The sequence below is a fragment of the Gambusia affinis genome, linkage group LG24 (genome assembly GCF_019740435.1).
Source record: "Gambusia affinis linkage group LG24, SWU_Gaff_1.0, whole genome shotgun sequence".
NCBI classification, from domain to species: Eukaryota; Metazoa; Chordata; class Actinopteri; order Cyprinodontiformes; family Poeciliidae; genus Gambusia; species Gambusia affinis.
Window position 1 is genome coordinate 2475572 of NC_057891.1, and position 142861 is coordinate 2618432.

Sequence of the window (142861 nt, forward strand, 5' to 3'; positions counted from 1 at the left end):
TACGTCTTCACTGCGACGGTTTTATAGCGATCTAACGGGTCAGGAAGGCCAAAGTTTCTGCTGACCGATAAACCCTGTTGGACCTGGTCGTCGCTGCTTTTCTTCAGAGAGGCCTTCTGGAGGAAAGAAACAACACAACAACATTCTTTAGGCTACAATAAAACAATAAAGGTATATAACTCAAGAACATTATATAGGTAAAACTAAAAAGCCACATGAAACAACAAATATTTGATAATTATATATATAATTTACCCAACATTTCTACACCTGAAGCTTTTTTAAATAGAGATAAAACAATGTGAACAATGAGGTTCAGATCAGGAAACATTAATAGTTTGATTTCTAAACGTCTACAGAGAAAACCTTCAACGATTCATGATGTGGATTTTCTGTTTGGCTTCGTTAATATTGACTAAACTAAATCAAATACCATTAAATGTCATTTAAAAACCCGTGGATACAAATAGATGAGGGTCAAAACACGCTCCGGTTTTTATTGTTTACCATCACAAACAATTTAAACTCTGTCTCACGTTTCAAACCTCCAACAGGCTGAGAGGGAAAACTTTCAGAGTCTGGCGGCGTGAGGACAGAAGCTGCTCGCTCCGCGGTTAGCCTCTGTTTTCACGCTTCACAAACGGAAGAGAACGACGTTGATGGGACCGGTTCGGATCCTCGCTGGGCAGACTGGAGGAGCTTCGACCTCCTGGACCCTCCTCTTCCTCGCCCGGTAAAGCGGAGCTGCAAACGGAGCAGAGGTCAGTGAGTCCGGTCTTCACCACGGAACCGTTCTCTGTGGAGTTTTAATGCGTCACGTTAGAAAAGGCTGATGGAAACAAAACAATAACAAAACGTGACAGACTTTGTCACAACGTGTCGCTTCTGTAAAAACACGAGGAAATAAGTTTGTGTGGTTTCCAGCAGTAGCAACAGCTGGTTAATGATCAGTGATACAAAGAAATGTTTCCATAAAATCAATATTCAAGCAGCAAAACTTTTGAGCAAAAAAAACAAAACTGTTTTTAACTTTCTGAATTTCCATTATTTTTGAAATGTCACATTTAACTATTATAGAGTTTATAGAAACGCAGCAACTTTTTCTGAATAAGATTTTCTCATCTACTGGTGTGAAAATCCAAACCAGTAGAAGTACTTTCACTTTTTCCTTTCTGTGACTTTTGACCAGTTTTCTCAGCGTTGGATGGAAACGACCTCTGACCTGTCAGACAGAGCAAAAATGTCTGCTCTGGGGGAAAGAAAGAGAGGAAAATCTGAAGTTTCTACTTAAGTACATGTTTCAGCATCATTCATGTCCATTGTTGTAATAATACCTGTTTTATGCTCCACAAAGCATTTTTTACAATAATTTAAAGTTCAATATAGCATAACATCCAAATTATTGTTAATTCTGAACTAGTGAATTACTATACTATTGATATTATCAGTTTTGAGAGGACCAACAAAATTATATAACACACAAATTAATGATCAGTGACATTTATTCACTCTTACACTACAATCACAGAGAACTAACAATGTATGTCGACATGTATAAAGCAGCGCCTAGAAGCTCACTAAAAACATACAAATAGTAACAGAGAGAACAATAGAGAACAAAAGATATTTTAAATATAGAATATAAAACTATCAGTGAGCCAAGCCAGTCAGTATTCTTGCATTGCATGCAACCTCACATGCACTGATAAAAATAGCTCCACATTTAGCACAAATAAAACCAAATGCTTAAATTTCAATCCCCTGAAAACTGGAAACTCACAAAAAAACACAATTTTTTACAGAAAAAAATATTATAAAAATAGGTAGAAAGACCAAATGTATTTTAGTGTATATATCAACAAAGCTTGATGTCATTTTTCTGTAACTAAACACAGAATAACACAGATTTAGTTTGACAACAAATTTCAGCAACTTAATTAGTTATTTCACTGAAAGTGGACAAAGAGGAATAAAGACCAATCCACTTATTGATAAGCCCTCATAACATGGCAGTCGTCCTTTTGGACTTTATAAACAATTCTGGGCTTTAAAACACAAATGGCGAGATTATATTTAAAGATGAAAACTAAAAAGAAAATCTTTCAATCGCAGCTTCCCAAGAGACTCTTTCCATTCCAAAACAGTCTGTCCAGAGGCTGGACATTACCGTTTTCCCTTAATCTGTGTGTGGCCAGTGCTTTTGTTTTTCGCCTGACCACAAACTGAACACTGATAGTGGTAGTCCTGCTTCCATTGGCGCTTTTTGGGAGGCTCCCCTCTTGCCAGGCGTTCCTGGTCTTCTAATTCTGCCCTATTCTGTCTCCACTTCCTGTAGCGATTCATGTTGGCTGGAGTCTGATCTGATGGTGATGATGATGCTGAATCAGCAGCAGCTGCTGGGATGGATGAGTGAAGTGGTGGTGTATAGTACCGATACATTGGAGCCAGAGAAGATGGAAGGGGTGGGAACTGTCCTTGTCCAAATGAGGTCAAAACTGAAGCTGGTGGACCGAAGCCGAAACCCAAAGAAGCGGATGGGGCTTGTGGCATCTGGTTCTGCTCACAGTAGGACCAAGCAGATGATGGTGGCTGGTCAGTCTGTGGATACAGGAAGCTGGGAGGAACTGCGGCCTGTGAAAAGAGACCTGGCTGGTATGAGGGAGGACATTGCTGTGCGGAGCCAGCTTTACCGCCAACCCGTTGACGGATCAGGGCCTCGCCTTCTCTGTTTTCAGGTTCTTTAAACTCCATGCTTGTATGTCCATGTTCCACAGGAAGGGAGGGGAACTGTCTCGCTTCTGGGAAGGAGGCGTCAGCCACGGACACCTTCGGAGGAAGATTCACACCTTGGAGAAGAGCGTCCCTGTCGGTTCTCTTCTGCCGCTCGTGTAGCCTGAAAGATAATAGAACATAAATTGTTTCCTTTCAAAGTCAAGCCATCTTTGAAGTTGAATATCTATTGAAAATAAAGGACATCTTACCAAGCACACACAGTGGTATTGTTGATGGTGACCAACAACAAGTTGGTCTGGTCCTGTATGGGCCTGGAGTCCTCAAGTAATTGTTTAATGTGACAGTACGTTTGAATAATAGACTGCGGGACGGGTAAAACCTTCCCCTTGCTGTCTTTTGGCCGGTTTCTTGCTTGCTGATATTCTTTGAACTGCTTGAAGCAAATGCACTCAGAGGCTCTGGGTCTCTGGGCAGCCTGGCCATGGGTCATGAAGAGTCTGTGTGACAAACAGGTCAGTCAATTAGCAGAAAACACTGATTTGATTGGAGCAGTAATGAAATGCAGTAGAAAAGTTATTCTCGTTTTGATGAGCTCAGCAAACCCGTATTGATCTCCTAAATTTAATGCTAAGAGAAAAAAATATTCTATTTGCATCAGTGAATATGCAATCAAGTTATCCATTGTGTCAAATATTAGACAGGTTACCTTTCAGCTGCTTGCTGACCAGGTGCAGAGCCACTTCGTTTCCGGGAAGCCCTCCAAGGTCCTGGTAATGTGCTCTTCTTGTTTTTTAAGGTGTATTTAACAGGCTGCTTGTCCATAGCATGCAGGTTAGAATACAGCTGCAACACATTTTCCACCTCTGTTGTTGACAACGCAGTTATTGTTCTGTTGAGGCTCAAAAGGTTCTCTGCCAAGCTGTCAACTGCCTCCCACCCAGGAAAACCTCTGTAGTCACACCGGGTCTCCTTAAAAGAAAAAATAATTGCTACATAGATACAAATATACACACAGTCATTTCTTTATGTTATGTGAAACAATTTCCTGGAACTGATGGTTGATCGGACTGGATAATCCGTATTTCTACCAAAGAAAAAGGCCAACATGCATGAAGAAAAAGAGAGAAATAACTCAGTCTAAACCAGTGGTTCCAAACAAGTGCTGCAGAAGCCTTTTAATCATTTAAGTAAGCTGTTTACAAGCAAGACACCAAAAACATGCAAGGGAGGGGTGCATGAGGACCAGGTAAGGGAACCACTGGTTTAAATAAAGTAGATTAAAGCATAAAATCAAGTACTGTTTCAGATTTATTAAGAAAAAATGTTTAGATGCTGAGAAAGATGGAAAAGGGCCAGTAAATCAAGCCAAAGCCTAATCTGGAAATATGATTTTATAACAACAATTACATCCCAAAATTGCCTATTGAACATAATCCAGCAACCAAACAAAGTGTTGCATGCTGTAATGAAACAAAATGAACCCACATAGGTCTCACTCTACCTGGGATACTTGGTCCACCTGGGAAGAGCTGCTTGGTCCACTAAAGGAGAGGTCACCAGTAAGCTGACCTCTGGGTGAAGCAGCAGCATGAGTGGGAGAGGCAGGACTTGAGTCGATACTGGTTTCCTGTAAACACACAGAAGCAACAGTAAATGTTCCTTATATCCTTGGATTGCCAAAAAAAACAACAACCTTTTTCTCTGCATTCATGATGGCAAGATATTTATAGTGGCTGCTTATTTGTTTCAGTGTAAAGCCATTATATATTAACGTGACACAGCACTTTTCACATATATTTTCCATTATGTCCATTACATTGCGCTTTTCTACAAAAAACATACTAAAATGGAATGTTATTGTTAAGAAAATGTCTAAATACACAAATGACATACACATTAATAAACAATGTTACAAACTGACATTTTTGGCTCTTACAGTATTTATAACATAAAAGTTTGAAATGTTTTTTTTTTTTTGTTCTTGTTCATCTCATTTACATGATCATCATCCAACTAATCAATAACAATCATCTTCAGTGACTGATGATAATCTAATAAATTATAACAATAGATTGGAAATGCCAATGTAGAAGCATGGAACACATGAAGGTAATTTACTCTGTTAATAAGACAAATTACTCACTAAGTAAAAGTGTAATGTAATTAAAGCATGACCTCAGATGACATGGGAGAAGACTCTACCTGGAGAAAATCAATGTTAGAGGATGGCATTTCCAACTGGCTTTCACACTGTAGCATGTCGTGGGGGCTCTCTGAGAGCATGTCAGTGACATCACTGATGGTGACATCAGGACTGTCCTCCTCCTGAACGTTAGCTGGCACCTCTGGCAAAATAACTTCCAGTTTGTTGTCCTGCTGTGGACCTAAGAGGTCTCCGCTGTCTGACTGAGCGAGAAGATACTCCACAGCAATCCGCTCACCTTCAATGATCATAAAGGACATTTGACAATTGTATTTGAAAGTGACAAATTTGCTGCACAAAAATGAGCATTTTTGTGGAATTTGTTAGGTAAATGTCTAATACCTGTGGGACAGCCTGGGGGAACAAACTCTGGCAGGAGGGCATGACCCAGCACTTTGTTGCTCAGAGTGTTGAGGTTGGACATCAGACGAACATCACAGAGTTTACTGTGGGATCTGTGACTCGTATCTAAAGCTTCTTGGGCTCTTTTCATGTTCCATATACATTTGAGTGTGCGTGGCATTGCTTCTCCATCCTTAAAAAACAGAGTTGCAAAAATTGGCAGCATTTATGAAATTTAAACTTCTTTTCATATTTTTCAGAAATTATGCTGATTAACATATTTAGATGTACGGTTAAAATTCTGGGAGGTGTTACAAAAATGAATGACATCAAATATACCAATTCACAGTTTACCTGGTATGAAGGAACACTGGTGTCGATGAAAGCTTTCAACTGAAGACGAGCCCCTGCCACATCTGAAGGTTTGAACTTCTTTGTCTCCCTTTTGTGCTGAGTGAAGCTTGGTGTACAGTTCAACACCAGGTGGATCTTGGATGCATGGCAGGTGCTTCTGCTGCATTTGCCACACGAGTCATGCTCTCAGGGTTGATCAGGCGGAGACCTGAGGTGTCAGTCAGTTCCCACATGGAGTTTAATAATTCCTGAATGAGGTTCCGGGTTTCTTCTACCCCTCTTGTCCTTCCTCTGCAATGTTTAGCAAGCTCACTAGAATTAATGTGGGAGGATGACCAGCATATTTTTTCTTCAGCTCTGACCTCTTTGCTTCTTTAAGGCAGCTGACATCATCTCGATCCCATTCAAAAACGCAGCAGGACAACTTGGAGCAGAAAGTTCCATAAAGAGGATGAAGTTCTGTGGTGAGACCGGTTGTGAATCGCCTCATGTAATGAAAGATGTCAAGCCTCACTTTAGTTTTCCAAAGTCGAAACCACTCAAGCACCGGAGGCACACCTGTTTATGTAAAAAAAATAATAAAAAATAAAAATACATATATATAAATATATAAATAAAACACATTAATAATTTCTACAGCATTTAGTTTACCTTATGATTCACAGCTGATTGTATTAATGTTGCTACTTAAAACATAACTGCTACATAGATCACAATACCTTGTTCAAAATACATTTCTTTTACATTGAACCTAAAAATATTTTAAACTTTGAACTGTAAACAAACGTTACAGCAATAAGGTCTAAAAATCACAAACCTGATTCACTACATCAGTCTCTATCAACATAAAGGACTTGTGGCTCTGGTTCCCCAGCATTCTGGAAGCGCATAACAATTCCTTGGCACAGTTCCTCCAACCTGCTCCTTCCCCTGTGGTCAGCACACAGTTCGGAACCTGGCCATATTCATTGGTGATGTTTGTCATCCAGGTTGCAGTCTCAGAAATTCCACCAGCAAGTTTCTTGGTGATCTGATTGTTAAAAAATAAAAAGGCAATTATAATCTGATTAGAATTTGGAATGCAAATTATAATCAGAATAGCGAAATATTTTAGAGATGTTTTACTATACCTTTTTGGTTGAATCAAGCTTTAAAATCCTTCCATATGTTGAGGTGATGACACCCTTCATCTCAGAAAAGTGAGACAGTATTTCATTGGCATGCACCGTCTCAATCCACTGTGAAGTGGAAGGGGGCTAAACTCTGGTGGATTCTGGTAGATCACTTCATGGATACTTGTTAGGGCGCTCTTCTTCTTGTGAAGCTCACAGTCAGTCAGATAATCGATAGTGCGCTTTGCCCACTCCTCACTATGCAGTTCTTCTAATGCTTGTTGTACATAACTGGAGCTATTTCCAAAAGTGCGTGATTTGAGCAAAGTCACACGTCTTTTGTCCAGAGCCAGTTGTGTGGTGAGAATGGCTGGAAACTTGTTTCTATGGGCAGGATCTAACTGATTTAGCACCTCTGTGCTCCATGGACAAACAGGTATCATGCATTTACTGCACCGTGGATAAATAACCAATCACATAATATCTTGAATCGAGATCTATAACTTCTCTGACCTTTGTGTAGATCCCAGAGTGATGCATCTTGGTGTTGCATTGATGACACTTCAGAGGAATACCCCACATCCGCATTGGTGCCCATAAAAACATCCTCTGCCTAAAGTAGACCAGGGGATCTGGAGGTTCATTCATCATCTTTGGTAGACGGGGTGGATGGAACCAGTTTTGTGAGAATTGTTGTTTAAACTGTCCAGTAGGGTTGTAGAGGCACTGGGCAATCCATTCCTGGTCTGCTGGCTTGATGACCTGCAAAAACTGCTTGGGAAGAAAGCTGACCCAATTCACCTCCGGAGGCCTAAGGTGGGGAATAGATGAAGAAGCAACTGAAGGAGCAACTGAAGGAGTTGCTTGGGGGTGTTGCACTGGTGCAAGGCGCTGTTGTGGCTGAAGTGCTGGTTTCCCGGGAAGTATTACTGGTTTCTGGGAAGAGGCTGCTGGTTTCTGGGGTGAAGTTGCTGTTATCCCATGTTGTAATTTAAATGCTGGATGTTGGTCTGGAATAGATGGTGATGTTTGGCCTGTTTGTCCTGGTCGATCATGACCTTCTTCAATATGATGAAGCAAACCAACAGCACCCGTGACCTTTTTCCCACAATGTTCACAACATTGCTCTGCATGAAAGTCAGATAAATGTTCAGAAAATAGTTCCACGTTTATGCCTTCATTACATAATGCACACTTTATCTGAATTGGAGTTTCACTGACTGACATAGTGGGAAGTTGGCAGCTCCCTGAACTTGAGCTCCTCTCCGCTCTCTGGTCAGCTGGAACTGTGCCGACACTTGAAATGTTTTGTGTGGCTGGATCTCCTGCAGCTTCGACTATGCTTGAGCTCCTGTGCATTTCAGGATTAACTGTTTTTAAAGCTGAACTGCTTTGTGGGGTTGGATCTTCTGTAGCCCTAGGTACACCTGTGCTGCTCCCTGCACCTGGCGTGCTTTCTGCTTCAATCCCTGTTGTATTTGCCTGATCAGCTGACTGTGGAAAAACAACATTGAATAAACTTGTGTGACAAATCATTAAATTGTTTCCAGTGTTCTATATCCATTTGGAATTATTGTCTGTTTTTGTCTTACATATTAAGATAGGTAACAAAATAATAACAAAAACGTAGGTGAAACACTTAAAAATTTCAACAGTCACTGGTTTGAAACATAGCCCTTTTTTACCTATTGTATATAATAAAAGAAATTAACTTACCGTATGATAACCACATTTGCAGGGGATTTTTTTTCCCAAATATGTCGATTGTCCTGACTTTTTGGTTGAAGGCAGGAGTAAAATGTTTCTAGATTGTAAAGGTTGCAGACGACTGGACTAAACAAAACCACCATGATGAGGACAAACGGACCGAACAGAACCGCCAGGAGAGACGAACGATCAGAACCAGAACCAGAACCAGGAGGGACGGAGAAATGGCGGCAGATTATCTTCAGTTCATCCCAAAACTCTGAACTGTGGAGAAAAAAATAACTAATTAATTCATCTAAAACAGAACCAGTTCAATTCAGAACCGTTCATGTTCAAAGTTCTTTTTTTTTACTATCAAGTTCTCTTAAACTGAGCAGAAAAAAGAAGAAATAAAGAATCGTCACAAACTAACGGTGAGAAAAGAAAATGTTACAAATGAGATGAATTTCAAATCTTAAATTAAGTTATTAATTATTGGTATAAAAATTGGGATTTTGTGATGTTGCAACGTTTAAACGTTAAAATAATTTCACTTTAAAAACTGAGGTGATTTTTAGGAAGCAGCATATGTGAATGAAAATGTAGCCAGTGGATTAAATTGTTAATATCATAATTTAACTCTTCATTCCAGTGAGACCAAATTTTATCAACTTAAAAGGGGAATAGATTTCTTGAACAAGATCCAGTTTTGAAAATATTTCTAAAAACATTAATGAAGTTGCAACTGAAAAAATGTTTGTCTCAAAAATTCAGACACACAAAAAAAGGAATTGATCTTTATTTTTGAGTTTCATTTACAGAAACTCATTACAGGGAAAACTTAAAACATAATTATGAAATTAATGTCAAATCTTTTGTGGGAGTGGAATAGAAAGTTATTTGGTTCTGTTATTTATTTGTAATTTACTTTTATTGGATGTAGAAGTTACGTCACAAGGCGTACTATCACATTTTTACACACTCCAATAAAACACTTTGACTTTGACTGAGTACACCAGGGGTGGGCGGTCCTGGTCCTGGAGGGCCGCTGTTCTGCAACTCTTAGAGTCTCCCTGATCCAACACACCTGAATCCAATAACTGAATCACCTCCCAAGTGCAGCCAGGTTCTCCAGAGTCCTGCTAATGACCTCATTATTGGACTCAGGTGTGTTGAAGTAGAGATACATCTAAAAGTTGCAGGAGACCGGCGTAGGGTGCAGAGTGAGTATTAGGATCCGGCCTACTATGGTGCGCTCTTCACTGACGTCATCATTGTGCAACTATATGAGACATGCGCAGTTCTGTGATTGACAGGAATGAAGTAAGTGGTGTCTTTCCACTTGGTTCAACTGAATAATGAATAAAGTGACTTTCTCCGACTTTTCCTGCCCTTAAGACGTTAAAGCGAACAAGAGGAAACTGCGACATTAATAATAAAAGTGCACGACATTTCACAACTCATAACCAGAACTTATAATCAAAGCTGAGAAGTCCGAGTGGTAGCATGTTGTCTTTACGAAGCAAGACAAAGCACAAAATTACACTTTTTTTAAAGCGCAACTAACAACCTATATGGGTCCAAGATGTTTGTTCAGAATATGATACAAATAAATATGAAAGCCAATAACTTACCGAGCAAAGCAGATCAGTTTCAAATGAAATACAGAACCGGTGTTGATCTTCTTCTGGGTGTTACTGGCGGCTGGCAAAACAACTTCAAGTGTATTTACCGCCACCTACAGGACAATCATAGAAGCTCTCACCTGTACGGTCAGAAGAGAAGCTGGAAACGGAAGGTGAGGATTAACATTAAAGTTTTTATTACTTCTTGTACTATTCTTTAATATTCTCGTTCAAGATACGTTTGCCCAACGTTAGAATACATGCAATGCACATAATGCAGGAAAAATAAAAAAATCTGACATTATTTGAATGCAAACTTTACATTTGCGTTTGAGTTGCAAGTTGGTGACGACGAGGAAAATCACACAGTAAACTAGAGACGCAGAAAACACACACTGTTATATTGCAGATGTAATAGTTTAGTGTGTATTAATATGAACACAACTTCTGCTAGCAGGATAAACATTTTACTCTCTTAAACAGAACAGTGCAACGACAGAAACTTGAAAAATTTTTCATACACTTGTACTTTTAGTAATTATCAAGAATTATTAGTTCTGAGTAATTATTGGAGTCTTGGACAGTAAAATGTTTCTTGTTTTACTGAGATTTTATCTCAAGAAACAAAAAGAAAAATATTGACGTTAAAACTCCATTTCCAATGATGCATCTGACAATAGAGGGAAAAGTATTCAAGCTGCCGGTCCTGCAACATGGAGCCGGCCCTTGTAATCAGCAACTGTGACTGCTTAGAGTCCATCTGCTGTTAGTATTGATGTTATCATGTCTGTCTGAAATGAGATCTAAGCTCAGACATTTATTATTTATAAACATATTAATAAATTTATTGTCTCAAGCTGCTTCTTGCTGCTGTAAAGTATTTCAGTAGCAGCTTTCCTTCAGTCACTATCTGATGACCTCATGTTATTCATCAACTGTTTCTAGTTTAACTACATCTGTTAGTGATTTTATTTCTCTGTTTTTGTTTAAATAAAAATCTCATTAATTCATGACAATCATCTAAAAGCTCCACTAACCAGAAGCTGATTGTTTCATTTCTGTTTGATGTAAACAGAGTTTGAGGCCTGGAGCTGAAGGTCCGACTGCAGACAGCCGACACACTTCATGTTGTTTCTGTAAAACCACCTGGTCCCTGTAAAGGTGATCACAGTCAAAAGACATTTTTACACCGAGATCCAATCTTTGGAGGGAAAGAAAACTAAACAAAATGGCCCCTGTTAAAGTGTTACACATTGGTGAGGTTAAAAAGACCTGATCATGTTCAGAAAGGAGAACCATCCACCTGAGATTTAAAGCCAAGAGACGTAGCTTGACCGAGCTTGACCGAACGCCGCCGATGCTGATTGGACTAAGCTAGCGACGCCAAGGTAACTAGATGCTATTTGTTTAGAGAGGCGGACCAAAGGAGGGTAGAGGAGGACTATAGGATGAACATTGTATGTATTTTGTGTATTTTTAAGGTGTTTGGAACTTCATCCTAACGCAGCAGGTCGCACATGCCACAGCCAATCGAGCCACGGAGTTCGGAGTGTTTAAACTTTCTAATAGTCAAATTATTTCCTGTTATATATAAATTTTACTTTGATAGCTAGAGCACAACTTGCTTAGTTTGCTTAACAGGAGGAGAGGAAACTGATGGAGAGACTGGAGGAGATGCTGATGGAGAGACTGGAGAAGAGGCTGATGGAGAGACAGGAGGAGATGCTGATGGAGAGACAGGAGGAGAGGCTGATGGAGCCAAACTCTGATGCTGGACAGCAACGTCTGTCTTTAAGTCCACTAATAATCGTTCAAAGTTTTATCATTATTTAATTTTATCATTTAGCTCGTCTGAATGACTTTAGTGTGTAGTTACAGTGAGTCACCACAAAATTGCAGTATAGAGTGAGTAACTTGTTAAAAAGAAACCCAAAAATGTAAATAATCTTCTGTTTACTACAATGCTAAAATATTTTTAAAACCTTCCTTGAGTTTTCAGTTCTAATATTATTTATTTATTTTTTCCCTCTAGCTTGTTTTATCTCAGCTGGTTGACTTTTACCACTAATTAATGTTTTTTGTAATGTTTGTAGTTTTTCCAGGCTGTGATTCTCAAAATTACCCACAGTTAATATTTTTGTAAGGATTTTAACTGAATAAAATGTAACTTCTGTTTTTTTAAGGTAACTACAATTCCATCTGCCGTTACTGTTTCTAAATAGCTGTTATTTACTTTGCGTTTTGAGTTATTTTAATAACTCAAAACGCAAAGCTAGAGAATTTACATACCATATTCACTTCCGTTAGGTACTTTCACATTAAGAGTTACAGAAATTAATGAATATTTTCGGTTAGCTTTCATATTAAATAATACGTTTTAGTTTTCCTTTTTCCTCCCTGAAATGCTCATTCAAAAGCACCAAATTAAATTCTTTTGAGGTTTTCAACCAACACTATATAATTTTCTTTTTTTAGATAGTCATTACAAACAGATAAAAGTATTTAAATGAAATTAACAGCAGCAACATAATATTATTTTAAGTGTAATAAGTTTATTCACATATTAATTCAGTCATACAATTAACTAATACACTAAGTAATATTAACTAGTAATATTTTAACTTTTTATATTTAATTTTTCTCCATTAGATATGTTCATCCCGCTCTGATCTCAGCACATTTTCATTTTTTATATTTTTTCAGGCCTTGATTCTCAAAATTATCGAAAGTTAATCATTTTGAGAAGATTTTTCTGAAGTAAATTCAATTTTCTTTTCCATTTATGAACCCTGCAGTGGCTCTTTAACAACATTCATTGAAATTGATTTTACTTGAACCGATAAAATTGAAAATGAGAATAAATTAAGTTAAACAAATGATCTGGTTGAGACAACATGAATATGTGTAGTTACGATAGCTCACCACCAGAGGGCAGTGAGCGCTCATAATCCACCATCAAAAATAAAAATAGTTTGTTCTGCTGGTTTTCTGCTGAATCCATGAAAAAATCAGAAAAAGTTCAAGATTTCTTTCTTTATTCTAGTTTAGTTTCACTCTGTAAACTCAAATTGAACTGTTAATATTTATTCAGATGAATTAAACTTTGATTCTAGACGCTGAAGAAAACAGAAGTCACTTGACTGTCAAAAAAGAAAGTGAAACCAACATTGGTCTCCTTCAGAAGAGCGTCCATTTTGAGCCGCAGGATGGAAATAACTCGTTGACTCGTTAACAGAGGTAAATGTTGCTTCTCCGGGTCCCTCCGTGTCTCTCTCGGCTCTCTGGAGCTGTACTGACAGATGAGAGGCTTTCAAGACACAAAGCGTCTTCTGTTTCTGGAAAGACGGACGTTTTTCATGATCCAACACCAGATACTTCACACACGGTGATTAATGTAGGAAGAAATATTCCAAATTATGCAACAAATTTATTTGTAAAGTTGAAACAAACCCGCTCCGCGTTTTTCTAAGAATATTTTGCTGTTTAAACCAGAATGCGGGTTCATTTTTCACAAGTAGCAGGAAGAGAAGAGAAGCTCTGAAGATCGAGTGAATTAAATCAAGCCTCCCTCAGAGTTGAAGGTAAAATCACTTTTTAGTGAAACTTCTCAGCAGCTCAGTGAGTTTTTTTCTCTTTCTCTTGAGAAAAGAGTCAGAACTGTTTGATTCTCTGTCAGATTTTTGTTCCAGAGTAACTTCCTGTTCCTGCCGCTCGGTTTACATCGTTTGGTGTCAGCAGCAATAAATGTGCAGAGCAGAGAAACATTGTAAACTAGTTTCTCTGCTTGTTGAAATCAGCAGGAAGTGAAACGCATCACTCCGTCCCTCATCAGTCTGGGGTTCATCAGAAACTGATGTTTTCTTGTCTGCGGATCAGAACCAGCTTTAAGCAGTCCACAGATTTCTTCTCTTCCTCCTCACTGAGTTTGGTCTTTTTCCAGGTTTTCCTCTTGTTGCTCCTTACAGCAGGAAGAAACTCTTTGTCTCTCAAAGCTCAACTGGAAAAATGCATCCAGATCCAGACTGACTGATCCAGAACCAGTTGCCAACTCAACAAAAGAATTTGCTTCTGGCTAAAATCTGAATCGGGAGGTTACGCTTTTTAAAGATTGGCGATCGGCCAGAAAACTGCAATGGTGCACCCCTAAAAGAACTTTATAATATCTTTAAATGTAGCAACAATAATAATTTAAACACATTTTATATCAGTGGTAAGAAACTATTTACACTTCAGTTTCTAGCTAAAAATGTTTCATTAATGTCCCTCTTTTTATTGAATTTCTATTCTGAGACAGATCAATAGACTAAATATTTTTCAGGCCTCGCTGAGTCTTTGGGGGCTTCATCCCCCTATTGAAGCAGCTCTTTACCCAGGATTCCTTGCAGTTGGTCCAACTGGTACCTCAGCTGGATGCTGTGGTCCCTGAAAGCTGCTTTGTGACTCTTTAGCTGAGAGGAAATCCCGCAGAGCTGCACACAGAGGCTGACATGTTGCTGAGACCCCAGCTGGTCCTGGTTCTGTCTGGAGGAGAGCTGTGGACCCGACCTGAGCTGCTGCTCCCTCAGAACCTTCTGCACACCAACTCCCTCCATAGAGAGCTGCAATAGAGTCATGATGCGTTCAAGTCCACTGTGGGAGCTAAATAGGTTCACTAGTTCATAGGAAATGTTCACTCATTCATTCACCTGATTCACTCTGATCCTCTGAACACATGATGGGAACCAGCTTTCTGCTTCACAGGACAGTTACTGGAACTGGATCACTGGACTGACTGGTTCTGGTTTCTCTCTCCAAAAGGCCAGAAGATGGAAGATCAGGAAGATCAGCATCAGGACAGAGCAGAACCTCCAGAGTTCAGTACTGAACCTGGACCCTCAGACAGAAAGTAAGAAACTGATTCTAACTGATTCATGTGAATCTATAGAGATATAAAATAAATAATATTAACTGGTTGATCTTCAGTGTTTCAATAAACAGTAACTTAATTTACTGAGATGTTAATTTAAAGTTAGTCATGAAGGATGTTGGTCAGTAAATCAGAGTTTGAATGAACGTCTGAATGAATCAGTGATGAAAATGTTGAATGAAAACAAAAACAACCAACAATGTGAGGAGCAACGACTCAGATTATCTGTAAACCCAGTGAAGCACTGGAGCTTCCAGACTGGGAACACTGGTATCAGTCATGATACAATGAAGAACTTCAAACCAGAGATCATTAGTGCTCTGAGGTTCTGTTCTGACCCAGTTTCTGGTCTCCAGTTTGTGGTGGACCTTCATGAACATCTTCAGTTTCAGTAGAACAGCTCCAGGCTGTTGAGAGTGAAATATTTCACTGATGAAGAAATGTCTTTACAGGAGGAGGGAGAAGAACAGCGTTGGTGAGAAGGAGCAGCCGTCCTGCTGTGCTTTGTGTCAGGAGGTTCTGATGGATCCGGTCTCTATCAGCTGTGGACACTGGTTCTGCAGACAGTGTATCAGGTCCTACTGGGACCAGTCTGCTCCATCTGGACCCTCCTCCTGCCCCCAGTGTGAAGAACGACCCAGAACAGGATCTGAACGGCTGACAGCCAATCAGAGCAGCTGTTCTCCAGGTGAGACTGAACTCCTCCAATCAGAGCCTCTTGTAATCTCTGTTGGACCAGATTCACGTCTTTAGTTGAGATTTGGAAATTTAAGGTTTAAAAGTGTTTTTGTGATGAATTCTTTCAGCTGGTGTAACTGGAACTTATGTGTTGGTAACTCTGGTTTAATTGGAGCCAGTTCAGAAAAATAAACAATTTATCACTTATTCTGAAGGGTCACTTTGCACATTAACCAAGGATCAATATGATGAGACTTACAGTTAATTTTATTTGGGTTCCAGCACATCACAGGGTTAAGAGGAATGAAATGCAGACAGGATGGATAAAGAGATCAATCAGATAATGATTGTGTAATAATTGATTATTTGTGGGCAGCTCCAGATTTTAATTTTGATATTCAAGTGTTTTATGTGTTTTCAGAAAATGACTAAAGGACAATTCCACATAATTTCTCACTGATCTACTTCAAAAACTAAAATACTTGAAGACTTCAAACCTGCTGTTGGTTTTTAGTTTCGTCTTAATTGCAGAATATTTATAACCAGCTGTGAGGTTTTTAGAAACATGTTTGATTTGTGAACTTCAATACAGGAATTTAATTTATCATCTCAGATTCAAAGACTTGCTGTGTCTTTTATTCCAACATTTGGTGACAGAGATCCTAAAGCTCTGAGACTGAGATGAAGACTTGATGATGATGGTAAAGAAAAGAAAACAGTGATGAAAATGTTTGTCAATCAGTCAATGTTTTCATCACAATATTTAGCAATAATATCAGAATTTTCTCATTTTTCTAAAATAGTTCAGCTTTATATTTAGAATGTGTTTCTTTCATTGTTCTTCCTGCAGTGTGGAAATAAAGTGATGAACCAGAAGCTTCATTTGTTCTCATGTAGACAGAATCAGTGTCATCACTCAGATATGAGGCAGAAACACAACAACAGGTTTAGACCTGAGGATCTGATCAACAGACTCTGAGGGGAATCTGGATGGAGCAACATGAAGAGTTGATCTTCATCATGTTTTTCTCTCGGACGTCAGTTTGAATGAATCCTGTTTCTGTTTCTGCCTGCAGAAGAAAAACTTTTCAAGGTTCGCAGTGAGTTTGTGAAGAGAGTTTCTGATGACGTCCTGAAACGTCTCCTTGATGGCCTTCTGTCAGATCACATCTTGGGTGATTTGGAGGATGAGGGTATACTGCAGAAGAACCAAACCAGAGCAGACAAAGCCCGTCAGACCATCGATACTGTGAGAAAGAAGGGAAATGAAGCCTGTAGATTGATGATCAAACGTCTTCATCACATAGATCCGACTCTGTCCAACAAGCTGGGTTTGTCCTCTGACTCCTCTGGTCCAGGTGAGACACAGTCTGTCAAGACAAATTTAACTCTATTTAACAGAAAAAGAGTTAAATATATTAATCTGCTTGATGTTTGATGAGACAATGGATTCTGGGTTCAGCTTTTTTTTCCTTTTATCTTTATTGATTCTCAAGAAAGTATCATTTACATAAACATAGGCCTCTACATCACACGATTAACTTCAACATTTGAAATAAGGTAGGCCATCATATAATAACAGACAAAACAAAAGTGCTACTTCACTTTCCTGAGAAAGATTATAAAGCAAGGAGTAAAGAGAGTGAAAGAAGAAACCAAAAAAAAGGGAGAAAAGAATCAAGTTAGAAATGCAAAGAACAAACCGTAACAAAGATAAAAAAATAAAATAAATAAATACATAAACAAAAAAAACATATAAAGTAATTATGAAGTATAGCTATCATAGGAGAGTGGATTGCCAAGGAGAATTAATGGAGTTTAGTCTGAAAAAATTAAGTCAGATCTTTTACGTTTTACATATTCTACCCAAATCTGCCACCACTGACAGGATTGTTCAGTCCTATGATTGAGAGAAGCTGTTATTTTTTCCATTTTGTACATGTTAAATGTTATGTCGATCCAGTCGTCTAAAGTCGGTTTGTCTTGTGATAGCCATTTTCTTGTAATGTTTTTTTTACTTGCTACTAATAAAATAATCAGTAAATATTTATTTCTTTTTGAAGCCTCTTGAGGAATTAGGCCAAAATACATAAGCTTGACCTCAAAAGGAATGTTCTGCTTAAAAATATCTTGTAAGGGACTATTTATCTCTTTCCAGTAATCTTTTATGATTGGACAGTCCCAGAAGACATGATAATGCTTTGCGTTTTGATTTCTACATTTTCTCCAACATGCAGGAGGATTTTCATCATACTGGTGTTTCTGAGCAGGTGTAATAAAGAATCTTACCAGATTTTTCCATCCAAATTATTTCCATTGTAGAGATTTATTATATGTCCATCGGTATCTCCACATTATCATCCATTCCTCCTCTGTTATTGTTAAATTTCCCTCTTTCTCCCATCTTGTTTTGATATGTAGGGTTGAATTGTTTTTGAGATCTATTAGGTTTTTATAGATAAGTGAAATAATTTTCCCTTTAATTTTTGATTTATAGGCATTAATAAAAATTTCCATTAGGTTTATATTCTTGTCAGTAATTGGCCTAATTTTTAAGTTAACAAAATTTCTTATTTGTAAATATCGATAAAAGTCCTGTTTGTCCAAAGAATATTTTCTCTTGAGTGTTTCAAAATCACTTAAGATTTCGTTGTTCATTATTGTGCACAGAGCAGTGATTCCCTTGGATGTCCAGTCCTTAAACCTGGTGTCCAGTTTGTTTGGTGGGAAGTCTGAATCATATGCGATCCATTTAATGATTGCCAGGTTGTTCTCTAGTGCATTTTTTTAAACTATAGTTTATAGTTGTTTTCATCCACCGGTTATTTATTTTATTTATAAAACTTTGTAGATTTGCGTCAGCAATAATTGCCTGTCCAGGAGTGGGTGTTGCCTTTATGTCAATAGTCTTCCATTGAGCGTTATATGTTGGGTCGCACCAGTATATCAGTGTTGTTGCTGGTGCTGCTAAATAATAATCTCTAAGGGAAGGTAACCCCCAACCTCCCATTTTCTTTTCCAGCTGTAAAACCTTATATCCAATTCTAGGTCTTTTACCTTGCCAAATGTATCTTGATATTAGTTTGTCCCATTCATTGAATTTTTATTTATTTATTTCAATTGGTAAAGTTTGGAATAAATATAACAGTCTGGGTAATATGTTCATCTTAACCGAGTCAATTCTTGAGCTAAAACTTAGAAAAGGGGTGAGATTCCATCTTGTAATATCCTCTTTAATTCTTTTTTGCATGGGAATATAATTATATTCAAATAGTTTTTCGAGGTCCTTTGGTATAATAATACCTAGATATTTAAAATGGTCAGTGTACCAGTGTTTCGGATTTCCTGTGGTGGAGTATAGTTATATGACAGCATTTGAGTTTTGTTAATATTAATTTTGTACCCTGATAATTGACCGAATTGTTTGAATACTTGCATCAAAACTGGGAGAGAGTGGGACGGTTGTTCTGCATAAATTAATATATCATCTGCATAACAGGCCAATTTATGTTCTATTCCTTCGATAATTATTCCTTTGATATCTTTATTTTGTCTTACCGATTGGGCTAAATATAATGCAAAAAGTAACGGTGACCACGCACACTCTTACTAAAGACCCTCTTTCTAAAGTAATTCTGTCTGATAAATGTCCATTAACTTTAATTCTTGCTGTGGGATTATTATATAACGACTGTATTGTTTTTATTATTGTATTATGTAGTCCAAATTTATGCAAGACCCTGAAGAGAAAATTCCAGTCAACTGAATCGAATGCTTTTTCCGCATCTATACTGATAACAATGGCTTTCAGTTTATTTTTTGTATGTGATCTATAACATGTAATGTCCTTCTTATATTGTCCTGTGTTTGACGTTGTCGTATAAAACCAGTCTGATCGTTATGTATTAAGGAAGGGAGAAATACTTTTAGATCTCAATGACAATGGAGATCTTTTACTTTTACTTGTATAATGGCCAGACAAGTGAAAGCCGATCATCAATATTTAAAACAGATATCGGTCGGTATGATCCGCAATCCAGTTTATCTTTACCTTCTTTATGTATTACTGAGATTATTGCCTCCTTCCAGCTCGGTGGTGTTTGAACTTTTTTCAGAATCCAATTTAATGAAGGGAGGAGGATTGGAATCAACTCTTCCTGAAATTCTTTATAAAATTCTGCTGTGTATCCATCTGATCCAGGCGATTTACATGGTTTTAATCTACTTATTGTGTTTCGTAATTCTTTTTCTGTAATGTCTGATGTCATTTTCTATTCTGTTCTTCGTTCATATAAGGTAGTTCTACTGAGTTCAAATATTCATCAATTTCTTCTATAGTTCCTCCAGGGATTTTTGAATATAAGGTTTTGTAAAATAATTCAAAAGCTTCCTGGATGTCATTCAATTTGTTCTTTAACAATTTTGATTTAGGGTTTCTCATTCTATGGATTGTATTTTCTGCTGTTTTCTTTTTTAGTTTCCATGCTAGGACCCTCATAGATTTTGATCCGCCTTCATAGTGTCTTTGTTTAAGAAACATGAGGTTTTTCATAGTTTCCTGTGTTTCCATATCATTAATTTCATTTCTAATTCTCTTTAAATCTTCCAGTATATCTGGTGTACATTTTTGTTTATGTTTTTGTTCCAGATCTTCTAATTTCTTACGCAATTCCTCTGATCTCTTATTTCTCAATCTTTTTAAGGGAGATGACATTGCTATAATTTTTCCCCTCAGAACCGCTTTAAGAGTCTCATAATATCGATGGAGATACTTCTCCATTGTCATTAAGATCTAAAAAAAAAAAACTAATTTCCTTCCGTATTTCCTGTTTGAACCACTGGTTATTAAGCAAACCTGAATTTAGTTTCCATATATTATTTCCTTTTTGTAAGCCAAGGTCTACTGTTAAATATACAGGTGAGTGGTCACTCACATCTATTGTTCCGATCTCACATCTGTCCATCTTTTGTAAATGTCAAAAAATAATCAGGGTTCAGCTTTTTGAAAATTAATTAAACCAAATGAAAACTAAATGCATTTTAACATGTCATTACTATAACATATTCAAGTTTATAAATTGACAGGTTAATATGGATTATGATGGGATTTTTTTTACCCTGAATGACTGTTAATGAAAAAGTTTTGTACAACTTGTACAGCCAACAGAGATAAAATAAATACTTCTGTAGATTTACTCTTAAATCTACAGAAACAGCTGTGGTCAACTTTCTGATGTTTGCATCGACACTAAGCAATGGAGAACCTCCAGGTTCTGGTTCTGATGGGCTCAAATGAAACCAGATTTTTCACTTTGTCTTATAGAAATTTATTGCTGTATGTAAGAGAGGAAATACTATTTATGGAGTTGTTTTTGCGAAAGGATTCTCTCTGGGTCAGACTGACCCTCCCTTCCTTTGCGTTTGGTCGAAACTTTCCAACTCACATCAGTAAAGAAGAGATTGTATAAAAAAGGTTGATGTTAGGATCCGTGTAACAGAGTAATAAATCTCCCAACTCGCCTAAAGCAGCAAAAGAACCTGAGTCTGGAGTGCATTATTTCCTTTACTTATATATATTTAGGAGTTTAGTCACCTTTCAATTCTCCAACAAAAACAGTTAATATTACGTAGTTTGGTCTTTCATGTTTGTGCAAACTGCAGCTCTGACAGAACTCTGAGCACAGCTGCATCATTTCTCTGTTTTTTATTGCATTTTGTTCCTCAGAGTAACAAACTCAAACCTGGAATATATTCAGATAACCATTGATGTAAATATTCATGAGCATATATACAATCACAGAAAGGTGGTTAGTGGTCGCAGCATGGTCAGTACAGGACAGACGATTAATGCAGTCAAAGCCAAAACTTTTACATAGAAAATCAGAGGAGGAGTTTGTGCTACTGAGAATCTCTTTAGCTTCAGGTGCAACAGAAAATGTGTAAAATTTTGATCTTAAGGCTTTTTTGACATCTGTTAGTCTGGTAGACTCAGTTTGATTGGGACCAAAATGTTGTAACATTTTGAGCTACTGAAGTTCTCGTTCACACTGCATTGAGTCTAATGATCCGAACTATTGAAAAACCTGTTCCCTTCCTTGCCTGTAGGGTGCGCTGCACCAAGAACCTCTAAAATAAATTATACAGAAGCATCAGACAAAAACATGAGCACAACTTTCTTTTCACAGAATGTAAACTTAACTACAGTAGTGTCAGATTTTACATCAGATTTTGATTTTACATCTGAAATAAATGTTTCTCCGATAAAGTCTATTATTGTAACTAATCTTGGATCCATTCGTGGTTCAATGTGTTGAAGATGGGCTGTAATGAGATTTCATCTCGGCTCCTGCTACCTTTCTATCACCTCCAACCATTAACAAGTAACTGGACAGGTGTACCTAATAAAGTGGCCAGTTTGGTTTTTTGTTTCCAGTTTTCAGAAAGTGTTCAAAAAGAATGGCATTTCAAATTAAACACTTTGATAAATCTCAAAGGTCAGAGGTCACTCTGTGGGAACTCTGATTAACTGAAACCTTCAACCAGAGAAAACCGTGAAAGAGTTTTAATGATCAAAACTAATTCTAATCAGCTCTGTGCAGTAAGAATCAGGTTTATAGTTTTTCTTACCATGCAGAGTTTTTATCAAATTTGAGCTTTTTATTTATTGATTTACTTTTTTCTCATTCATTGAAGCTGATGCACAAACTGTCTCTGAGAATATTAAAAAAATTATTGTTTTCCTTCTGTTCAGCTGAAGTGTCTCCTCTCCTGTCTTTGTCTCTTTCCTCAGATTTTGATATTCGGTGTCAACGTGACCTTAAAGAGTTTCTGAAGAAGAAGTTCAAGAGTCTCTACGAAGGCGTCGCTGAACATGGAAATAAAACCGTTCTGAACCAGATCTACACAGAGCTCTACATCACAGAGGGGTTAACTAGAGAGGTCAACCAGGAACATGAGGTCAGACAGATTGAAACAGCATCCAGGAAACAAGAAACAATCAGAAGAGAAGACATCTTTAAAACCCCACCTGGAAGTGATGAATCAATCAGAACAGTGATGACCATGGGAGTGGCTGGCATTGGGAAAACACTGTTAACACAGAAGTTCACTCTGGACTGGGCTGAAGACAAAACCAACCAGAACATTGATTTCATATTTCCATTCACTTTCAGAGAGCTGAATATGTTGAAAGATAAAAAGTTCAGTTTATTAGAACTAATTCATAAATTCTTCACTAAAACCAAAGAAATCAGCAACTTTGAAACGTTTCAGGTTCTGTTCATCTTTGATGGTCTGGATGAAAGTCGACTTGATCTGAATTTCAAGAACAACGAGATCCTGACTGATGTTACAGAGTCCAGCTCACTGGATGTTCTGCTGACAAACATCATCAGGGGGAAACTGTTTCCTTCTGCTCTCCTCTGGATAACCACACGACCTGCAGCAGCCAATCAGATCCCTGCTGACTGTGTTGACATGGTGACAGAGGTCAGAGGGTTCACTGACCCCCAGAAGGAGGAATACTTCAGGAAGAGATTCAGAGATGATGAAGAGAAGGCCAACAGGATCATCTCCCACATCCAGAAATCAAAAACTCTCCACATCATGTGTCACATCCCAGTTTTCTGCTGGATCACTGCTAAAGTTCTGGAGAATCTGATGGAGACCAGAGAGGGAGGAGATCTGCCCAAGACCCTGACTGAGATGTACATAGAGTTCCTGGAGGTTCAACTCAAAATCAAGGAGGAAAAGTATGATAGAGGAACTGAAGACAATATAAAACTGATTGAGTCTCTAGGAAGACTGGCTTTTGATCAGCTGCTGAAGGGAAACCTGATCTTCTATGACAAAGAGCTCAAACAGTGTGACATCAACATCAAAGATGCTGCGTTGTTCTCAGGAGTGTTCACTCAGATGTTTAAAAAGGAGAGAGGGACGCGCAACAAATCAGTTTACTCCTTTGTTCATCTGAGCATCCAGGAGTTTCTGGCTGCAGTCTACATGCTCCACTGTTTCACCAGCAGGAAGTCAGAGGTGATCCAGACGTTCCTGGGAGAAAAATACAGAGAAACATCTCTAGATGAGTTTATGAAGAAAGTCATGAAGAAATCCCTCAGAAGTATAAATGGCCACCTGGACCTGTTTGTCCGCTTCCTTCATGGTCTCACTGTGGAGTCCAGCCAGAGCTTCTTAGAAGATCTGCTGGGTCAGAGAGAGAACAGTCCAGAAACCATCCAGAGAATCATCACCAACCTGAAGGAGATGAACACTGATGATATCTCTCCTGACAGAAGAATCAACATCTTCTACTGTCTGGTGGAGATGAACGATCTCTCATTTTATCAGGAGATCCAACGGCTGCTGGATTCAGGGAAGAAGCTCTCAGAGTCTGACTGTTCAGCTCTGGCCTTCATGCTGCAGATGTCAGAGGTTCTGGATGAGTTGGACCTGGAGAAGTACAACACATCAGAATCAGGACGACGGAGACTGGTTCCAGCTGTGAGGAACTGCAGAAAGGCTCGGTGAGTCCAGATGTTTTCATTGTGTGAATGCTGATTCAGCAATATTGTCCTCCTGTTTCTTCTTCTTCTTCAAGTTGCTTCTGGATGTTTTTGGTCTTTAACTTCTTCCTTCATCCTCTGGATTATTTCATCCATTCAAACATCTAAACATTCAGATCATCCAGGACAGCTGCAGCTTCTGGTTTTTACACATTTTGATCATTTTAAAAATATTTAACTTTTTATCAGTTTTCATGTTTAAATGAATAAAAACCTTCAGAACTCTAGAAAATCTGTTTTCTCTTAAAGATCCAATCAACCAGAGACTTTTTAACTTTAAACTTCTCTTCACTCATTGAGCCGCTACTCCATAATTCACCTTTTAGGATCTTTGACTGTTTTTATAAGATAATTATTTAGGTTTAATGAAAAGTTGAATCATTAAAATAAACCGTTGCATTAATTAGAAACTTTGTGAACAGTGTTGATCTTCTTCATTCCATCATCATCCTCACCTCTTCCTCCTCCCACTAGTTTCCTCTGAGTTTGTAAATGAGACCAAAATGTGGTGATTGTTGTCTGGTCCAGAAAAAGTTCTGGTTTCTGTCAGATCCTCCCAAAGCTCTGAGAACTCTGAGCTTCCAGAGCTGGAACCATTTTCCTCATCAACTCTTCATCTGCAGCCTTTGTTGAAGCTGTTAGCTGTCCTCCATGAAGACCTGGAGAGACATGAGCTTCAACTCTTTAGACATCCCAGCCTCTTCTAGTTACTGGAGAACTTTCACTGCTTTACTATGAAAATGCTGCTGGACCCAAACGCTCCGTCTCCTCCAGGGGTTTTGGTCTTCAGCTCTTCAGGAGTTTAGCAACAATTTCTTCTGACATCCAAACCTTTGTTCCTCTGAGACGATGGACAGACCACTGCAGAGACAAGGTTCCCTCTTCCAACCAGTTTGTCCCAGTTCCTCTCAGATCAACAGTCTACAGAACGATTATTAGTGGACAGAGGTTCAGACCTGAAGCAGCAGCAGGACCGGTTCTGCTGCTGCTCTGCAGGACGACCAGAACAATCTGAAGCTTTTAGCTGCAGCAGGTTGACGACTGTCCACTTTCTACTTTGTTAAAGCATCAAATCCAGCAGATGAACGGAGACAGAACTGGGAGCATCATGTGTTTGGTTTCTGCTCCCAGTTTCCTCTGTGGCAGCATTTAATAACCTGCTGCTGGGAACTTTGTTTCTATAGAATATCCTACTATTATTAATGATGATGATGATTCTAGATGCTGCAGCAGATATTGGCTAAACAAACCCAGAGATGCCAGAGGTCCACAGCAGGCTGGACTTCCTGCTCTGCTCACTTCATTTCTAACTCACTTCCTGCCTGGTGGAAGATCTCATGGAGCCAAAGGGTCTAGTCCAAGTCCGAGCTGTGAGCAGTTCCTCCTCCTCTCCATCATCTCCAGTAGTTTCCTTCATTCAGCTCAGTCAGCCTCTTCATCAGCTGCTGCAGCTCCTTTGAGGCTCTGATGCTGCAGCTCCATCAGATGCTGCAGAGAAAACTGAACTTTCCTTCACAGATGATAGAAGATCTTCAACATCTGACTGCAGCTGAAGGTCTGAGGACATGAAGCCTGGACCAGAACCAGAACCAGAACCTGGACTTTAACCAGGAACTGAACTGATTCTCTGTGGGGTCAAACTCAGTAAATTGAAGATCAGATGTTGATCAGATGATGACATCACTGTTATCATATTTTATTCTGTTATTGATCCAGATTGATTTCATTAGAACTGATTTTATTTCTTCTCTAATCACAGACTTGGTGGCTGTTTGCTCCGAAAGGATGAATGTGAAGTTTTGGCCTCAGCGCTGAAGTCCAACCCAGATCTGACTGAACTGGAAATAAATCAGATCATACTGGGAGATCAATCCTTTGTAGAATCTGATCTGAATCCTCTGGTTGAGATCCTGGAGAGTTCAGTCAGTAAAGTGAAGAATCTGAGGTTTGTTTTCTCTATTTATCCAATAAAATTATTGATTATTGAACTTTGTTTTTCTGATTTTAAAATGTTTTTGATGAACAAAAATGAGTAAAATAATTCAAATGATGTAAATTAATGATTGAGATGTTTCAGTTTGGTAAAGATTCAGATTGTTTTATTTCTCATTTCTGATTCTCATCTTTACATCCAGAATGAAATGTTGTTCCTCCAGTCGAGCCACAAACTCTGACAAGTTTAAATCATCATTAATGATCACATCTAAGAAACGACTGATTGTAGAAAAACAAATCTAGATGAAATGAATGAAAGTGAGGTTTGCAGCAGCAGCAGGTTGTGGTTCTGTTGGGCCGGGTCAGAGAGGAACCGTCCTCTTCAGTCTGACAGCCGTCAGTCGGTTGGAGCCTCGTCTCCATGACGACGCTTCATCAGGTCACGTCTCCTTAGGAAATAATGGCCTCCATTGGCTTTCAGCAGCTTTAATAAGAACCCAAAGGCCATTAATGAATAAACTGACTGGTTCTGATCCAGTTACCAAGTCGGTTCTCCAGCTGATGATCAGGAACCAGCAGAAATAGTTCAACTCATCTTTTGATCAGATGTTCTGGTTCTGCTGGTTTGGACTCTTTAAACCAGTTTGACTGGATCAGATGTTGGAATCAGTTCATCAAGTTTATTTTACATTCAGGGAAATTAATTTTCTACATTTTTATTATTTATTTGTTCATATTTCAGTTTTAACCTGCATCCTGTTGGTTCAGCTCATCTTTTATTCTTTATTCAGATTGAATGAATGCAGTTTGTCAGAGACCAGCTGGACTTCTCTGTTCTCAGCTCTGAAGTCCAAACCGACCCATCTGACAGAACTGGACCTGATCAGAACCAACCTGGAAGATTCTGTAGTGAAGGAGTTCTGTGGTTTTCTACAGACTGAAGGCTGCAAACTGGAGACATTGAGGTATTTTAATTATCTAATTATTGATATTTCAGTGAATAATTATTTATAATTGATCATAAATCAAAGTTCATTTCTTCTGTTCTAATCAATATTTTCTGAGTTTGTTCCTGGACTTGGATCCAGAGTTTAATTTAGTCCCTCTGTGTAACTGAGTTGGACCTGCTGACCTGAGGTCAGAACAGGACAGCATTCGGACCCCCGGTGTGTAGAAATCCCCCTCATGTGAAGCAGGTCAAAGGTCAAGATGCAGAAAGAGAGAGAATGAAATCTCCTTTATTGAAGATTCACAAATGCCACACTTAGTTTTAAATCTTCTGCTATTAGTTGATAATAATCCAGTCCAGGTTTAAAGAGTCCAGGTCAGGTGTGCCCAAAGTTGGTCCTCGGGGGTCGGCATCCTGCACCTTTAAGTTCTCTCCTTGGTACCAACAACCTTTTCAGCATTCCAGTGTTTTTCTTAGGCCTTTTAATGAGCCATCATTTGATCCAGGTGCGTTAAACCAGGGAGAGAACTAAAATACGCAGGATGCCGGCCCTCGAGGACCAACTTTGGGCATCCCTGGTCTTGGTGTTGTATTGTTTTAACTCTAGTAGATTAAAGATGCTGATAGTAGAGTAAAATTAGGTGGAATTGAGAGCAGCTTCTAGAGGAAAACCTGAGTTTGTTGTGACAGTCAGACTCTATCAGGATGACCACAGTCTTCTGGCAGAGTTCCTGGACATTAAGGAGACATAAATAATAGAAAGATAATTCATTAACAGTCCTGCAGTAAATACTGACTTTGTGAAGGTTTTGGTGTTTAAGTCATTTTGTTCAAACATCTTGATTCAGCTCTTATTTTGTAGGACAGGAAATGAGATCTTACCTTTGTATGCAACAAGCTTCATCAGTTCACTGAAATCATTCTCATGTTTTACCTGGAAAATAGATTTAAAATGATTCATCTTCACAATCCTGTTGTTCCTTTATGATAATGTTCCCGTTTCTGCAGCATCTCTGATGAAGGATTCAGAACTTGAACTAAATGACCCTCATCAATCTGACAGAGAAAAGACTCAATATTTTCTAGTTGATATTTCAGTAACTGAATCAGCACAAAATGAGAAAATGATCAACTTTCAGAATGTGAGCTGTAATGGAAATTGTAAAACGCTGAATTAGACGGATTGAAATAAACCAGTTTACATCTGTCATAATTATCAATGAGCTGCAGTTAAAATACAACTAACAATAAAACATCATTAATAGATTAATGAACAAAAACTGGAGAGATAAAATATCTGTGTAGATAAATGATGGTACAGAGCAGTCAGATAATACAGAGTCTGGAAGGAAACATGGAGAGAGAAAAAAACATCCGACTGAATTTAAGATCCTGAGAAACTTTTAGAAAAACTTTGAGTTTCTGTTTTGATCAAATGTTCTGGTTCTGCTGGTTTGGACTCTTTAAACCAGTTTAACTGGATCAGATGTTGGAATCAGTTCATCAAGTTTCTTTTACATTCAGGGAAATTAATTTTCTACATTTTTATTATTTATTTGTTCATATTTCAGTTTTAACCTGCATCCTGTTGGTTCAGCTCACATCTTTTATTCTTTATTCAGATTGGACTGCAGTTTGTCAGAGACCAGCTGGACTTCTCTGTTCTCAGCTCTGAAGTCCAAACCGACCCATCTGACAGAACTGGGCCTGATCAGAACCAACCTGGAAGGTTCTGGACTGAAGGATCTCTGTGGTTTTCTACAGACTGAAGGCTGCAGACTGGAGACATTGGGGTATTTTAATTTTATAATTATTGATATTTCAGTGATTAATTATTTATAATTGATCATAAATCAAAGTTCATTTCTTCTGTTCTAATCAATATTTTCTGAGTTTGTTCCTGGACTTGGATCCAGAGTTTAATTTAGTCCCTCTGTGTAACTGAGTTGGACCCGCTGACCTGAGGTCAGAACAGGACAGCATTCGGACCCCCGGTGTGTAGAAATCCCCCTCATGTGAAGCAGGTCAAAGGTCAAGATGCAGAAAGAGAGAGAATGAAATCTCCCTTTATTGAAGATCCACACTTAGTTTTAAATCTTCTGCTATTAGTTGATAATAATCCAGTCCAGGTTTAAAGAGTCCAGGTGGTTCAGAGTTTTAACTCTAGTAGATTAAAGATGCTGATAGTTGATTAAAATTAGGTGGAATTGAGAGCAGCTTAGAGAAAAACCTGAGTTTGTTGTGACAGTCAGACTCTATCAGGATGACCACAGTCTTCTGGCAGAGTTCCTGGACATTAAGGAGACATAAATAATAGAAAGATAATTCATTAACAGTCCTGCAGTAAATACTGACTTTGTGAAGGTTTTGGTGTTTAAGTCATTTTGTTCAAACATCTTGATTCAGCTCTTATTTTGTAGGACAGGAAATGAGATCTTACCTTTATATGCAACAAGCTTCATCAGTTCACTGAAATCATTCTCATGTTTTACCTGGAAAATAGATTTAAAATGATTCATCTTCACAATCCTGTTGTTCCTTTATGATAAAGTTCCCGTTTCTGCAGCATCTCTGATGAAGGATTCAGAACTTGAACTAAATGACCCTCATCAATCTGACAGAGAAAAGACTCAATATTTTCTAGTTGATATTTCAGTAACTGAATCAGCACAAAATGAGAAAATGATCAACTTTCAGAATGTGAGCTGTAATGGAAATTGTAAAACGCTGAATTAGACGGATTGAAATAAACTTGTTTACATCTGTCATACTTATCAATGAGCTGCAGTTAAAATACAACTAACAATAAAACATTATTAATAGATTAATGAACAAAAACTGGAGACATAAAATATCTGTAGATAAATGATGGAACAGAGCAGTCAGATAATACAGAGTCTGGAAGGAAACATGGAGAGAGAAAAAAACATCCGACTGAATTTAAGATCCTGAGAAACTTTTAGAAAAACTTTGAGTTTCTGTTTTGATCAAATGTTCTGGTTCTGCTGGTTTGGACTCTTTAAACCAGTTTGACTGGATCAGATGTTGGAATCAGTTCATCAAGTTTCTTTTACATTCAAGGAAATTAATTTTCTACATTTTTATTATTTATTTGTTCATATTTCAGTTTTAACCTGCATCCTGTTGGTTCAGCTCACATCTTTTATTCTTTATTCAGATTGTATTACTGCAGGTTGTCAAAGACCAGCTGGACTTCTCTGTTCTCTGCTCTGAAGTCCAAACCGACCCATCTGACAGAACTGAACCTGAGCGGAACCAACCTGAAAGATTCTGGACTGAAGGATCTCTGTGGTTTTCTACAGACTGAAGGCTGCAGACTGGAGACATTGAGGTATTTTAATAATATAATTATTGATATTTCTGTGATTAATTAGGTATACCGTATTTTCAGCACTATAAGGCGCACCTATAAATCTTCAATTTCTCAAAAGCTGATTGTGTTCCTTATAATCCAGTGCGTCATTTTCATTTTCCCCCGTAGAAGAAGAAGCGATCAGTGCATGTTGCGATATATGACTGAGGGAAGCGTGCTGTATGGAAGTAAATATGTGCCATCAGAATTTGAATAAAAAATACCTCTGAAATTTGAATGTTGTATATTAGTGCTTACTTTTTCAGTATTAAAATAAATTCAGAATATATTTTTAACCTAAAAAAAAATTCAATGTCATTATTTTTGCAGTAAAAAAAAATTCGGTGTAATTTTTTTTACATGGTTGCAATTTTCAGTTATTAAAAAAATTCACATTCCTATTTCAAAGTGATCAAATTTTCAATATACATATTTTTCACAGTTTAAATTTTCAGTGTTAAAAAATTCAGCATATAAAAAATTCAACTTTTCAAAATTCAAATGCAATATTTTCGTTGTCCTCCAATTCAACTTGCTCAAATTCGCCGTCTCAAATTCAGCGTCTAAAAATTCGCTGTCTCAAATTCAGCGTCTAAAAATTCGATGTAAAAATGGCCAAGGTTACTTCAGGTCACAGACATTAGCAATGGATGTCCGATTCCAACATCCACCTAATCACGTGACACAACCGTCATATTGAAGAAATACCAGCATAACCCAGGCTGGCGACCATGACATAAACCCAACGGTGAGTTTATTGCTTTCATATTTCTATAGTATATTTTATTTTGTGCATGAAGTTTGATACATTATCTTAAAGCCTGATTTAAAACACGGGTTGGGCCGTTGTTAATCTTACAAATTGTAGATTTATTTGTGTTTTATATAGTTTCTATAATTTTAATGAGAGAAGAGCACAGTAGGATTGCCATCCCTTTCGTAAAATACGGAATCGCCCGTGAGGCAGCGATTTGTTCGTATTTCTGTATGTCCGACAGTAACGCCTATCACATGCATATAAACATTTAGTGTAACAATAATTACAAAAATAAAACACAAGACATGTTAAGCTCAGCTAATGTGGCGGGAGCTAGTAAGGACCCCAGAACGCTTTGGACCATTGATGATGTCACGGTTGCCTAGAAACACTAGGGTGCAAAAGAGGGTTAGCAGTCGTGGTGAGCCGCTCTCAACCTGCGTCTTTTTAAAACGTCCTCAACCGATACTCTACGATGTCCTAGCAAAGATACAGGAGAGGGAGGACACACATGCCAGGCTGAACAGTGTCAGTGAGGATGAATGCTAGCAATTGTAAAAAAAAAATTAAGAGGGAAACTGAAGAAATTATACTGTCTCTTTATTCTTTAAAACTTATGGTACTGCAGTTTTAGTTTCTCTGGTGAAATAGAATGACACTTTCCATCTGCTAGATCCTTATTTTAATTTCTGAAAGGTGGGAACCCTACAGCACAGAGCTTTCCTGAGTAAAAGTGATCATTCTCATGAAGTGTAAATTTCTTTTTAACTAATCCTTTTTCAACTGCTACTTTGTCTTTTATATATTTTGTGACTACAGGGTAGTCAGGATGCTCTTGTTGAATCTGCAAGCCACTTACTTAATTTACTAACTGAAAGACCACGGAGTGGAGGAAGAGGAGACATGATGAAATTCTGGACTGGATGGGAAAATCTGCCAGCAAGTCTGTCTGTGGAGATTGTTCGTGGAAACTACAAAACACTAAGAATTCCTTGTCACTACTGGAATTACAACTCTTTCAGTGAGGATTTTGTAGCATGCATTTCCTCTACGCAGTCTGGCTTTGAGTGATTGACCTGTTAAAAAAAAATAAATAAAAAAAAATCTACATTTAAGCTGTAGCAGTTCTTTGTTTGTGAATCAGTTTGTTAAAACAAAACAGTTTTGTTGAAATGTAGAATCAATTCAATTTTCTGATTTTGTCAGATCACAAGTTCGATACATATGTTTAAATATGATCATATGTATTACTCATTAGAGCGACAACATTGCTGTTACTCTAATTTCTCTAGTTTTGTCAAATTCAAAACTAGAGGAACTAGAATAACACAATGTTCAGAGTAGATATTTCATTTCTCTGAGTCAGTACTGTTTGTACAGGCAGTTTTAAATATGAAACTGAAATTGTTTTTTTATGCAAAATTTTATTGAATGTACTTAGATGAGTTCATATATGCTTTAGGTATTAGAAAATAAACAACATAAGACAAAACTTTTTCTGATTCTTATAATTCAAGTAATGTAAAGCAATACAACAATGTACAAATGTACCTAATGGGTTCCTTTTGAGTAAAGAAAAAAACCAAACAAATTACAAATTTAGAACATTTTTGTTCTCTGACATGTCTACCATAAAAGCACTAAAATTAACCTCTGTGGTAACATGATCAGCATTTTGCTTTACATTTTATAAATGGTGAATTTTTAAACTGGCACGGAAGCGTATTGCTGTCACAGGAAAAAAAATTGAGCGCTATCACGTTATAACGTCATATGTATCTTATTAAAATGTGATAGTTATCTTGTTAAAACATGATTGCCTTCTGGTGATTTTGGTTGCTTGGTTACAAACAGCCGTTTGCCGTTATTCAGCTATTGTTATTAAATAAAAATCTGAACATAAAATGTTCAGCAAATACATCTGAGCCTCCGTTATAATCTTTATAACCTCTGTCAAGGCACCGTGGGGTTCAGGAATTGGATGATGTACGACCAAGAACCCAGAGCAGGTTAGGAGTCATGTTGCTTCAGTTCGAAGTGGGTGATTGTCCCAGCCACTGCAGAAAGTATCCAGATCATCCTGCAGACATGGCAGGAAGACATAATGGCAACAGAAGAGGAGTGCTTCATTTGAAATGTCCAGGTATCCCTCTTCTTTAAGGTAGTGTAGCACGTCATAATAGATGCACGTTACAGCCGTCCACAGATCTCTCCACAGTCGCTCAGTCCTTCAATTATGGAGTAATAAACGATTAAAACTGCCCTTCAAATCTCATCATATTGAAGACCACACAAAGCTGATGTTACTATAGACATTCAAAAGCATCACATATTGAAACTTGTCATTTGTACAAACCTTTGATTGTGCACACTCTTCCCAGATATAAAACTGCTTCTTCCTGCTCCAAACGATCACGGAGTCTATCAAAAATATGATTCAGCAAAAGTTCCTTGAAAAGAGAAAAAATAAAAAAAAACATTTAAAAAATTGTCAGTAAAATAAAAAAGTATTTTGACATCAGTAGGTCAGCATTGAGAAGTCACAGTAATCTAAATTAAATTATGATATTTAATCTAAAATAAGTTAACAGATGTACTTACAAGCATATATTTTCTTGAAAATTAGTTAAAATCAACTGAAAAACAAAGGCGGTTGTTTATAGTGTTGCTAGGTAACAGAACGAGGTTTTAGGCAAAGTAAAAAGAATGTAAATTAATATTGTATATCAACAATTGTCAGATAAGAGAAGCAGTATTTTGGATGATGTTGTAATGAAGTCACCTGAACAATACGGTAGCTGATCAGAATGGGGTTGTGGTTATAATTAATGTCGGAAAGTGTTCACAGCCCCTCTTTGAAGCACACAAGGCAGCCATATTAGCGGTAGCATCTCCTGAAAAATTACGACTTTACTAAGACTGCCTGTCTCAGTCTCACCTAAGACAACATACAAACAACCCAGAATGTCGCCACCCATCAGTTCTCTTTAAAGATTCTAGACTTGACCCAAGTGGTATTTCTTTTTGAAATAAAACTGGGGAAATTGGACGTGGGACAGCGGGGAGGGGCTGGGGGTGCTAGGAGATAGCAAGATGTAATATGCCGGCACTACACGGTGTAAGATTAACAACGGCCCAACCCGTGTTTTAAATCAGGCTTTAAGATAATGTATCAAACTTCATGCACAAAATAAAATATACTACAGAAATATGAAAGCATTAAACTCACCGTTGGGTTTGCGTTCGCCTCCATGGTCGCCAGCCTGGGTGATGCTGGTATTTCTTCAATATGACGGTTGTGTCACGTGATTGGGTGGATGTTGGAATTGGACATCCATTGCTAATGTCTGTGACCTGAAGTAACCTTGGCCATTTTTACATCGAATTTTTAGACGCTGAATTTGAGACAGCGAATTTTTAGACGCTGAATTTGAGACGGCGAATTTGAGCAAGTTGAATTGGAGGACAACGAAAATATTGCATTTGAATTTTGAAAAGTTGAATTTTTTATATGCTGAATTTTTTAACACTGAAAATTTAAACTGTGAAAAATATGTATATTGAAAATTTGATCACTTTGAAATAGGAATGTGAATTTTTTTAATAACTGAAAATTGCAACCATGTAAAAAAATTACACGAATTTTTTTACTGCAAAAATAATGACATTGAATTTTTTTTTAGGTTAAAAATATATTCTGAATTTATTTTAATACTGAAAAAGTAAGCACTAATATACAACATTCAAATTTCAGAGGTATTTTTTATTCAAATTCTGATGGCACATATTTACTTCCATAGTGCTGTTTAATTTCCATTAGTGTTTGTGTAAAGACCCCAAAATGGTTCCTACTAAGAGACTGGCTTATGACGCAGTGTTTAAACTCAAGGCGATCAGTCACGCAGCAGAACACAGGAATAGGGCAGCAGCGACAGAATTTAACATTAATGAATCAAAGGTTCGGAAGTGGAGGTAGCAACAAGATGACCTGTGCCAAGTAAAGAAGACTAAAAAGAGTTTCCAAGGGAGCAAAGCAAGATGGCTACAGTTGGAGGACAAACTTGAGCGGTGGGTTGTTGAACAGAGAGCAGCAAGTAGAAGTGTGAGTACAATCACTATTCGAATGAAGGCAACAGCACTAGCATGCAAACTTAACATTAACAAATTTAGAGGCGGTCCTTCTTGGTGCTTTCGGTTTATGAAAAGACGTAATCTCTCCATCCGCACACTAACTATTGTTTCAAAGCTACTACCAGAAGACTACCAAGAAAAGTTGGCTCCTTTCCGCGCATATTCCAAAAACAAGATTACTAAAAAAAGATCCGGCCAGAGCACATCATCAACATGGACGAGGTTCCACTGACCTTTGATATTCCTGTGAACCGCACTGTGGATAAAACGGGAGCACGTACGGTAAATGTTCGCACCACAGGGAATGAGAAGTCATCCTTCACTGTAGTTCTCGCTTGCCAGGCTAATGGCCAGAAACTTCCACCGATGGTTATTTTCAAGAGGAAAACTTTGCCAAAAGAAAACATTCCAGCCGGCGTCGTCATCAAAGCTAACTTGAAGGGATGGATGGATGAAGAAAAGATGAGTGAATGGTTGAGAGAAATTTACGTGAAGAGACCTGGTGGCTTTTTTCACGCAGCTCCGTCTCTATTGATCTACGACTCCATGCGCTCCCATATCACCGATGGTGTCAAAAAGCAAGTGAAGCACACTAATTCAGTACTCGCCGTCATTCCGGGTGGATTGACAAAAGAACTCCAGCCGCTAGATATCGGTGTCAACAGGGCATTCAAAGCTCGACTGCGAACTGCGTGGGAACTGTGGATGTCGGAAGGCGAACACACGTTCACCAAGACGGGGAGACGGCGCCGGACGACATACGCCACTATCTGCCAGTGGATCGTAAATGCCTGGGCTGATATATCTTTCTCAACTGTGGTCCGAGCTTCCAGGAAGGCAGGAATTGTCACTGAACTGCTGGACAACAGCAGCAACACTGACTCCATTAATAAGATAAGAGATAAGATAAGATTTATTTGTCATTGTCATCAACAGATTACAACCAGATTGAGACCGTGCTTGACTCGAGTTAAAGTGCAGGTTATATACACATACACAACACATAATATAAATATACATACATAAAAAGATAAAGAAACAAACAGCACAAAACGAGAAATAAATAAACATCAGAAGATGGTTGCAGTGCCTGGAGATGCAACAGAGTGAACAGAGTTTACATTTTTAACAGAGTTTACATTTTTAACAGAGTTTACATTTTTAACAGAGTTTACATTTTTAACAGAGTTTACATTTTTAACAGAGTTTACATTTTTAACAGAGTTTACATTTTTAACAGAGTGATGTCAAGAGCAGAAGTTCTTATGCCTTTGAATTTAGTGCCATGATTGCCATCAGGTAGAAACTGTTTTTAGGCGATTTGTCCTGGTTTTTATTGCTCTGTATCTCTTGCCTGATGGCAGCAGCTGGAAGAGACCATGGCCAGGGTGTGAAGAGTCATTTAAAATGTCCAGAACTTTCTTGTGGAGCCTGGAAGTGTAAATCTGTTCCATGGTGGGGGGGGGGGCAGCCTATGGTTCTCTCTGCTGCCCTGACATCCCTCTGGAGCGCCTTCTCTGCCATACCAGACACACAGACTGTATGTGAGCACACTCTCTATGGATCAGTGATAGAAGACAGTTCTTCTGGAGGATTCTCAGAAAGTTCAGTCTCTGCTGTGCTTCTTCAGCAGCTCCTTGGTGTTGGTGCTCCAGGTTAGCTTGTCCTCCAACTCCATGCACAGAAACCTGAACACTGGGACCCTCTCCACACAGGCCCCACTGATGGTGAGAGGCTGGATGTCCGTTTTGTTCTTCCTGAAGTCGATCACCAGCTCCTATGTTTTGGAGATGTTTTGGAGCAGGTTATTGACTTTGCACCACTCTGACAGCCGCTTCACCTCATCCCTGTACTCCAGCTCCCCCTTCCGTCTGAGATGAGACCAACAACAGTCGTGTCATCTGCAAACTTTATGATCTTGTTGCTGAGGTGGTTGGAGACACAGTCATGAGTGTAGAGGGTGTAGAGAAGTGGGCTGAGCACGCAACCCTGTGGCGATCCGGTGTTCAGGCTCAGAGCAGTGGAGGTGTGTAAGTTCTCTCGACTTAGACGAGACGGAGCCGGGCATGTTGGATGCCGTATTCGCCCAATTGTTTATTTCGGTCACTGAAGAAGAAGAATTTGAGGGATTCGTGGATGAGGAATAAATTAATAAAGTGAGCTTTACGTGTTTATTTTGTGTTTACAGCTGAACAAGGTTGGTCATATTGTGAATATGGACCTTAGCGTTTGAACAACGTTGAGGTATTGATATATTGTTATTGCTTTGCACTATTTAGATGTTGCTATATTGTGATTGCACTAACGTTTGATTTACCGTAACAATATCAGAATGTTTTTACGTGTTTATTGAATGAGGAAAAGTTTCCCTCCATTATGTGATATAAATGTTGCACTACATGTTACCATGTCACTAACTTTACCTCGGAGAAAATAATAAAACAGCTCTTTATTCATTTTGGGAGTGAACGGATTTGTCTGAACGCTGGTTTGTAATCTATTAATAAAGTTTGACGAACCTATCTGACTGTTTTGTTGATATTCCCTTTAGCGCAGCTCCATTTAATGGATGCATAACTGTAGCATCTATTCGACGCACCTTATATTTGAAAAAAGTTTTAAAATAGGTAATTCATTGAAGGTGCGCCTTATAGTGCGGAAAATATGGTAATTGATCATAAATCAAAGTTCATTTCTTCTGTTCTAATCAATATTTTCTGAGTTTGTTCCTGGACTTGGATCCAGAGTTTAATTTAGTCCCTCTGTGTAACTGAGTTGGACCCGCTGACCTGAGGTCAGAACAGGACAGCATTCGGACCCCTGGTGTGTAGAAATCCCCCTCATGTGAAGCAGGTCAAAGGTCATTCAACCCAGTCTAGAAAAGTGAATCCTGGAATCTGACAGGAACAAATCAATAATCAATGATTGATGCTTCAACACTTTGATCAGAACCTGGAATGATTTTACTGACTAAAATCCTCCAACAGAACACGACCCAGTACCAGGTTCTGGTTCTGGTTCTGGTTCTGAAGTCAGCAGGTCTTTATTGAAGCAGCAGCTTGTTGGCATTAATATTCATGAGAATCTTTAACTGGTTCTGTTGGACTGGTTAACCTGCATCCTGTTGGTTCAGCTCATCTTTTATTTTTTATTCAGATTGATGGACTGCAGGTTGACAAAGATCAGCTGTGATTATTTGGCTTCAGCTCTGAAGTCCAACAGCCTCCATCTGAAAGAACTGGACCTGGAAGGAAACTACCTGGAGGATTCAGATGTTCAGCAGCTGAAGGATCTTGTAGATGATCTAAAGTAAGTAAATGTTTGTAGTGATTTCATCTCCTGTCAGCATATTGAACTAAACCCAGTTAGCATCAAAGCAAAGATCCAGTGTTCCCAGTAAAGCTGCAGCTTCTCAGTGGGAGGAGAATGGTTCAGGCTTCCTGATTGGACACAGAGACAGCAATCAGCCAATCAGAGGAGCAGCAGCTTGCTGTGTTCCTGTGTTTGTGTCGGTGTGAAGATGAGTGTTGTTGCTGTGTCCATGTCTCCAGGAAGTCCAGCTGGACTCCAGCGTCCAGCCGTCCAACATGTCTAGAGACAGTCAGTGGTCCTCATTCATCAAACTGTGGCAGCAGCAGATCTGATCTCAGATCTGATTGTTCTCTCAGTTCAACAGGAAACAACTGATCAGGTTCATCTTGGTCACAGTTCTGAGATCAGTCTGACTGCAGCCTGGAAACCATCTAGTGGATGTGCTGCGTCACTGACTGCTGCTGGAGAGAGTCTGGAAACACTCACTGATCTGATCTCTCCTTCCTTCTTCTCTCTGCAGGTGGAGGATGATGACAGTTTGTCTTGTTGATCCTGATGATTCTGACTTGTCCGACTGATGATCTCTGTAAAGTAGAGAATGATCTCTGTGTCCTGCTGATCCTCAGAGGTTGAAGCTGCAGCAGTTTGAGTCTAAAGAGACTCTGACTGGATCATGATGATGACCTCTGACCTCAAAGTTTTCCCTCCTGTTTGTTTTCTCATGTCTGTCATTTAGTGTCTGATATTGTTTGTCTCTTTGGATCAATAAAGATCCAATTCAAACTGGGCTCCATTTAGAGGCTTCATGGAGTTTTGATCTGAACTGGATTCAACTGGAAAGTTGATCTTTTTTCTCTCTGGTTCGTTTTCATCCTGGAACCAGAACTGGTCTGAGAATGGAAACATGGGAATCATTTCCAGTTCAGCTTTGAAGCCATGAAAGACACTTCAACCCTCTTTTCTCTGCTGCTTCTTCCTTCTGTTGACATGAAAATGTTCCTCAAAGCTCCTCAGAGAAAAAGATGCTTTACTGGAAACTGGAGAGAAACTTCAGCTTCCATCACAGAAACCAGTTGAACCAGTTTAGAACTGGATGTCCCACAGAAACTCTGATCTTAGAGCAGTTTTTAGGAACATCTGGAACCTGGAAAAAAGATTTTATATATTTTTATGTTCGTTCTAAAAAGTAAATCTTGAAGTTTTGCATCATCATTGATTCTCAGTTTGTTTTGATTTTTACTTTTTTAACTCCATATTTCATGTTTTGAGTTTTCTAGAGAACTTTAGGACTCGATGTGTCACATCAGGCTCTTTACTGTGATTTTACTGATTTATTCAAACCTCAGAATCACTGGAATAATGTGCTGATTGGTTCATGATTGATTTTCATAATTCTTCTAATGTAATGTGGGTTTCTGGATGTTTAATGACCAAATAAAGTTTTTTTAAAAAATCTTTGTGTTTTAAGCTGATTTTTTTTTACTTGATAAAAGTGAAAATTAGAACAAATTCAAATAAACAAATCAACTGATTGAACATTTAATATGAAGAATATCTGCAGTTACGATATTTTTCCACGAGAGGGCAGTAAGAACTAATGAAACATAAAATTGTTAAACTATATAGTTTTCTCGAAATAGTTTCTATATTTCTAAATAGATATTGAGAAATATAAACTGTGTGTGTGTGTCTAGTATAATGTCTGGAATTAGAATAATTACTTGTATTAAACTGTCATTTCTGTCTGGTTAATGGTGCAGCAGATCCTGCAGGGGGCGCTCTGGGGCCTCAGTGTTCAGGTCGGTTACAGTCTCAACTCCTGAATCTTCTGGTTCCTTCCTGTAATTATTTCCTGCAATAAACTGAAAAAGTTCAAATCTGAACTCAGAGTTTCACAGCTCAGATCACCATGGAAACAAAGAGAGAAAAACATGGAAGGAAAGGAGTTTAATGTCACCTGGAAGGGGGCGGAGCCTCAGGAGAATCAGGTGGCGGAGCCTCAGGTGAGTCAACTCTAGTCAAGTTTGGATCAGAACCGGTTCAGACTCCAGCAGCAGAACAGAGTCTGGATCAGGTGAGTTTTAACTTCTTCTTGTTTTCCTCTCTGGGTTTTCTCTCTGTGGAGGAACCAGAACCAGAACTCGGCCCAGTTCTCCTTCAGAACCAAGCTGCTGGCTTCATAGAGCTGTGGTTCTGGTCGGGTTCTGGTTTCCTGCTGATCGGAACCAAAAAACTCTGACAGCAGATTTCTACAAACTCTCTTAAAGCTGCAGTTTCCAGTTGCTGAGCTGAACTGGTTCCAGTATCTTTACTGGTTCTGCTGCTCTTCCTCCTGACCTCAGAGACTCACATCTGGTTTTAGAGGAAGAATTGAGCTGAATCAGGAAAAACTGGTTTCAGGATGAAAGTGCAGATTCTGGTTCATCTGGTGAATAAAAGCTGAAAACTGAAATTCCAACTTTATTCCAGTGGATCTGATTCTTTGCAGCAGCAGCCAGATCTTTCTGGAGAATTTCTTTAGACACTTTGTCTCCTGCAGAGCAACAATCTTCCTCTGATGACATCACTAGAGGCGACCAATCAGAGGCCTTCAGGTCACATGATGGAGGTTTTTGTGTCCACACAATGAAAGGTCAATAGTTCATCTTTGTAAATCATGTCCATGGTTTTATCGTGTCAGCGACACTTTAAATTTTTTTCCAACTTCCATAAAAATAGAAGAAGAAGAAGAAAGTGCAGATGAGCTTCGTCTGCAGAGGATTCTTCAGGTCAGAGGTCGCATCTAATTAGAAACTTGAAAACCTTGAGGAGAAACCTGAGCAGCGTTCTGACAGACCAAACACTGAGAGGAACCAGAGTTTGCATCGTCAAAGTGACGACTGTGAAATCATCTGAATCTTGTGACTCGTTTCCCATCAGATCCCAGACAGGAGAAGCAAAACCTCACGTCTCCAACATGGAGATGGAACAGGATGCAGAACTTCCACCGAGCGTCACGTCACTCACAGCAGATCAGGAGTCTGGCTCTTCACCTCAACACTACCTAAAACCTGGGACAGCAAGGGGTTAAAGGTCATCTCCAGCACCTATAATGTGCAACATTTCACTTCATATGAGAGCGTCTCAGTTTAGAGCCAAAACCAGCCAAGAAGCTTCAGAGTTTCCCTGAAACGTAACGCTGGTCTATTGAACTCAGAGAGGCTGGTTTTACTGAAGATGTGTTCAGGTCAGCAGGAAAATTCAGCACTAATACGGACGGGACGGGAAGAACGACTCCACCTATGATGATGCTTATAAGTTAAACATATAAGTTTATATGTTCAGATCTACATGAGATGAAACAGTGGATTTTCATCACATATCAGGACTTTCACCATCGGTCACCCTGCCGTCTTTCTGGATTTATTCTTTATTTACATCATTAATGGAAATTGTTCAACCGGATGTTTAGCCTTATTTTAATTTCACTTTTAGAGGTGATGGATCAGTTCAAGTCAGCTTACATTACTGTCATTAAATAAGAGTCACTGCAGGATTTTATTCAATCTGATCAGAAAAAATCATCCTGTAAGAGTTTAACACAGCAGCTACATTTTATCATTTAAAACAATTTTTATTGCATATTAAACTCCAAACAGTGAATTAAAAAATATCAGGATAATATATGAGTCAGTTAACTGTCAATATGACTCTGGAAGACTGTTAGTTTTTCTCTAAACTCCACATTAAGGGGATATTAAATGAAAGTAATACAGCATTATCATGGCTGTAGTTCCCACTATGGCCACAGGAGGGCGGAAATTCCCCGCTCTGAATATAGAGGTGAGTTTGTGGAGCTGCAGCTGGTTTCTGACTTCTGTTAAGTTGATCACGTTTATATCTTTCTCATTCTAAATATTTATATTATTATGGTCTTTCTAATGGACTGACATGTGATTTAATATATAGATGTGATATTTACATACAGATAACTCATCTATATATCCTAAATAAATTACATATTAATATTTCCTGATTAAATAAATAACTGGTTTGATCGCCAAGATGCTGAGTTTCCTGTTTAGTCAGGAGAATATTTATGATTTTTTGTTCCTGGAAAACAGAATAATTATGATAAATTGGCTTCGGGGCCCAATTACATCATTTATATCGTATAAAAGGCAAAGGAAATTAATAATCGCTCATAGTCTCTTCCAAATAATAAAAATAAAAGTTAAATAATCTGTTTACTACAGTGCTCAGATATATTTTGTAAAAACTTCATTGACTTTTTAATTTTATTAATTGTCTTTTAGGTGGTTTTATCCAGCTTGATGCTCTGATCTCAGCTGGTTGAAACTGATCACTAATAAATATGTTTTTCTTCATATTTGTAGCTTTTTGCGACTTTGATTCTCAAATTTACCCACAGTTAATATTTCTGGGAGTTTTACATAATAAAATGTAATGTTTTTTCAACTAAATTTCCATCTAGAGTAATAGAAAATATTACTTTCTAAGTAATTGTTGTTCACTTTGTGTCCAAATTATTTTAATAATTATTCTCCGTCTCTAATAACATATAAGTATGAACTATATAGATTATTATTGACATGGTTAAGTTAGAATGGATGTCGTCATTATAAACTATTTTGTGAAAAGTTTAAAGGTTATCAGTTTTATGATTGTTGATTGAGTTCTTACTGCCCTCTGGTGGTGAACTATCATAACTACAGACATTCTTCATGTAGATTGTTCGACCGGATGTTTATCTTTGTTTTAATTTTCACTGTTATAAAGTCAAATCAAGTCATCTTACATTACTGTCGTTAAATAAGAGTCACAGCAGGATTTTATTCAATCTGATCAGAAAAAACATCCCGTAAGAGTTTAACACAGCAGCTACATTTTATCATTTAAAACAATTTTTATTGCATATTTAACTCCAAACAGTGAATTAAAATATATCAGGATAATATATGAGTCATTAAACTCTCAATATGACTCTGGAAGACTGTTAGTTTTTCTCTAAACTCCACATTAAGTGGATATTAAATGAAAGTAATACAGCATTATCATGGTTGTAGTTCCCACTATGGCCACAGGAGGGCGGAAATTCCCCCATCTGAATATAGAGGTGAGTTTGTGGAGCTGCAGCTGGTTTCTGACTTCTGTTAAGTTGATCACGTTTATATCTTTCTCATTATAAATATTTATATTATTATGGTCTGTCTAATGGACTGACAGCTGATTTAATATATAGATGTGTTATTTATATACATTCCTTTTTAAATAAATAACTGGTTTGTTCGCAAAGATGCTGAATTTTTTCTTTAGTCAGGAGAATATTTATGAAATATTTATTTTTATTTTTAAAACAGAATAATTACGATAATTTGGCTTCAGAGCTCAATTATATAATTTATATCGCATGCTAAGAAAATGACACACTTATGCTTTCTGATAATATAATAAACTAACAAGCTAAAATGTACTTACGGGGGAATTTAGTTCATTGTGTTTTACTTTGAAAGAATCCAAAGGAAGTGCTTTTCACATATCAGTTCTCTAGCTTTACTCTGATTGTATTTACATACTGAGTCCACTAGGGGGCAGAAGGCTAAGTTATCAGTTAGCAAGTTTCCCGCTCCTGATCGGCTAATGAAGCCCTTGTTGCTCTCTTCGTGTTTCTGCTGTTTTATTTCTTAAATCTTGTTTCTACTTTAACATGCGATCAGTGTTTAATCTGTCAGTGTGAACTACAAGCAGCTCCACAGAGATGAAAACAGCTCGCAGAGGCTCTGAGCGGAGCTAGCGATGCTAGCGATGCTAACAGGCTCCAGCAGCAGCTTGTTTTACACACAAACTGATTATAAACAGCTGCAGATTTAAACTCTGATGCTGAACAGCAGCGACTGTCCTTCAGTTCACTGATAATCACTCGTTAATTTATTTTTAAACTAGTATAAAGGACAAAGAAAATAAAGCATTTTAGTGTGTAGTTACAGTGTGTGTGACCACGAGAGGGCGGTAGAGAGCGAGTCTCTTCCAAATAGTCAATATAAAAGTTAAATAATCTGTTTACTACAGTGCTCAGATATATTTTTTAAAAGCTTTATTGACTTAATTTTATTAATTGTCCTTTAGGTAGTTTTATCCAGCTTGATGCTCTGATCTCAGCTGGTTGAAGTTTATCACTAATAAATATGTTTTTCTTAATATTTGTAGCTTTTTGATACTTTGATTCTCAAAATTACCCACAGTTAATATTTATGAAAATTTTACAGAATAAAATGTAATTTTTTTTCAGCTACATTTTCATCTAGAGTAATAGAAATTGTTACTTTCTATGTAGTTGTTGTTCACGTTGTGTCTAAATTATTTTAATAAATATTCTTCATCTCTAATAACAAACAAGTATGAATTTTATAGATCATTATTCACAGGATTAAGTTATTATAGCTGCTTTCATTAGAAACTATTTAGTGAAAAGTTTAAAGTTTATCAGTTTTATGATGGTTGATTGAGTTCTTACTGCCCTCTGGTGGTGAATTATCATAACTACAGACGTTCTTCGTGTAAATTGTTCAACCGGATGTTTATCTTTATTTTAATTTAAAATTTTATAAATTCAAATCAAGTCAGTTTATATTACTGCATTAAATAAAAATCACAGCAGGATTTTATTCAATCTGATCAGAAAAAATCGTCCTGTAAGAGTTTAACACAGCAGCTCCATTTTATCATTTAAAACAATTTTTATTGCATATTTAACTCCAAACAGTGAATTAAAAAATATCAGGATAATATATGAGTCAGTAAACTCTCAATATGACTCTGGAAGACTGTTAGTTTTTCTCTAAACTCCACATTAAGGGGATATTAAATGAAAGTAATACAGCATTATCATGGCTGTAGTTCCCACTATGGCCACAGGAGGGCGGAAATTCCCCGCTCTGAATATAGAGGTGAGTTTGTGGAGCTGCAGCTGGTTTCTGACTTCTGTTAAGTTGATCACGTTTATATCTTTCTCATTATAAATATTTATATTATTATGGTCTGTCTAATGGACTGACAGCCGATTTAATATGCAGATGTGTTATTTATATACATTCCTTTTTAAATAAATAACTGGTTTCTTCGCAAAGATGCTGAGTTTTTTCTTTAGTCAGGAGAATATTTATGAAATATTTATTTTTATCTTTAAAACAGAATAATTACGATAATTTGGCTTCAGAGCTCAATTATATAATTTATATTGCATGCTAAGAAAATGACACACTTATGCTTTCTGATAATATAATAAACTAACAAGCTAAAATGTACTTACGGGGGAATTTAGTTCCTTGTGTTTTACTTTGAAAGAATCCAAAGGAAGTGCTTTTCACTTATCAGTTCTCTAGCTTTACTCTGGGTGTATTTACATACTGAGTCCACTAGGGAGCAGAAAGCTAAGTTATCAGTTAGCAAGTTTCCCGCTCCTGATCGGCTAATGAAGCCCTTGTTGCTCTCTTTGTGTTTCTGCTGTTTTATTTATTAAATCTTCTTTCTACTTTAACATGCGATAAATGTTTTATCTGTCAGTGTGAACTACAAGCAGCTCCACAGAGATGAAAACAGCGCGCAGAGACTCTGAGCGGAGCTAGCGATGCTAGCGATGCTAACAGGCTCCAGCAGCAGCTTCAGAGGAGTTGTGGTTCCTAAACTGGAGCTTCAGCTCCAACAGAGCTGAAACAAAGCTCTACAACTCTGGTTTAGACGCTAAGATGTTGAGCTTCCGGTCTGAAGGTAGGAAAATATTTATGAAAAGGTAAACTCCATAGAAACGAGTTCCTCTGTTAGCTATCATTTGAAATAATACATTTTAATTCTGTTGTTTTTCTCTCTGAAACAATAAGCTTTTATTCAAGAGCAGCAAATTAAATTTTATTAATTTCAAACTGAAATGACTGTCAATTCATAAAAGTATTTAAATAACATTAACAGCAGCACCATCTTTGACCCGGTTCCCTCTCTGACTCTGACATCATGTCTTCTTTGTTGGACTCTCTTGTCTTTATGAAATCAGTTCCTTCATTCAGAGACTCAAACTGAAATGTTCTTTAGTGAAGAAGAAGCTTCATCTGGATCTGATGTTGAAGCTGCAGTTTGAATCCGTCTCAGGATTCGGTTCAGAATCCAGTTCATGTCACTGATCAGCATCATTGTGGCTCCAGAACGTGGCCCACCTCTACCTGTGCAGGCTGGAGGAGGCTAAGAGGTCAGTGAGCAGAACCAGAACTGGACCTGGTGCTGCCATGTCAATGTATTGATCAGAGATCTACTGTTCTTTGTGTCAGGAGGTTCTGATGGATCCGGTCTTTACCAGCTGTGGACACTGGTTCTGCAGGAAATGCATCAGGTGCTACTGGGACCAGTCTGTTCCATTTGGACCCTCCTCCTGCCCCCAGTGTGGAGAACGACCCAGAACAGGATCTGAACGTCTGACAGCCAATCAGAGCAGCTGTTCTCCAGGTGAGACTGAACTCCTCCAATCAGAGCTTCCTGTCGTCTCTGTTGGACCAGATTCACGTCTTTAGTTGAGATTTGGAAATTTCAGGTTTAAAAGTGTTTCTGTGATCATTTATTTCAATAAACAAGGTTCCTGAAACCATGGAGGCACATAAATCACAAGAGGTGAAGTGGAGAAAGATTACTAGAAACAATAACTACATGCTGTAGTGAAGAGGTAAAACCAGAGAGGTAACTAGTGGCTTGACTCCATGCAGAAAGATGATCATCAGGCAGTGAGAGTTTGTTTACCAACTCCTGTTTTTTACCTGGATTTATCAGTAATCACAAACTTAAAGTATTCTGTTATTGGTGTAGAATAATCTTGATCACATTTTAAGAGTTTCAGCATTTTATCTTTCAAACTTTAACAAACTAAAGATGCTGAAGGTGTAGAAACAATAAGAGGCTTTTTAGCCACTTCCTGAATTGGAAACTCAATTACAAGTCAACTTCTGTAAAATTCAAAACGTTTGCTGAGTTTATATGAAACACCAATTTATTCAGAAGAACCTGGATGGCCTGCTGTGACTTCCTGAAGGAGCCTTCAGTATAAAAGCTCCTCATCATGTTTGTTATCTGATCTCCCAGTAAAATAATCAGTTTTTATTTCCTCCTCTGCGTCCAACCATGAATCAATCAATTATTCTGTAAACAGGAAGTGGAGTAGGCGTTGATGGTGTGACTCTGACACGGTGGTGTGTTCTGTATATAAGACGTGTAAATATGTTCAGCTGTTAAACTGTTGTCGCTGTTTTCCTGTAAAACTTTATTTCCTCTCTTATTTCTCTCTTCCGTTTGAACATGAAGGCGTTTGTACATATCAGAAGAGACACTGCCAGACTGAATGGACCGGTTCTGACCGAGCCGGGGTCAGAAGGGACGAATATTCAGGTAGCAGGAAGGGTTACCGACGGTAACGACCTTCACCAGAATCAGTAAGACCTGCTGGGTGAAGTTCTGGTCCAAGATTTGGCTGAATCCTGAATATTCTCCCTGCTGATGCCACGTTTGAGGTGTGTGTGTGTGTGTGTGTGTGTGTGTGTGTGTGTGTGTGTGTGTGTGTGTGTGTGTGTGCTCCACTCAGGACTCTGAGATGCTTTCCGTTGCAGATTGTTTCTGACTCATACTTGAAGAGTCCGGTTCTGTTTTTGTGCTGAAAGTTTGGAACAATCATGTTTTTGTTGTTTTTTCCCCCAAATCCAAATTTTAAAAAAGGAGGATCATTCCAGAAGTCGGGTCAGAACCGGCCGGTAGTCGGGTCGATGGTGATGGAGGAAGCACAAAGCGGCGGCGGCGGCGCGGTCCGAGCTGCAGCTCTTTGGATCATGTGACGTTTAGTTTCTTTCTGAATGTAACGTGTTTGTTCTGGTTCTTCTTCATGTGTATTTATGCGCCACCAGCAGATATTTATTCACATCCAAATAAAAACTAAATATGAAAAACTATCTGCATTCCTCTCATTTTATTAGTAATAATTTCATCTGAAATCCAGGAATTAAGACAACTGCTTCTAAATGTTTCTGACTTTCCAGACGTTTTATTTTGTTTTTTATATTTTCAAATGTTTTTTAAAAAAATAAAAATTTAAAATGTAGTTAGGTTGTGTTTTAACTAAACCTTATTTTATTTTTTTCCTCTATTTCCAACCAGGTGAGGCTAAATTTCAAAAGTTAAATTCATTTTTTATTTTTGTATTTTATGAATTTGCAGAGAAATAAAAGTTAAATTTTTCTCCTTAATTTGCAACAGAAACTAAACTAAAATACTGGAAAACATTTTGTGTTTTTACAGAGTTCAAACTGAACACTGGATGGAAAATAAATATTTTCCTTTTAATTTCAATGATCTTAAAAGTTCCCAACATGTGAGGATGAATAAAAAGTCAAAAGTTTCCAAGTGAAGAATAAAAAGTGTTTCTGCAGATGAAGTGAAATGTGGAGTAAATCGCTCCAGATCTCCTCCGTTGTTGTTCTGAACATGTTGAGCAGTAAATGTTGATTCATCAGCTCAGCTCGGACCTGTGGCTTCTGGATCGGAACTTTGAGCTTTTTTCCTGGATTAGAGACGATTCTGAAGCCACGCCTTCAGTCGTCACAGTCGACGCCCCTTTTTCACCAAAATCCTCAAAAATAGAAGAGAAGTTTTATCAAAAAGGTATTCTAGTGTAGATGAGCGAGTGGCAGAGAGAGTAGGAATACAGGCTACTTATCTAAAGGTTGTTGGTTCGAGGCCAGCAGGGATCTTGCTGTGTTTTGACTCAAATAAAGGAAAAATTAAAGTAAAATTGGTAGAGTTCAGGACTCGATCCTGCAACCTGTGGACTCCCAGTCCACTTCTTATTCCTCTGAGCTACTGCTCAATACAAAGAGAAATGCTTTCTGGGTAAATTTGTCATTAAAAACTCACCACATTTCAACAAAAGAAAATTCAAAGAAATGAGGCGAGGAAAAGCGTTGATGGTTTGATCAGAGGACTGCTGGCTGCTTGGAGAGCTTCACTTCTTCACTTCTCTTCGTCTTCACACTTCACACCAAACACTTTACAGATTCTCTTCGGCGACTCTCGTTCAGCTCGGCCGTAAATCCACCGGCAGACTGAAGCTTCGTTTCTTCATCTTTACACAGGAATACTTTCTCTGGGCCTCGTCCTCAGAGGGAACAGTTAAAGCCCGACGAGCCGAGCAGAGTCACGTTTCTACAAACGGGAGAGTTTCCGGAGTCTTCGGCAGTGATGAAGGTTAGTTAGACTGATTAAAGCAGAGCTCTGCAGCCTGCAGCTCGTTACGACTGAAGATCACAAACTCAAGTTTAACAAAGAAACTAATACAGATTTCAACCATTTCTCTGTTTTTTAGTGAAAATTTGTTTTTCATTTTCACAACAAAATGACATTAAAAGTGTTTAAGTAAATAAAAATAAAAATCACATTTGGAATACTTTTCATTTAAACCTTTTTGTACAATATTAGAAATAAAAGATGAAAATAAACAATTAATTCAGTTTCTTTTTTTAATAAGACAATAAAAAATTAATAAATAAAGTAAATATTTATAAATGTGGTTTTGTGGCTCTGGACCCGTTTTATTAAACTGAAAAATAAAAATAACATAAAATGTCTCTAGATTGTAAAGGTTGCAGACGACTGGACTAAACAAAACCACCATGATGAGGACAAACGGGCCGAACAGAACCGCCAGGAGAGACAAAGGACCAGAACCAGAACCAGGAGGGACGGAGAAACGGCGGCAGATTATCTTCAGTTCATCCCGAAACTCTGAACTGTGGAGAAAAAAAGAAATAATTAATTCATCTAAAACAGAACCAGTTCAGTTCAGAATCGTTCATGTTCAAAGTTCTTTTTTTTTACAATCAAGTTCTCTTAAACTGAGCAGAAAACAGAAGAAATAAAGAATCGTCACAAACTAACGGTGAGAAAAGAAAATGTTACAAATGAGATGAATTTCAAATCTTAAATTAAGTTATTAATATATTGGTATAAAGATTGGGATTTTGTGACGTTGCAACGTTTAAACGTTAAAATAATTTCACTTTAAATACTGAGGTGATTTTTAGGAAGCAGCATATGTGAATAAAAATGTAGCCAGAGGATTAAATTGTTAATCTCATAACTTAACTCTTCATCCCAGTTAGACCAAATTTTATCAACTTAAAAGGGGAATAGATTTCTTGAACAAGATCCAGTTTTGAAAATATTTCTAAAAACATTAATTAAGTTGCAACTGAAAAAATGTTAATTGTCTCAAAAATTCAGACACACAAAAAAAGGAATTGATTTTTATTTTTGAGTTTCATTTACAGAAACTAATCACAGGGAAAACTTAATACATAATTATGAAATTAATGTCAAATCTTTTGTGGGAGTGGAATAGAAAGTTATTTGGTTCTGTTATTTATTTGTAATTTACTTTTATTGGATGTAGAAGTTACGTCACAGGGCGTACTATCACATTTTTACACACTCCAATAAAACACTTTGACTTTGACTGAGTACACCAGGGGTGGGCGGTCCTGGTCCTGGAGGGCCGCTGTTCTGCAACTCTTAGAGTCTCCCTGATCCAACACACCTGAATCCAATAACTGAATCACCTCCCAAGTGCAGCCAGGTTCTCCAGAGTCCTGCTAATGACCTCATTATTGGACTCAGGTGTGTTGAAGTAGAGATACATCTAAAAGTTGCAGGAGACCGGCGTAGGGTGCAGAGTGAGTATTAATTAGGACCCGGCCTACTATGGTGCGCTCTTCACTGACGTCATCATTGTGCAACTGTATGAGACATGCGCAGTTCTGTGATTGACTGGAATAAACGAAGTGGTGTCTTTCCACCTGGTTCAACTGAATAATGAATAAAGTGACTTTCTCCGACGTTTCCTGCCCTTAAGACGTTAAAGCGAACAAGAGGAAACTGCGACATTGATAATAAAAGTGCACGACATTTCACAACTCATAACCAGAACTTATAATCAAAGCTGAGAAGTCCGAGTGGTAGCATGTTGTCTTTACGAAGCAAGACAAAGCACAAAATTACACATTTTTTAAAGCGCAACTAACAACCTATATGGGTCCCAGATGTTTGGTCAGAATATGATACAAATAAATATGAAAGCCAATAACTTACCGAGCAAAGCAGATCAGTTTCAAATGAAATACAGAACCGGTGTTGATCTTCTTCTGGGTGTTACTGTCGGCTGGCAAACTAACTTCAAGTGTATTTACCGCCACCTACAGGACAATCATAGAAGCTCTCACCTGTACGGTTAGAAGAGAAGCTGGAAGCGGAAGGTGAGGATTAACATTAAAGTTTTTATTACTTCTTGTACTTTTCTTTAATATTCTCGTTCAAGATACGTTTGCCCAACGTTAGAATACATGCAATGCACATTATGCAGGAAAAAATTCATTATTTGAATGCAAACTTTGCAGTTGCGTTTGAGTTGCAAGTTGGTGACGACGAGGAAAATCACAGTAAACTAGAGACGCAGAAAACACACACTGTTATATTGCAGATGTAATAGTTTAGTGTGTATTAATATGAACACAACTTCTGCTAGCAGGATAAACATTTTACTCTCTTAAACAGAACAGTGCAACGACAGAAACTTGAAAAATATTTCATACTCTTGTACTTTTAGTAATTATCAAGAATTATTAGTTCTGAGTAATTATTGGAGTCTTGGACATTAAAATGTTTCTTGTTTTACTGAGAATTTATCTCAAGAAACATCCATCCATCCATCCATTTTCTGAACAGCCTTCTTGGGTCAGAGGGTGCTGATTCCAGCTGCATCCCGGCAGAGGCGGACACCCTGGTATGTACAGACAGTCAGTCTGTTAAAACACAAAGACATACAAGACAAACAACACACTCACAAAAATAGGGAGAATTTAGAGAAACCAATTAACCTGACAGTCATGTTTTGGACAAGGAAGCCAGAGAACCCGGAGAACCCACCATGCACAGAGAACATGCAAACTCCATGCAGAAAGATCCCCGGCCGGGAATCGAACCCAGGACCTTCTTGCTGCAAGGCAACAGCTCTACCAACTGCGCCACTGTGCAGCCCTCTCAAGAAACAAAAAGAGAAAAATATTGATGTTAAAACTCCATTTCCCATGATGCATCTGACAATAGAGGGAAATTCCTGCCGGTCCTGAACATGAGCTTTTGTAATCAGCAACTGTGACTGCTTAGGGTCCATCTGCTCAGATGATGTTATGTCTGTCTGAAATGAGATCTAAGCTCAGACATTTATTATTTATAAACATATTCATAAATTTAGTCTCAAGCTGCTTCTTGCTGCTGTAAAGTATAGTAGAAGCTTCAGTCAGCTGATGACATGTTGTTCATCAACTGTTTCTAGTTTAACTACATCTTAGTGATTTTATTGTTTGTTTAAATAAAATCTCATTAATTCATGACAATCATCTAAAAGCTCCACTAACCAGAAGTTGATTGTTTCTTTCTATTTGATGTAAACATTTGATTTGATGAAGGTACTGCAGACATGACACATTCATGTTGTTTCTAAAACCACCTGGTCCCTGTAAGGTGATCACAGTCAAAAAGACATTTTTACACCAGATTCAATCTTTGGAGGGAAAAGAAACTAAACAAATGGCCGCTGTTAAACTTTTTTACACATTGGTGAGGTTAAAGACCTGATTATGTTCACAAAGGCTCATCAACATTTACTAGCTGTCTGTTGAAAAGCAGATTGAGGAAGTAATGTACGCAGTGACAATAAAAGGTGGAATGCTGCCAGACTTTCACGTTATTCTGCAGGTATTTCATGTAAAACGACAAAACCAGAAAAGCATGACCCTGTGATTCAAAGGAAAAGTGTTAGAACCGCTGCTGGACCTGTGTGGTTCAAAGACTTTCAACCAGGTTCAAAAAGATGAATAAATACATAAATGATTGTGTGTTACATGTTTAGGGTTCAGGTGAACTAATGCTCATGGTACAAACTGGTTATAAATGCCTGGATTTTATGTTTACAATAGTTACATTTGGTAATTATGTTCCATAGTAACTTCAAGTGTTAGAGTTTTAAAAGTTCAGGGTTGCTGAATATATTTGTTTGGTTTTGTGTACTTAAGTAACTACCTACTTTTATTACAGCTAAAGTTATATTTGTGACATACGAACCGTTAAATGAGGTTGATGTTCAGTCTTATGCTAAATGGATTCATGCAATCTTTCAAGGGGAATGTTGTGTTTTACTAGGTATGCAAGAATAGGAGAAATTCTGCATTGCAATAAGGTCTGTCCAATCAGGACGGACCTTGTTTTCCTCCATCAGCTGCAGATTCACCTCACCACCATCAGAACTTACTGCTTCAGTCACTCACACCATCAGCTGCACTTTGTAACTTGTGGAACTGTTTGGATGTTGAGAAATTTGGTTTGTTCCTGTTTTTACTGCCTGCTGTAAAATGAATTGCCACCAAGTTCATTTAGCAGCAGAGCAGAATCTGGATCAGGGTGAGTGTTAACTTGTTTTTGTTTTCCTCTCTGGGTTTTCTTTCTGTGGAGGAATGCAGAACTGGCGGTTCTCATTCACAGCTCTTCATAACTTCACAGGAAACAGACGAAGCTTTTATTTTCTAACAGATGGACTCAAACTAACAGAGAAGCAGAAAGTTCAAACCTTTGTTCTGTCAGTGGGAGTCTTGGACCGACCCGTTTATCCTGATAAAGTCCCTGGTCTTGGTGTTGTATTGTTTTAACTCTAGTAGATTAAAGATGCTGATAGTAGAGTAAAATTAGGTGGAATTGAGAGCAGCTTCTAGAGGAAAACCTGAGTTTGTTGTGACAGTCAGACTCTATCAGGATGACCACAGTCTTCTGGCAGAGTTCCTGGACATTAAGGAGACATAAATAATAGAAAGATAATTCATTAACAGTCCTGCAGTAAATACTGACTTTGTGAAGCTTCACAAACTTCATCAGTTCACTGAAATCATTCTCATGGTTTACCTGGAAAATAGATTTAAAAATGACTCATCTTCACATTCCCGTTTTTCCTTTATGATAACGTTCCCATTTCTGCAGCATCTCTGATGAAGGATTCAGAACTTGAACTAAATGACCCACACAAATCTGGTCTGATGTGAGATTCTGATTTTCTGAAAAACTGAATTTGGGTTTTTTGTATCTGTCAGCCAGAATCATTAAAACAAAGAAAAAGCTTGAAATCTTTTTTTCTGTGTGATGAATCTCTATAAAATGAGTGTTTGACTTTCTGAAATGCCTGGCAGTAAATTTTTCACTGTGACTCCATAATATTGACGACCAGAGCGGACCAGGAGCTGAACTTTTTGCTGAAGACATGATTCAACTCCATTGGTTTCACATGTGAGGCTGCTGCTGTGGACGACCTTGAGGATGACCTCTGACCTCACCTGCCTTCTTAACTTGGCCAGCTGCTCATTAAAGGGACTCCCCATCTACCCTTTCTCATGCTGTGATGTCACAGTTTGGTTCTGAAAGTCTGTTTTAATTCCAGTCCAGAACCACTGAAATATTCTAACAATACGTCATGATAAAATGTTCTGGTTCTGCTGGTTTGGACTCTTTAAACCAGTTTGAATGAATCAGTTCATCAAGATTCTGAGACTTTTACTTTCAGGGAAATTAATTTTCTACATTTTTATTACTTATTTGTTCATATTTCACAACATGCATCCTGTTGGTTCAGCTCACATCTTTTATTCTTTATTCAGATTGAATGGCTGCAGGTTGTCAGAGACCAGCTGGACTTCTCTGTTCTCAGCTCTGAAGTCCAAACCGACCCATCTGACAAAACTGAACCTGTGCTACACCAACCTGGAAGGTGTTGGACTGAAGGAGCTCTGTGGTTTTCTACAGACTGAAGGCTGCAGACTGGAGACATTGAGGTATTTAAATTATATAATTATTAATATCATAATTATATGAAGCATTAGATATAATTGATCTGAAGCTGCTGGTGGAGCTGACAGAGCTTAAGAGCTGAAGTCAGCAGGTCTTTATTGAAGCAGCAGCTTGTTGGCATTAATATTCATGAGAATCTTTAACTGGTTCTGTTGGACTGGTTAACCTGCATCCTGTTGGTTCAGCTCACATCTTTTATTCTTTATTCAGATTGAAGAGCTGCAGTTTGTCAAAGATCAGCTGTGATTATTTGGCCTCAACTCTGAAGTCCAACAGCCTCCATCTGAAAGAACTGGACCTGTTTGGAAACAACCTGATGGATTCAGATGTTCACCAGCTAAAGGATATGTTAAAGGCTGTAAAGTAAGTCAATTATTGGAGTGAGTAGAAACCCAGTTAGTATCAAAGCAAAGATCCAGTGTTCCCAGTAAAGCTGCAGCTTCTCAGTGGGAGGAGAATGGTTCAGGCTTCCTGATTGGACACAGAGACAGCAATCAGCCAATCAGAGGAGCAGCAGCTTGCTGTGTTCCTGTGTTGTGTGGTTGTGAAGATGAGTGTTGTTGCTGTGTCCATGTTCCAGGAAGTCCAGCAAGGATATTAACATTCAGAGACAGTCAGTGGTCCTCATTCATCAACTGTAGCAGCAGATCTGATCTGATCTGCTTGTTCTCTCAGTTCAACAGGAAACAACTGATCATTCATCTTGGTCAAGCTCTGAGATCAGTCTGACTGCAGCCTGAAACCATCTAGTATTCTAAACTGACTGCTGCTAGAGAGTTTAACACTCACTGATCTGATCTCTCCTTCCTTCTTCTCTCTGCAGGTTCTGATCTCTGTAAAGTAGAGAATGATCTCTGTGTCCTGCTGATCCTCAGAGGTTGAAGCTGCAGCAGTTTCAGTCTAAAGAGACTCTGACTGGATCATGATGATGACCTCTGACCTCCAAGATTTTCCTCCTGTTTATTTTCTCATGTCTCTCATTTAGTGTCTCATATTGTTTGAAAAAAGAAAATAGATCTGAATGCGGAGCATCTCTGTTTCTCACAGCTCTGGATCTTGACCAGGAATGAAGTTCAGTTAGTTCATAAACATCAGAACGACAGAAAGTTCATGATTTGCACTGAAATTATATCCAAACCGAACATTTAATTAAGATCTGTTCACTTATATTTGCATAAATTAATTAAAAATTTAAAAAATGCATTTCAGAAAGCTTCATTGTACTTTTTTTTTTATAAATTAATGGCAAAATTAAATAGTTACTTTATAAGTTATTTGTTGCCATTTGTCACCGGAAGTACGTCACTGTGATTTTGTCTAGTCAGAATGTTTTAGGTAGAATTTGAACAAAATTATGAAAATTATTAGAATATTTACTAAAAAAAAACATCACCTTCTAAAGATTAGTATTTTAATTAAAATAAAAAAAGATGTTACACTTTGTTGATGTAAATCCGGAAGTATTCTTCGGCGCATGCGTATTGGAGTTAATTTTATTGAGACATGATAGCAACGAGGACACATTCCTTCACAGCAGAGACAGAAACTCATAAACATCTTCCAGTAAACGCCTACAGCAAGTTAAAACCTCTTTGAAACTCAGCTTTTTTGTTGGAAACATTTGAGACAAATCAGTTCTAAAACTTTAAGCCTCCAGGCTAAAAGAGGCCAAAGTTTAAAGAACTTTATGTTCATGAATGAAGAGGGAAGATCAGGTGAAAATCATCATGGAAAGTTTCCTTCATATCAACTTTAAACATGATTACATTAAATAAATTCATAAAATCTGTATTTGATAAAATATGAACATATCAGATGGTCGTTTCTACATGTGGAGAAACTTCAACATTTCAAGGTTCTTGGTTCTGTTGGCTCAGATTAGAACAAGCAGCAACTATTATTAGTTTTATTGCTCTTCTGAGCAGAAATTTGTGTTGGTTATTAAATTTCTTTATAGATGAAACTGAAAATCTCCATTAATAAAATATTGATTAAAAATAGTAAATATATTTAAAACATAAAGAATCTTTAAACTAAAATGTGAATGTGTTTTTTAAAACATTTATTTCCTGGTAGCGATGATCAGATATCAACATCTGTTCAGAGCGGAGCTTCCGGTGGGTCCGGTTCCAGTTCTGAAGAATCAGGTCCGGTTCTCCAGTGGCTCCGACTCGGTTTGTGTGAACAGAAAGAGAAGCAAAGATCTGATCAGGTGAGTTTTAACTCCACATTCTTCTGGTTTCCAGTCCAGACTGGGTTTTCTCTCTTTGAGCTGCTGGACAGAACCAGAACCAGAAGCTGGTTCTCTCTCTGCATGTCTGATCTCGTCTCAGGATTCAGATGTACAGAGCTTCTGTTTGTGCTCTTTTTTTCTAGCCATCAATCAGATTTATGCAAAGTTGATCCCTCTGAATGAATACAGATTTGTTTGATGGGCAAAAAAACCCAAAAAAAACAACCTAAAGTCTTCCTTCCTCGTGGACAGAGGAAGGAAGACAAACAGTTAATGTCAGACTGTTTGACTCTGGGAGTTTTCATGGGCGAGACATCAAACTTTGAGGTCTGGACCAAAAAGGGTTTGGGTGAGTTGATCATCATGTAATTTAAATGAGTATTTTCCATTTCTAATCCAGAACTTTTTAGATTCCATTCAATCTTCCAAAAATACCAAATTATTTATGAAATAAAGACTGAAACATAATGAATCTTTCATGTTTTCCAGATAAAAGATGGCGGAGAAACAGGAAGTTCAGCAGGAAGTGGATTTCGGTAAGTGATCAGAAGCAGAAATGAACCGTTTTAAAGGAACAAACTGACCAATCACAGCCCGTGTTGCTGCCATGTGATGAACCTCAGCCTCAGTGTGTATTTATTGTTTTCATGCTTCCTGTTCAGTGAAGCTCTGGTGGAAACATTGAATTCTGTGAAACAAGGTAAAACTGAACTCAGATGGAAACAGAATTAGGAACCGAAGTGAAACAGAATATTTACTATATCCAGTAATCACATCATTTATTACTAATTTATTTCAAGTGGAAGACTGCAATAAATGATCAGTCTTAAAGAAGGAGCTGTATGTTAACGGTACTGTAATTGCAGTCAAGTTGAGAATGATTTTTGGACAGAAATCATGTCTGTATTTGTACAACTTGATTCACTATTTTCTGTTTTAAGGACTCTCTGAAGGTGTCTTTAAATCCCAGCTGAACACTTTATTGTTCAAACAGGCAATTACACAATCTGTTTATTTTTTTAATTTTAGTTTAGATTTTGTTTCCTTAAAATTTATTATTTTTATTTTTGTAAAAATAATAAATTTTTATTTATATATATAATTATTATTATTATAAATACTTATACTGCTACAAACAAGGATGTTTACTGCTCATTAGACATTTGAGTATTTATAATTTCATAAATATTTCAGACCAGCAGCTGCTTTCATTTTCTGATATTGATTAATAAAAGAAATGAAAATGTGTTCATGGCTTATATTTGTGGATTTTTTTGTGTCCAGAACTTTTCTAAATCTAGTCAGAAGTTTTAGTGTGAGAACTGAGCTTTTTATGCATGAGAGCCCTGGTGATGATGGTACAGAAAGAGAAAAGTTAGGGAGATGTTAATCAGTCAATATTTCCATCATAATATTCAACAATAATATCAAAACTTTGTGTTTTTCTGAAATAGTTCAGCTTTATATTTAGAATGTGTATCTTTTATTGTTCTTCCTGCAGTGAGGAAATAAAGTGATGAACCAGAAGCTTCATTTGTTCTCATGTAGACAGAATCAGTGTCATCACTCAGATATGAGGCAGAAACACAACAACAGGTTTAGACCTGAGGATCTGATCAACAGACTCTGAGGGGAATCTGGATGGAGCAACATGAAGAGTTGACCTTCATCATGTTTTTCTCTCAGATGTCAGTTTGAATGAATCCTGTTTCTGTTTCTGCCTGCAGAGAAAGAACTTTTCAAAGTTCGCAGTGAGTTTGTGAAGAGAGTTTCTGAGGAAATCCTGATTCAGCTCCTCGATAACCTGGAAACAGATGGTGTCTTTAATCTTTCGGAGAAACGGGCAATACTTGAAGGGAACCAAATAACAGCAAACAAGGCCCGGGAGACCATAGATGCTGTTAGGATGAAAGGACAGGGAGCCAGTGAAATGATGATCCAACGTCTTCACAACATAGATCCTACCCTGTCCAAGCAGCTGAGATTTTCCCCAACTAAAGGTGAGAACACCCAGTTCATTAAAGCTACTTTTATAGCACAGCCGCTACTGTCTTTGATTGAAATCAGACCCCTTCCTCTGAACTAGAACTGCCTTATTTATTTCACACAGGTAAAGTGAACAAATTCACAACCTCAGAATAAACTCCTTTATGCTCATGAAACATTTCCTGTTCAGATCCCGTCTTCAAAGACTGGTTTCTGATGTTTGGTACCACCTTGTGGTGTTTAGCATGTTAAACATTATTCCTCAGAGCAGCAGAGCATGAATGTATATATCAGGAGTGATACACAGTGAGAGACATTATTATGACTACAGCAGCAAAATCACACATCATACTTTAAGAAAACTATGACGTTAATGAAACAAATTAACAGATTAACCAGAAATATGTTTCCTAATGTTCAGCAACTTCCAGTCATTTTATACCTGAAGTTTAACATCATGGAGACGACATGTGAGTCTGAGTCAGCATGATTACAGACCAGAACAATGCTACCTGTACTCAGTAGGAAAAACTCTGAATGTTCATTGAAGTGAGGTGGTCCACAGAAACTCTTCTTTGTGATCATTTTAACGACATCAAGGTCACACAAAGGCTCTGTCTAGTTCAACTACCATGGCATACTGAGATGTTGAAAATGTCCACAAACAGTCAGTCAGTTCAAAAATCTCTAATTTTCTCCCTCCTCACAGACTGAAGTTGGATTAGAGTATTTATTTTTTATAATTTATTGATTTTACTTATTTATAAAAGTTTTTATGCAAATCAAAAATAATTGTATTCTCTATATTTAGCTGAATTGTGTTTTTCTCTTTTTCAGATTATTATTTTCGGTGTCAACAGCAACTTAAAGTGAATGTGAAGATGAAGTTCCAGAGTCTTTGTGAAGGCGTCTCTGAACATGGAAATCAAACTCTACTGAACCAGATCTACACAGAGCTCTACATCACAGAGGGGTTAACGACAGGGGTCAATGATGAACATGAGGTCAGACAGATTGAAACAGCATCCAGGAAACAAGAAACAATCAGAAGAGAAGACATCTTTAAAACCCCACCTGGAAGAGATCAACCAATCAGAACAGTGATGACCATGGGAGTGGCTGGCATTGGGAAAACACTGTTAACACAGAAGTTCACTCTGGACTGGGCTGAAGGCAAAACCAACCAGAACATTGATTTCATATTTCCATTCACTTTCAGAGAGCTGAATATGTTGAAAGAAGAAAAGTTCAGTTTGGTGGAACTGATTCATAAATTCTTCATATAAAGATGAAATCAGCAGCTTTAAAAGTTCAGATTCTGTTTATCTTTGATGGTCTGGATGAAAGTAATTGATCTGGATTTCAACAAAAATATTAACTGACACTGAAGAGTCCTCACTGGATGTTCTGACAAACATCAGAAACTGTTTCCTTCTGCTCTCCTCTCTGATAACCAACCCAGAGAATACTTCAGGAAGAGATACTATGATGAAGTGAAGGCCAACAGGATCATCTCCCACATCCAGAAATCAAAAACTCTCCACATCATGTGTCACATCCCAGTTTTCTGCTGGATCACTGCTGATGTTCTGGAGAATCTGATGGAGACCAGAGAGGGAGGAGATCTGCCCAAGACCCTGACTGAGACGTACATAAAGTTCCTGAAGGTTCAACTCACAATCAAGGAGGAAAAGTTTGATAGAGGAACAAAGAGAAAATCAATCTGGAGTCCAGAGAACAGGAAGCTGATTGTGTCTCTAGGAAGACTGGCTTTTGATCAGCTGCTGGAGGGAAACCTGATCTTCTATGACAAAGACCTCAAACAGTGCGACATCAACATCAAAGATGCTTCACTGTACTCAGGAGTGTTCACTCAGATGTTTAAAAAGGAGAGAGGGACGCGCAACAAATCAGTTTACTCCTTTGTTCATCTGAGCATCCAGGAGTTTCTGGCTGCAGTCTACATGCTCCACTGTTTCACCAGCAGGAAGTCAAAGTGATCCAGATGTTGCTGGGAAAATATGTCATCTTTAGATGAGTTCATGAAGAAAGTCATGGAGAAATCCCTCAGCAGTGAAAATGGCCACCTGGACCTGTTTGTCCGCTTCCTTCATGGTCTCACTGTGGAGTCCAACCAGAACCTCTTAGAAGATCTGCTGGGTCAGAGAGAGAACAGTCCAGAAACCATCCAGAGAATCATCACCAACCTGAAGGAGATGAACACTGATAGAATCTCTCCTGACAGAAGCATCAACATCTTCTACTGTCTGATGGAGATGAACGATCTCTCATTTTATCAGGAGATCCAACGGCTGCTGGATTCAGGGAAGAAGCTCTCAGAGACTGACTGTTCAGCTTTGGCCTTCATGCTGCAGATGTCAGAGGTTCTGGATGAGTTGGACCTGGAGAAGTACAACACATCATCAGATGGACGACAGAGACTGGTTCCAGCTGTGAGGAACTGCAGAAAGGCTCGGTGAGTCCAGATGTTTTCATTGTGTGAATGCTGATTCAGCAATATTGTCCTCCTGTTTCTTCTTCAAGTTGCTTCTGGATGTTTTTGGTCTTTAACTTCTTCCTTCATCCTCTGGACTATTTCATCCATTCAAACATCTAAACATTCAGATCATCCAGGACAGCTGCAGCTTCTGGTTTTTACACATTTTGATCATTTTAAAAATATTTAACTTTTTATCAGTTTTCATGTTTAAATGAATAAAAACCTTCAGAACTCTAGAAAATCTGTTTTCTCTTAATGATCCAATCAACCAGAGAGACTTTTTAAACTTTAATCTTCTCTTCATTCATTGAGCCGCTACTCCATAATTCACCTTTTAGGATCTTTGACTGTTTTTATAAAATAATTATTTAGGTTTAATGAAAAGTTGAATCATTAAAATAAACCGTTGCATTAATTAGAAACTTTGTGAACAGTGTTGATCTTCTTCATTCCATCATCATCCTCACCTCTTCCTCCTCCCACTAGTTTCCTCTGAGTTTGTAAATGAGACCAAAATGTGTTGATTGTTGTCTGGTCCAGAAAAAGTTCTGGTTTCTGTCAGATCCTCCCAAAGCTCTGAGAACTCTGAGCTTCCAGAGCTGGAACCATTTTCCTCATCAACTCTTCATCTGCAGCCTTTGTTGAAGCTGTTAGCTGTCCTCCATGAAGACCTGGAGAGACATGAGCTTCAACTCTTTAGACATCCCAGCCTCTTCTAGTTACTGGAGAACTTTCACTGCTTCACCATGAAAATGCTGCTGGACCCAAACGTCCTCCTCCAGGGGTTTTGGTCTTCAGCTCTTCAGGAGTTTAGCAACAATTTCTTCTGACATCCAAACCTTTGTTCCTCTGAGACGACGGACAGACCACTGTAGAGACATGGTTCCCTCTTCCAACCAGTTTGTCCCAGTTCCTCTCAGATCAACAGTCTGAGAGGTTCAGACCCGAAGCAGCAGCAGGACCGGTTCTGCTGCTGCTCTGCAGGACGACCAGAACAATCTGAAGCTTTTAGCTGCAGCAGGTTGACGACTGTCCACTTTCTACTTTGTTAAAGCATCAAATCCAGCAGATGAACGGAGACAGAACTGGGAGCATCATGTGTTTGGTTTCTGCTCCCAGTTTCCTCTGTGGCAGCATTTAATAACCTGCTGCTGGGAACTTTGTTTCTATAGAATATCCTACTATTATTAATGATGATGATGATTCTAGATGCTGCAGCAGATATTGGCTAAACAAACCCAGAGATGCCAGAGGTCCACAGCAGGCTGGACTTCCTGCTCTGCTCACTTCATTTCTAACTCACTTCCTGCCTGGTGGAAGATCTCAGGGAGCCAAAGGGTCTAGTCCAAGTCCGAGCTGTGAGCAGTTCCTCCTCCTCTCCATCATCTCCAGTAGTTTCCTTCATTCAGCTCAGTCAGCCTCTTCATCAGCTGCTGCAGCTCCTTTGAGGCTCTGATGCTGCAGCTCCATCAGATGCTGCAGAGAAAACTGAACTTTCCTTCACAGATGATAGAAGATCTTCAACATCTGACTGCAGCTGAAGGTCTGAGGACATGAAGCCTGGACCAGAACCAGAACCAGAACCTGGACTTTAACCAGGAACTGAACTGATTCTCTGTGGGGTCAAACTCAGTAAATTGAAGATCAGATGTTGATCAGATGATGACATCACTGTTATCAGATTTTATTCTGTTATTGATCCAGATTGATTTCATTAGAACTGAATTTATTTCTTCTCTATTCACAGACTTGGTGGCTGTTTTCTCCAAAAGGATGAATGTAAAGTTTTGGCCTCAGCGCTGAAGTCCAACCCAGATCTGACTGAACTGGAAATAAATCAGATCTTCATAGATGAAGGTGGAGAATCTGATCTGAAGCCTCTGGTTGAGATCCTGGAGAGTTCAGTCAGTAAAGTGAAGAATCTGGGGTTTGTTTTAATTGTTTATCCAATTAAATCATTCATTGATTCTTTAGTTTAATTAATAATTTTATTCAATTTTTTTTCTCCAAAAAATCTGTGTAATTGTAAAATCTCAAACATTTTACCTTGTTAATTAATTATTTTCTTATTTCAGACTTTTATATTATTGAACTTTGTTTTTCTGATTTTAAAATGTTTTTGATGAACAAAAATTAGTAAAATAATTGAAATGATGTTAATTAATGATGGAGATGTTTCAGTTTGGTAAAGAAATAGTTCACCTCATCCAGAGTTTCTTTTTTGATCAAAAGTTCTGGTTCTGCTGGTTTGGACTTTATAAACCAGTTTAACTGGATCAGATATTAGAATCAGTTCTTTATGTTTCTTTTACTTTCAGGGAAATTAATCAGACTGGTTTAATTAAATTAATTTTCCATATTTTATTATTTGTTCATATTTCAGTTTTAACCTGCATCCTGTTGGTTCAGCTCATCTTTTATTCTTTATTCAGATTGAATTACTGCAGGTTGTCAGAGACCAGCTGGACTTCTCTGTTCTCAACTCTGAAGTCCAAACCGACCCATCTGACAGAACTGGACCTGAGCAGAACCAACCTGGAAGATTCTGGACTGAAGGATCTCTGTGGTTTTCTACAGACTGAAGGCTGCAGACTGGAGACATTGAGGTATTTTAATAATATAATTATTGATATTTCTGTGAATAATTATTTATAATTGATCAAAATCAAAGTTCATTTCTTCTGTTCTAATCAATATTTTCTGAGTTTGTTGGACTTCCAGAGTTTAATTTAGTCCTCTGTTAACTGAGTTGGACCTGCTGACCTGAGGTCAGAACAGGACAGCATTCATGTGTAGAAATCTCTCATGTGAAGCAGGTCAAAGGTCAAGATGCAGAAAGAGAAAATGAAATCTCCTTTATTGAAGATCCACAAATGCCACACTTAGTTTTAAATCTTCTGCTATTAGTTGATAATAATCCAGTCCAGGTTTAAAGAGTCCAGGTGGTTCAGTGTTTTAACTCTGGTAGATTAAAGATGCTGATAGTTTATTAAATTAGGTGGAATCGCCCTTTATCCATTTCCTGAATCAGAAGCCTCAATCAGAAACCAACTTCAGCTTCATCTGAAAAAATCCAGACAACTGAGTTTTTCTCTGAGCTCAACAGGCTGCAGGTTTAGACATGAATATTCTGGTCCCAGACTTCAGAACAGCAGAGACTGCAGCACATGAATGTGAAGCAGGTTGTTAGGAGATTCTCCACAAGCTCAGACTGGTTCACAGTCTGACAGAGATGGACAGAGAAAGTCACCAACTGGAAGAAATGGTTCTTTTTCAAAGTTTTCTGACTGACTTGATCATATGGAGCTGCAGACATGCAGTTTGATGTTCAGGAAGACAAAAGGAAGCAAATGATGAGTTTCCATTTTAGTTTGAATTCCACTAATGGAGCAAATTCAGTCTGTTCCAAACCACTGAGAGCAACTTAGAGGAAAACCTGAGTTTGTTGTGACAGTCAGACTCTATCAGGATGACCACAGTCTTCTGGCAGAGTTCCTGGACATTAAGGAGACAGAACTGGGAGCATCATGTGTTTGGTTTCTGCTCCCAGTTTCCTCTGTGGCAGCATTTAATAACCTGCTGCTGGGAACTTTGTTTCTATAGAATATCCTACTATTATTAATGATGATGATGATTCTAGATGCTGCAGCAGATATTGGCTAAACAAACCCAGAGATGCCAGAGGTCCACAGCAGGCTGGACTTCCTGCTCTGCTCACTTCATTTCTAACTCACTTCCTGCCTGGTGGAAGATCTCAAGGAGCCAAAGGGTCTAGTCCAAGTCCGAGCTGTGAGCAGTTCCTCCTCCTCTCCATCATCTCCAGTAGTTTCCTTCATTCAGCTCAGTCAGCCTCTTCATCAGCTGCTGCAGCTCCTTTGAGGCTCTGATGCTGCAGCTCCATCAGATGCTGCAGAGAAAACTGAACTTTCCTTCACAGATGATAGAAGATCTTCAACATCTGACTGCAGCTGAAGGTCTGAGGACATGAAGCCTGGACCAGAACCAGAACCAGAACCTGGACTTTAACCAGGAACTGAACTGATTCTCTGTGGGGTCAAACTCAGTAAATTGAAGATCAGATGTTGATCAGATGATGACATCACTGTTATCATATTTTATTCTGTTATTGATCCAGATTGATTTTATTAGAACTGATTTTATTTCTTCTCTAATCACAGACTTGGTGGCTGTTCACTCGATAAGGATGAATCTGAAGTTTTGGCCTCAGCGCTGAAGACCAACCCACATCTGACTGAACTGGAAATAAATGAGATCAGCATATATGGAGGTGGAGAATCTGATATGAATCCTGTGGTTGAGATCCTGGAGAGTTCAGTCAGTAAAGTGAAGAATCTGAGGTTTGTTTTCTCTATTTATCCAATAAACTTATTGATTATTGAACTTTGTTTTTCTGATTTTAAAATGTTTTGATGAACATGAGTAAATAATTCATGATGTAATTAATGATAATGTTTCAGTTAAAGATTCAAATTGTTTTATTTCTCATTTCTGATTCTCATCTTTACATCAGAATGAAATGTTGTTCCTCCAGTCAAAAACACTGACAAGTAAATCATCATTAATGATCACATCTAAGAAAGACTGATTGTAGAAAAACAAATCTAGATGAATGAATGAATTTTCAATTTTTCTGTAATTCAGAAAATTTCAGTCTGAATCATTTGATTTAATTCATCATTTTAAAATAATGTTCCATTGATTTCAGCAGCTTTAATAAGAAAGACATAATGAATAAATGATGGTTCTCTGATCCAGATGTCTCAGCTGATGATCAGAACCAGAAGAGTTTTCAACTCATCTTTTGATCAAATGTTCTGGTTCTGCTGGTTTGGATTCTTTAAACCAGTTTGACTGGATCAGATGTTGGAATCAGTTCATCAAGTTTCTTTTACATTCAGGGAAATTAATTTTCTACATTTTTATTATTTATTTGTTCATATTTCAGTTTTAACCTGCATCCTGTTGGTTCAGCTCATCTTTTATTCTTTATTCAGATTGTATGAATGCAGTTTGTCAGAGACCAGCTGGACTTCTCTGTTCTCAGCTCTGAAGTCCAAACCGACCCATCTGACAGGACTGGACCTGGACAGCACCAACCTGGAAGATTCTGGACTGAAGGAGTTCTGTGGTTTTCTACAGACTGAAGGCTGCAGACTGGAGAGATTGGGGTATTTCAATAATATAATTATTGATATTTCTGTGAATAATTATTTATAATTGATCATAAATCAAAGTTCATTTCTTCTGTTCTAATCAATATTTTCTGAGTTTGTTCCTGGACTTGGATCCAGAGTTTAATTTAGTCCCTCTGTGTAACTGAGTTGGACCCGCTGACCTGAGGTCAGAACAGGACAGCATTCGACTGTGTGTAGAAATCTCATGTGAAGCAGGTCAAAGGTCAAGATGCAGAAAGAGAGAGAATGAAATCTCCTTTATTGAAGATCCACAAATGCCACACTTAGTTTTAAATCTTCTGCTATTAGTTGATAATAATCCAGTCCAGGTTTAAAGAGTCCAGGTCAGTGAAAGTTGGTCTGTGGACATTGATTTAAGTTCTCTCCTTGGTAGAACCAACAACCTTTCAACATGCCAGTGTTTTTCTTAGGCCTTTTAATGCATCATTTGATCCAGGTGCAAACCAGGAGAGAACTAAAAAAGGATGCAAGACCAACTTTGGACATCACTTTTGGTGTTGTACTGTTTTAACTCTAGTAGATTAAAGATGCTGATAGTAGAGTAAATTAGTGGAATTGAGAGCAGCTTAGAGGAAAACCTGAGTTTGTTGTGACAGTCAGACTCTATCAGGATGACCACAGTCTTCTGGCAGAGTTCCTGGACATTAAGGAGACATAAATAATAGAAAGATAATTCATTAACAGTCCTGCAGTAAATACTGACTTTGTGAAGGTTTTGGTGTTTAAGTCATTTTGTTCAAACATCTTGATTCAGCTCTTATTTTGTAGGACAGGAAATGAGATCTTACCTTTATATGCAACAAGCTTCATCAGTTCACTGAAATCATTCTCATGTTTTACCTGGAAAATAGATTTAAAATGATTCATCTTCACAATCCTGTTGTTCCTTTATGATAAAGTTCCGTTCTGCAGCATCTCTGATGAAGGATTCAGAACTTGAACTAAATGACCCTCATCAATCTGACAGAGAAAAGACTCAATATTTTCTAGTTGATAGTTCAGTAACTGAATCAGCACAAAATGAGAAAATGATCAACTTTCAGAATGTGAGCTGTAATGGAAATTGTAAACGCTGAATTAGACGGATTGAAATAAACTTTTTACATCTGTCATACTTATCAATGAGCTGCAGTTAAAATACAACTAACAATAAAACATTATTAATAGATTAATGAACAAAAACTGGAGACATAAAATATCTGTAGATAAATGATGGAACAGAGCAGTCAGATAATACAGAGTCTGGAAGGAAACATGGAGAGAGAAAAAAACATCCGACTGAATTTAAGATCCTGAGAAACTTTTAGAAAAACTTTGAGTTTCTGTTTTGATCAAATGTTCTGGTTCTGCTGGTTTGGACTCTTTAAACCAGTTTGACTGGATCAGATGTTGGAATCAGTTCATCAAGTTTCTTTTACATTCAGGGAAATTAATTTTCTACATTTTTATTATTTATTTGTTCATATTTCAGTTTTAACCTGCATCCTGTTGGTTCAGCTCACATCTTTTATTCTTTATTCAGATTGTTGGACTGCAGGTTGTCAGAGACCAGCTGGACTTCTCTGTTCTCAGCTCTGAAGTCCAAACCGACCCATCTGACAGGACTGGACCTGATCAACACCAACCTGGAAGGTTCTGGACTGAAGGATCTCTGTGGTTTTCTACAGACTGAAGGCTGCAGACTGGAGACATTGAGGTATTTTAATAATATAATTATTGATATTTCTGTGATTAATTAGGTATACTGTATTTTCAGCACTATAAGCACCATAAATCTTCAATTTCAAAAGCTGATTGTGTTCCTTATAATCCAGTGCGATTTCATTTTCCTAGAAGAAGCGATCAGTGCATGTTGCGATATATGACTGAGGGAAGTGTGCTGTTTAATTTCCATTAGTGTTTGTGTAAAGACCCCAAAATGGCTCCTTCTAAGAGACAGGCTTATGACGCAGTGTTTAAACTCAAGGCGATCAGTCACGCAGCAGAACACAGGAATAGGGCAGCAGCGACAGAATTTAACATTAATGAATCAAAGGTTCGGAAGTGGAGGTAGCAACAAGATGACCTGTGCCAAGTAAAGAAGACTAAAAAGAGTTTCCAAGGGAGCAAAGCAAGATGGCTACAGTTGGAGGACAAACTTGAACAGTGGGTTGTTGAACAGAGAGCAGCAAGTAGAAGTGTCAGTACAATCACTATTCGAATGAAGGCAACAGCACTAGCATGCAAACTTAACATTAACAAATTTAAAGGCGGTCCTTCTTGGTGCTTTCGGTTTATGAAAAGATGTAATCTCTCCATCCGCACACAAACTACTGTTTCAAAGCTACTACCAGAAGACTACCAAGAAAAGTTGGCTCCTTTCCGCGCATATTCCAAAAACAAGATTACTAAAAAAAGATCCGGCCAGAGCACATCATCAACATGGACGAGGTTCCACTGACCTTTGATATTCCTGTGAACCGCACTGTGGATAAAACGGGAGCACGTACGGTAAATGTTCGCACCACAGGGAATGAGAAGTCATCCTTCACTGTAGTTCTCGCTTGCCAGGCTAATGGCCAGAAACTTCCACCGATGGTTATTTTCAAGAGGAAGACTTTGCCAAAAGAAAACATTCCAGCCGGCGTCGTCATCAAAGCTAACTTGAAGGGATGGATGGATGAAGAAAAGATGAGTGAATGGTTGAGAGAAATTTACGTAAAGAGACCTGGTGGCTTTTTTCACGCAGCTCCGTCTCTATTGATCTACGCTCCATGCGCTCCCATATCACCGATGGTGTCAAAAAGCAAGTGAAGCACACTAATTCAGTACTCGCCGTCATTCTGGGTGGACTGACAAAAGAACTCCAGCCGCTAGATATCGGTGTCAACAGGGCATTCAAAGCTCGACTGCGAACTGCGTGGGAACAGTGGATGTCAGAAGGCGAACACACGTTCACCAAGACGGGGAGACAGCGCCGGACGACATACGCCACTATCTGCCAGTGGATCGTAAATGCCTGGGCTGATATATCATTCTCAACTGTGGTCCGAGCTTCCAGGAAGGCAGAAATTGTCACTGAACTGCTGGACAACAGCAGCAACACTGACTCCATTAATAAGATAAGAGATAAGATAAGATTTATTTGTCATTGTCATCAACAGATTACAACCAGATTGAGACCGTGCTTGACTCGAGTTAAAGTGCAGGTTATATACACATACACAACACATAATATAAATATACATACATAAAAAGATAAAGAAACAAACAGCACAAAACGAGAAATAAATAAACATCAGAAGATGGTTGCAGTGCCTGGAGGTGCAACAGAGTGAACAGAGTTTACATTTTTAACAGAGTTTACATTTTTAACAGAGTTTACATTTTTAACAGAGTTTACATTTTTAACAGAGTTTACATTTTTAACAGAGTTTACATTTTTAACAGAGTGGTGTCAAGAGCAGAAGTTCTTATGCCTTTGAATTTAGTGCCATGATTGCCATCAGGTAGAAACTGTTTTTAGGCGATTTGTCCTGGTTTTTATTGCTCTGTATCTCTTGCCTGATGGCAGCAGCTGGAAGAGACCATGGCCAGGGTGTGAAGAGTCATTTAAAATGTCCAGAACTTTCTTGTGGAGCCTGGAAGTGTAAATCTGTTCCATGGTGGGGAGAGGGCAGCCTATGGTTCTCTCTGTTGCCCTGACAACCCTCTGGAGCGCCTTCTCTGCCATACCAGACACACAGACTGTATGTGAGCACACTCTCTATGAATCAGTGATAGAAGACAGTTCTTCTGGAGGATTCTCAGAAAGTTCAGTCTCTGCTGTGCTTCTTCAGCAGCTCCTTGGTGTTGGTGCTCCAGGTTAGCTTGTCCTCCAACTCCATGCACAGAAACCTGAACACTGGGACCCTCTCCACACAGGCCCCACTGATGGTGAGAGGCTGGATGTCCGTTTTGTTCTTCCTGAAGTCGATCACCAGCTCCTTTGTTTTGGAGCAGGTTATTGACTTTGCACCACTCTGACAGCCGCTTCACCTCATCCCTGTACTCCAGCTCCCCCTTCCGTCTGAGATGAGACCAACAACAGTCGTGTCATCTGCAAACTTTATGATCTTGTTGCTGAGGTGGTTGGAGACACAGTCATGAGTGTAGAGGGTGTAGAGAAGTGGGCTGAGCACGCAACCCTGTGGCGATCCGGTGTTCAGGCTCAGAGCAGTGGAGGTGTAAGTTCTCTCGACTTAGACGAGACGGAGCCGGGCATGTTGGATGCCGTATTCGCCCAATTGTTTATTTCGGTTACTGAAGAAGAAGAATTTGAGGGATTCGTGGATGAGGAATAAATTAATAAAGTGAGCTTTACATGTTTATTTTGTGTTTACAGCTGAACAAGGTTGGTCATATTGTGAATATGGACCTTAGCGTTTGAACAACGTTGAGGTATTGATATATTGTTATTGCTTTGCACTATTTAGATGTTGCTATATTGTGATTGCACTAACGTTTGATTTACCGTAACAATATCAGACTGTTTTTACGTGTTTATTGAATGAGGAAAAGTTTCCCTCCATTATGTGATATAAATGTTGCACTACATGTTACCATGTCACTAACTTTACCTCGGAGAAAATAATAAAACAGCTCTTTATTCATTTTGGGAGTGAACGGATTTGTCTGAACGCTGGTTTGTAATCTATTAATAAAGTTTGACGAACCTATCTGACTGTTTTGTTGATATTCCCTTTAGCGCAGCTCCATTTAATGGATGCATAACTGTAGCATCTATTCGACGCACCTTATATTTGAAAAAAGTTTTAAAATAGGTAATTCATTGAAGGTGTACCTTATAGTGAGGAAAATATGGTAATTGATCATAAATCAAAGTTCATTTCTTCTGTTCTAATCAATATTTTCTGAGTTTGTTCCTGGACTTGGATCCAGAGTTTAATTTAGTCCCTCTGTGTAACTGAGTTGGACCTGCTGACCTGAGGTCAGAACAGGACAGCATTCGGACCCCCGGTGTGTAGAAATCCCCCTCATGTGAAGCAGGTCAAAGGTCATTCAACCCAGTCTAGAAAAGTGAATCCTGGAATCTGACAGGAACAAATCAATAATCAATGATTGATGCTTCAACACTTTGATCAGAACCTGGAATGATTTTACTGACTAAAATCCTCCAACACAACACGACCCAGTACCAGGTTCTGGTCTTGGTTCTGGTTCTGGTTCTGGTTCTGAAGTCAGCAGGTCTTTATTGAAGCAGCAGCTTGTTGGCATTAATATTCATGAGAATCTTTAACTGGTTCTGTTGGACTGGTTAACCTGCATCCTGTTGGTTCAGCTCATCTTTTATTCTTTATTCAGATTGAATGGCTGCTGGTTGTCAAAGATCAGCTGTTATTATTTGGCTTCAGCTCTGAAGTCCAACAGCCTCCATCTGAAAGAACTGAACCTGGGAGGAAACGACCTGAAGAATTCAGATGTTCAGCAGCTGAAGGATCTTGTAGATGATGTAGAGTAAGTAAATGTTTGTAGTGATTTCATCTCCTGTCAGCATATTGAACTAAACCCAGTTAGTGTCAAAGCAAAGATCCAGTGTTCCCAGTAAAGCTGCAGCTTCTCAGTGGGAGGAGAATGGTTCAGGCTTCCTGATTGGACACAGAGACAGCAATCAGCCAATCAGAGGAGCAGCAGCTTGCTGTGTTCCTGTGTTTGTGTGGGTGTGAAGATGAGTGTTGTTGCTGTGTCCATGTCTCCAGGAAGTCCAGCTGGACTCCAGCGTCCAGCCGTCCAACATGTCTAGAGACAGTCAGTGGTCCTCATTCATCAAACTGTGGCAGCAGCAGATCTGATCTCAGATCTGCTTGTTCTCTCAGTTCAACAGGAAACAACTGATCAGGTTCATCTTGGTCACAGTTCTGAGATCAGTCTGACTGCAGCCTGGAAACCATCGACTAGATGTGCTGCGTCACTGACTGCTGCTGGAGAGAGTCTGGAAACACTCACTGATCTGATCTCTCCTTCCTTCTTCTCTCTGCAGGTTCTGATTTCTGTAAAGTAGAGAATGATCTCTGTGTCCTGCTGATCCTCAGAGGTTCATGGATCATGATGATGACCTCTGACCTCCAAGATTTTCCTCCTGTTTGTTTTCTCATGTCTGTCATTTAGTGTCTGATATTGTTTGTCTCTTTGGATCAATAAAGATCCAATTCAAACTGGGCTCCATTTAGAGGCTTCATGGAGTTTTGATCTGAACTGGATTCAACTGGAAAGTTGATCTTTTTTCTCTCTGGTTCATTTTCATCCTGGAACCAGAACTGGTCTGAGAATGGAAACATGGGAATCATTTCCAGTTCAGCTTTGAAGCCATGAAAGACACTTCAACCCTCTTTTCTCTGCTGCTTCTTCCTTCTGTTGACATGAAAATGTTCCTCAAAGCTCCTCAGAGAAAAAGATGCTTTACTGGAAACTGGAGAGAAACTTCAGCTTCCATCACAGAAACCAGTAGAACCAGTTTAGAACTGGATGTCCCACAGAAATCTGATCTTAGAGCAGTTTTTAGGAACATCTGGATCTTGGAAAAATGATTTTATATATTTTTATGTTCATTCTAAAAAGTAAATCTTGAAGTTTTGCATCATCATTGATTCTCAGTTTGTTTTGATTTTTACTTTTTTAACTCCATATTTCATGTTTTGAGTTTTCTAGAGAACTTTAGGACTCGATGTGTCACATCAGGCTCTTTACTGTGATTTTACTGATTTATTCAAACCTCAGAGAATCACTGGAATAATGTGCTGATTGGTTCATGATTGATTTTCATAATTCTTATAATGTAATGTGGGTTTCTGGATCTTTAATGACCAAATAAAGTGTTTAAAAATCTTTGTTTTTTCCATGTAGCTAATTGTGTACACATATAATAAATGAACCTCAATTTTAATCCTCCATGCCATTTTGATTAATTATTTTAAGTTTTCAAATTTAGTTTCAAAGCTTAAATTAGTAAAAGCAGAAACATCTCAAGTTGATTTCAGCTTTAAGCTACTAATTTAGCCAGCAGTTTATTTTTGCAAAATTCAGACTGAAGATGTTTTTGAAAAATAGATGAAAACAATTTCTTTTGATCAAAACTCAATTGATTGCTTTTTTTTTTTAAATGATTTAATAAACTGCTTCAAACTTTAACTGCACTATCGTACTTCCTAGTGTTTTATTTGGAAAGATTTTACAGGAAGCGCATTTATAATTTTTCAGCTTTATTGCAGTTGTAGTTACGACGTTTAGCCACCAGAGGGCATAAACTCGCTGTGTGTGTCTAGTATAATGTCTGGAATTAGAATAATAACTTGTATTAAACTGTCATTTCTGTCTGGTTAATGGTGCAGCAGATCCTGCAGGGGGCGCTCTGGGGCCTCAGTGTTCAGGTCGGTTACAGTCTCAACTCCTGAATCTTCTGGTTCCTTCCTGAAATTATTTCCTGCAATAAAATGTTGGCTGGAAATGAGATGAAAACTGAGTAAAAACTGAAAAAGTTCAAATCTGAACTCAGAGTTTCACAGCTCAGATCACCATGGAAACAAAGAGGAAAACATGGAAGGAAAAGAGTTTAATGTCACCTGGAAGGGGGCGGAGCCTCAGGAGAGTCAAGGGGCGGAGCCTCAGGTGAGTCAGGGGGCGGAGCCTCAGTTGAATCAGCTCTAGTCAGGTTTGGATCAGAACCGGTTCAGACTCCAGCAGCAGCAGAACAGAGTCTGGATCAGGTGAGTTTTAACTTCTTCTTGTTTTCCTCTCTCTGGGTTTTCTCTCTGTGGAGGAACCAGAACCAGAACTCGGCCCAGTTCTCCTTCAGAACCAAGCTGCTGGCTTCATAGAGCTGTGGTTCTGGTCGGGTTCTGGTTTCCTGCTGATCAGAACCAATAAACTCTGACAGCAGATTTCTACAAACTCTCTTAAAGCTGCAGTTTCCAGTTGCTGAGCTGAACTGGTTCCAGTATCTTTACTGGTTCTGCTGCTCTTCCTCCTGATGTCAGGAAACTCTGACCTCAGAGACTCACATCTGGTTTTAGAGGAAGAATTGAGCTGAATCAGGAAAAACTGGTTTCAGGATGAAACTGCAGATTCTGGTTCATCTGGTGAATAAAAGCTGAAAACTGAAATTCCAACTTTATTCCAGTGGATCTGATTCTTTGCAGCAGCAGCCGGATCTTTCTGGAGAAGAGTTGAATTCAGCAGAAATATTAAGCATTAATTTCATTTCAAAAAGCTTTAAAGAGCAAAAAAGTCATTTTATTCTGTTGTGGTGAAAAAACTGGAGCTAAAATAAGACATGATAGCAGCTGTATAGATTCAGAGCCAAACACTAAAACTTCCTCCGGATCTTCAGCATTAAATCCACTTCAGAACAGATCCAGACGTCCTGACCAGATCCTCCAGAGAAAAGAAACACAAGATTTGAACTTGGATCATTTGTGACTCAGCTGCTTGGATGTTTGTTTGGCTTTGAAAGGTTTTGTTGTGAAGAAGAAAGTCGATGAAGTTTACAGTGAAGACGACGTCAGTCCACCTGAAACCTGGTTTCACTCAAACCGTTTGGATTCACATTAAGGACAGGAAGTTTCTGATGCAACAAGAAGGAATAAAAGGTCAAAGTTGAAATGAAACAGAGATAAACTCCATGCTGCTCACAGATGTGATGGATCAGTTTGCACAGCTGTTGTTCCAGGAGAACAGTTTTGTTTTTCAGCTTTTGTTGATGGAGGAAATTTTGCATTAGAAGATGAGATGATAACCGACTTTCTCTGGTTTATTTGTGTGGATTTAAAGTCGTACAACTTTAAAGAAAAGCAGGAAAACCTTGAGGAGAAACCTGAGCAGCTACATTTTATCATTTAAAACAATTTTTATTGCATATTTAACTCCAAACTGTGAATTAAAAAATATCAGGATAATATATGAGTCAGTTAACTGTCAATATGACTCTGGAAGTTTTTCTCTAAACTCCACATTAAGGGGATATTAAATGAAAGTAATACAGCATTATCATGGCTGTAGTTTCCACTATGGCCACAGGAGGGCGGAAATTCCCCGCTCTGAATATAGAGGTGAGTTTGTGGAGCTGCAGCTGGTTTCTGACTTCTGTTAAGTTGATCACGTTTATATCTTTCTCATTATAAATATTTATATTATTATGGTCTTTCTAATGGACTGACATGTGATTTAATATATAGATGTGATATTTACATACAGATAACTCATCTACATATCCTAAATAAATTACATATTAATATTTCCTGAGTTTCCTGTTTAGTCAGGAGAATATTTATGATTTTTTGTTCCTGGAAAACAGAATAATTATGATAAATTGGCTTCGGGGCCCAATTACATCATTTATATCGTATAAAAGGCAAAGGAAATTAATAATCGCTCATAGTCTCTTCCAAATAATAAAAATAAAAGTTAAATAATCTGTTTACTACAGTGCTCAGATAAATTTTTTAAAAACTTCATTGACTTTTTAATTTTATTAATTGTCTTTTAGGTGGTTTTATCCAGCTTGATGCTCTGATCTCAGCTGGTTGAAACTGATCACTAATAAATATGTTTTTCTTCATATTTGTAGCTTTTTGCGACTTTGATTCTCAAATTTACCCACAGTTAATATTTGTGGGAGTCTTACATAATAAAATGTAATGTTTTTTCAGCTAAATTTCCATGTAGAGTAATAGAAAATATTACTTTCTAAGTAATTGTTGTTCACTTTGTGTCCAAGTTATTTTAATAATTATTCTCTGTCTCTAATAACATATAAGTATGAACTATTTAGATTATTATTGACATGGTTAAGTTAGAATAGGTGTTGTCATTAGAAACTATTTAGTGAAAAGTTTAAAGGTTATCAGTTTTATGATTGTTGATTGAGTTCTTACTGCCCTCTGGTGGTGAACTATCATAACTACAGACATTCTTCCTGTACATTGTTCGACCGGATGTTTATCTTTGTTTTAATTTTCACTATTATAAATTCAAATCAAGTCAGTTTATATTACTGCATTAAATAAAAATCACAGCAGGATTTTATTCAATCTGATCAGAAAAACACATCCCGTAAGAGTTTAACACAGCAGCTCCATTTTATCATTTAAAACAATTTTTATTGCATATTTAACTCCAAACAGTGAATTAAAAAATATCAGGATAATATATGAGTCAGTTAACCGTCAATATGACTCTGGAAGACTGTTAGTTTTTCTCTAAACTCCACATTAAGTGGATATTAAATGAAAGTAATACAGCAATATCATGGCTGTAGTTCCCACTATGGCCACAGGAGGGCGGAAATTCCCCGCTCTGAATATAGAGGTGAGTTTGTGGAGCTGCAGCTGGTTTCTGACTTCTGTTAAGTTGATCACGTTTATATCTTTCTCATTCTAAATATTTATATTATTATGGTCTGTCTAATGGACTGACAGCTGATTTAATATATAGATGTGTTATTTATATACATTCCTTTTTAAATAAATAACTGGTTTGTTCGCAAAGATGCTGAGTTCTTTCTTTAGTCAGGAGAATATTTATGAAATATTTATTTTTATCTTTAAAACAGAATAATTACGATAATTTGGCTTCAGAGCTCAATTATATAATTTATATCGCATGCTAAGAAAATGACACACTTATGCTTTCTGATAATATAATAAACTAACAAGCTAAAATGTACTTACGGGGGAATTTAGTTCCTTGTGTTTTACTTTGAAAGAATCCAAAGGAAGTGCTTTTCACATATCAGTTCTCTAGCTTTACTCTGGTTGTATTTACATACTGAGTCCACTAGGGGGCAGAAGGCTAAGTTATCAGTTAGAAAGTATCCCGCTCCTGATCGGCTAATGAAGCCCTTGTTGCTCTCTTTGTGTTTCTGCTGTTTTATTTCTTAAATCTTCTTTCTACTTTAACATGCGATCAATGTTTTATCTGTCAGTGTGAACTACAAGCAGCTGCACAGAGATGAAAACAGCCCGCAGAGACTCTGAGCGGAGCTAGCGATGCTAACAGGCTCCAGCAGCAGCTTGTTTTACACACAAACTGATTCAACAGCTGCATATTTAAATTCTGATGCTGAACAGCAGCGACTGTCCTTCAGTTCACTAATAATCACTCGTTAATTTATTTTTAAACTAGTATAAAGGACAAAGGAAATAAAGGATTTTAGTGTGTAGTTACAGTGTGTGACCACGAGAGGGCGGTGGTTTTATCCATCTTGATGCTCTCATTTCAGCTGGTTGAAGTTTATCACTAATAAATATATTTTTCTTCATATTTGTAGCTTATTGATACTTTGATTCTCAAAATTACCCACAGTTAATATTTATGAAAATTTTACAGAATAAAATGTAATTTTTTTTCAGCTATATTTTCATCTAGAGTAATAGAAATTGTTACTTTCTATGTAGTTGTTGTTCACGTTGTATCTAAATTATTTTAATAAATATTCTTCATCTCTAATAACTAACAAGTATGAATTTTATAGATCATTATTCACAGGATTAAGTTATTATAGCTGCTTTTATTAGAAACTATTTAGTGAAAAGTTTAAAGTTGATCAGTTTTATGATGGTTGATTGAGTTCTTACTGCCCTCTGGTGGTGAACTATCATAACTACAGACGTTTTTGTGTAAATTGTTCAACCGGATGTTTATCTTTATTTTAATATAAAATTTTATAAATTCAAATCAATACAGCTTATATTACTGCATTAAATAAAAATCACAGCAGGATTTTATTCAGTCTGATCAGAAAAAACGTCCTGTAAGATTGTAACACAGTAGCTTTATTTTATGATTTAAAACGGTTTATATTACCTATATAACTCCAAACAGTGAATTAAAATATTTCAGGATAATGTTTGAGTCAGTAAACTATCAATATGACTCAGGAAGACTGTGAGTTTTTCTCTAAACTCCACATTAAGTGGATATTAAATGTAAATAATGCAGCACTGTCGGGGCTGTAGTTCTCACTAAATTTTCCGATATGAATATAGAGGTGAGTTTGTGGAGCTGCAGCTGTTTTACACACAAACTGATTATCAGCAGCTGCAGATTTAAACTCTGATGCTGAATAGCAGCGACTGTCCTTCAGTTCACTGATAATCACTCATCAATTTATTGTTAAACTAGTATAAATGGCAAAGGAAATTAATAATCGCTCAGAGATTTAATATTAAACTAGCATAAAGGATTTTAGTGTGTAGTTACAGTGTGTGACCACGTGAGGGCGGTAGAGAGCGAGTCTCTTCCAAAAAATCAATATAAAAGTTAAATAATCTGTTTACTACGGTGCTCAGATATATTTTTTAAAAGCTTTATTGACTTTTTAATTTCATTAATTGTCCTTTAGGTGGTTTTATCCATCTTGATGCTCTGATCTCAGATGGTTGAAGTTTATCACTAATATTTTTTTTCAGCTACTTTTTCATCTGGACTGATACGCAGAAGGATTTTAGTGTGTAATTACAAGCTGTGGCACCAGAGGGCGTAGAGAGACAGTTTCTGGCGAAAACCACCTTAGAAAGAAAGTCAGTGAAACATCTTGTCCAATAATTCATTGATGATCTTTGTCCTGATGTCCAGTTCTATCAATTAGGAGAAAAACTTTATTTAAAGTTTATTTTATAAGTAAATCATAAAGAGCTAGGGTTTTTACTCTTTTTCCATGAATATTTAATATGTAAAAGGTTGTTTTAAAAAAAATAAATAATTAAAAAGCTTTTAGGGACAAGAGTTTAAATAAAAGACAATGAAGTGATCATGATCCAATTTTTATCAGGATAGAAACAGAAACAAGAAAACCAGGTAGAAACTGAAGGGATAGTTTTAAAGTGATGAGTGAGGTTAATATGAAAAATGTAGATGCAAGTAATTTTCAATAAAAAGAGAGATGCAGCAGAATGTGCTTTCAGAACAGACAGAGATTGTAACTGAAGCAAATCTCTGTCTGTTCTCCTCACGAGTGAAGAGAATCCATCTGTCTTGTCTTTTCCTGTTTCTTGCATTTTTTCAATTTTCTGGTGATTCGAACCTGACAGACTGTCACTAGTTAATCTTAATGCAGCTCGTTTTGTTTTTAAGTTTATTTCCCCTCGTCACCAGCCTGCAAACAAATCCTGTAGATATGGATCATAATCTGTTTATCATATCTGACAGTAATGTAGGAACGTTTATTATTATAATTTTGGTTTGTCAGTTTGGATATCACCACCAACTACAACATTGGCTGTTAACTTTCTATCATTTGGATGAGATTTTATTGTAGTACAATTTATGAACATTATTTTGGACACGTAAACACCACAAGTAGCACCATCAGATATGTGATTTAAATTTTATTAAATATGATAACACCAACCTCGTTGTTTAGCAACACTTACTGTCGGTAGTGTCACTAAAAGAAGAAGAAAGTTCAGAAACAGTGCGGATGCATTGCAGGATCTGAGCCAAAAACACAGACTAGACTAGAAGTGTTTATAAATCACATTACAGGTACTTGAGAGTCGATTCCAATGTTTTTCTGATCAGTGCTGGTTACAAAAGCAGAAACATTTCACTTAGGTTTATATTGTGGCTGTCTCATGTTAATTTCATGAGATGACATTAATTTATTCTGGTGAACCTGAATGTGAATGGGATTATTGTGTTACTCATTGATCTGGTTTTGCTCCAATGCGAAGCGCACTGAATGCTGCTCTGTAGAAACTTGTTTTGAAACATCATTTTCACGTGAAACATTAAACATATTTGCTTCAAATGGGATTTATAGTAAAGTTTTGAAGACGGTGTTGTCACACAAGTAGCATTTTTCAACAGGCATCAACACAGCCACCTACAATTTAGAAACATCTGTGGTGCGCATCGGTTTCAGCCAGTTAATTTATCCACCAGTTAATCTATAACAACGGCTCCTTAGCATCTGGGAAATTTAACGCTTTTTCCACCAGATTTGAAGCTTTAAAATTCTGAAATATGACAGTTTTATCGTTTAGAGTTCATAAATATGATAAATTGTTTTCATTAGTTTAAAGGGAAACTAATAATTCCACTTCATTGTTGTATAAATATTTGTACGAGGATGTAATTTTTTTTTTTTTTTAGAAAAATAGAATAGAAAAAAAAGGAGCATGCATTTGTTTAAATGTTTATGGTGTTATAAAAAGCTATTTTATTTGTTAACAGGGGTTAATGACGATGGGTGTAGTAACGGTGTTTCACCAGTAGGTGGCGCATGGTGACCTTATTAATATAAATTTCTCTTTAATAGAATTGAATAAAGCATTGAAAAATTCCAGTAAATCAACTCCTGGGAATGATCAAATTAGTTACAGTATGCTAAGTAATCTTAGTGAATTGAGTAAAAAAATATTATTAGAATTGTATAATAAGGTATGGAAAGAAGGAATATTACCTGACAAGTGGAAAGAAGCAATTGTTATACCTATTTGTAAACCTGGTAAAGATCCTCACTCAGCTGAGAGTTACAGGCCAATAGCTTTAACATCATGTCTTGGTAAGATTATGTAAAAAATGGTAAATAATAGATTAATTTATTATTTAGACTTGAAAGAGAAGATTAAATCCTACCAATTTGGTTTTAGAAAAGGTAGAAGTACAATAGATTCTGCATTATGTCTGGAACATGAAATTAGACGGGCTCAGATTAATAAGGAGAGTTCAATAGCAATTTTTTTTAGATATAGAAAAAGCTTATGATATGTTATGGAAAGAAGGATTGTTAATTAAAATACAGAATATATAGATGGATTAAAAAAATTTTAACGGAAAGAAATATAAAAGTAAAGGTAGGTGGCGAATTAAGTTCAAGGCATCAAATCAAAAATGGCACTCCCCAAGGTAGTATAATAAGTCCTATGCTATTTATTATAATGATTAATGATATTTTTAATAATATAGATAAATCTTTTGGTGTTTCATTATTTGCAGATGGCGGCCTTATTTGGAAGAGGGGAAGAAATATTGAATTTGTAAATAGGAAACTACAAGAGGCGTTACATAGTGTAGAAGCTTGGGCTTTAGAATGGGGATTTAGAATCTCAATATCTAAATCTAAAGTTTTTGTTTTTACTAATAGAAAGTTAAATATTATTACAAATCTCAAATTATATGAGAATGTTATTGAAAGGATGGATCAAATAAAATATTTAGGATTCTGGTTTGATAAGAAACTTACATGGAAGACTCATGTTAATAAAATAGTTGGAAAAAGTAAAAAAATCTTAAATATAATGAGGTGTTTAAGAGGAAAAGAATGGGGAGCTGATAGGAAAGCTTTAAAAACAATTTACACTGGTCTAATCAGGTCAGTTTTTGATTATGGATGTATTTTATATAATTCAGCTTCAAATAGTTTACTAAAAACCATAGATAGAATACAATATCAAGCATTAAGACTTTGTTGTGGAGCGATGAAAAGTACCCCAATTTCAGCTCTACAAGTTGAGATGGGTGAGATGCCGTTGGAGCTCAGAAGGAAACAATTAGCCATAACTTACTGGGCAAATATTAAAGGACATAAAGAAAGTTATCCTCCATATATTATGTTACAACCTTGTCAAGAAAAAGAAAAAAAGCAAATAAATAGTTTTGGATGGTTTATAAAAAATGAAATAAGAGAGATAGGATTAAATCTTAGTTTAATTAGTCCTGTGATTGTTATTCCTGTTATTCCACCATGGATAATTGGACAGGTGGAAGTTGATTTAAGTTTACTGGAAAAAGGAAAACAATTAGAAAAGAAAGAGGTGGAAAGTTATATTGGAAATGAATATGCGGAATATATACAAATATATACAGATGCCTCTAAAATGTCAAATAATAATATAGGAATAGCTTTTATAATTCCGGAATTAGATATTATGAGAAATAAAAGAATAACAGACAAATTGACAGTATATACAGGTGAACTAATGGCTATTTTAATGGCTCTAGAATGGGTTGAGGAAACAAGAGAGAGAGCGGCTGTAATCTGTTCAGATTCAAGTAGTGCATTAGTAAGTATTGTAGAACAAAATTCATAATCAAGGCAAGATATTATAGTTGATATTAATCATTTAATGTTTAGGATTAAAAGTTATGGATCTCTGGTCAAATTAGTTTGGGTTCCTGCTCACATTGGAATAATAGGGAATGAGCTGGCAGATAGTTTTGCTAAGAATGCAGCAAAAAAGTGTATTGTTGATTTAAATATTAAAATGAGTAAAAATGAGGTTAAGAATATTAGTAAAATGTATATTAAGAATAAATGGCAGGAACAGTGGGATAAAGGAAGCAATGCCAGATTTTATTATAGCATCCAAAGAAAAGTTGGAGAATTTAGGAAATGTAACAGGAATAAAAAAGAAGAGGATATTATATCTAGATTAAGGTTTGGACATACAGGTTTAAACAGTACTCTTAAAATAATTAATAAACATGATACAGGTTTCTGTAGTTATTGTGGGAAATTAGAAACAATACAACATTTTTTTTTAGAATGTAGTAAGTATGTTCGAGAAAGGGAGGAGTTAATTAGAAATTTAAATAGGAATAAAAATAAGTTAGATATTAGAAGTTTGCTTCAAAGATCATCGGGGGATGTAGTTTTTAATAGTATTTTTAATTTTCTATGGAGAACAGGTATTATGGGAAGATTATAGTGATTTTACATCTGATCCATACTCCAGTCTAGAAGGTGGCGGTAATGCACCTAAAAGTTGTTTGCTAACTGCCAAAAAAAACAAAAAAAAGAAGAAGAAGAAGAAGAAGGTTGCGCATGGAGATTCTGAGCTAAATATGAAATAGAACATGTTATGTTAGAATGCCATAAGTATGAAAAAGAAAGAAGATGTATGAGAAGAGAGTTTGAATGTATTAAGGAAAAGATTAATTTGTTAGATATTTTGAGGAAGAATTTGGGGAGTAAACATATACAAATAATTATTAAATATTTAAAGAAAACTAAATTATTTCAAAGAATTTGATTATAGTAGGTGTGTGTGTGAATGTATGCATGATCTAGAGGGGTGGATTATAAAGATATGTATAAAAATGGATGAGAGTATGTATGCATATATAAATATGAAATTTATTTATTTAATTTATCTATTAATAGTATGTGTAGGAGTATACAAGTATTTATATAAATTGATAGTCCATCTCGAACCACACTCCATACCAGTAAGTGGCGGTAATGCTACTTAAAGTTTGTTGCCAACCGCCAATAAAATCCAGAAGAAGAAGAAGAAGAGATTCTGAACTGCCTGTTGCTCTTCCGTTTTTCATAAACAGAGAAATTGAAGGAACACAGACTCCGTTTTCCGTGTGCTCATTTACATGCTGTTTTTCAGGTGATGATAACCTTCAAGTTTATTTTAACCAAATACTTTGTTATTATTTAGTGCTGTTCGAGGAATGTTTAGGGAAATGTGTCAATGTGTGAAAGATATTGGAAGAGTGATATCTTGTTTCGGAGCTAAGGGCGGCTAGCGGAAGTAGCCAACATGCTGTGATGCATGTTGGCTACTTGTTGTGCTATTTAGCCCACTGTAGCGGCGGATAATAGCGGGTTACGTAGGTGAAACTACTGAATTACTAAGAGTAACCGTTTGTAAAGCAAGTTGGGTTATATAACCCAGACAACAAGCTGAGTTTGCTCCCAGTTTCATAGTGGAGTCAAACTGGTACCAGTAGGTTCTGAGTGTTTGTGGCCCGGTTGAGATTTCTGGGTTCCTGGTTGGTGGATGGAAAATATTGCAATATGAAGTCAATAATTTATTGATCAGAGAGGATTTCTCTGGGCTTTTATCAGTAGAAAATCCAGTTTGAATCAGACTGTGGTGACAGTGGACAGCTGATCACATTTCAATCGATTATTGATCGATAATAAGTGATTATGGTGAAATAACAACACAGCGCCCCCTAGAGTATTTAAAAACATCCGCCCCACCCACTGCTGTTATTTAAATCTATGTAACTGAATTAAAACATCAAACCATCAGAACTGATAAAAATAACTATTGGACCCGATTGACACACCCAGCAGGAAGTCGGCCATTTTGGATCAAATGGGGGTTTTTGTTTGTTTGTTTTTTTACACTTTGACTTTAGAAGGAAAACCTAATAAAAAAAATAAAAAAAACCATTAAAAATGTCAGATTAGTCCTGGAGATTTCAGATATTTCAGTTGAACTCCCTGAATAAATCTTTCCTCCTCTCTGACCGTCGCTCTGTTTCTGAGTGTTTCTGGTTTTTAAATGTTTTAGGAAATCACAAATATCTGTTAATTTATTGTTTGAATGGCTGTGATAATTTCCATAACTGTTTATAAACTCTTACTAGTAAACCAGTTTTGTTTTCTATATTTTAATCAGTGAATTGTTTCTCTAGCTGATATTTCCAGCCTTCATGTTCTCCTTTAGTCTGAACTAAAGTCAAAGTTCCTGTTGAATTAAATAAATCTGCTTGTTGTTTCCACAGTCTGGTAATCTGTGAATATTTACATGTTTTGTTTGGTTCAGTGTTAAATGTTTGTTCAAGTCATATAAATGAACTGAGAGTCTCTTTAGAATCACTGCAGCTTTTCCTCTCTGGGTTGGTGGCAGGATGTTGACCTTTGACCCTTATGGTTCGGTTCCTTCCTGCAGTGAGTCTTTGAAATCACCTGGTGAAAAATAACTGAACAGCGCCATCTAGTGTAGAATTACTGGAACATGAACTGAAGTGACGGTTAGTGAGAAGGGGCGGAGCCTCAGGTGAGCCAGGTGTGATGAGATCAGGAGAAACAGATCATTCACTTCGCTGGTGTTTTATCAGTAAAATATTAAAGTTTGTTTGATGTAATAAGTGACATGATTGGAAAATTTATCTAAACTTTTAAAACAGAAACTGAGCTTAAAGTTTGACTTTAAATCCAAAACTGTACAAAATTATTTAAACCTTTTAAACATCATATTTTATCAGGTTCCAGAGACCAACCTGGTATTTATGAGACCAAAACAAAGTAATATCTTAATTTATATTATTAGTATTATATGAGCTGTTGCATAATTATGAAGTGGGAGGAAACTGATGAACAGTTTTCAGATTTTCAACCAAATTATTCATCAACCTTGATGTCAGTCCCGTGGAAGACCAAAACTGACATAATAAGAAATAAAAGCATAAATATATATTTAGTTTTTCCTTGTTCTTACACATTTGTTGTCGTCAAGAAATTAATGTTTTGTTTTTACTTGCCTTTATACATGTGCTGTCATCAAAAAATATTAATTTTACTTTTCCTTACACGTGTTTCTGTCAACAAATGTATATATTTTCTTTTTCATTTCCCTTAAACGTGTTTTTCAAGAAAAGTAGATATTTTCCTAATACAAGCTCTCTTCTTTTCTCATTGCCTCCTCTCCTTTTTCTGCTTGTCCATCTTTATGTTAATGAGGAGAGCTGCCTTCTCTGTCCAGCTCGACTATTGGCCAATAATAGAGCTGGACAGAGAAGGCAGCTCTCCTCATTAACATAAAGATGGACAAACAGAAAACTGACTTGGTTTCATCCATCAGGTTTGCTAAATGTTTCCCAGGCTGGACAGTGAATGTAACTCTGGTTCTGATCCATTTGGATGACATGTATGATCGTTTTCAGCATTAAAGCCTGTTTTTATAAATAACCAAATCTCATTATTTCTCTAGGTGGTTTACACTCAGAGGTTCTGGTCGGGAAATGAAACTGGTAAACGGACCTGGTGGAGCAGAGAGACAGAAATGATTGAACTCCAACAAAACTATGAGGAAACTGAAGCTCCACGCCTTTCCTGAGAACTGATCTGGATCAGAACCGGTTCAGCAGCATCTGGATCAGCCAATCAGCAGGAGTTTCCTCCTGCATGTTTCTGCTGGTTCCAGTAGAAACGGTGAACTGGTGTCAGAGGTGATCCACTGCTGGGATCTGATGGAGGACTCTCTGTTTGTTCTGAGAGGAAGATGATGATGATGATGATCCTCCTGCTCGGTAAGATCACCTTCCTCTCTCTGCTCCTCTTCCTCTCCAGTCTCTCTACAAGCTGCTGATCAGCCTCAGAGCTTCTTGGTTCTGGTCCATTCTTCTCTCTAACTGACCCTTGGTGACCTCAGCTGGTTGTTGGTTCTGGATCAGAACCTCAGGTTCTGGTTCCAGCGACTCGTCTCTCACCAGTCCTCCCAGTAGATCTCACTGGTTTATTGTTGGATTCTGGTCTGGTCCAGTGGCTCCTCTTTGTCGTTTCCTGTCTGGATCTAATTTCTCTGGTTTGGGTTCAGCAGCTGATCTGGTTCTGATGTTTTCTATCAGTTTCTATCAGGTTGTAGTTCTGTCAGCACCAGAACCACTGAGACCCACACAGACCAGTAATCTGGACATCAGCTCCCAGAAACATTAACCTCAGAAACCAGTGATGAATGTCTGCAGATGTTGAAGGTTCTGGTTCTGGTTCTGGTTCTGGTTTTCCTTCCTGTCTTCAGTTTTCCACATAAATGTTCATTTGAATCCAAGATGGCCGCCTGGGTGGTTGTAGTTTGTAGTTTATTTCTCCTGAATTCACCTGGGTCTCACAGGTTGGTGGTCATAATGTTCTGCTGCTGATGCATGATGCTGGTCAGACCAGTAATGGAGAATCAGGTTCTGGTGGGTCCGGTTCTTCTCTGGTTTACTGGTTTTATAAAAACAAACCTGATCTATGGATGATATTCAGAATGTAATTATGAGTTTTTGTTCTTTAGTCAACAGAAAAATGACAACATATTTATTGCAACATGTTGAACTGATCCTGGATCCTTTAACAAATATCTTGAATGTATTTATGACTAGAATTACATTTTTAGAAATCTGGGTTCAAACTGTGTAATTGTGTAAAAGCCCCTTTAGAGATGAACGCTCACAATGAGGTTCTATTGAAGTGATAAAATATGTAGAATATACAGAAGTTTCCAAATTGTTGTTTGATCAACAAAGACGCTTCAGTTTCACAGCAGAAACTGACTGAAAGTTACTGGAAGGTTTAAATTCTGTAACTATAAAGAATCTGGACCAGAAATCCCAGAAAAATAAAGTTAGAAGAATTTTAGTTTTTCAGGAAGTCACAGAAACAAAATGTCTGCCCCAACAATCACCAAGATACTAAAACAAAAATCTTTCTCATCAAATCATTTCATGAGAAAAAACAACCTGAAAACTGACAGCAGGATTTCTGCTAATAACCACAAACAGCAGCAACTCTAAAAAACACATTCAGGATGTTTGAGTTTCATCTGTTTCCATCTTCAGTTTTTACATTTTAACAGTTATTTTAATGCACTTTTATCAGTTTTCTGACATTTTGCTTAATGTGAGTTACATGTTACATGAACAGAGATCATTGCTGCCCAATAAGAGTTCAGCATCACTGAGCTGTTTAGCAGACAGACTGAAATCTTTCATCACTAATCAATAACTGATCAGTATTTCTACACACTAAACCCTCGTCTTGTGTCCTCAGTTTCCCAGCATGCTCTGGGTGGAGTGGTGGAGGTTAATGAGGGGGCGGAGTCTGTCCTGCTGCCCTGCCTTTACTCTGGTAGACTACCTGAAGATCCGTTACTCATCTGGACTCGCAGTGACCTCAGTCCTAACTCCGTTCATCTACGGAGAGAAAATGGTGACGATCTTAAAAACCAGAACCAGCGTTTCAGAGACCGGACCTCCATGAATCCTGACGCTCTGGATTCTGGAAACTTCAGCCTGACTCTGAGGAAACCTCAACCGTCTGATGGAGGAAACTACACCTTCAGCATCTCTGATGGAATAGAAGAACGGAAAGTGAAACAGATTCATCTGAAGGTCAAAGGTCAGATAAACAAGCAGCACACCCTATTTTAAAGTTGTTCATAGTGTCTGTAACCATGGAGACCATCCCCAGAATAACTCAGAATAACTAAGGAATGGATGAATGGATTATTTCTATAATGAAATTATTATTAATACAATAATTTCTATAATCTGAGTTACTATGGAAACAGATTTATTTTCTATAAACCTGCTGTTAATTCCTAACAAAACAGAAATGCTTTCATTAATATTTCATGTTTCTTTAAGTCTCCATAATTGACCTCAGTCTCTATTTTAGTTTTTCATTAACAGTAAAGCAGTCGGCTCTTTAATGACAGCAGCTTCATTCAAACACATTCATGTAAATATCAATAAAAATTAAATATAAATGAATTAGATCAATATTCAGCATCATTTTATAACTTCTTAAAAACACTTTATATTTATTAAGATTATAAAACATGATTTATCGTGACCTTTTTCACTTTTTCCACTATTATTTATGTTGTGATGATCATTGACCAGCTGGATAAACTGAACATTTACAGGATGAATCTCCAGGAATATTTAGTATTTGTGTTTCTCATCTTCAGCCTCCACAGAACAAACAGGTTTTGTAGATCTGCTGTGTATAGATCAAACCCTCTGATGCATCAATAACTGTCACATGAACCACTGATGGATTCAAGTTTCTGATTTTATGTTGATCATTAAAGAAATGATTTTTCTCCCTGCAGACAGAAACTGAATGACGACATCAAACCAGAAAATGATCCAAACTGTTTCTGCTCATTTTCTTCTTTATTTCCTCTCAGTTGATCAGCAGGAGGTCAAGGTCACTGAAGGGTCAGGTTCTGTCGTCCTGCCCTGCAGAACATCATCCCACCTTCCTGAGGACACAATAGTGGAGTGGACCCGCTCAGAACCACAATTTATGATGGTTCACAGCAGCAAACAAAGAAACCAGGACGGTTTTTACCGCGACCGAACAGAGATGAAGAAAGATTTCCTGAGGACCGGAGACGTCAGCCTGACCCTGAGGAACCCCAGAGACGGAGACGGTGGACGCTACGTCTGCACCGTCTACAGAGACCAGGACGTCCTGAGACACACTGTGGTTCTGGAATATGGAAAGAAAGGTCAGAGCATCAGGTCAGAGCTGCTGATGAAGGTCAAAGGTCAGAGTGAGGTCAATCTTTCTCTGTTTTTCCACAGAACCTTTTCCATCCTGGGCCAAAGCTCTGCTGGTTCTGCTGGTTCTGGTTCTCATCGTCTCTGCAGTTTTATATCATTTTAAAGATTATTTCCTGCCAGGTGAGTCTGAATGTTTCTGACCCAGAATGCTGTGAGACATCATGTGACCTGTCCTAGGGGTCAGAGGTCAACGGTTCATCTTGTCATCAGTTCAGATCTTTCTGTTCATTCATGTTCAGATCAAATGCAGCAAAGTTAGAATCAGAACCAGAACCAGCTGCTGCTGCTGATGTCTCTACAGTCTGTTAGATTTAAAGGAACTCAGTGTTTCAGCTGTATTTCAGTTTTCTGGAAGTTTGTTCCAGATTTATGGTGCATAGAAGCTGAATGCTGCTTCTCCATGATTGGTTCTGGTTCTGGATGTAGAGCAGAACCAGAACCAGCAGGTTGATCCAGCAGCTGCAGATCTTTAATCCGTTCAGTGATTTATAAACTAGCAGCAGGATTTAAAGTCTCTTCCTCTCAGTGAAGGACTGTGGAAGTGGGCGGAGTTTGGATGTTTGATTAGTTACTAATAAAGTTAAATAAAGTAAAAGAGAAAAACTCAACATAACAGAATTCACCATTTTAAAGTAAAACTCAGCTTCTTCTGGGCAAAATGAGCCAACAGAAAATGTCTAAAGTAATAAAATACAAACATTATTCTTCTTAAACACAAATAGATTGTATCTTACCAGTCTGATGGTCATAAATATCACATAAACTAACTACAAACACAACTTCAACTGATCTGCACTGATAACTGAACATTATTTCACATCTGAACAAAACTTTACTCACTAAATGGCTGCTGCCCCCTAGTGGCAAAGATAGAAACTACAATTCAGTCCTGCCTTCAGAACAGTTTCATCACCAAACTGTCTTGGAGACGAAACACTGCTGTCGGATTTTTCTCTCTGACTTGAACGTCTCAGTTACAAAGAAACATTTTCACCAGAAACACCTTCATGGTCTCTGACCTGATGGGTTCATCCTGGTCCAAGGGGGGAAGGGAAGGAAGAGAAGGAACTCTATCTCTCTCTGTTTCTCTTTTTCTTTCTCTCTCTTTTTCTCTTTCTCTCTCTTTCTTATCTTGTCCTCTTTGTCTCTCAGATCCACAGAAGGTGGATTCAGGGGTTAAATCTGTCCTGCTGCCCTGCAAAACCAACGTCTGCCTGCCTGGAGGCTCTAGAGTGGAGTGGAAGAACGGACAGAACAAGTTGGTCCATGTGTATCCAAACGGTTCTGCTGATCCTGAAGGACAGAACCTGACCAGCAGCAACAGAACCAGGATGAATGACGACCCACTGAAGACTAAAGACCTCAGTCTGACTCTGGAACGTCCCTCAGTTGCAGACAGCGGGATCTACACCTGCAGAGTCTCCATCAGGAAACGAGTCATCCTGATGATGAAACGGGTTCATCTCCAGGTCAAAGGTCAGTGGTATAAATGTTGGATTTTTCCAATCAGATGATTGGTGGTGATCAATAGCAATGATTGGCTGATTAGAAGGTCAGAGGTCAATGTGATGTAATGAGTGAGGAAGAGGAGGAACCAGATCAGGAGGTTCAGGACAATCAGGGACCAGAGTCCTGAAGATTCAGCTGGAGACTTTGACTAGGACAGTGTCCCCTGCTGGAGACACCAGTTACTGTTCAGAACCACCAGACGGGTCAGAACCATCAGGACTGAAAAAGTTTTTCCAACGTTTTGAAATCGAGTCTGTTTCACTTTCTTAATAAAATTCTCCAGCAGCAGAAAACAGCGGCTCACACGGCCCAGATGAGGCTGGAGAGCAAAGAGGTTGTAAAGCAGGTGGAGAGGTTTGGATCGATGGTGTTGTGGTTGTCCAGGATCAGAGGATCCAGAGACTTGGCCGTATCGCCCTCTGGCAGGAATCTCTGCTCCTCCTGGACGACATCAGCTGCTTTTGGTCTGACTGAACACTTTGATGTCGACGTGTTGGAAAAAGGTTGGCAGTTGGTAGAGCTGTTGCCTTGCAGCAAGAAGGTCCTGGGTTCGATTCCCGGCCCGGGGTCTTTCTGCATGGAGTTTGCATGTTCTCCCTGTGCATGGTGGGTTCTCTCCGGGTTCTCCGGCTTCCTCCCACAGTCCAAAAACATGACTGTCAGGTTAATTGGTTTCTCTAAATTCTCCCTAGGTGTGAGTGTGTGTGTGAATGGTTGTGTGTCTCTGTGTTGCCCTGCGACAGACTGGCGACCTGTCCAGGGTGACCCTGCTTCTCGCCAGGAACGTAGCTGGAGAGGAACCAGCAACCCTCCTGACTCCATTAGGGACAAGGTGTTAGAAAATGGATGGATGGTTTCAGCATAGATAAATTAAAAAATGAGAAATTGTGTAACATTTAAATTTAAGATTTTAAGGAGCTGGCAAGTTTACTTTGTAAAAATTCAAAGAACAATCTTTATAATTACATCGTTTTGTTATTATAGCAACGATCTGATTTTTGAGTTTTATCTGTTCATTAATGCATCTTAGCAACTACAATTATATTTAACTGCTCAGTTAATCAAACTAGGCCCCTTCTCCCAGATTTCACTAAATCCAAGGTGAAATGTTGTTAGTGCTGCTGATGTTCTTTGCAGCAAGAGGGGCCCCTAAGTCAGATTCTGCTTAAGGCCTCCTAAAGCCTTGGACTGGCCCTGCATGATGAATTAGACCCACTGCACAACACATCTCTTTGTGAATGCATTTGCGTTTGCAATGAAATGTGAACATTCACGGTTCACATTGAGCTGCGTGAGCAGAGCAAAAGCAGTGGATTTAATCTTGACTTCTTCCTTGATAAATTCTACAAAGAAACATGGATTCTCATCCTCACAGATGGTTGACAAAAATGTCCATATAGGTGATTCTATATGAGCCACCTGTAAACTTCAGAGATAAAGCAGCGACACCTCTTGAAGCCGTGTCTCCAGCAGCCTGATTGGTGCTCCTTGTTCAATGCATCCACTATTTAAAACTATAAATGCATCTTTCTTTCTTTCAGGAATAATTCTGCCCTGCCAGTAAAATGCTCACCACAGAAGAGACTCTTGCAGTCAGGCTAATTAAAGAATATATATATTAAACGAAAATAAATGTTTTCTTTTAATAAAAACAAAAAACGCAAAAAGCTTAGCCTGGCAGTGGGGTATGTAAAGCATGGTGGGCTGCCAGGCCTATTGTACTCTGGGGTAAACCCTGAGTGGTGTGGGTACTGAACCGAATAACAAGTAAAAGTTGTAATAAATTTCATGCTGCAATATGAGTTTTAGAGCAGAAGAAAAATGAGGGAAAAGGAAACATGAATGGAAAAACAACAGGGTTCCCTGATCTGCTAGGAGCAGACGATCAGCCTTTCATTGGCCGTCCACTCAGAACCCTAAATATCTAGACAGGAAACAGAACTGCTTTAACATTCTTTAGCCACTTCAAAATAAGAGCATGAATAACCAAAACTGCAACACAGACCAACTTCACTCAAGAAACATTAGTTTAGTTTCTCATTCCGGTCCTCAGGTCCCCCTGCCCTGCATGTTTTAGGTGTTTCCCTTCTGTCACACCTGGATTGAATCTGTGGGGATTAACAGGCTTCTGCAGGACTTGATGACTGCAGAAGAGATCATGCAATCATTTGGATCAGCTCTTCTGAAATAGAGACACTAAAACATGCAGAGCAGAACTGAGGACTGGAATTGAGAAACACTGGTTTAGGGGAATTAAACATTTTCTAAGACAGCAAGAATGCTAAATGTAAAATTATCTCTGCTGTTATAGTCCCAATGTCAATGAATGCAATATGCATATTAAGAGGAAGCAATGCAGGGTTTATCACAACATTCATCAACATCATTGCATGTTTTCCTCCTGCATCAGTCGCTGTTATGGATCAGCTGCAGATGAAGGGACCCATCAGACTGTTATCACCAGCTGTCAACGTTCAGTTTCACCTCAAACAGCTGATTGTCTTAGTGAGGTTACTACAGTTTCAGCTCATCAAGCTGCACTTTACCAAGATCTCTGCATGCTGCAGCACAGCATCGTCTCCGGCCTCTATAGAGCAGATCTCTGCAGAATAAGGATCTCCAGACTCTGAGACGCCCTTCAGAAACCCAGCAGTACTCTGGGACTCTCACCTCATGATGGAAACAACCCAATGAACCAAAGGAATATATAGATAAGAAGTTTCACTAAACACCAGATAAACAAAGATAATAATACAATGAGTATATTTAATATTAATTAAGACAGTATTAACATCACTCAAATTGTAAAAAGATGCATAAGATGCATATTCTAAAATGCAGTCCTGAAATAAAAAAAACATAAAACCACAACAGGTAACAGTGTGTTTTTAGTACATATCTATAATCTCCAGCAGTGTGTGACACTCAGCCAGTGGGCAGGATGTAGGCAGACCCTGTACACTGTTCTAGAAAAACATTTTGGAGGAAAAATCTCAGACAAATTTCATAAAAGCAACAATTTTTCACTGTAACCAAACCCAAAGTCTTTAAAACAACGTAGTAACAGTTTATATTACATTTTTAATGTTAGAAACATTACTGAGGGAGAGATAGCATTAGCACACATCTGACCAGCTGCAGCTTCTGTTGGGCTGCTGCAGCTTCTGTTGGGCTGCTGCAGCTTCTGTTGGGCTGCTGCAGCTTCTGTTGGGCTGCTGCTGCAGCTTCTGTTGGGCTGCTGCTGCAGCTTCTGTTGGGCTGCTGCTGCAGCTTCTGTTGGGCTGCTGCTGCAGCTTCTGTTGGGCTGCTGCAGCTACGTCACTGAAACATGTGCAACATCAGTAAAGGAGCTTCGCCTCATAGCCACACATCACGCTGGTTTTATTTTATTATATTATTTTTCCAGTTACGTGATCCATCAAACCATATCAAATATTTTGTCTACTTAGTCAGAGTTATTTCTCGCGGCTGTGTGGAGATTTGAAAAACTCATTCCATAAAGCTCAGAAACCAAAACAGCATAGCATTTCACTGGCGATGTTTTCCTGTAACATATAATTATTCATTAATATTTTTACATTTCCTGTCAACTTAACATCTTTTAATACAAAAACACTGTGGACGCCTCGGCGCCCCGATCGCTGGGCTGAACAGGATTTCTGGGGGAGACCCTGGAAATAAAATGACCTCAGCTACAAACTCCCCACTGAGCTTCTAAAAACAGTAACGGGTCAGAAGTGACATACAAGGTAACATTAGTTAAACTCAGCTATGTTTTATTAATAATCACTGTGTAACTAAAGGTTTCTATGTTTCAATAGAAAGTGACATTAAGGAGTTGTCCAGACTTTTAATATCCTGTCGACACGTTCTCAAATTGATTGCCAAATAACTGTTACCTGAACAAAAACATCACCCTGATCTTTGGTCAAAGCATCATGTACTGCTAATACTGCAGACACTTCACAGTCAGATAGGAACTGAGTTTCCAGTTCACTCAATGGGGGCTGCATCCTGAAGGTTTTGGTGGTTGACAAAAGAAGATTACAGACTGTACAGGGCCGGCCCAAGCCTCATTGGGGCCCATTGTTTCTGCTAACAATGTGGACTGGCTGCAATCAACAGTTAGAATATTAGATCATTCGCACAACGGCTTATTGCATCTCTGATGATGCTGTTTGCATTATATCTTATGCATGTTTAATATAGGATACATTTATTGGCCAGTCGATTTCTGGGAGCCGATTTCCTTAATTTTGGGGGATCGTGATCGGCAGATACTTACAAATATCCCCTGATCTTATCTTCGTCAGCAATAATTTAAAAATCAGCTTCTGTCTTCTTCTGCTCTGCAGTGAAAGGTTTGACTGACAGATCGGCCCACCAGGTCATATCTGAATGTTTACAGTTAACAATGTTCAACCCACTGTTACCAACTCACTGACGTTCTTCCTATATTTAGCAACATTTTATACAAAAAATAAATTGGTATCAGCCAAATTCAAAATCGGCAGGTCAGGTTTTTTTAAAGATAAGTGATCGGCCAGAAAACAGCAATCGGTGCACTGCTACACACATATTCATGACATTCTTTGATTATATTAATTTCTCTTAAGCATAATTCCAAAAGCTAAAGAATTTAATTTACACCAGATGAGTTATTCTCCCCTGGGAATGTGGACCGGTACCAGTACCGGGTTGATTCTGACCCTTCAAATGATTTTAACAGAAGTGTCACATAAGTGAGGAGTTGATGTAAAAATATTTTTTGTTTTAGCCACGAAATGATCATCAGCAAACAACATATGACCAACTACAGCTTAGAACAACTTATTGATACATAAATGCAGCAGCCATGTAGCCTGATGGAAAACATTTCGCTAGACAATATCAAACATTGAGAAGTTTAAATTATTCTTATCAAATGTTATCAAATAGCATTTTGAAGCCAAAAAAACCTCTGAAATATACAAAGCATAAATGTTTGGCTGTTGAACAGAACCGTTAAAGGTTGCTATGAAGCTAATTTTCTAATAGCAACTTCACACATCTCTTTTATAACCATCACATCACCAAGACACATTAAAACAAACCTTTATCTTGGCTTTTTTCTAGTTTTTGTTTATAGCTCATGATACCGCTACACGTGCAGTACCTACGGCGACCACCAGGGGACCCCAAGAGCAATTTTCTTTTTTCTTTTTGTCCATAAAATAATGATTTCTACATACATTATCAAACAAATCACTTCATGTTAAAATTGTGTGTTTTTGTTATTGTCATGACATACAAATCGTTATTAAAAGAAATCAGCTCCACCGAGGGGCCCCTTGGTGGCCCCTGGGGCCCGAAGCGGCTGTTTAGCTTGCGTATGCCTTGGGCCGGCCCTGAGACTGACGTTGGAATAATTATCATGGAGTTTTCTTTAGTTATTGAATTAAGTTTCCTTCACAGAAGTTTATGTAGAAGAACCAAACTGGCCACTTTATTAGTCCAGTTACTTGTTAGAATATTGCAGATTGTTTTTATTTTGTTTGTTTTTCTTTGTTTTTTCAGATATTGTTGCTCAGTATCAGCCTGACCTTAAAGACTTTCTGAAGAAGAAGTTCCAGAGTCTCTCTGAAGGCGTCGCTGAACATGGAAATAAAACCGTTCTGAACCAGATCTACACAGAGCTCCACATCACAGAGGGGTTAACTAGAGAGGTCAACCAGGAACATGAGGTCAGACGGATTGAAACAGCATCCAGGAAACAAGAAACAATCAGAAGAGAAGACATCTTTAAAACCCCACCTGGAAGAGATCAACCAATCAGAACAGTGATGACCATGGGAGTGGCTGGCATTGGGAAAACACTGTTAACACAGAAGTTCACTCTGGACTGGGCTGAAGGCAAAACCAACCAGAACATCCAGTTCATATTTCCATTCACTTTCAGAGAGCTGAATATGTTGAAAGAAGAAAAGTTCAGTTTATTAGAACTGATTCATAAATTCTTCACTAAAACCAAAGAAATCAGCAGCTTTGAATCGTTTCAGGTTCTGTTCATCTTTGATGGTCTGGATGAAAGTCGACTTGATCTGGATTTCAAGAACAACGAGATTCTGACTGATGTTACAGAGTCCAGCTCACTGGATGTTCTGCTGACAAACATCATCAGGGGGAAACTGTTTCCTTCTGCTCTCCTCTGGATAACCACACGACCTGCAGCAGCCAATCAGATCCCTGCTCAGTGTGTTGACATGGTGACAGAGGTCAGAGGGTTCACTGACCCCCAGAAGGAGGAATACTTCAGGAAGAGATTCAGAGATGATGAAGAGAAGGCCAACAGGATCATCTCCCACATCCAGAAATCAAAAACTCTCCACATCATGTGTCACATCCCAGTTTTCTGCTGGATCACTGCTAAAGTTCTGGAGAATCTGATGGAGACCAGAGAGGGAGGAGATCTGCCCAAGACCCTGACTGAGATGTACATAGAGTTCCTGGAGGTTCAGCTCAAAATCAAGGAGGAAAAGTTTGCCGGACGACAAAAGACTAAATCTGTCTGGAGTCCAGAGAACAGGAAGCTGATTGAGTCTCTAGGAAAACTGGCTTTTGATCAGCTGCTGAAGGGAAACCTGATCTTCTATGACAAAGAGCTCAATCAGTGTGACATCAACATCAAAGATGCTGCATTGTCCTCAGGAGTTTTCACTGAAATGTTTAAAACAGAGAGAGGAGTGAACAACAAATCAGTTTACTCCTTTGTTCATCTGAGCATCCAGGAGTTTCTGGCTGCAGTCTACATGCTCCACTGTTTCACCAGCAGGACGTCAGAGGTGATCCAGACGTTCCTGGGAGAAAAATACAGAGAAACATCTCTAGATGAGTTTATGAAGAAAGTCATGGAGAAATCCCTCAGCAGTGAAAATGGCCACCTGGACCTGTTTGTCCGCTTCCTTCATGGTCTCACTGTGGAGTCCAACCAGAACCTCTTAGAAGATCTGCTGGGTCAGAGAGAGAACAGTCCAGAAACCATCCAGAGAATCATCACCAACCTGAAGAAGATGAACACTGATAGAATCTCTCCTGACAGAAGCATCAATATCTTCTACTGTCTGATGGAGATGAACGATCTCTCATTTTATCAGGAGATCCAACGGCTGCTGGATTCAGGGAAGGAGCTCTCAGATACTGACTGTTCAGCTCTGGCCTTCATGCTGCTGATGTCAGAGGTTCTGGATGAGTTGGACCTGAAGAAGTACAACACATCAGCATCAGGACGACAGAGACTGGTTCCAGCTGTGAGGAACTGCAGAAAGGCTCGGTGAGTCCAGATGTTTTCATTGTGTGAATGCTGATTCAGCAATATTGTCCTCCTGTTTCTTCTTCTTCTTCAAGTTGCTTCTGGATGTTTTTGGTCTTTAACTTCTTCCTTCATCCTCTGGATTATTTCATCCATTCAAACATCTAAACATTCAGATCATCCAGGACAGCTGCAGCTTCTGGTTTTTACACATTTTGATCATTTTAAAAATATTTAACTTTTTATCACTTTTCATTTTTAAATGAATAAAAACCTTCAGAACTCTAGAAAATCTATTTTCTCTTAATGATCCAATCAACCAGAGAGACTTTTTAAACTTTAATCTTCTCTTCATTCATTGAGCCGCTACTCCATAATTCACCTTTTAGGATCTTTGACTGTTTTTATAAAATAATTATTTAGGTTTAATGAAAAGTTGAACCATTAAAATAAACCGTTGCATTAATTAGAAACTTTGTGAACAGTGTTGATCTTCTTCATTCCATCATCATCCTCACCTCTTCCTCCTCCCACTAGTTTCCTCTGAGTTTGTAAATGAGACCAAAATGTGTTGATTGTTGTCTGGTCCAGAAAAAGTTCTGGTTTCTGTCAGATCCTCCCAAAGCTCTGAGAACTCTGAGCTTCCAGAGCTGGAACCATTTTCCTCATCAACTCTTCATCTGCAGCCTTTGTTGAAGCTGTTAGCTGTCCTCCATGAAGACCTGGAGAGACATGAGCTTCAACTCTTTAGACATCCCAGCCTCTTCTAGTTACTGGAGAACTTTCACTGCTTCACCATGAAAATGCTGCTGGACCCAAACGCTCCGTCTCCTCCAGGGGTTTTGGTCTTCAGCTCTTCAGGAGTTTAGCAACAATTTCTTCTTACATCCAAACCTTTGTTCCTCTGAGACGACGGACAGACCACTGCAGAGACACGGTTCCCTCTTCCAACCAGTTTGTCCCAGTTCCTCTCAGATCAACAGTCTGAGAGGTTCAGACCTGAAGCAGCAGCAGGACCGGTTCTGCTGCTGCTCTGCAGGACGACCAGAACAATCTGAAGCTTTTAGCTGCAGCAGGTTGACGACTGTCCACTTTCTACTTTGTTAAAGCATCAAATCCAGCAGATGAACGGAGACAGAACTGGGAGCATCATGTGTTTGGTTTCTGCTCCCAGTTTCCTCTGTGGCAGCATTTAATAACCTGCTGCTGGGAACTTTGTTTCTATAGAATATCCTACTATTATTAATGATGATGATGATTCTAGATGCTGCAGCAGATATTGGCTAAACAAACCCAGAGATGCCAGAGGTCCACAGCAGGCTGGACTTCCTCCTCTGCTCACTTCATTTCTAACTCACTTCCTGCCTGGTGGAAGATCTCAAGGAGCCAAAGGGTCTAGTCCAAGTCCGAGCTGTGAGCAGTTCCTCCTCCTCTCCATCATCTCCAGTAGTTTCCTTCATTCAGCTCAGTCAGCCTCTTCATCAGCTGCTGCAGCTCCTTTGAGGCTCTGATGCTGCAGCTCCATCAGATGCTGCAGAGAAAACTGAACTTTCCTTCACAGATGATAGAAGATCTTCAACATCTGACTGCAGCTGAAGGTCTGAGGACATGAAGCCTGGACCAGAACCAGAACCAGAACCTGGACTTTAACCAGGAACTGAACTGATTCTCTGTGGGGTCAAACTCAGTAAATTGAAGATCAGATGTTGATCAGATGATGACATCACTGTTATCATATTTTAGTCTGTTATTGATCCAGATTGATTTCATTAGAACTGATTTTATTTCTTCTCTAATCACAGACTTGGTGGCTGTTCGCTCCAAAAGGATGAATGTAAAGTTTTGGCCTCAGCGCTGAAGACCAACCCAGATCTGACTGAACTGGAAATAAATCAGATCTTCATACTGGGAGGTCGATCCTTTGTAGAATCTGATCTGAATCCTGTGGTTGAGATCCTGGAGAGTTCAGTCAGTAAAGTGAAGAAACTGAGGTTTGTTTTAATTATTTATTCTTTACATCCAGAATGAAATGTTCCACAAACTCTGACAAGTTTAAATCATCATTAATGATCACATCTAAGAAACGACTGATTGTAGAAAAACAAATCTAGATGAAATGAATGAAAGTGAGGTTTGCAGCAGCAGCAGGTTGTGGTTCTGTTGGGCCGGGTCAGAGAGGAACCGTCCTCTTCAGTCTGACAGCCGTCAGTCGGTTGGAGCCTCGTCTCCATGACGACGCTTCATCAGGTCACGTCTCCTTAGGAAATAATGGCCTCCATTGACTTTCAGCAGCTTTAATAAGAACCCAAAGGCCATTAATGAATAAACTGACTGGTTCTGATCCAGTTACCAAGTCGGGTCTCCAGCTGATGATCAGGAACCAGCAGAAATAGTTCAACTCATCTTTTGATCAAATGTTCTGGTTCTGCTGGTTTGGACTCTTTAAACCAGTTTGACTGGATCAGATGTTGGAATCAGTTCATCAAGTTTCTTTTACATTCAGGGAAATTAATTTTCTACATTTTTATTATTTATTTGTTCATATTTCAGTTTTAACCTGCATCCTGTTGGTTCAGCTCATCTTTTATTCTTTATTCAGATTGAATGAATGCAGTTTGTCAGAGACCAGCTGGACTTCTCTGTTCTCAACTCTGAAGTCCAAACCGACCCATCTGACAGAACTGGACCTGATCAGAACCAACCTGGAAGATTCTGGACTGAAGGATCTCTGTGGTTTTCTACAGACTGAAGGCTGCAGACTGGAGACATTGAAGTATTTAAATTCTATAATTATTGATATTTCTGTGATTAATTATTTATAATTGATCATAAATCAAAGTTCATTTCTTCTGTTCTAATCAATATTTTCTGAGTTTGTTCCTGGACTTGGATCCAGAGTTTAATTTAGTCCCTCTGTGTAACTGAGTTGGACCCGCTGACCTGAGGTCAGAACAGGACAGCATTCGGACCCCCGGTGTGTAGAAATCCCCCTCATGTGAAGCAGGTCAAAGGTCAAGATGCAGAAAGAGAGAGAATGAAATCTCCTTTATTGAAGATCCACAAATGCCACACTTAGTTTTAAATCTTCTGCTATTAGTTGATAATAATCCAGTCCAGGTTTAAAGAGTCCAGGAAAGTTGGTCCTCGGGGGTCGGCATCCTGCACCTTTAAGTTCTCTCCTTGGTACCAACAACCTTTTCAACATGCCAGTGTTTTTCTTAGGCCTTTTAATGAGCCATCATTTGATCCAGGTGCGTTAAACCAGGGAGAGAACTAAAATACGCAGGATGCCGGCCCTCGAGGACCAACTTTGGGCATCCCTGGTCTTGGTGTTGTACTGTTTTAACTCTAGTAGATTAAAGATGCTGATAGTAGAGTAAAATTAGGTGGAATTGAGAGCAGCTTCTAGAGGAAAACCTGAGTTTGTTGTGACAGTCAGACTCTATCAGGATGACCACAGTCTTCTGGCAGAGTTCCTGGACATTAAGGAGACATAAATAATAGAAAGATAATTCATTAACAGTCCTGCAGTAAATACTGACTTTGTGAAGGTTTTGGTGTTTAAGTCATTTTGTTCAAACATCTTGATTCAGCTCTTATTTTGTAGGACAGGAAGTGAGATCTTACCTTTATATGCAACAAGCTTCATCAGTTCACTGAAATCATTCTCATGTTTTACCTGGAAAATAGATTTAAAATGATTCATCTTCACAATCCTGTTGTTCCTTTATGATAAAGTTCCCGTTTCTGCAGCATCTCTGATGAAGGATTCAGAACTTGAACTAAATGACCCTCATCAATCTGACAGAGAAAAGACTCAATATTTTCTAGTTGATATTTCAGTAACTGAATCAGCACAAAATGAGAAAATGATCAACTTTCAGAATGTGAGCAGTAATGGAAATTGTAAAACGCTGAATTAGACGGATTGAAATAAACTTGTTTACATCTGTCATAATTATCAATGAGCTGCAGTTAAAATACAACCAGCAATAAAACATTATTAATAGATTAATGAACAAAAACTGGAGACATAAAATATCTGTAGATAAATGATGGAACAGAGCAGTCAGATAATACAGAGTCTGGAAGGAAACATGGAGAGAGAAAAAAACATCCGACTGAATTTAAGATCCTGAGAAACTTTTAGAAAAACTTTGAGTTTCTGTTTTGATCAAATGTTCTGGTTCTGCTGGTTTGGACTCTTTAAACCAGTTTGACTGGATCAGATGTTGGAATCAGTTCATCAAGTTTCTTTTACATTCAAGGAAATTAATTTTCTACATTTTTATTATTTATTTGTTCATATTTCAGTTTTAACCTGCATCCTGTTGGTTCAGCTCATCTTTTATTCTTTATTCAGATTGATTGGCTGCAGGTTGTCAGAGACCAGCTGGACTTCTCTGTTCTCTGCTCTGAAGTCCAAACCGACCCATCTGACAGAACTGGACCTGTTCAGAACCAACCTGGAAGATTCTGTATTGAAGGATCTCTGTGGTTTTCTACAGACTGAAGGCTGCAGACTGGAGAGATTGAGGTATTTAAATAATATAATTATTGATATTGCACCTATAAATCTTCAATTTCTCAAAAGCTGATTGTGTTCCTTATAATCCAGTGCATCATTTTCATTTTCCCCCGTAGAAGAAGAAGCGATCAGTGCATGTTGCGATATATGACTGAGGGAAGCGTGCTGTTTAATTTCCATTTGTGTTTGTGTAAAGACCCCAAAATGGCTCCTACTAAGAGACTGGCTTATGACGCAGTGTTTAAACTCAAGGCGATCAGTCACGCAGCAGAACACAGGAATAGGGCAGCAGCGACAGAATTTAACATTAATGAATCAAAGGTTCGAAGTGGAGGTAGCAACAAGATGACAAGTAAAGAAGACTAAAAAGAGTTTCCAAGGGAGCAAAGCAAGATGGCTACAGTTGGAGGACAAACTTGAACAGTGGGTTGTTGAACAGAGAGCAGCAAGTAGAAGTGTCAGTACAATCACTATTCGAATGAAGGCAACAGCACTAGCATGCAAACTTAACATTAACAAATTTAAAGGCGGTCCTTCTTGGTGCTTTCGGTTTATGAAAAGACGTAATCTCTCCATCTACTGTTTCAAAGCTACTACCAGAAGACTACCAAGAAAAGTTTACATATTCCAAAAACAAGATTACTAAAGATCCGCCAGAGCACATCATCAACATGGACGAGGCTCCACTGACCTTTGATATTCCTGGATACGGTAAATGTTAATGAGAAGTCATCCTTCACTGTAGTTCGGCTAATGGCCAGAAACTTCCACCGATGGTTATTTTCAAGAGGAAGACTTTGCCAAAAAGAAAACATTCCAGCCTTGAAGGGATGGATGGATGAAGAAAAGATGAGTGAATGGTTGAGAGAAATTTACGTGAAGAGACCTTGTGGCTTTTTTCGTCTCTATTGATCTACCCATATCACCGATGGTGTCAAAAAGCAAGTGAAGCACACTAATTCAGTACTATTCTGGGTGGATTGACAGAACTCCAGCCGCTAGATATCGGTGTCAACAGGGCATTCAAAGCTGCGAACTGCGTGGGAACTGTGGATGTCACGCTCACCAAGATGGGGAGACAGCGCCGCATACGCCACTATCTGCCAGTGGATCGTAAATGCCTGGGCTGATATATCATTCTCAACTGTGGTCCGAGCTTCCAGGAAGGCAGGAATTGTCACTGAACTGCTGGACAACAGCAGCAACACTGACTCCATTAATAAGATAAGAGATAAGATAAGATTTATTTGTCATTGTCATCAACAGATTACAACCAGATTGAGACCGTGCTTGACTCGAGTTAAAGTGCAGGTTATATACACATACACACATAATATATATATACATACATAAAAAGATAAAGAAACAAACAGCACAAAACGAGAAATAAATAAACATCAGAAGATGGTTGCAGTGCCTGGAGGTGCAACAGAGTGAACAGAGTTTACATTTTTAACAGAGTTTACATTTTTAACAGAGTTTACATTTTTAACAGAGTTTACATTTTTAACAGAGTTTACATTTTTAACAGAGTTTACATTTTTAACAGAGTGATGTCAAGAGCAGAAGTTCTTATGCCTTTGAATTTAGTGCCATGATTGCCATCAGGTAGAAACTGTTTTTAGGCGATTTGTCCTGGTTTTTATTGCTCTGTATCTCTTGCCTGATGGCAGCAGCTGGAAGAGACCATGGCCAGGGTGTGAAGAGTCATTTAAAATGTCCAGAACTTTCTTGTTGAGCCTGGAAGTGTAAATCTGTTCCATGGTGGGGAGGGGGCAGCCTATGGTTCTCTCTGTTGCCCTGACAACCCTCTGGAGCGCCTTCTCTGCCATACCAGACACACAGACTGTATGTGAGCACACTCTCTATGGATCAGTGATAGAAGACAGTTCTTCTGGAGGATTCTCAGAAAGTTCAGTCTCTGCTGTGCTTCTTCAGCAGCTCCTTGGTGTTGGTGCTCCAGGTTAGCTTGTCCTCCAACTCCATGCACAGAAACCTGAACACTGGGACCCTCTCCACACAGGTCCCACTGATGGTGAGAGGCTGGATGTCCGTTTTGTTCTTCCTGAAGTCGATCACCAGCTCCTTTGTTTTGGAGCAGGTTATTGACTTTGCACCACTCTGACAGCCGCTTCACCTCATCCCTGTACTCCAGCTCCCCCTTCCGTCTGAGATGAGACCAACAACAGTCGTGTCATCTGCAAACTTTATGATCTTGTTGCTGAGGTGGTTGGAGACACAGTCATGAGTGTAGAGGGTGTAGAGAAGTGGGCTGAGCACGCAACCCTGTGGCGATCCGGTGTTCAGGCTCAGAGCAGTGGAGGTGTGTAAGTTCTCTCGACTTAGACGAGACGGAGCCGGGCATGTTGGATGCCGTATTCGCCCAATTGTTTATTTCGGTCACTGAAGAAGAAGAATTTGAGGGATTCGTGGATGAGGAATAAATTAATAAAGTGAGCTTTACGTGTTTATTTTGTGTTTACAGCTGAACAAGGTTGGTCATATTGTGAATATGGACCTTAGCGTTTGAACAACGTTGAGGTATTGATATATTGTTATTGCTTTGCACTATTTAGAGTGTTTCTATATTGTGATTGCACTAACGTTTGATTTACCGTAACAATATCAGACAGTTTTTACGTGTTTATTGAATGAGGAAAAGTTTCCTTCTATTATGTGATATAAATGTTGCACTACATGTTACCATGTCACTAACTTTACCTCGGAGAAAATAATAAAACAGCTCTTTATTCATTTTGGGAGTGAACGGATTTGTCTGAACGCTGGTTTGTAATCTATTAATAAAGTTTGACGAACCTATCTGACTGTTTTGTTGATATTCCCTTTAGTGCAGCTCCATTTAATGGATGCATAACTGTAGCATCTATTCGACGCACCTTATATTTGAAAAAAGTTTTAAAATAGGTAATTCATTGAAGGTGCGCCTTATAGTGCGGAAAATATGGTAATTGATCATAAATCAAAGTTCATTTCTTCTGTTCTAATCAATATTTTCTGAGTTTGTTCCTGGACTTGGATCCAGAGTTTAATTTAATCCCTCTGTGTAACTGAGTTGGACCCGCTGACCTGAGGTCAGAACAGGACAGCATTCGGACCCCCGGTGTGTAGAAATCCCCCTCATGTGAAGCAGGTCAAAGGTCATTCAACCCAGTCTAGAAAAGTGAATCCTGGAATCTGACAGGAACAAATCAATAATCAATGATTGATGCTTCAACACTTTGATCAGAACCTGGAATGATTTTACTGACTAAAATCCTCCAACAGAACACGACCCAGTACCAGGTTCTGGTTCTGGTTCTGGTTCTGGTTCTGAAGTCAGCAGGTCTTTATTGAAGCAGCAGCTTGTTGGCATTAATATTCATGAGAATCTTTAACTGGTTCTGTTGGACTGGTTAACCTGCATCCTGTTGGTTCAGCTCATCTTTTATTCTTTATTCAGATTGAATCGCTGCAGGTTGTCAAAGATCAGCTGTTATTATTTGGCTTCAGCTCTGAAGTCCAACAGCCTCCATCTGACAGAACTGGACCTGAGAGGAAACAACCTGAATTATTCAGATGTTCAGCAGCTGGAGGATCTTGTAGATTATCTAAAGTAAGTAAATGTTTGTAGTGATTTCATCTCCTGTCAGCATATTGAACTAAACCCAGTTAGTATCAAAGCAAAGATCCAGTGTTCCCAGTAAAGCTGCAGCATCTCAGTGGGAGGAGAATGGTTCAGGCTTCCTGATTGGACACAGAGACAGCAATCAGCCAATCAGAGGAGCAGCAGCTTGCTGTGTTCCTGTGTTTGTGTGGGTGTGAAGATGAGTGTTGTTGCTGTGTCCATGTCTCCAGGAAGTCCAGCTGGACTCCAGCGTCCAGCCGTCCAACATGTCTAGAGACAGTCAGTGGTCCTCATTCATCAAACTGTGGCAGCAGCAGATCTGATCTCAGATCTGATTGTTCTCTCAGTTCAACAGGAAACAACTGATCAGGTTCATCTTGGTCACAGCTCTGAGATCAGTCTGACTGCAGCCTAGAAACCATCGACTGGATGTGCTGCGTCACTGACTGCTGCTGGAGAGTCTGGAAAAACTCACTGATCTCATCTCTCCTTCCTTCTTCTCTCTGCAGGTGGAGGACGATGACAGATTATCTTATTGATTCTGATGATTCTGACTTGTCCGACTGATGATCTCTGTAAAGTAGAGAATGATCTCTGTGTCCTGCTGATCCTCAGAGGTTGAAGCTGCAGCAGTTTGAGTCTAAAGAGACTCTGACTGGATCATGATGATGACCTCTGACCTCCAAGATTTTCCTCCTGTTTGTTTTCTCATGTCTGTCATTTAGTGTCTGATATTGTTTGTCTCTTTGGATCAATAAAGATCCAATTCAAACTGGGCTCCATTTAGAGGCTTGATGGAGTTTTGATCTGAACTGGATTCAACTGGAAAGTTGATCTTTTTTCTCTCTGGTTCGTTTTCATCCTGAAACCAGAACTGGTCTGAGAATGGAAACATGGGAATCATTTCCAGTTCAGCTTTGAAGCCATGAAAGACACTTCAACCCTCTTTTCTCTGCTGCTTCTTCCTTCTGTTGACATGAAAATGTTCCTCAAAGCTCCTCAGAGAAAAAGATGCTTTACTGGAAACTGGAGAGAAACTTCAACTTCCATCACAGAAACCAGTAGAACCAGTTTAGAACTGGATGTCCCACAGAAACTGATCTTAGAGCAGTTTATAGGAACATCTGAAACCTGAAAAAAAGATTTTATATATTTTTATGTTCGTTCTAAAAAGTAAATCTTGAAGTTTTGCATCATCATTGATTCTCAGTTTGTTTTGATTTTTACTTTTTTAACTCCATATTTCATGTTTTGAGTTTTCTAGAGAACTTTAGGACTCGATGTGTCACATCAGGCTCTTTACTGTGATTTTACTGATTTATTCAAACCTCAGAGAATCACTGGAATAATGTGCTGATTGGTTCATGATTGATTTTCATAATTCTTATAATATAATGTGTGTTTCTGGATCTTTAATGACCAAATAAAGTTTTTTTTTTAAATCTTTGTGTTTTAAGCTGATTTTTTTTTTACTTGATAAAAGTGAAAATTAGAAAAAATTAAAATAAACAAATCAACTGATTGAACATTTAATATGAAGAATATCTGCAGTTACGATATTTTTCCACGAGAGGGCAGTAAGAACTAATGAAACATAAAATTGTTAAACGAAATAGGAATCAATATCTAATCCTAAATAGATATTGAGAAATATAAACGTGTGTGTGTCTAGTATAATGTCTGGAATTAGAATAATAACTTGTATTAAACTGTCATTTCTGTCAGGTTAATGGTGCAGCAGATCCTGCAGGGGGCGCTCTGGGGCCTCAGTGTTCAGGTCGGTTACAGTCTCAACTCCTGAATCTTCTGGTTCCTTCCTGAAATTATTTCCTGCAATAAAATGTTGGCTGGAAATGAGATGAAAACTGAGAAAAAAATGAAAAAGTTCAAATCTGAACTCAGAGTTTCACAGCTCAGATCACCATGGAAACAAAGAGGAAAACATGGAAGGAAAAGAGTTTAATGTCACCTGGAAGGGGGCGGAGCCTCAGGAGAGTCAAGGGGCGGAGCCTAAGGTGGATCAGAGGGCGGGGCCTCAGGAGAGTCAAGGGGCGGAGCCTAAGGTGAATCAGGGGGCGGAGCCTCAGGTGAGTCAACTCTAGTCAAGTTTGGATCAGAACCGGTTCAGACTCCAGCAGCAGCAGAACAGAGTCTGGATCAGGTGAGTTTTCACTTCTTCTTGTTTTCCTCTCTCTGGGTTTTCTCTCTGTGGAGGAACCAGAACCAGAACTCGGCCCAGTTCTCCTTCAGAACCAAGCTGCTGGCTTCATAGAGCTGTGGTTCTGGTCGGGTTCTGGTTTCCTGCTGATCAGAACCAATAAACTCTGACAGCAGATTTCTACAAACTCTCTTAAAGCTGCAGTTTCCAGTTGCTGAGCTGAACTGGTTCCAGTATCTTTACTGGTTCTGCTGCTCTTCCTCCTGATGTCAGGAAACTCTGACCTCAGAGACTCACATCTGGTTTTAGAGGAAGAATTGAGCTGAATCAGGAAAAACTGGTTTCAGGATGAAACTGCAGATTCTGGTTCATCTGGTGAATAAAAGCTGAAAACTGAAATTCCAACTTTATTCCAGTGGATCTGATTCTTTGCAGCAGCAGCCGGATCTTTCTGGAGAAGAGTTGAATTCAGCAGAAATATTAAGCATTCATTTCATTTCAAAAAGCTTTAAAGAGCAAAAAAGTCATTTTATTCTGTTGTGGTGAAAAAACTGGAGCTAAAATAAGACATGATAGCAGCTGTATAGATTCAGAGCCAAACACTAAAACTTCCTCCGGATCTCTAGCATTAAATCCACTTCAGAACAGATCCAGACGTCCTGACCAGATCCTCCAGAGAAAAGAAACACAAGATTTGAACTTGGATCATTTGTGACTCAGCTGCTTGGATGTTTGTTTGGCTTTGAAAGGTTTTGTTGTGAAGAAGAAAGTTGATGAAGTTCACAGTGAAGACGACGTCAGTCCACCTGAAACCTGGTTTCACTCAAACCGTTTGGATTCACTTTGAGGACGGGAAGTTTCTGATGCAACAAGAAGGAATAAAAGGTCAAAGTTGAAATGAAACAGAGATAAACTCCATGCTGCTCACAGATGTGATGGATCAGTTTGCACAGCTGTTGTTCCAGGAGAACAGTTTTGTTTTTCAGCTTTTGTTGATGGAGGAAATTTTGCATTAGAAGATGAGATGATAACCGACTTTCTCTGGTTTATTTGTGTGGATTTAAAGTCGTACAACTTTAAAGAAAAGCAGGAAAACCTTGAGGAGAAACCTGAGCAGCGTTCTGACAAACCAAACACTGAGAGGAACCAGAGTTTGCATCGTCAAAGTGACGACTGTGAAATCATCTGAATCTTGTGACTCGTTTCCCATCAGATCCCAGACAGGAGAAGCAAAACCTCACGTCTCCAACATGGAGATGGAACAGGATGCAGAACTTCCACCGAGCGTCACGTCACTCACAGCAGATCAGGAGTCTGGCTCTTCACCTCAACACTACCTAAAACCTGGGACAGCAAGGGGTTAAAGGTCATCTCCAGTACCTATAATGTGCAACATTTCACTTCATATGAGAGCGTCTCAGTTTAGAGCCAAAACCAGCCAAGAAGCTTCAGAGTTTCCCTGAAACGTAACGCTGGTCTATTGAACTCAGAGAGGCTGGTTTTACTGAAGATGTGTTCAGGTCAGCAGGAAAATTCAGCGCTAATACGGACGGGAAGAACGACTCCACCTATGATGATGCTTGGATATAAGTTTATATGTTCAGATCTACATGAGATGAAACAGCCGATTTTCATCACATATCAGGACTTTCTCCATCGGTCACCCTGCCGTCTTTCTGGATTTATTCATTATTTATATCATTAATGGAAATTGTTCAACCGGATGTTTAGCCTTATTTTAATTTCACTTTTAGGAAGTCAGATAAAGTCATCTTACATTACTGTCATTAAATAAGAGTCACTGCAGGATTTTATTCAATCTGATCAGAAAAAATTGTCCTGTAAGAGTTTGACACAGCAGCTACATTTTATCATTTAAAACAATTTTTATTGCATATTTAACTCCAAACAGTGAATTAAAAAATATCAGGATAATATATGAGTCAGTTAACTGTCAATATGACTCTGGAAGACTGTTAGTTTTTCTCTAAACTCCACATTAAGGGGATATTAAATGAAAGTAATACAGCATTATCATGACTGTAGTTCCCACTATGGCCACAGGAGGGCGGAAATTCCCCCATCTGAATATAGAGGTGAGTTTGTGGAGCTGCAGCTGGTTTCTGATTTCTGTTAAGTTGATCACGTTTATATCTTTCTCATTATAAATATTTATATTATTATGGTCTGTCTAATGGACTGACAGCTGATTTAATATATAGATGTGATATTTACATACAGATAACTCATCTGTATATCCTAAATAAATTACATATTAATATTTCCTGATTAAATAAATAAGTGGTTTGATCGCCGAGATGCTGAGTTTCCTGTTTAGTCAAGAAAATATTTATGATTTTTTGTTCCTGGAAAACAGAATAATTATGATAAAATTACATCATTTATATAGTATAAAGGGCAAAGAAATTAATAATCGCTCATTTTTAAATAATCTGTTTACTACAGTGCTCAGATATATTTTTAAAAAAGCTTTATTGACTTTTTAATTTTATTAATTGTCCTTTAGGTGGTTTTATCCAGCTTGATGCTCTGATCTCAGCTGGTTGAAGTTTATCACTAATAAATATGTTTTTCTTAATATTTGTAGCTTTTTGATACTTTGATTCTCAAAATTACCCACAGTTAATATTTATGAAAATTTTACAGAATAAAATGTAATTTTTTTTCCAGCTACATTTTCATCTAGAGTAATAGAAATTGTTACTTTCTATGTAGTTGTTGTTTACGTTGTGTCTAAATTATTTTAATAAATATTCTTCATCTCTAATAATAAACAAGTATGAATTTTATAGATCATTATTCACAGGATTAAGTTATTATAGCTGCTTTCATTAGAAACTATTTAGTCTAAAGTTTAAAGTTCATCAGTTTTATGATGGTTGATTGAGTTCTTACTGCCCTCTGGTGGTGAACTATCATAACAATAGAAGTTCTTCGTGTAAATTGTTCAACCGGATGTTTATCTTTATTTTAATTTAAAATTTTCTAAATTCAAATCAAGTCAGTTTATATTACTGCATTAAATAAAAATCACAGCAGGATTTTATTCAATCTGATCAGAAAAACACATCCCGTAAGAGTTTAACACAGCAGCTCCATTTTATCATTTAAAACAATTTTTATTGCATATTTAACTCCAAACAGTGAATTAAAAAATATCAGGATGATATATGAGTCAGTTAACCGTCAATATGACTCTGGAAGACTGTTAGTTTTTCTCTAAACTCCACATTAAGTGGATATTAAATGAAAGTAATACAGCAATATCATGGCTGTAGTTCCCACTATGGCCACAGGAGGGCGGAAATTCCCCGCTCTGAATATAGAGGTGAGTTTGTGGAGCTGCAGCTGGTTTCTGACTTCTGTTAAGTTGATCACGTTTATATCTTTCTCATTCTAAATATTTATATTATTATGGTCTGTCTAATGGACTGACATGTGATTTAATATATAGATGTGATATTTACATACAGATAACTCATCTAAATAACAGATTAGATGAGTTCAATCTAAATAAATTACATATTAATATTTCCTGATTAAATAAATAACTGGTTTGATCGCCAAGATGCTGAGTTTCCTGTTTAGTCAGGAGAATATTTATGATTTTTTGTTCCTGGAAACAAAAAATCATAAATGGGCCGAATTACATCATTTATATCGTATAAAAGGCAAAGGAAATTAATAATCGCTCATAGTCTCTTCCAAATAATAAAAATAAAAGTTAAATAATCTGTTTACTACAGTGCTCAGATATATTTTTTAAAAACTTCATTGACTTTTTAATTTTATTAATTGTCTTTTAGGTGGTTTTATCCAGCTTGATGCTCTGATCTCAGCTGGTTGAAACTGATCACTAATAAATATGTTTTTCTTCATATTTGTAGCTTTTTGCGACTTTGATTCTCAAATTTACCCACAGTTAATATTTGTGGGAGTCTTACATAATAAAATGTAATGTTTTTTCAGCTAAATTTCCATCTAGAGTAATAGAAAATATTACTTTCTAAGTAATTGTTGTTCACTTTGTGTCCAAGTTATTTTAATAATTATTCTCTGTCTCTAATAACATATAAGTATGAACTATATAGATTATTATTGACATGGTTAAGTTAGAATAGGTGTTGTCATTAGAAACTATTTAGTGAAAAGTTTAAAGGTTATCAGTTTTATGATTGTTGATTGAGTTCTTACTGCCCTCTGGTGGTGAACTATCATAACTACAGACATTCTTCATGTACATTGTTCGACCGGATGTTTATCTTTGTTTATTGTTTTTAATTTTATAAATTCAAATCAAGTCAGTTTATATTACTGCATTAAATAAAAATCACAGCAGGATTTTATTCAATCTGATCAGAAAAAAACATCCCGTAAGAGTTTAACACAGCAGCTCCATTTTATCATTTAAAACAATTTTTATTGCATATTAAACTCCAAACAGTGAATTAAAAAATATCAGGATGATATATGAGTCAGTTAACCGTCAATATGACTCTGGAAGACTGTTAGTTTTTCTCTAAACTCCACATTAAGTGGATATTAAATAAAAGTAAAACAGCAATATCAATAGTAGATTATTATCCACAGGATTAAGAAATTCTGCTCTGAATATAGAGGTGAGTTTGTGGAGCTGCGGCTGGTTTCTGAATTCTGTTAAGTTGATCACGTTTATATCTTTCTCATTCTAAATATTTATATTATTATGGTCTGTCTAATGGACTGACAGCTGATTTAATATATAGATGTGTTATTTATATACATTCCTTTTTAAATAAATAACTGGTTTGTTCGCAAAGATGCTGAGTTCTTTCTTTAGTCAGGAGAATATTTATGAAATATTTATTTTTATCTTTAAAACAGAATAATTACGATAATTTGGCTTCAGAGCTCAATTATATAATTTATATTGCATGCTAAGAAGATTAAAAATATGCTTTCTGATAATATAATAAACTAGCAAGCTAAAATGTACTTACGGGGAATTTAGTTCCTTGTGTTTTACTTTGAAATCACATCAAGGAAGTGCTTTTCACATATCAGTTCTCTAGCTTTACTCTGGTTGTATTTACATACTGAGTCCACTAGGGGGCAGAAGGCTAAGTTATCAGTTAGATTATCCCGCTCCTGATCGGCTAATGAAGCCCTTGTTGCTCTCTTCGTGTTTCTGCTGTTTTATTTCTTAAATCTTCTTTCTACTTTAACATGCGATCAATGTTTTATCTGTCAGTGTGAACTACAAGCAGCTGCACAGAGATGAAAACAGCCCGCAGAGACTCTGAGCGGAGCTAGCGATGCTAACAGGCTCCAGCAGCAGCTTGTTTTACACACAAACTGATTCAACAGCTGCATATTTAAACTCTGATGCTGAACAGCAGCGACTGTCCTTCAGTTCACTAATAATCAGTCATTAATTTATTATTAAACTAGTATAAAGGGCAAAGGAAATTAGTAATCGCTCATAGATTTAATATTAAACTAGCATAAAGGATTTTAGTGTGTAGTTACAGTGTGTGTGACCACGAGAGGGCGGTAGAGAGCGAGTCTCTTCCAAATAGTCAATATAAAAGTTAAATAATCTGTTTACTACAGTGCTCAGATATATTTTTAAAAAAGCTTTATTGACTTTTTAATTTTATTAATTGTCCTTTAGGTGGTTTTATCCAGCTTGATGCTCTGATCTCAGCTGGTTGAAGTTTATCACTAATAAATATGTTTTTCTTAATATTTGTAGCTTTTTGATACTTTGATTCTCAAAATTACCCACAGTTAATATTTATGAAAATTTTACAGAATAAAATGTAATTTTTTTTCCAGCTACATTTTCATCTAGAGTAATAGAAATTGTTACTTTCTATGTAGTTGTTGTTTACGTTGTGTCTAAATTATTTTAATAAATATTCTTCATCTCTAATAATAAACAAGTATGAATTTTATAGATCATTATTCACAGGATTAAGTTATTATAGCTGCTTTCATTAGAAACTATTTAGTGTAAAGTTTAAAGTTCATCAGTTTTATGATGGTTGATTGAGTTCTTACTGCCCTCTGGTGGTGAATTATCAGAACTGCAGACGTTCTTCATGTACATTGTTCGACCGGATGTTTATCTTTGTTTTAATTTTCACTATTATAAATTCAAATCAAGTCAGTTTATATTACTGCATTAAATAAAAATCACAGCAGGATTTTATTCAATCTGATCAGAAAAAATCGTCCTGTAAGAGTTTAACACAGCAGCTACATTTTATCATTTAAAACAATTTTTATTGCATATTTAATTCCAAACAGTGAATTAAAAAAATATAAGAATAATATATGAGTCAGTTAACTGTCAATATGACTCAGGAAGACTGTTAGTTTTTCTCTATACTCCACATTAAGGGGATATAAATGAAAGTAATACAGCAATATCATGGATGTAGTTTCCATTATGGCCACAGGAGGGCGGAAATTCCCCGCTCTGAATATAGAGGTGAGTTTGTGGAGCTGCAGCCGGTTTTTGATTTCTGTTAAGTTGATCAGGTTTATATCTTTCTCATTATAAATATTTATATTATTATGGTCTGTCTGATGGACTGACAGCCGATTTAATATATAGATGTGTTATTTATATACATTCCTTTTTAAATAAATAACTGGTTTGTTCGCAAAGATGCTGAGTTTTTTCTTTAGTCAGGAGAATATTTATGAAATATTTATTTTTATCTTTAAAACAGAATAATTACGATAATTTGGCTTCAGAGCTCAATTATATAATTTATATCGCATGCTAAGAAAATGACACACTTATGCTTTCTGATAATATAATAAACTAACAAGCTAAAATGTACTTACGGGGGAATTTAGTTCCTTGTGTTTTACTTTGAAAGAATCCAAAGGAAGTGCTTTTCACATATCAGTTCTCTAGCTTTACTCTGGTTGTATTTACATACTGAGTCCACTAGGGGGCAGAAAGCTAAGTTATCAGTTAGAAAGTATCCCGCTCCTGATCGGCTAATGAAGCCCTTGTTGCTCTCTTCGTGTTTCTGCTGTTTTATTTCTTAAATCTTCTTTCTACTTTAACATGCGATCAATGTTTTATCTGTCAGTGTGAACTACAAGCAGCTGCACAGAGATGAAAACAGCCCGCAGAGACTCTGAGCGGAGCTAGCGATGCTAGCGATGCTAACAGGCTCCAGCAGCAGCTTCAGAGGAGCTGTGGTTCCTAAACTGGAGCTTCAGCTCCAACAGAGCTGAAACAAAGCTCTACAACTCTGGTTTAGACGCTAAGATGTTGAGTTTCCGGTCTGAAGGTAGGAAAATATTTATGAAAAGTTAAATTATCCTGGAAACAGTCAGAATGATGTTGATGTTTTCGCTGCAGAGCGACGAACTGAACTATTATTGATATCGGAGCAGGGCGGTTTCTGCCCTCTAGTGGACCCAGATTGTAACTACAGCTACTTGATAAAGTTAGAGCGTTTACAAACGACATACACTTCCGGTGAGTACTTTCACAATAAGCTCCATAAAAACGAGTTCCTCTGTTAGCTTTCATTTGAAATAATACATTTTAAGTCTGTTGTTTTTCTCTCTGAAACAATAAACTTTTATTCAAGAGCAGCAAATTAAATTTTACTAATTTCAAACTTAAATGACTGTCAATTCATAAAAGTATTTAAATAACATTAACATCAGCACCATCTCTGACCCGGTTCTCTCTCTGACTCTGACATCATGTCTTCTTTGTTGGACTCTCTTGTCTTTATGAAATCAGTTCCTTCATTCAGAGACTCAAACTGAAATGTTCTTTAGTGAAGAAGAAGCTTCGTCTGGATCTGATGTTGAAGCTGCAGTTTGAATCCGTCTCAGGATTCGGTTCAGAATCCAGTTCATGTCACTGATCAGCATCGTTGTGGCTCCAGAACGTGGCCCACCTCTACCTGTGCAGGCTGGAGGAGGCTAAGAGGTCAGTGAGCAGAACCAGAACTGGACCTGGTGCTGCCATGTCAATGTATTGATCAGAGATCTGCTGTGCTTTGTGTCAGGAGGTTCTGATGGATCCGGTCTTTACCAGCTGTGGACACTGGTTCTGCAGGAAATGCATCGGGTGCTACTGGGACCAGTCTGTTCCATTTGGACCCTCCTCCTGCCCCCAGTGTGGAGAACGACCCAGAACAGGAGCTGAACGTCTGACAGCCAATCAGAGCAGCTGTTCTCCAGGTGAGACTGAACTCCTCCAATCAGAGCTTCCTGTCGTCTCTGTTGGACCAGATTCACGTCTTTAGTTGAGATTTGGAAATTTCAGGTTTAAAAGTGTTTCTGTGATCATTTATTTCAATAAACAAGGTTCCTGAAACCATGGAGGCACAGAAATCACAAGAGGTGAAGTGGAGAAAGATTACTAGAAACAATAACTACATGCTGTAGTGAAGAGGTAAAACCAGAGAGGTAACTAGTGGCTTGACTCCATGCAGAAAGATGATCATCAGGCAGTGAGAGGTTGTTTACCAACTCCTGGGTTTTACCTGGATTTATCAGTAATCACAAACTTAAAGTATTCTGTTATTGGTGTAGAATAATCTTGATCACATTTTAAGAGTTTCAGCATTTTATCTTTCTAACTTTAACAAACTAAAGATGCTGAAGGTGTAGAAACAATAAGAGGCTTTTTAGCCACTTCCTGAATTGGAAACTCAATTACAAGTCAACTTCTGTAAAATTCAAAACGTTTGCTGAGTTTATATGAAACACCAATTTATTCAGAAGAACCTGGATGGCCTGCTGTGACTTCCTGAAGGCTCCTTCAGTATAAAAGCTCCTCATCATGTTTGTTATCTGATCTCCCAGTAAAATAATCAGTTTTTATTTCCTCCTCTGCGTCCAACCATGAATCAATCAATTATTCTGTAAACAGGAAGTGGAGTAGGCGTTGATGGTGTGACTCTGACACGGTGGTGTGTTCTGTATATAAGACGTGTAAATATGTTCAGCTGTTAAACTGTTGTCGCTGTTTTCCTGTAAAACTTTATTTCCTCTCTTATTTCTCTCTTCCGTTTGAACATGAAGGCGTTTGTACATATCAGAAGAGACACTGCCAGACTGAATGGACCGGTTCTGACCGAGCCGGGGTCAGAAGGGACGAATATTCAGGTAGCAGGAAGGGTTACCGACGGTAACGACCTTCACCAGAATCAGTAAGACCTGCTGGGTGAAGTTCTGGTCCAAGATTTGGCTGAATCCTGAATATTCTCCCTGCTGATGCCACGTTTGAGGTGTGTGTGTGTGTGTCTGTCTGTCTGTCTGTCTGTGTGTGTGTGTGTGTGTGTGTCTGTTTGTCTGTATGTGTGTGTGTGTGTGTGTGTTCGTTCCTGAGACGCTTTCCGATGCAGATTGTTTCTGCCTCATACTTGAAGAGTTCTGTTCTGTTTTTGTGCTGAAAGTTTGGAACAAAACAATCATGTTTTTGTTGTTTTTTTCCCCCAAATCCAAATTTTAAAAAAGGAGGATCATTCCAGAAGTCGGGTCAGAACCGGCCGGTAGTCGGGTCGATGGTGATGGAGGCGGCGCGGTCCGAGCTGCAGCTCTTTGGATCATGTGACGTTTAGTTTCTTTCTGAATGTAACGTGTTTGTTCTGGTTCTTCTTCATGTGTATTTATGCCGCTGCGCCACCAGCAGATATTTATTCACATCCAAATAAAAACTAAATATGAAAAACTATCTGCATTCCTCTCATTTTATTAGTAATAATTTCATCTGAAATCCAGGAATCAAGACAACTGCTTCTAAATGTTTCTGACTTTCCAGATGTTTTATTATTTATATTTTCAAATGTTTTTTTAAATAAAAATTAAAAATGTAATTAGGTTGTGTTTTAACTAAACCTTATTTTATTTTTTTCCTCTATTTCCAACCAGGTGAGGCTAAATTTCAAAAGTTAAATTCATTTTTTATTTTTGTATTTCATGAATTTGCAGAGAAATAAAAGTTCAATTTTTCTCCTTCATTTGCAACAGAAACTAAACTAAAATACTGGAAAACATTTTGTGTTTTTACAGAGTTCAAACTGAACACTGGATGGAAAATAAATATTTTCCTTTTAGTTTCAATGATCTTAAAAGTTCCCAACATGTGAGGACGAATAAAAAGTCAAAAGTTTCCAAGTGAAGAATAAAAAGTGTTTCTGCAGATGAAGTGAAATGTGGAGTAAATCGCTCCAGATCTCCTCCGTTGTTGTTCTGAACATGTTGAGCAGTAAATGTTGATTCATCAGCTCAGCTCGGACCTGTGGCTTCTGGATCGGAACTTTGAGCTTTTTTCCTGGATCAGAGACGATTCTGAAGCCACGCCTTCAGTCGTCACAGTCAACGCCTCTTTTTCACCAAAATCCTCAAAAATAGAAGACAAGTTTTATAAAAAAGGTTTTTTAGTGTAGATGAGCGAGTGGCGGAGAGAGTAGGAATACAGGCTGCTTATCTAAAGGTTGTTGGTTCGAGGCCAGCAGGGATCTTGCTGTGTTTTGACTCAAATAAAGGAAAAATTAAAGTAAAATTGGTAGAGTTCAGGACTCGATCCTGCAACCTGTGGACTCCCAGTCCACTTCTTATTCCTCTGAGCTACTGCTCAATACAAAGAGAAATGCTTTCTGCATAAATTTGTCATAAAAAAATCCCCACATTTCAACACTTCGTAAGTTTTTGTGGAAAATCTGCCGAGGGAAGAAATGAGGCGAGGAAAAGTGTTGATGGTTTGATCAGAGGACTGCTGGCTGCTTGGAGAGCTTCACTTCTTCACTTCTCTTCGTCTTCACACTTCACACCAAACACTTTACAGATTCTCTTCGGCGACTCTCGTTCAGCTTGGCCGTAAATCCACCAGCAGACTGAAGCTTCGTTTCTTCATCTTTACACAGAAATACTTTCTCTGGGCCTCGACCTCAGAGGGAACAGTTAAAGCCCGACGAGCCGAGCAGAGTCACGTTTCTACAACCGGGAGAGTTTCCGGAGTCTTCGGCAGTGATGAAGGTTAGTTAGACTGATTAAAGCAGAGCTCTGCAGCCTGCAGCTCGTTACGACTGAAGATCACAAACTCAAGTTTAATAAAGAAACTAATACAGATTTCAACCATTTCTCAGTTTTTTAGTGAAAAAAAATTTCACAACAAAATGACATTAAAAGTGTTTAAGTAAATAAATCGGATAAAAATACAAATCACATTTGGAATATTTTTCATTTAAAACCTACATTTTTTATTGAACACTTCAACATTTTTAGATGTTTATCAATACAGCAGAGAAATGATCTGTTGATTATTTTATCAATTAATCAATTAATAATTGTTGATTAATAAGATATTTTTATTTTTTTACATAATTAGAACCTGGTGAAGCTCAAACTGCAGATTAATGAGTTCAGGGTAGAAAATATTTACAAACAGGATTTTATTTTATCTTAAATGTTAAATTATAAATTCTTTTGTTCAGTTTTGGTAGGACCAGAACCAGAACCAGAACCAGAACAGACGGAGAAACGGCGGCAGATTATCTTCAGTTCATCCCGAAACTCTGAACTGTGGAGAAAAAAAGAAATAATTAATTAATCTAAAACAGAACCAGTTCAGTTCAGAACTGTTCATGTTCAAAGTTCTTTTTTTACTATCAAGTTCTCTTAGACTGAGCAGAAAAAAGAAGAAATAAAGAATCATCACAAACTAACGGTGAGAAAAGAAAATGTTACAAATGAGATTAATTTTAAATCTTAAATTAACTTATTAATATATTGTTATAAAAATTGGGATTTTGTGATGTTGCAACGTTTAAACGTTAAAATAATTTCACTTTAAAAACTGAGGTGATTTTTAGGAAGCAGCATATGTGAATGAAAATGTAGCCAATGGATTAAATTGTTAATATCATAATTTAACTCTTCATCCCAGTTAGACCAAATTTTATCAACTTAAAAGGGGAATAGATTTCTTGAACAAAATCCAGTTTTGAAAATATTTCTAAAAACATTAATGAAGTTGCAACTGAAAAAATGTTTATTGTCTCAAAAATTCAGACACACAAAAAAAGGACTTGATCTTTATTTTTGAGTTTCATTTACAGAAACTCATTACAGGGAAAATTTAAAACATAATTATGAAATTAATGTCAAATCTTTTGTGGGAGTGGAATAGAAAGTTATTTGGTTCTGTTATTTATTTGTAGTTTACTTTTTTGGATGTAGAAGTTACGTCACAAGGCGTACTATCACATTTTTACACACTCCAATAAAACACTTTGACTTTGACTGAGTACACCAGGGGTGGGCGGTCCTGGTCCTGGAGGGCCGCTGTTCTGCAACTCTTAGAGTCTCCCTGATCCAACACACCTGAATCCAATAACTGAATCACCTCCCAAGTGCAGCCAGGTTCTCCAGAGTCCTGCTAATGACCTCATTATTGGACTCAGGTGTGTTGAAGTAGAGATACATCTAAAAGTTGCAGGAGACCGGCGTAGGGTGCAGAGTGAGTATTAGGACCCGGCCTACTATGGTCTTCACTGACGTCATCATGTGCAACTATATGAGACATGCGCAGTTCTGTGATTGACTGCAATAAAGTAAGTGGTGGCTTTCCACCTGTTCAACTGAATAATGAATAAAGCGACTTTCTCCGACTTTTCCTGCCCTTAAGACGTCAAAGCGAACAAGAGGAAACTGCGACATTGATAATAAAAGTGCACGACATTTCACTACTCATAACCAGAACTTATAATCAAAGCTGAGAAGTCCGAGTGGTAGCATGTTGTCTTTACGAAGCAAGACAAAGCACAAAATTACACTTTTTTTAAAGCGCAACTAACAACCTATATGGGTCCCAGATGTTTGTTCAGAATATGATACAAATAAATATGAAAGCAAATAACTTACCGAGCAAAGCAGATCAGTTTCAAATGAAATACAGAACCGGTGTTGATCTTCTTCTGGGTGTTACTGGCGGCTGGCAAACCAACTTCAAGTGTATTTACCGCCACCTACAGGACAATCATAGAAGCTCTCACCTGTACGGTGAGAAGAGAAGCTGGAAAAGGAAGGTGAGGATTAACATTAAAGTTTTTATTACTTCTTGTACTTTTATTTAATATTCTCGTTCATGATACGTTTGCCCAACGTCAGGATACATGCAATGCACATTATGCAGGGAAAAATAAAAAAAATCTGACATATATCATTATTTGAATGCAAGAGTGTAACTTTGTATTGCAAGTTGGTGAGGTAGAGATGTGTGTGTGGAGGAGGTGGCGCTGATGGACCAACAGCTACTGGAAAGCCCTTTTCTTTTATTACACGTTTTCACTGAGGCTCTGTAAGAGCCTTATGAATGAAATAAGTAATTATTGATATGACAGGAGCACGCGACTTTGACTCTTAGGTGGTGGGTGTGTCGATGTGGGAGTGACGTCATTAAGTATGAATGGGAAGGTTACTGGCCTGCTGGTTTGTGTGTGTGAGGAAGTGGTGAGCGGGTTGGTCAGTCCTTGCAAAGTTTGGAGCATGATCATCAAAATGGAATAAATCGATAAACGTGACAGAACAAAGAAGTGGTTTGGAGTTGATTGATACACGGACAGATGAGATTAAAGATTTGCGAGGGAACGCAAAAGAAACAAAATCTCCATGTCCACTAGGGGGCTCCGTACCTTGTTGCTCTCTTTGTGTTTCTGCTGTTTTATTTCTTAAATCTTCTTTATACTTTAACATGCGATCAATGTTTTATCTGTCAGTGTGAACTACAAGCAGCTCCACAGAGATGAAAACAGCGCGCAGAGACTCTGAGCAATGCTAGCGATGCTAACAGACTCCAGCAGCAGCTTCAGAGGAGCTGTGGCTCCTAAACTGGAGCTTCAGCTCCAACAGAGCTGAAACAAAGCTCTACAACTCTGGTTTAGACGCTAAGATGTTGAGCTTCCGGTCTGAAGGTAGGAAAATATTTATGAAATGGTAAATTATCCTGGAAACAGTCAGAATGATGTTGATGTTTTAGCTGCAGAGCGAACTGAACTATTATTGATATCAGAGCAGGGCGGTTTCTGCCCTCTAGTGGATCGAGATGGTAACTACAGCTACTTGATAAAGTTAGTGTTTACAAACGACATACACTTCCGGTGAGTACTTTCACAATAAGCTCCATAGAAACGAGTTCCTCTGTTAGCTTTCATTTGAAATAATACATTTTAATTCTGTTGTTTTTCTCTCTGAAACAATAAACTTTTATTCAAGAGCAGCAAATTAAATTTTACTAATTTCAAACTGAAATGACTGTCAATTCTTCAAAGTATTTAAATAACATTAACAGCAGCTCCATCTCTGACCCGGTTCTTCTCTGACTCTGACATCATGTCTTCTTTGTTGGACTCTCTTGTCTTTATGAAATCAGTTCCTTCATTCAGAGACTCAAACTGAAATGTTCTTTTGTGAAGAAGAAGCTTCATCTGGATCTGACGTTGAAGCTGCAGTTTGAATCCGTCTCAGAATTCGGTTCAGAATCCAGTTCATATCACTGATCAGCATCATTGTGGCTCCAGAACGTGGCCCACCTCTACCTGTGCAGGCTGGAGGAGGCTAAGAGGTCAGTGAGCAGAACCAGAACTGGACCTGGTGCTGCCATGTCGATGTATTGACCTGGTGCATTCTGGGAGTTGAGATGGATCAGATGGTAAACCTGAAAGCCGGATCAGGGCAGCTGTGAAATCCAGCTCTGTTCATGTCAGGTTGACTCTCTAAACTTGTGCTTTTCTCTTGTTGCTGCAGGTTGTTTCTTTGTTGACGTCACTTTGTTGACCTGTGAATATTTCATAGAGCTTCATGAATGAAGCTGCTTTGGTCGCTTTGTTTCATCGTGTTTCTCTGTGAGTCAGGAACGCTGCACTGTTTGCTCGCAGATCTCTGATGCGTTCAGCGTTTGTAGCCAGCATGCAGAGCCACTTCCTGTGAAAGAGTCTCCACTTCCTGCTGGGACTGCAGAGAGTGGAGATGGAGCAGCAGGAAAGGCGGCCATCTTGGCTTCCTGCTCTTCTTAAAGCAACGCTAAGTTTATTTAATTTGCTTTGTTGTTTCAGTGAAGAGAGATGACTGGTCATGTTGTTCTGGACCATCTGGGTAAACTGAAGCTGACTACTCTGACCTTTGACCCCTTGGACAGTTTTCTGGGTTTTTTGCTCATATACACTCGTATAAATTATGAGGACAGAGGGAGATTTGACTTTATGACGATGCAACCTCAGGATGATGACGAGTAATAAGACCAGATTTGACAATTAGATGTTTTAGTCTTTAGTTGGTATTAAATAAATAATCTAGGAAGTTGTTGTGGACAGAGAGTTTGGGGGCTGCAGGGAGAATCTTTCATAAGAGTTTCAACAGCAAAAAGAGGAATCTTCCAGTAAAGAGTGGAACTGGAACTGGAGCTACGTAGGCCTGGCCCAAACAGCATGAAGCAGAACCACCTGCTGATGACGAGGTTCTGACTCGGTGTTCACATCCAGAAGAGACGGTGAAGATCTTCAGGGTTTGGAGAGAAGAACTGCAGCCCTGATGAGGCCGACCCACCAACAGCTGAGGGTTCACAACCTGGATTTCCTCTCCAGACTGCTGCTTCACGCTGAGTTTTTCTTTTGGTTGGAGCCAAGAACTTTCTCTGGTTTTGTCAGGAACAAGTTGAAGAATTTTAATTAGATTTTTGAGGCTACATTTGGATTTTTAGCATGAATCAACCCAGGAAAGGTCTTTCCATGTAGAATGAGCCTCTCTCTGTCGTCTGCTCATTTATTATATTTCAAAAGTTCACTCAGCCTCAGTTTTAGGGGAAGATAACTTGGTCATTTTTGCAACTTCTGTTTTTTTTCTGTTTTGCTGGATTTCTGACTCGGTTCTGTTCCTGCTCAGCTCAGCTCTGCAGATTAAATCAATGGAAATCTTAGTTGTGGACATCAGATTATTGAGATCGTCACCTTTAAGAGTTCTTCATGGTGTGAAATGCTGGTTGCTCAATAAAATGACCAGATGGTTTTATGGATTTTTGATCCAGAAAGTGATCCTGAAGTCAGTCTTTCCAGATTTCCAGAGCGAGTCGTGTTGGAGGAGAAGCTGCTGTTAAGGGCTGCCGGAGGTTTGGTTTGCTGCAGCTGCTCAGTCTGACCTGATGAAGTGAGGTTTGGTGTTCGAATGCCCGGCAGTTAGAGGCTTAAACAGAACCCTGCTGACCCGCTCGGTACCGGCCCGTCAGCAGGGCCGGTACCTGTTGACGGGCCGAGAGCTGTCAGCGGAGAGCTGGTTCAGGCTGCTTTACTGTGGAGAGATCAGCTTGATGTGACAAACACTTCCTGGTCTGTGATGATGATGATGGTGGTGCTGGTTCTGTCCTTCATCAGAACCCGGACATCATCGAAACCTGGTCGCTGTGGCAACCCCATCTCCAGGTCCCCACCGGGTTTTCTGCATCACCTGCTGCTCTGGTTGAGCCCAGAGCAACTAGTTGGATCCAGTCATGAAAACGAGAAGTGTAACAATAACAATAACAATAACAATAACACAGTAATAGTGGCAGTAACTATAATAACAACTGGCATGATATAATTGTTTTTAGATATTTGCGACATAATAAGCCACATCTGTCTTATTCTAAAATTGTCCTGTTAAATTATGTGCAATGAAACGGAAGTTTAAACAAAAGACAACTTTTATAAAATTATTCAACACAAAAACTGCATATAACACAAAAATGTTCAAAAGAAATGGGAAAGGCCATTTTATATTTAAAGATAATTTTTTACATATATATCTTAAATATTCCAGATTTTCAACCAAATTATTCATCAACCTTCATGTCAGTCCAGGCTGCAGGTGGTTCAGTTGTTGAAAGATGATCAAGCTGTGAAGAAGCAACAGCGCCCTCTGGAGGAACAACAATCTAATGACATCAGAACATGGGGATCACCTCTAGAGGGCGCTGCAGGGAATGTAGGGCCCCATGACAAGAAGATAAATTGTATTAGTCTCTTTTTTTTTCTTGCAAAAATTAAAATGAAAAATTATCTAAACAGAACAATAAAATAATTGTAATCTCCCAGTAAATCACTAGAATATCAGATATAAAAGGTGAAAACAGGCAAAGAATTGATTTAAGTTTAAATTCTCCAAATATTTTCCTTCTTTTATGAACCTTTTCCTTTTTTCTGCCATCTCTGCAGTCCTTCATTAAACTTTTAAATAAAATAAATTCATTTGAAAACATAATTAAATATTTTTAAACAGCTGATCTCCGATAAAAATAGTTGTCTTTAATGCAGTATTAACTATGAAACACTTTTTGTAGAGAAAACGGTTTTAACTTGATGTGCTTAAAATACAGAAAACAAAAGACACCAAGTTTGTAGCAGCAGTTTGCGAGTCAACAGGAAAGAGAGGAAACCACAGAATCCATAACAGTTTCCTGATGAATCAGTAGTTGTGTTATGGTCCATCAGGAAACTGATGATACATCAGTTTCCTGATGGACCATTAGTTTACATCAGGAAGCTCACATGCTGCACCTTGCATAATGCTTGAGTGTGACTGACCTCAGTCATACATTAACAGACTGAAACTGATTAGATTCCCTTCAGGGAGGGAGCAGACTGAGGGGAATAAAAGCTGATCTACAATCTTTGCCTCACTTGGTTTCATCCATCAGGTTTGCTAAATGTTTCCCAGGCTGGACAGTGAATGTAACTCTGGTTCTGATCCATTTGGATGACTTGTATTATTTGTAACACCTGATCATTTTCAGCATTAAAGCCTGTTTTTATAAATAAGCAAATCTCATTATTTCTCAAGGTGGTTTACACTCAGAGGTTCTGGTCGGTAAATGAAACTGGTAAATGGACCTGGTGGAGCAGAGAGACAGAAATGATCGAACTCTAACTATGAGGAAACTGAAGCTCCACGCCTTTCTTGAGAACTGATCTGGATCAAACCGGTTCAGAAGCATCTGGATCAGCCAATCAGCAGAGGAGTTTCCTCCCCTCTGCGTCTCTCTGCTGGTTCCAGTAAAAACAGTGATCTGGTGTGAGAGGTGAGGCTGACAGATTCTCCATCATCCTGAGATGATGATGATGATGAAGATGATGATGATGAAGATGGAGATGATGATGATCCTCCTGCTCGGTAAGATCACCTTCCTCTCTCTGCTCCTCTTCCTCTCCAGTCTCTCTACAAGCTGCTGATCAGCCTCAGAGCTTCTTGGTTCTGGTCCATTCTTCTCTCTAACTGACCCTTGGTGACCTCAGCTGGTTGTTGGTTCTGGATCAGAACCTCAGGTTCTGGTTCCAGCGACTCGTCTCTCACCAGTCCTCCCAGTAGATCTCACTGGTTTATTGTTGGATTCTGGTCTGGTCCAGTGGCTCCTCTTTGTCGTTTCCTGTCTGGATCTAATTTCTCTGGTTTGGGTTCAGCAGCTGATCTGGTTCTGATGTTTTCTATCAGTTTCTATCAGGTTGTAGTTCTGTCAGCACCAGAACCACTGAGACCCACACAGACCAGTAATCTGGACATCAGCTCCCAGAAACATTAACCTCAGAAACCAGTGATGAATGTCTGCAGATGTGGAAGGTTCTGGTTCTGGTTCTGGTTTGAATCCAAGATGGCCGCCTGGGTGGTTGTAGTTTGTAGTTTATTTCTCCTGAATTCACCTGGGTCTCACAGGTTGGTGGTCATAATGTTCTGCTGCTGATGCATGATGCTGGTCAGACCAGTAATGGAGAATCAGGTTCTGGTGGGTCCGGTTCTTCTCTGGTTTACTGGTTTTATAAAAACAAACCTGATCTATGGATGATATTCAGAATGTAATTATGAGTTTTTGTTCTTTAGTCAACAGGAAAATGACAACATATTTATTGCAACATGTTGAACTGATCCTGGATCCTTTAACAAATATCTTGAATGTATTTATGACTAGAATTACATTTTTAGAAATCTGGGTTCAAACTGTGTAATTGTGTAAAAGCCCCTTTAGAGATGAACGCTCACAATGAGGTTCTATTGAAGTAATAAAATATGTAGAATATACAGAAGTTTCCAAATTGTTGTTTGATCAACAAAGACGCTTCAGTTTCACAGCAGAAACTGACTGAAAGTTACTGGAAGGTTTAAATTCTGTAACTATAAAGAATCTGGACCAGAAATCCCAGAAAAATAAAGTTAGAAGAATTTTAGTTTTTCAGGAAGTCACAGAAACAAAATGTCTGCCCCAACAATCACCAAGATACTAAAACAAAAATCTTTCTCATCAAATCAGTTCATGAGAAAAAACAACCTGAAAACTGACAGCAGGATTTCTGCTAATAACCACAAACAGCAGCAACTCTAAAAAACACATTCAGGATGTTTGAGTTTCATCTGTTTCCATCTTCAGTTTTTACATTTTAACAGTTATTTTAATGCACTTTTATCAGTTTTCTGACATTTTGCTTAATGTGAGTTACATGTTACATGAACAGAGATCATTGCTGCCCAATAAGAGTTCAGCATCACTGAGCTGTTTAGCAGACAGACTGAAATCTTTCATCACTAGTCAATAACTGATCAGTATTTCTACACACTAAACCCTCGTCTTGTGTCCTCAGTTTCCCAGCATGCTCTGGGTGGAGTGGTGGAGGTTAATGAGGGGGCGGAGTCTGTCCTGCTGCCCTGCCTTTACTATGATCAAACACCTGAAGATCCGTTACTCATCTGGACTCGCAGTGATCTCAGTCCTAACTCCGTCCATCTACGGAGAGAAAATGGTGACGATCTTAAAAACCAGAACCAGCATTTCACAAACCGGACCTCCATGAATCCTGACGCTCTGGATACTGGAAACTTCAGCCTGACTCTGAGGAAACCTCAACCGTCTGATGGAGGAAACTACATCTTCAGCATCTCTAGTGGAATAGAAGAACGGAAAGTGAAACAGATTCATCTGAAGGTCAAAGGTCAGATAAACAAACAGCACACCCTATTTTAAAGTTGTTCATAGTTTCTGTAACCATGGAGACCATCCCCAGAATAACTCAGAATAACTAAGGAATGGATGAATGGATTATTTCTATGATGAAATTATTATTAATACAATAATTTCTATAATCTGAGTTACTATGGAAACAGATTTATTTCCTATAAACCTGCTGTTAATTCCTAACAAAACAGAAATGCTTTCATTACTATTTCATGTTTCTTTAAGTCTCTATAATTGACCTCAGTCTCTATTTTAGTTTTTCATTAACAGTAAAGCTGTCGGCTCTTTAATGACAGCAGCTTCATTCAAACACATTCATGTAAATATCAATAAAAATAAAATTTAAATGAATTAGATCAATATTCAGCATCATTTTATGACTTCTTAAAAACACTTTATATTTATTAAGATTATAAAACATGATTTATCGTGACCTTTTTCACTTTTTCCACTATTATTTATGTTTTGATGATCATTGACCAGCTGGATAAACTGAACATTTACAGGATGAATCTCCAGGAATATTTAGTATTTGTGTTTCTCATCTTCAGCCTCCACAGAACAAACAGGTTTTGTAGATCTGCTGTGTATAGATCAAACCCTCTGATGCATCAATAACTGTCACATGAACCACTGATGGATTCAAGTTTCTGATTTTATGTTGATCATTAAAGAAATGATTTTTCTCCCTGCAGACAGAAACTGAATGACGACATCAAACCAGAAAATGATCCAAACTGTTTCTGCTCATTTTCTTCTTTATTTCCTCTCAGTTGATCAGCAGGAGGTCAAGGTCACTGAAGGGTCAGGTTCTGTCGTCCTGCCCTGCAGAACATCATCCCACCTTCCTGAGGACACAATAGTGGAGTGGACCCGCTCAGAACCACAATTTATGATGGTTCACAGCAGCAAACAAAGAAACCAGGACGGTTTTTACCGCGACCGAACAGAGATGAAGAAAGATTTCCTGAGGACCGGAGACGTCAGCCTGACCCTGAGGAACCCCAGAGACGGAGACGGTGGACGCTACGTCTGCACCGTCTACAGAGACCAGGACGTCCTGAGACACACTGTGGTTCTGGAATATGTAAAGAAAGGTCAGAGCATCAGGTCAGAGCTGCTGATGAAGGTCAAAGGTCAGAATGAGGTCAATCTTTCTCTGTTTTTCCACAGAACCTTTTCCATCCTGGGCCAAAGCTCTGCTGGTTCTGCTGGTTCTCATCGTCTCTGCAGTTTTATATCATTTTAAAGATTATTTCCTGCCAGGTGAGTCTGAATGTTTCTGACCCAGAATGCTGTGAGACATCATGTGACCTGTCCTAGGGGTCAGAGGTCAACGGTTCATCTTGTCATCAGTTCAGATCTTTCTGTTCATTCGGGTTCAGATCAAATGCAGTAAAGTTAGAATCAGAATCAGAACCAGCAGCTGCTGCTGCTGCTGTCTCTACAGTCTGTTAGATTTAAAGGAACTCAGTGTTTCAGCTGTATTTCAGTTTTCTGGAAGTTTGTTCCAGATTTATGGTGCATAGAAGCTGAATGCTGCTTCTCCATGATTGGTTCTGGTTCTGGATGTAGAGCAGAACCAGAACCAGCAGGTTGATCCAGCAGCTGCAGATCTTTAATCCGTTCAGTGATTTATAAACTAGCAGCAGGATTTAAAGTCTCTTCCTCTCAGTGAAGGACTGTGGAAGTGGGCGGAGTTTGGATGTTTGATTAGTTACTAATAAAGTTAAATAAAGTAAAAGAGAAAAACTCAACATAACAGAATTCACCATTTTAAAGTAAAACTCAGCTTCTTCTGGGCAAAATGAGCCAACAGAAAATGTAATAAAATACAAACATTATTCTTCTGAAACACAAATAGATTGTATCTTACCAGTCTGATGGTCATAAATATCACATAAACTAACTACAAACACAACTTCAACTGATCTGCACTGATAACTGAACATTATTTCACATCTGAACAAAACTTTACTCACTAAATGGCTGCTGCCCCCTAGTGGCAAAGATATAAACTACAATTCAGTCCTGCCTTCAGAACAGTTTCATCACCAAACTGTCTTGGAGATGAAACACTGCTGTCGGATTTTTCTCTCTGACTTGAACGTCTCAGTTACAAAGAAACATTTTCACCAGAAACACCTTCATGGTCTCTGACCTGATGGGTTCATCCTGGTCCAGGAGGAACTCCATCTGTCTGTCCGTCTCTCTGTCTCATCTTGTCCTCTTTGTCTCTCAGTTCCACTGAAGGTGGATTCAGGGGTTAAATCTGTCCTGCTGCCCTGCAAAACCAACGTCTGCCTGCCTGGAGGCGCTAGAGTGGAGTGGAGGGACGGAGAGAACAAGTTGGTCCATGTGTATCCAAACGGTTCTGCTGATCCTGAAGGACAGAACCCGACCAGCAGCAACAGAACCAGGATGAATGACGACCCACTGAAGACTAAAGACCTCAGTCTGACTCTGGAACGTCCCTCAGTTGCAGACAGCGGGATCTACACCTGCAGAGTCTCCATCAGGAAACGAGTCATCCTGATGATGAAACGGGTTCATCTCCAGGTCAAAGGTCAGTGGTATAAATGTTGGATTTTTCCAATCAGATGATTGGTGGTTATCAATAGCAATGATTGGCTGATTAGAAGGTCAAAGGTCAATGTGGTGTAATGAGTGAGGAAGAGGAGGAACCAGATCAGGAGGTTCAGGATAATCAGGGACCAGAGTCCTGAAGAAGCAGCTGGAGACTTTGACTAGGACAGTGTCCCCTGCTGGAGACACCAGTTACTGTTCAGAACCACCAGACGGGTCAGAACCATCAGAACTGAAAAAGTTTTTCAACGTTTTGAAATCGAGTCCTTTTCACTTTCTTAATAAAATTCTCCAGCAGCAGAAAACAGCGGCTCACACGGCCCAGATGAGGCTGGAGAGCAAAGAGGTTGTAAAGCAGGTGGAGAGGTTTGGATCGATGGTGTTGTGGTTGTCCAGGATCAGAGGATCCAGAGACTTGGCCGTATCGCCCTCTGGCAGGAATCTCTGCTCCTCCTGGACGACATCAGCTGCTTTTGGTCTGACTGAACACTTTGATGTCGACGTGTTGGAAAAAGGTTGGCAGTTGGTAGAGCTGTTGCCTTGCAGCAAGAAGGTCCTGGGTTCGATTCCCGGCCCGGGGTCTTTCTGCATGGAGTTTGCATGTTCTCCCTGTGCATGGTGGGTTCTCTCCGGGTTCTCCGGCTTCTTCCCACAGTCCAAAAACATGACTGTCAGGTTAATTGGTCTCTCTAAATTCTCCCTAGGTGTGAGTGTGTGTGTGAATGGTTGTGTGTCTCTGTGTTGCCCTGCGACAGACTGGCGACCTGTCCAGGGTGACCCTGCTTCTCGCCAGGAACGTAGCTGGAGAGGAACCAGCAACCCTCCTGACTCCATTAGGGACAAGGTGTTAGAAAATGGATGGATGGTTTCAGCATAGATAAATTAAAAAATGAGAAATTGTGTAACATTTAAATTTAAGATTTTAAGGAGCTGGCAAGTTTACTTTGTAAAAATTCAAAGAACAATCTTTATAATTACATCGTTTTGTTATTATAGCAACGATCTGATTTTTGAGTTTTATCTGTTCATTAATGCATCTTAGCAACTACAATTATATTTAACTGCTCAGTTAATCAAACTAGGCCCCTTCTCCCAGATTTCACTAAATCCAAGGTGAAATGTTGTTAGTGCTGCTGATGTTCTTTGCAGCAAGAGGGGCCCCTAAGTCAGATTCTGCTCAAGGCCTCCTAAAGCCTTGGACTGGCCCTGCATGATGAATTAGACCCACTGCACAACACATCTCTTTGTGAATGCATTTGCGCATTTGTGAACCGCAAATGTGAACATTCACGGTTCACATTGAGCTGCGTGAGCAGAGCAAAAGCAGTGGATTTAATCTTGACTTCTTCCTTGATAAATTCTACAAAGAAACATGGATTCTCATCCTCACAGATGGTTGACAAAAATGTCCATATAGGTGATTCTATATGAGCCACCTGTAAACTTCAGAGATAAAGCAGCGACACCTCTTGAAGCCGTGTCTCCAGCAGCCTGATTGGTGCTCCTTGTTCAATGCATCCACTATTTAAAACTATAAATGCATCTTTCTTTCTTTCAGGAATAATTCTGCCCTGCCAGTAAAATGCTCACCACAAAAGAGACTCTTGCAGTCAGGCTAATTAAAGAATATATATATATATATTAAACGAAAATAAATGTTTTCTTTTAATAAAAACTCAGTCCCTATCTGACTGTGAAGTGTCTGCAGTATTAGCAGTACATGATGCTTTGACCAAAGATCAGGGTGATGTTTTTGTTCAGGTAACAGTTATTTGGCAATCAATTTGAGAACGTGTCTGGACAACTCCTTAATGTCACTTTCTATTGAAACATGAGCTTCCGTTGGGCTGCTGCTGCAGCTTCCGTTGGGCTGCTGCTGCAGCTTCCGTTGGGCTGCTGCTGCAGCTTCCGTTGGGCTGCTGCTGCAGCTTCCGTTGGGCTGCTGCTGCAGCTTCCGTTGGGCTGCTGCTGCAGCTTCCGTTGGGCTGCTGCTTCAGCTTCCGTTGGGCTGCTGCTGCAGCTTCCGCTTCCGTTGGGCTGCTGCTGCAGCTTCCGCTTCCGTTGGGCTGCTGCTTCCGCTTCCGTTGGGCTGCTGCTGCAGCTTCCGCTTCCGTTGGGCTGCTGCTTCCGCTTCCGTTGGGCTGCTGCTGCAGCTTCCGTTGCTCATTCCTTTGACCTGGAATTTCAGACAAAAACAATGTTATCGGCCAAAATCAATATGGGCAGGTCAGGTTTTTTAAAGATTGGTAATCGGTCAGAAAGCTGCAATCGGTGCAGCCCTACACACGTATTCATGACATTCTTTGATTAAATAAATTTCTCTTAAGCATAACTCCAAAAGCTGAAGAATTAAATTTATACCAGGTGAATCTTCTTTTCTGTCTCCCTTAAGGATAAGTCCTTTTTTGAGACAGTGTTTTGCCAACTCATCTTCTGACCGGAGCTTTGGACGTTTGGATCCACTCTGCACAGCAGCTCATGTTACCGATGCAGCGTGCAGTACCTACCGCGACCACCAGGGGGCTTCAAGAGCAATTTCTTTTTTTCTTTTGTCCATAAAATAATGATTTCTACATTATCAAAAATATTGTAAAAACAAATCACTTCATGTTGAAACTGTGTTTTTGTTGTTGTGATGACATAGAAATCATTATTTTAAAAAAATCAGCTTCACCGAGGGGCCCCTTGGTGGCCCCGGGGCCCTAAGCGGCTGCTTAGTTTGCTTTTGCCTTGGGCCGGCCCTGAGACTGACGTTGGAATAACTTTCATTGAGTTTTCTCTAGTTATTGAATTAAGTTTCCTTCATAGTTTATGAAGAAGAACCAAACTGGACACTTTATTAGTCCAGTTACTTGTTAGAATATTGCAGATTGTTTTTATTAAATTTTTTTTCTTTGTTTTTTCAGATATTGTTGCTCAGTATCAGCCTGACCTTAAAGAGTTTCTGAAGATGAAGTTCCAGAGTCTCTCTGAAGGCGTCGATGAACATGGAAATAAAACCGTTCTGAACCAGATCTACACAGAGCTCTACATCACAGAGGGGTTAACTAGAGAGGTCAACCAGGAACATGAGGTCAGACAGATTGAAACAGCATCCAGGAAACAAGAAACAATCAGAAGAGAAGACATCTTTAAAACCCCACCTGGAGGAGATCAACCAATCAGAACAATGATGACCATGGGAGTGGCTGGCATTGGGAAAACACTGTTAACACAGAAGTTCACTCTGGACTGGGCTGAAGACAAAACCAACCAGAACATTGATATCATATTTCCATTCACTTTCAGAGAGCTGAATATGTTGAAAGAAGAAAAGTTCAGTTTATTAGAACTGATTCATAAATTCTTCATTAAAACCAAAGAAATCAGCAACTTTGAAACGTTTCAGGTTCTGTTCATCTTTGATGGTCTGGATGAAAGTCGACTTGATCTGGATTTCAAGAACAATCCGTTCCTGACTGATGTTACAGAGTCCAACTCAGTGGATGTTCTGCTGACAAACATCATCAGGAGGAAACTGTTTCCTTCTGCTCTCCTCTGGATAACCACACGACCTGCAGCAGCCAATCAGATCCCTGCTCAGTGTGTTGACATGGTAACAGAGGTCAGAGGGTTCACTGACCCCCAGAAGGAGGAATACTTCAGGAAGAGATTCAGAGATGATGAAGAGAAGGCCAACAGGATCATCTCCCACATCCAGAAATCAAAAACTCTCCACATCATGTGTCACATCCCAGTTTTCTGCTGGATCACTGCTAAAGTTCTGGAGAATCTGATGGAGACCAGAGAGAGAGGAGATCTGCCCAAGACTCTGACTGAGATGTACATAGAGTTCCTGAAGGTTCAACTCACAATCAAGGAGAAAAAGTATGATAGAGGAAAAAGAACAAAATCAATCTGGACTCCAGAGAACAGGAAGCTGATTGAGTCTCTAGGAAGACTGGCTTTTGATCAGCTGCTGGAGGGAAACCTGATCTTCTATGACAAAGACCTCAAACAGTGTGACATCAACATCAAAGATGCTGCGTTGTTCTCAGGAGTTTTCACTGAGATATTTAAAACAGAGAGAGCAGTGAACAACATCTCTGTCTACTCCTTTGTTCATCTGAGCGTCCAGGAGTTTCTGGCTGCAGTCTACATGCTACACTGTTTCACCAGCAGGAAGTCAGAGGTGATCCAGACGTTCCTGGGAGAAAAATACAATGAAACATCTGTAGATGAGTTTATGAAGAAAGTCATGGAGAAATCCCTCAGCAGTGAAAATGGCCACCTAGACCTGTTTGTCCGCTTCCTTCATGGTCTCACTGTGGAGTCCAACCAGAACCTCTTAGAAGATCTGCTGGGTCAGAGAGAGAACAGTCCAGAAACCATCCAGAGAATCATCACCAACCTGAAGGAGATGAACACTGATGAAATCTCTCCTGACAGAAGCATCAACATCTTCTACTGTCTGATGGAGATGAACGATCTCTCATTTTATCAGGAGATCCAACGGCTGCTGGATTCAGGGAAGGAGCTCTCAGATACTGACTGTTCAGCTCTGGCCTTCATGCTGCAGATGTCAGAGGTTCTGGATGAGTTGGACCTGGAGAAGTACAACACATCAGAATCAGGACGATGGAGACTGGTTCCAGCTGTGAGGAACTGCAGAAAGGCTCGGTGAGTCCAGATGTTTTCATTGTGTGAATGCTGATTCAGAGACTTTTTAAACTTTAATCTTCTCTTCATTCATTGAGCCGCTACTCCATAATTCACCTTTTAGGATCTTTGACTGTTTTTATAAAATAATTATTTAGGTTTAATGAAAAGTTGAACCATTAAAATAAACCGTTGCATTAATTAGAAACTTTGTGAACAGTGTTGATCTTCTTCATTCCATCATCATCCTCACCTCTTCCTCCTCCCACTAGTTTCCTCTGAGTTTGTAAATGAGACCAAAATGTGGTGATTGTTGTCTGGTCCAGAAAAAGTTCTGGTTTCTGTCAGATCCTCCCAAAGCTCTGAGAACTCTGAGCTTCCAGAGCTGGAACCATTTTCCTCATCAACTCTTCATCTGCAGCCTTTGTTGAAGCTGTTAGCTGTCCTCCATGAAGACCTGGAGAGACATGAGCTTCAACTCTTTAGACATCCCAGCCTCTTCTAGTTACTGGAGAACTTTCACTGCTTCACCATGAAAATGCTGCTGGACCCAAACGCTCCGTCTCCTCCAGGGGTTTTGGTCTTCAGCTCTTCAGGAGTTTAGCAACAATTTCTTCTGACATCCAAACCTTTGTTCCTCTGAGACGACGGACAGACCACTGCAGAGACACGGTTCCCTCTTCCAACCAGTTTGTCCCAGTTCCTCTCAGATCAACAGTCTGAGAGGTTCAGACCTGAAGCAGCAGCAGGACCGGTTCTGCTGCTGCTCTGCAGGACGACCAGAACAATCTGAAGCTTTTAGCTGCAGCAGGTTGACGACTGTCCACTTTCTACTTTGTTAAAGCATCAAATCCAGCAGATGAACGGAGACAGAACTGGGAGCATCATGTGTTTGGTTTCTGCTCCCAGTTTCCTCTGTGGCAGCATTTAATAACCTGCTGCTGGGAACTTTGTTTCTATAGAATATCCTACTATTATTAATGATGATGATGATTCTAGATGCTGCAGCAGATATTGGCTAAACAAACCCAGAGATGCCAGAGGTCCACAGCAGGCTGGACTTCCTGCTCTGCTCACTTCATTTCTAACTCACTTCCTGCCTGGTGGAAGATCTCAAGGAGCCAAAGGGTCTAGTCCAAGTCCCAGCTGTGAGCAGTTCCTCCTCCTCTCCATCATCTCCAGTAGTTTCCTTCATTCAGCTCAGTCAGCCTCTTCATCAGCTGCTGCAGCTCCTTTGAGGCTCTGATGCTGCAGCTCCATCAGATGCTGCAGAGAAAACTGAACTTTCCTTCACAGATGATAGAAGATCTTCAACATCTGACTGCAGCTGAAGGTCTGAGGACATGAAGCCTGGACCAGAACCAGAACCAGAACCTGGACTTTAACCAGGAACTGAACTGATTCTCTGTGGGGTCAAACTCAGTAAATTGAAGATCAGATGTTGATCAGATGATGACATCACTGTTATCATATTTTAGTCTGTTATTGATCCAGATTGATTTCATTAGAACTGATTTTATTTCTTCTCTAATCACAGACTTGGTGGCTGTTCACTCCTAAAGGCTCAATGTGAAGTTTTGGCCTCAGCGCTGAAGACCAACCCAGATCTGACTGAACTGGAAATAAATCAGATCTTCATAGATGGAGGTGGAGAATCTGATCTGAATCCTCTGGTTGAGATCCTGGAGAGTTCAGTCAGTAAAGTGAAGAATCTGAGGTTTGTTTTCTCTATTTATCCAATAAAATTATTGATTATTGAACTTTGTTTTTCTGATTTTAAAATGTTTTTGATGAGCAAAAATGAGTAAAATAATTCAAATGATGTAAATTAATGATGGAGATGTTTCAGTTTGGTAAAGATTCAGATTGTTTTATTTCTCATTTCTGATTCTCATCTTTACATCCAGAATGAAATGTTGTTCCTCCAGTCGAGCCACAAACTCTGACAAGTTTAAATCATCATTAATGATCACATCTAAGAAACGACTGATTGTAGAAAAACAAATCTAGATGAAATGAATGAAAGTGAGGTTTGCAGCAGCAGCAGGTTGTGGTTCTGTTGGGCCAGGTCAGAGAGGAACCGTCCTCTTCAGTCTGACAGCCGTCAGTCGGTTGGAGCCTCATCTCCATGACGACGCTTCATCAGGTCACGTCTCCTTAGGAAATAATGGCCTCCATTGGCTTTCAGCAGCTTTAATAAGAACCCAAAGGCCATTAATGAATAAACTGACTGGTTCTGATCCAGTTACCAAGTCGGGTCTCCAGCTGATGATCAGGAACCAGCAGAAATAGTTCAACTCATCTTTTGATCAAATGTTCTGGTTCTGCTGGTTTGGACTCTTTAAACCAGTTTGACTGGATCAGATGTTGGAATCAGTTCATCAAGTTTCTTTTACATTCAGGGAAATTAATTTTCTACATTTTTATTATTTATTTGTTCATATTTCAGTTTTAACCTGCATCCTGTTGGTTCAGCTCATCTTTTATTCTTTATTCAGATTGAATGGCTGCAGTTTGTCAGAGACCAGCTGGACTTCTCTGTTCTCAGCTCTGAAGTCCAAACCGACCCATCTGACAGAACTGGACCTGAGCAGAACCAACCTGGAAGATTCTGGACTGAAGGATCTCTGTGGTTTTCTACAGACTGAAGGCTGCAGACTGGAGACATTGAGGTATTTTAATAATATAATTATTGATATTTATGTGAATAATTATTTATTATTGATCATAAATCAAAGTTCATTTCTTCTGTTCTAATCAATATTTTCTGAGTTTGTTCCTGGACTTGGATCCAGAGTTTAATTTAGTCCCTCTGTGTAACTGAGTTGGACCCGCTGACCTGAGGTCAGAACAGGACAGCATTCGGACCCCCGGTGTGTAGAAATCCCCCTCATGTGAAGCAGGTCAAAGGTCATTCAACCCAGTCTAGAAAAGTGAATCCTGGAATCTGACAGGAACAAATCAATAATCAATGATTGATGCTTCAACACTTTGATCAGAACCTGGAATGATTTTACTGACTAAAATCCTCCAACACAACACGACCCAGTACCAGGTTCTGGTTCTGGTTCTGGTTCTGAAGTCAGCAGGTCTTTATTGAAGCAGCAGCTTGTTGGCATTAATATTCATGAGAATCTTTAACTGGTTCTGTTGGACTGGTTAACCTGCATCCTGTTGGTTCAGCTCATCTTTTATTCTTTATTCAGATTGTTTGGCTGCAGTTTGTCAAAGATCAGCTGTTATTATTTGGCTTCAACTCTGAAGTCCAACAGCCTCCATCTGAAAGAACTGGACCTGGGAGGAAACATCCTGAAGGATTCAGATGTTGAGCAGCTGAAGGATCTTGTAGATTATCTAAAGTAAGTAAATGTTTGTAGTGATTTCATCTCCTGTCAGCATGTTGAACTAAACCCAGTTAGCATCAAAGCAAAGATCCAGTGTTCCCAGTAAAGCTGCAGCTTCTCAGTGGGAGGAGAATGGTTCAGGCTTCCTGATTGGACACAGAGACAGCAATCAGCCAATCAGAGGAGCAGCAGCTTGCTGTGTTCCTGTGTTTGTGTGGGTGTGAAGATGAGTGTTGTTGCTGTGTCCATGTCTCCAGGAAGTCCAGCTGGACTCCAGCGTCCAGCCGTCCAACATGTCTAGAGACAGTCAGGGGTCCTCATTCATCAAACTGTGGCAGCAGCAGATCTGATCTGGAAACCATCGAGTGGATGTGCTGCGTCACTGACTGCTGCTGGAGAGAGTCTGGAAACACTCACTGATCTGATCTCTCCTTCCTTCTTCTCTCTGCAGGTTGGGCTGATCTCTGTAAAGTAGAGAATGATCTCTCTGTCCTGCTGATCCTCAGAGGTTGAAGCTGCAGCAGTTTGAGTCTAAAGAGACTCTGACTGGATCATGATGATGACCTCTGACCTCCAAGATTTTCCTCCTGTTTGTTTTCTCATGTCTGTCATTTAGTGTCTGATATTGTTTGTCTCTTTGGATCAATAAAGATCCAATTCAAACTGGGCTCCATTTAGAGGCTTGATGGAGTTTTGATCTGAACTGGATTCAACTGGAAAGTTGATCTTTTTTCTCTCTGATTCATTTTCATCCTGGAACCAGAACTGGTCTGAGAATGGAAACATGGGAATCATTTCCAGTTCAGCTTTGAAGCCATGAAAGAAACTTCAACCCTCTTTTCTCTGCTGCTTCTTCCTTCTGTTGACATGAAAATGTTCCTCAAAGCTCCTCAGAGAAAAAGATGCTTTACTGGAAACTGCAGAGAAACTTCAGCTTCCATCACAGAAACCAGTTGAACCAGTTAAGAACTGGATGTCCCACAGAAACTCTGATCTTAGAGCAGTTTTCAGGAACATCCATCTTTTATCTGAAAAAAATGTAGATATATATATTGTGATGGAAAAATTTCAATAAGGTCACATCTGCTAGTCATGTTATATGAAATGCTTATGAACTCTCACCAAAATAACTATTTGGGTTTCATGTACAAGGTTGGAAGTTTGTTTTCCACAGCTGCCATCCCATAACCTTGCATAAAACCCATGTGTAGTTTTTGCTTGGCAGTGCTTTGCATCCAGACTTGCTTCATTACTGATTGTCCTATGAGCTCTCGCTATATTATGCACAATATATGAATAAACCTGATTGAGTGATTTTACCTGAACAGTGCTTGGAAATAGTATATTTCCACGAAAATATATAAATAACTTTTGCATCATAGTTATTGTTGGGAAATTGAGTTTATCAGAAAGTTAATGTTCTCATATTATTATTCTGTTGTGTTTTTTACTGGGCTCCTTTTCTTTCATGATACTTTATTAACTGTTTCAGGGTCTCTACTTTAGACTGTTGTATCTCCAGGTTTCAACACTTGTCCAACAACCCCTGACCAAAATCCCACTGAACTCCAGAAAAACACAACATATTTCTGACATGAATATCCAAAAACGCCAACCAAGTAATGAATGTAACAGTATGGATGAGATCTTGTAACAAAGAATTGGCCTCATTGTTCTGATGGATGTTATCGGGTTAATTAACGGACTGCTTTGTTTTCTTGACAGATGTATAATTTGTCTGAATAAACCTGCAAATAAAGATATTTAACATAATTTATTTTTGTCAAAATAAGAGCTCTTTCTATTTCCTGATGTTACCACGTTTCTCTTTGTGGGCGAGACGTGAGCAGCAGCAGCTGTGATCAATTGATCGATTCTCTGCTGAAGTTTGCAGCAACAATCATTGATGGAAAACCTGGAGATTGAACTTCTGGAGTCAAAAAACCCCAAATGTTTCATTTGGTCTCCTAGAAATTCACTGATGGCCCAAATGAGAACGACTCATATAATAATAATAATGTTGTATGGCCTGTCCATCACAAGTGCAGATGCAAACTTTTTATTTGTCAAAAATTACAAAAGAAAATGTTAAGTATTTGTCAATGATATATTTTATGTTTTGTTTTGTTTATTTTCTCCAACTGAGAATCGACAACCAGACAGTGAAGAATTAATACGTTAGATATCACTGTTTTTATTTTTGTTATATACAACTGGGTTTTTTTTAAAGTAAAGTAGAAAGAAACTGTTTTTATAATAAAGCAGATGTTGAGTTTCTCTAATAAATTACACCTGGACTCTGAAAACACGGATATAAAGGTTTAATAAAAACACAAGATATGTATTAAGTTTTATTGTTAAAGGAGCAATGAATAAATATTGTAGTAAAGAAATATATGGTTTGATTTGAAAGGTTAAGTTTTAATGTAGGTGTTAAAACTGCAGCTGCAGTAGCGTCAAGGTCCAGTTCTCCTAGTGCAGTAGTCCAATCAGCCACTAGAGGGCGCATGACGACTCTCGCTCCTCACGTTTCTTCTTCAGCTGATTTTCTGCTTT

At 38.5% G+C, this 142861-nt stretch overlaps 6 protein-coding genes and 4 long non-coding RNA genes across 20 annotated transcripts in view; 7 read left to right on the forward strand and 3 right to left on the reverse strand.

Annotated features, from left to right (window-relative positions):
- LOC122827125 overlaps positions 1-689 on the reverse strand; it is a 2934-nt gene extending 2245 nt beyond the window's left edge. Inside the window, exons 1-2 of the long non-coding RNA XR_006369942.1 lie at positions 537-689; positions 1-116 (exon numbers count right to left, since the gene is read on the reverse strand). The exon at positions 1-116 is cut by the window's left edge and continues 1033 nt beyond it. This is a non-coding gene — a long non-coding RNA (uncharacterized LOC122827125). The remainder of the gene's footprint in view (positions 117-536) is intronic.
- Positions 690-1505: 816 nt separating this feature from the next.
- Positions 1506-5445, reverse strand: LOC122827069. 2 transcript variants are annotated; one of them, XM_044109642.1, is made up of 6 exons: positions 5279-5445; positions 4936-5174; positions 4235-4360; positions 3440-3702; positions 2982-3230; positions 1506-2893 (listed from the first exon to the last, which is right to left on the reverse strand). In XM_044109642.1, the coding sequence occupies exons 1-6, from the start codon at positions 5427-5429 to the stop codon at positions 2164-2166; spliced, it is 1758 nt and encodes a 585-aa protein (XP_043965577.1). In that variant the 5' UTR covers positions 5430-5445; the 3' UTR covers positions 1506-2163. The 2 variants fall into 2 exon arrangements, with proteins under 2 accessions (XP_043965577.1, XP_043965576.1); XM_044109641.1 differs by having other exon boundaries at positions 4909-5174.
- Positions 5446-5592: 147 nt separating this feature from the next.
- LOC122827101 lies at positions 5593-8518 on the reverse strand. The gene is made up of 4 exons (XM_044109704.1): positions 8461-8518; positions 6763-8238; positions 6450-6662; positions 5593-6190 (listed from the first exon to the last, which is right to left on the reverse strand). Exon 2 carries the CDS (start codon positions 8101-8103, stop codon positions 7192-7194), a length of 912 nt encoding a protein of 303 aa, XP_043965639.1. The 5' UTR covers positions 8104-8238; positions 8461-8518; the 3' UTR covers positions 5593-6190; positions 6450-6662; positions 6763-7191.
- A 4697-nt stretch (positions 8519-13215) lies between these two features.
- On the forward strand, positions 13216-74419 carry LOC122827031 (NACHT, LRR and PYD domains-containing protein 3-like). Of its 7 annotated transcripts, XM_044109521.1 has the most exons (14): positions 13216-13636; positions 14853-14940; positions 15414-15649; positions 16716-16997; positions 22430-24161; positions 25960-26145; positions 26927-27100; positions 28707-28877; positions 30263-30436; positions 64089-64268; positions 67357-67530; positions 69080-69253; positions 72901-73053; positions 73577-74419. In XM_044109521.1, the coding sequence occupies exons 2-14, from the start codon at positions 14861-14863 to the stop codon at positions 73581-73583; spliced, it is 3723 nt and encodes a 1240-aa protein (XP_043965456.1). In that variant the 5' UTR covers positions 13216-13636; positions 14853-14860; the 3' UTR covers positions 73584-74419. The 7 variants fall into 7 exon arrangements, 5 of the variants coding, with proteins under 5 accessions (XP_043965456.1, XP_043965459.1, XP_043965460.1 ...); XR_006369923.1 differs by lacking the exons at positions 64089-64268; positions 67357-67530; positions 69080-69253; positions 72901-73053; positions 73577-74419 and adding exons at positions 38502-39177; positions 56446-56475 and having other exon boundaries at positions 13219-13636; XR_006369924.1 differs by lacking the exons at positions 64089-64268; positions 67357-67530; positions 69080-69253; positions 72901-73053; positions 73577-74419 and adding exons at positions 38502-38710; positions 56019-56161 and having other exon boundaries at positions 13219-13636.
- Positions 46072-48617, forward strand: LOC122827129. 2 transcript variants are annotated; one of them, XR_006369957.1, is made up of 4 exons: positions 46072-46424; positions 46705-46896; positions 46976-47150; positions 47997-48617. It is a non-coding gene; the product is annotated as an uncharacterized LOC122827129 (long non-coding RNA). The 2 variants fall into 2 exon arrangements; XR_006369956.1 differs by lacking the exon at positions 46072-46424 and having other exon boundaries at positions 46650-46896; positions 47997-48575.
- Positions 57841-61187, forward strand: LOC122827107 (NACHT, LRR and PYD domains-containing protein 3-like). Its single transcript, XM_044109714.1, has 4 exons — positions 57841-58204; positions 58337-58391; positions 59583-59855; positions 60679-61187. Exons 2-4 carry the CDS (start codon positions 58352-58354, stop codon positions 61125-61127), a joined length of 762 nt encoding a protein of 253 aa, XP_043965649.1. The 5' UTR covers positions 57841-58204; positions 58337-58351; the 3' UTR covers positions 61128-61187.
- A 10411-nt stretch (positions 74420-84830) lies between the features above and the next one.
- LOC122827124 (NLR family CARD domain-containing protein 3-like) lies at positions 84831-107554 on the forward strand. The gene is made up of 10 exons (XM_044109737.1): positions 84831-84932; positions 87270-87588; positions 89090-89437; positions 90234-90557; positions 90634-90732; positions 91765-92088; positions 97678-99430; positions 101212-101400; positions 102009-102182; positions 107398-107554. The coding sequence occupies exons 2-10, from the start codon at positions 87561-87563 to the stop codon at positions 107552-107554; spliced, it is 3396 nt and encodes a 1131-aa protein (XP_043965672.1). The 5' UTR covers positions 84831-84932; positions 87270-87560.
- A 1744-nt stretch (positions 107555-109298) lies between these two features.
- Positions 109299-142861, forward strand: part of LOC122827128 — a 40404-nt gene continuing 6841 nt past the window's right edge. The window contains exon 1 of the long non-coding RNA XR_006369949.1: positions 109299-109339. This is a non-coding gene — a long non-coding RNA (uncharacterized LOC122827128). The remainder of the gene's footprint in view (positions 109340-142861) is intronic.
- LOC122827132 lies at positions 116314-119441 on the forward strand. The gene is made up of 5 exons (XR_006369961.1): positions 116314-117036; positions 117108-117227; positions 117501-117692; positions 117772-117946; positions 119228-119441. It is a non-coding gene; the product is annotated as an uncharacterized LOC122827132 (long non-coding RNA).
- Positions 126102-140610, forward strand: LOC122827044 (NLR family CARD domain-containing protein 3-like). Of its 3 annotated transcripts, none has more exons than XM_044109572.1 (9): positions 126102-126109; positions 127888-127909; positions 129367-129714; positions 130511-130834; positions 130911-131003; positions 131980-132303; positions 135230-136982; positions 138499-138678; positions 138869-139021. In XM_044109572.1, exons 1-9 carry the CDS (start codon positions 126104-126106, stop codon positions 138969-138971), a joined length of 3153 nt encoding a protein of 1050 aa, XP_043965507.1. In that variant the 5' UTR covers positions 126102-126103; the 3' UTR covers positions 138972-139021. The 3 variants fall into 3 exon arrangements, with proteins under 3 accessions (XP_043965507.1, XP_043965508.1, XP_043965506.1); XM_044109573.1 differs by lacking the exons at positions 126102-126109; positions 138869-139021 and adding exons at positions 139460-139633; positions 140168-140610 and having other exon boundaries at positions 127870-127909; XM_044109571.1 differs by lacking the exon at positions 126102-126109 and having other exon boundaries at positions 127870-127909.

What these genes read in the sequence shown, in the direction of transcription:
- LOC122827124 (XM_044109737.1), top strand. Translation starts at nt 87,561, where the DNA reads ATGATGATGATGATGATCCTCCTGCTCG. An exon ending in TCTGGAATATGGAAAGAAAG is followed by an intron (nt 90,558 to 90,633) that starts GTCAGAGCATCA and finishes GTTTTTCCACAG; the next exon opens with AACCTTTTCCATCCTGGGCC. An exon ending in TAAAGATTATTTCCTGCCAG is followed by an intron (nt 90,733 to 91,764) that starts GTGAGTCTGAAT and finishes TTTGTCTCTCAG; the next exon opens with ATCCACAGAAGGTGGATTCA.
- LOC122827107 (XM_044109714.1), top strand. Translation starts at nt 58,352, where the DNA reads ATGGCGGAGAAACAGGAAGTTCAGCAGGAAGTGGATTTCG. An exon ending in TCAGCAGGAAGTGGATTTCG is followed by an intron (nt 58,392 to 59,582) that starts GTAAGTGATCAG and finishes TTCTGCCTGCAG; the next exon opens with AGAAAGAACTTTTCAAAGTT. An exon ending in GAGATTTTCCCCAACTAAAG is followed by an intron (nt 59,856 to 60,678) that starts GTGAGAACACCC and finishes TCTCTTTTTCAG; the next exon opens with ATTATTATTTTCGGTGTCAA.
- LOC122827044 (XM_044109573.1), top strand. Translation starts at nt 127,870, where the DNA reads ATGATGATGAAGATGGAGATGATGATGATCCTCCTGCTCG. An exon ending in TAAAGATTATTTCCTGCCAG is followed by an intron (nt 131,004 to 131,979) that starts GTGAGTCTGAAT and finishes TTTGTCTCTCAG; the next exon opens with TTCCACTGAAGGTGGATTCA. An exon ending in AGTAAAGTGAAGAATCTGAG is followed by an intron (nt 138,679 to 139,459) that starts GTTTGTTTTCTC and finishes TTCTTTATTCAG; the next exon opens with ATTGAATGGCTGCAGTTTGT.
- LOC122827031 (XM_044109521.1), top strand. Translation starts at nt 14,861, where the DNA reads ATGGAAGATCAGGAAGATCAGCATCAGGACAGAGCAGAACCTCCAGAG. An exon ending in TGCAAACTGGAGACATTGAG is followed by an intron (nt 27,101 to 28,706) that starts GTATTTTAATTA and finishes TTCTTTATTCAG; the next exon opens with ATTGGACTGCAGTTTGTCAG. An exon ending in TGCAGACTGGAGACATTGAG is followed by an intron (nt 69,254 to 72,900) that starts GTATTTTAATAA and finishes TTCTTTATTCAG; the next exon opens with ATTGAATGGCTGCTGGTTGT.
- LOC122827069 (XM_044109641.1), bottom strand. Translation starts at nt 5,429, where the DNA reads ATGAAAAGAGCCCAAGAAGCTTTAGATACGAGTCACAGATCCCACAGT. An exon ending in TCCCCCAGGCTGTCCCACAG is followed by an intron (nt 5,175 to 5,278) that starts GTATTAGACATT and finishes TGATCATTGAAG; the next exon opens with GTGAGCGGATTGCTGTGGAG. An exon ending in CTTCTCCCATGTCATCTGAG is followed by an intron (nt 4,361 to 4,908) that starts GTCATGCTTTAA and finishes GTGTGTTTACAG; the next exon opens with GAAACCAGTATCGACTCAAG.
- LOC122827101 (XM_044109704.1), bottom strand. Translation starts at nt 8,103, where the DNA reads ATGCACAGGAGCTCAAGCATAGTCGAAGCTGCAGGAGATCCAGCCACA.